General features: G+C 40.4%; 3 protein-coding genes and 1 long non-coding RNA gene across 4 annotated transcripts; 2 read left to right on the forward strand and 2 right to left on the reverse strand.

The window, feature by feature from the left end:
* The first annotated feature begins 24873 nt into the window (after positions 1-24873).
* Positions 24874-68964, forward strand: pkd2l1 (polycystin 2 like 1, transient receptor potential cation channel). Its single transcript, XM_062975906.1, has 15 exons — positions 24874-25607; positions 40775-40888; positions 47633-47760; positions 48707-48960; positions 52048-52272; positions 53751-53979; positions 55242-55412; positions 56315-56496; positions 58312-58432; positions 59832-59930; positions 60236-60357; positions 60586-60703; positions 61924-62060; positions 64200-64299; positions 66809-68964. The coding sequence occupies exons 1-15, from the start codon at positions 25304-25306 to the stop codon at positions 67022-67024; spliced, it is 2520 nt and encodes an 839-aa protein (XP_062831976.1). The 5' UTR covers positions 24874-25303; the 3' UTR covers positions 67025-68964.
* LOC134297693 (uncharacterized) lies at positions 61692-71760 on the reverse strand. Its single transcript, XR_010004536.1, has 3 exons — positions 71687-71760; positions 66018-69597; positions 61692-64275 (listed from the first exon to the last, which is right to left on the reverse strand). It is a non-coding gene; the product is annotated as an uncharacterized LOC134297693 (long non-coding RNA).
* Positions 71761-71783: 23 nt separating this feature from the next.
* Positions 71784-83864, forward strand: bloc1s2 (biogenesis of lysosomal organelles complex 1 subunit 2). The gene is made up of 5 exons (XM_003226539.4): positions 71784-71918; positions 78375-78491; positions 79084-79203; positions 80383-80487; positions 81399-83864. The coding sequence occupies exons 1-5, from the start codon at positions 71828-71830 to the stop codon at positions 81428-81430; spliced, it is 465 nt and encodes a 154-aa protein (XP_003226587.1). The 5' UTR covers positions 71784-71827; the 3' UTR covers positions 81431-83864.
* LOC103280420 (uncharacterized) lies at positions 83850-107628 on the reverse strand. Its single transcript, XM_008119389.3, has 5 exons — positions 106963-107628; positions 99526-100271; positions 96591-96752; positions 93445-93626; positions 83850-90744 (listed from the first exon to the last, which is right to left on the reverse strand). Exons 1-5 carry the CDS (start codon positions 107075-107077, stop codon positions 90678-90680), a joined length of 1272 nt encoding a protein of 423 aa, XP_008117596.2. The 5' UTR covers positions 107078-107628; the 3' UTR covers positions 83850-90677.
* Positions 107629-118621: the final 10993 nt, after the last annotated feature.

Consider the following 118621-nt stretch of genomic DNA (forward strand, 5'->3'; position numbering starts at 1 on the left):
GTAGTCCAATTAAAGACTTTTTCAGAGATACAAAATTCAATATTCTCTTTCTAAGAAAGCAGCAGTTAACTTTACACAAGATAGAAGCATATGGATCTCAAGAAAAGTTATTTTTTTACTGCTAATAGAGTTGTAGTTTTATTATCTGCCTTTTTCTGCTTTTTGTCTCTAGACTTCACATAGCCATTCGGGGATTAGCTTCTTCCTGCATTGAAATCGCTCAAAACTATCTTAAATGACATCTCAGGCAGAATATAGACCTTTGACATTAACGTTGTCATAACTTTTCTATATATCTTTGCTTGATGAAGAAGCTGGTGAAGTTTCAAAAGCTTGCATAATATATTTTATGCTTTGGAGTAGGCCCAATAAAGATATCGCTGTATGTGATATTTTTTTTTGTATGGCCAACTTGGGCACTCATTAACATTTTTTCCCTGTTAGTTAGGGTGATCTCATGATGCTGAAAGAAATGATGAAATAGACTGTAATGTACCCCTTAGCCTCTATGACAAAGAGACAAAATGTACAGTTGCAATGGATTATTGTCTTGAGAAATGACTGAAATGGAGGCAATAGTAGATTCAAGACTAAGTCAGATGATGCAGTTTAGAGGAGGCAAAAGAAAATCTGTTAGATCTGTCCTATGTTAATGCTCAGATGTAATTGTTGCCTTCCTTGCAATGAAGAAGGTGGCCATGGTTTGAGGTAAGGTAGGATTAACCTTTATTTTTCTTTTCTAACCTCATCTTCCTGAGTTTTATTTCCACCTCCAAAAGATGTTAGATATGCAGGCATGCATGCACAAACACACAGATCAGAAGTAAAATACTGCTACTGTACAGAATTTAATCTTTAAAATGCAGTGTCTAATTCTGGGCACCGCAATTGAAGGGAAATGTTGACAAGCTGGAATGTGTCCAGAAGATGACGATTTTGGCCTGCATAAATAGGAATATAATGTCTAGATCCAGGGAAGTCATGCTACCCCTCTATTCTGCCTAGGTCAGACCACACCTGGAATTACACTGTGCCCAAGCCTAGGCACCGCAATTGAAGGGAGATGTTGACAAGCTGGAATGTGTCCAGAGGAGGGCGACTAAAATAATCAAGGGTCTGGAGAACAAGCCCTATGAGGAGCAGCATAAAGAGCTGGGCATGTTTAGCCTGCAGAAGAGAAGACTGAGAGGAGACATGATGAGGGCCATGTATCAAGATGTGAGGGGAAGTCATAGGGAGGAGGGAGCAAGCTTGTTTTCTGCTGCCCTGGAGACTAGAACGCGGAACAATGGCTTCAAACTACAGGAAATGAGATTCCACCTGAGCATTAGGAAGAACTACCTCACTGTGAGAGCTGTTCAGCAGTGGAACTCTCTGCCCCGGAGTGTGGTGGAAGCTCCTTCTTTGGAGTCTTTTAACCAGAGAATGGATAGCCATCTGTCAGGGGTGCTTTCAATGCTTCTTGGCAGGAGGTTGGACTGGATGGCCTACAAGGTCTCTTCCAACTCTGATTCTATAAATCTACAAGGCATTGTGTCTCTTTTGGGTCTTAGTTCTCAAGTGGCACAGGTCAAGCTTGGAGCACTTATTTTTTAAGATTCCAATTCCCACAGTCCTCAAGGCAGCATTATCAGGATTTTTTTCAAGCTCTCGATTTGATGAATCCTTGTGAAACTACTTGGAAACGGTTATGGAGAGTGCTACAACATGATTGTGAAATTGTTGAAATGGGACACGGGGTGGAATGATTTGCCACACCACTTTCTCTTGACCTTTCATCCAGTTCCTTCTGATGACAGATTCCCAGCCACCTCAGGTGGCTTAACCTGGGAATACCATATCTCTCCCCCCCACCCATGCCTACAGCCTGGAAAAGCAATTGCATGGACCTTGCTTTAAAACACCCACTACATCCCAGGAGCATTGGAAATAACCGGGCAGTGTTGTGTAAATGGAGCAAAACAATGGTTAGCATTGTTGAGTCTGGCAGTTTCTTTCACCCAAAATGATCTCATGGTCCACCCCCTTGGCTTGCTTCAGTAGCGCCTCGGGATCTGTAATGATGTCTTTTGACTTGGGTAAATAGCCCCAGAGCAAACACTGTACTCATTGTATAGCCCAGCTCTCTTCAGCACGGTGCTCTGCCAGCATCTTGCTATCCACATAACATACCAACTGCATAAATTGGTAGGATGTTTCTTTTTGCAAGGCTCACTGTATTTCTTTTATGGAACTAAAGAATGGTTTTCTTGCACAGGATAATTTCCTGGTAGTTTATACCCTACCATAGGACTGCTATCCAGCAAGACTGGACTATTGCAGCAATCAGAAGGCTTGCCACCACAGGTTGTTTCCTTGGGCCAAGGCCAAAAACTTGACCAATGCAGAAACAATGCCAAGTCATCAGTAGGAGGCATGATGTTATTATAGCAATTTGTAGTGTTTAATTCCCTTTTCTAGAGTCTTTTTTATGTATTGATATGCACAGGGCAATTTTGTGAGATCTTCTAAAAGATAGAATCATAGAGCCAGAGCAGGTCCAAGGTAATTTTCAAGTATAGGCAAACAGAAATTTTGGCACCTCCCCCCCCCCCCCCCAAAAAAAACCAATCACTGAAAAATAAAAGCGTTGGATAGGTGAAAATGTTAGGTAATAAGGAGGGATTAAGGAAACGCCTAAATAAAGAACAACACTCAGGGGAAATCCAGACAGGAAGCAATCAGGGAAAGCTAACACCTCCCAAAAAAAGATTCTCCCAGGCAAGAGGAAGCCAGGCCTTTAAGCCACAGGACCATTAAATGCTAATCAAGATGATTAATTACAACATCCACACCTGCCCCACAACAGACAAGAGGTCTTTCCCTCACCCTGGACATTATTCCAGACAAATAAACCCCACTTGCCTTGCTTCCAACAGATGGCAGTAGGCTCCAGAAGGCCCAGTGCGGGCTCTGGAAGGCTCACCCGGTCCACCGGAAGGGCCGACACGGGCTCCAGAAGGCCCACCCGACCCACCGGAAGGGCCGACGCAGGCTCCGAAGTGCCCGACACGGGCTCCAGAAGGCCCAGCGCAGGCTCTGGAAGGCCCGCCCGGCCCACCGGAAGGCCCGCAAGGCCCGAAGAAGGAGGTGGGGGGTGGTGCCATCCTCCCGGGATCCTCACTGCGCTCCCGGAATGATTGCACCACAAGCGACCTCTTAAATGGCCTCACCAGTGGACCGCCTCTGCATAGAGCTGGAAGAAACCTTGTGGGCCTTCCAGTCCAACCCCCTGCCAAGAAGCAGGAAAATCACATTCAAAGCACACCGACAGATGACCATGCTGCCTCCGTTTAAAAACCTCCAAAGAAGGAGCTTCCACTACACTCCGGGGCAGAGAGTTCCACTGCCGAACAGTTCTCACAGTTAGGAAGTTCTTCTGGTGTCACTGGTTCCAACAGGGACCAAAAGGAAAGAATGTTTTTCTGTTGGGTTGGCAAGTCATGTCAGCTTCGTCATCACTAATACAAAGAAGGGAAGAAGATCCGCATTGCATTAGCACGTTTATTCCGCACGATTAGATTATGTCACCATTTTGGATCTATAGTACTATATGATCCTTATAGTACTCAGGTCCGATCTCGCAGTACATTCATCCCTGCCACAGAACACATGGGGATTAAGGTTTTTGAGAAGGTAGTGTGTGACGAGATTTTTTCTAAACGTATATCTAACAGAGTGACATACAGCACCAATTTCTCTAGATCAGAATGGGAGACTCTCAAATCTCTAACTCAGGACCAGAATATTATTTTTAAACCGGCAGATAAAGGGGGAGCCATTGGCATAATGAATGGCACTGATTATATGAAAGAGGTATAGAGAAAATTATCAGTTAGGGCACATTATTCATTATTAGATAGTGATCCCAAAGAACACATTCAGTTTATGATTAGAACCATACTTTTTGAGGGTCTCAGTTTGGGATACATTAATTTTCAAGAAAAAAACTTCTTAACTACCAGGCATCCTCGTAACTCCGTATTCTACATGTTACCTAAAATACATAAAAACACCAGACCCCTGATTGGCCGACCCATCAGGCTCTATTCTTGAACCACTTGCTAAATTTGTGGACTCTTTTTTACAACCATATGTGAAACACATTAGGTCTTATGTTAAAGACACGAAACATTTCATTAACCTAATTGAACACCTTACCCTCCCAATGGATGCAGTGCTTATGACTATGGATGTGACATCTCTTTATACTAGCATTCCCCTATCAGAGGCACGTACAGTGTGCCAAAACATATTAGATTCCAGAACCAACTTGAATCCCCTGACACATTTTCTTTTGGATTTGTTGGACGTTGTGTTGGAAAAGAACTATTTTATATTTGGTGGTCAATTTTACCTTCAAATTCAAGGGGTCTCCATGGGCAGTCCAATCGCTCCTTCCATTGCTAATTTATTCATGGACGATTTGGAATTGATATCTGTTTTGAACCCCACACGGAATCCTGTCTATAGCCACATCACTACATACTTTAGGTACATTGATGACGTCTTTATCATTATGAATAATCAACAGTCTGCATATGATTTTTTGACATGGGCCAATACCATCCACCCGGACATCAAATTCACTGGACACGTTGATCCAAATAGTATTCCGTACTTAGATGTCCTGGTTACGAAACTGAATAACAGACTGGTGGTCAATAATTATCGTAAACCTACAGATCGAAATTCAACTCTACATTATTCCAGTTTCCATTCACCATCCTTAAAAAATAATCTACCTTATTCTCAAATATTGAGAATTAGACATAACTGCACACTGCAACAAGATTCTGAACACCATTTTACATCGATTAAAAAGCAATTTTTATCCAAGGGTTATCCAGGACATGTTGTTGATAATGCCATCATCAGGGCATCCAAAGTCTCATGCACCACCCTGTTGGCAGACAAATCTGTGTCCACAGACAATAGATTGGTCTGGCCCTTGACATTAACCAATTTTTCCAGACAGGTTATTCAAACAGTGAAAGGCACATAAAAGAGCACAGAACTTGAAAGACATGTTGGTACACTCAAATATTGACCATGACACTTAAAGTATGAAAATTAGACCTAATTTGGTAGGAAATTTTCCTTGCCACCATTGTGCCATATGTCCCCAATTTACTCATACTAAGTTGTTTCAGAATCCTCATACTAAGATAGTTCATCAACTGCAACATTTTGCTACATGCACCACCAAAGGAGCCATTTACCATATTACTTGTCCCTGTTCCTTGATGTATGTCGGCCAGACCAGTAGGCAAATTAAACTCCGGGTAACAGAACACAAGAATAAGATCAGGAATTGGGCCATTGACTCAAGCCTGTATAAACATTTCAATGGCATGAACCATAGTCCTGAATCATTCAGGGTTCTAGTCTTAGAGGTAGTTACTTCTTCCTCAAACACAGATTTATGCACCAAACTACAACAACGGGAAGCCTTCTGGATATTTACTCTTAAAACGGTTCACCCTAAGGGTCTCAATGATTCTATTTCATTTCAATGTTTTCTGTGAGCCTGGTGTATACCTTTGGTGGAGTTCAAATAGGTTCTTTTTATGTAAAACTTGTTTCAAATGGCTGGGACATAGCCACACCTATATCCCCTTTAAAATTCTCTCCTATATACAGTGAGTTCTACCTGTTTCTCCTGTGCTTGCCTAAGGAATCAAACCAGTAGCAGAGCACCTCGGTAGGAGAGTTTATGTGAGTATACATGCTCCTGTCTTTAATGCTTTTACTATACTTTGTAATTTGTAATTTTGATCCTGTACAAGTGTTTCTAGCCACTCGTATGTATTCCTTGTAGGTCCATTCCGTCGTTGATACTGACACACTGAATTTATTTACTCGAAGAATGTGTTACATTGGAAAATTGACTACTCTAGGTTTTCCATACCTTCATAACCACCACCTGAGGAAGACTTACACCAGGGGTCCCCAAACTAAGGCCCGGGGGCCGGATGCGTCCCTCCAAGGTAATTTACCTGGCCCCCACCCTCATTTATAATATAATATTTTTATATCAGTTTTAATAATATAATATATTGTATATACATATAATATTGATAAGAATATTATCATTTTATACAATATAATACTAACAATAATACCATATAATAATATTAATTATATGTTATATATTACATACAATATTACAGTATAGTGGTATAGTTCAATATAGTATAATGCTAATATTGGGCTATGCTAATAATATAATATATTGTATGTACATACAGCTGCTCTGAGTTCCCTTCGGGGTGAGAAGGGCAGGATATAAATGTAGTAAATAAATGTAGTAAATGAATAAATAAATAATTTTGGACTTAGGCTCGCCCAAAGTCTGAAATGACTTGGACACACAACAACAACAACAACAACAACAACAACAACAACAACAACAACAACAACCCTAATAAACCTGACTATCTCATTGGCCAGAAGCAGGCCCACACTTCCTATTGAAATCCTGATTAGGTTTATGTTGGTTAAAATTATTTTCATTTTTAAATATTGTATTGTTTTTCATTGTTATTGTTGTTTTGCACTACAAATAAGATATGTGTAGTGTGCATAGGAATTTGTTCGGTCCCCCCCAAATGATAATTTGGCCCCTCAACAGTCTGAAGGATTGTGGACCGGCCCTCTGCTTTAAAAGTTTGAGGACCCCTGACTTACACAGTCGAAACCGGTCATGGATGGTGACAAACCTTGGATTTGTTTAAAACATTGGATTAAAAAAAAAGAAAAAGGATTCACTAACTTGGACGTTTAGATTTAGATTTAGATTGAATTAGTGATTTGTACAGTCCTCCATGTGGAACATGAACTCTGGTTGTCATTGGACTCACAAACTCTGAATATAGAGTTCTACTTTCTGTGATTGTATGTGTGTTGGTAACACATTGATTGTATTTTGGTTTAGATACATGTTTTTTGAAACATTTAGTATATTTTGAATCTTTATCATCCTTGGCTGTACACTGAATGTTCTATGACAATAGCATATATAGAAATTATTGTTTTATAGTGTATGCTATTGGATTACATTTCTAGTTATAGTGGCCTCTTGCCTAAGCTTCTTCATCACATCATGATTTTTGCTCCAGGGAGACAGCACACATCTCTTCCTACCTAATATGTTGGAATGCAGATACATGGTCCTCATGGTGCTGGACCCAAAAGGGACACCAACTTGTACTTGCTGCAGGTATAGCTACTCACTATGGCCTGTGGCTTCCTTGATTGAATCTATGCATCTTCTTCTTTTCTTGCTGCCTTTTACCTTTCCAAACATTATGGTCTTTCTTTGTGATATATCCAAAGTATAGCAATTTGGTCATATTGAGAGTTCAAGATCAATTTGTCTTTATAGAAGTCTTTTCTCAGCATTTTTTCTAGCTCTTTTGAAACTGCTCTTTCAAGTCCTAATCGTCTTTTGTAATCTTCAGTCTGATTAATGACTAAGCCAGGGTATGAGAAATCTTGATGCAATTCAGTGTTTTAATTGTCTACTTTAAGGTTAAGTAATTCATATGTGATCATTATTCCTGTTCTATTAATATTCAACTGTAAGCTTGCCTATGCACTTTGTTCCTTGATTTTATTTAGTAATCATTCCAAGCTATTGCTATTTTTTCCAATCGTATGGTGTCATCTGGATATCTTACAATGTTGATGATCCTTCCTCTAATTTGCATGCCTTTTCCTCTTAGTCCCACTTTGCTTATGATACATTTAACAAACAAGTTGAAGGGAGAGGGAGATAAAATGCAGCTTTGCCTGACCCTCTTGCCAATTTAAAACCATTATGTTTACTCATATTCTGTCCTGACAACAGTATCTTGAGTAAGGTTATGCATCAAGATAAACAAATGTTCACCCATTTCTTTCAGAGAAAGCCATACTTTGTCATAATCAGCAATTAAATTCTTTGCTACAGTCTACAAAACATAGACTGGTTTTCTTCAGAAATTGATGGTGTTCCTTCTTTTGTGTAATTCATTATCCAGTGCATGTTTGCCATATGATCCCTAGTGCCTCTTCCTTTTCAGAGCCCAGCTTGGAACCCTGCCATTTCTTACTTCATATATGATGACGTCTTTGTTTTAAAAAATTGAGCATCATTTTGCTTGCACGGGAAATCAATGCAATGATCCTATGGTTGTGGCAATCCCCTATTGTCCTTTTTTGGAGTCTAGAATATATATTGAGCATTTCCAATCTGTGAGCAATCGTTTTATTTTTCATATTTGCTGTCAATTTTAGTTAGAACTAAAACAGATTCTGTTTCTGTATCTTGAAGCATCTCTATTGGTTTGTCATCTGTTCCCGGTGAATTATTTCTCCCAATTGCTCTGAATGCAGCTCCCACTCCACTTGTTAAAATTATAGATTCATTTTCAAATTGTTCTTCCTTGAATTGTTCTGTCATCCTTTCATCTCTTTTATATACTTTATATATACTTGTTCTTTATTTTTTGTTGTATTGATTATTATAGTAGCTCTTTTTTCCCTGCACACAAATAATGGAACAATTGCATTCAGTGTCAGAAGTTGCAGAATTCTAGGAAGAAACCTACTCACGGCCAAGGCTTGAAATTGATTCCTTTATTTCCGGACTAGTACAGGTTAGAGAAAAAGTCACTTCTGAGCATTGGCATAAAAACATGGCTATATCCCCCAGCAACATACCTCCTCCCTTTCAGGGCAAAATGCAGCCAACTGGCACACTGGGGCTCCACTGCCGCTTCTCTTCTCAGTCTTGCATACATTTCCAACTCTGGCTCTGAGCCCCTCTCGCTGACCTCCCATCTGAAATAAGAGGCTTCGCAGGATAGGCTCCATGGATTCCATCCTTTCTTCCAACACTCATAAATATTGTGGGGTTTTAACAGGACCCCATTCGGGCAGCCAGTCCATCTTCCTCCGGACCATAACCCTGAATGGCCCTCTCGGCTCTCCCTCTAACAGTGACATTCCTGTGACTAGGCCCCCTCCCAACCTCAGTGGCTCTCCTGGTTCTTCTCCCAGTGACCCAGCCTGGGGGGGGAGGGGGGACAATTCCTGTGGGGTCGCCCCTCCTGATACACTGTGACCTTCATTCTCCAACATCCCACTACTAAACGTCTTATTGTCTTGCACATAAAGAGTATATCAAGGATAAGTGACTTTGAAGTTTCATTTATTTGAAGTTCCAGAGGGAGTCACAACATTTAGAGTTACGGTTCTATTTCCATTACTTAAGTTTTTTGTTGCTCATCTGTCTTTAACTGCTTGAAGAGTTTCATCTGTCATCCATTCAGACTTCTTTCTTTTCTGGCTGCTGATAGTATCTTTTTGCATTCCTCCCTGGCAATGTCCCTGACGTCAGTCTAGAGTTCTTCTGGCTTCTGGAAAACTGGGCTGAATACCACAAATCTATGTATCACCTTTACATTCTACACCAGTGGTTACCAACCTTTTTTTGTCCAGGGCCCACTTGACCAGGGACCACTCTCCAACATTAGTACCAAAAATGTTATGAATCAATTTTTGGTCAACTTTAGATTCGGTTTGGTTATTTGGGGCTGATTCAGAAAATTGCATTAGATAGACCACAACAGCTCTAGTTTATAATACAAAACATATGCCATCCAGTAGTTGCCATGTGCTTGCCCACAGAAAACCATATTAATAATCTAGAGTTGATGTGGTCTATCCAATGCAATGGTCAGTTCTGCGGAAAGGAGCAGAAAAAAATAAAGAGGAAGAGGGTTCGCAGACTGGATTTTCATTTTTGCGGCCCACCGCTGGGCAGCAATTCACAGAAGAAGAACCACTGTTTTATAGCAGCATTGTTCAGTCTGTGTTTGGACATAGTGATATGCATAATCAATTTCTTTCAATTTAATTTTCAGTGTTAGTGGTTCATGGTCTGTGCCACAATCTCCTCTTGGCTTGCTTTTGCACATCTGTATCTTTTATGATTTCTTTATTCTAGACCAGATTTTCCTATAGTCTCTGATTTTGCACTCTTTCATACTTTTGCATTCCAATTTCCTCGGATTAACACAAAATCCTATTTTGTTGTGTGATCAAGTTCCTCCCAGATTACAATATGCAATCTTTCAGTTTCTTCGCTTCCTGCTTGTGTGTTTGGAGCAGAAACCTGAATTAAACTTATAACGAATTTTCCATGAGATTTTATTGATATTATTTTATCAAAATTTATATTATATCCGTTGACTGTTGTTCCTACATCTTCTTTCTAGGTTGTGCTAACAAACATTTGGTATAGTGCTACAGTTGTTTCTGAGACATCCTCTGCCAGTGGTCCCCCCCCCCCCCCCCGCAAGGTAGGCATTTGGCACATGTAATTTTTCTCTTAACATGGGAGACCCTACCAGGAGCACTGCTACCATCAGGAACACACAGTCCACAAAAAGGTGATGCTATTGATGGAAAAGATGCTGCAACAGTCTTCTCTCACGTCTGCCTTTTTATTCAGAGATTAGAAAGTACAACCTTTTGCTGCCACCTGGTGGGCAACATGTTTTCCACAGGTTTTTGTACCAGATGTTTTTAAAAGTTGACATAAGCAGAAAAGAGTTTGTGGAATAGAGTGATATTGGACTTGTGTGGGCTGAATTCCACTCTTCATCAGATTTAGTGTCAATGAATCCATGGGTTGCAAATTCTTCAGTTAAATGGTGCATGTGCTACACCGCAACTGGACCATTCCGGCATCATAAAAAACAGAGACAGGAGATTGGCTATCTAATGATTCTGAGAACTGGCTTTTCACAAGGTTTGCAAAATTCCTAGGGTCCCAATGTAGGCCTTCTGGGGCACAGACAAAGGGAAAATGAACATACATTACTAGATTTAAAAAAAACATTACTAGATAAGCTTTGGTGTCTCAGGCATGTTCTGTTTTAAGGCACCTTGTGCCGTGTGTAAGCTGCCCGGGTCCCTTGGTGGCGGGATACAAGAATAAAATTGTTGTTATTATTATTATTATTGTTATTGTTATTGTTACTATTATTTTTAAAAAGAAATTGTTCTGGCAAAGTAAAAACTTGGAGAGCAAAAGGTAATGCTTTCCCTAACAAGGGTACTTTTGGCTCCTCCCACAATTTCCCCTCCCACAATTGAGGAAACGTTTCATTTTAAACCTGGGAGCAACAAATGCCATCACATTACAGAATAGTCCAGGAGCTGCAGTGGTGCAATGGGTTAAACCTTTTTGCCAACTGGGCTGTTGTCCGGAAGGTTGCCGGTTCGAATCCACAAGACGGGGTGAGCTCCCATCTGTCAGCCCATTTTCCCCAAGAGATGTTCCAATAAGTGCTAGATCCTGCTGGGATTCTGATCTGGTAAGGGAGCTTCTTTCTCCATCCATGTTTGCTTTTTGGGTGAGGAGGAAGCTCCCAAGAGATGTTCCAGTAAGTCTAAGACCCCGGGGTTTCAACTGAAATCCCAATGGGGAGGAAATATTGAAGCACCTTGCCATGCTCTGTGACCACAGGGTGGACTGTAGCCCCGTTCTATGGATTTTGTGAACAAACACTATTGCACTTAAAAGGCAAGATACATAATTAATGGGACATTAAATTGGTTTTCATGATAATTTTGTCTTCTTCCCTTAAAGAACTGAACCACCCAAGGACACACTGAGGCTTGGATAATTTTCTTGGATGGATGGTTGCACATATGGCCAAGAAAGTCCCAGTCCTCTTTCATTGTCAATGATGCCTTTGACCCTTGGCATTTGAGAAGAGCTATATCATGTGATATGTGCAGAGGCGGTCCAACCACCAGGCGGGGGAAGCATTTGCCTGTGGTGCCATTGTCCCGGGGCGTGTGGAGGTCCCGGGGGGATGGCACCACCCCCCTGCCTCCTTCTCCTTTCCAGGCCTTTTTTGGCGCGCCCCTGCAGTGCGGGGGGTGGGGCCGTGTGGGGGCGGGGCAAGCCACGCAGGAGGCAGGGCCAGGCCACGCGGTGGAAGGCCCAGCCAGGCTCAAGAGACAAGGGCATCCCTATCAGTTGCTGTGTGGGGTCCTCTCTGTCATGGTATTCCCAACAACTGGAAGATTGGAAGCATATTTTTCTCAAACATACTAGCACCGCCCCCCCCCCCACGCCACCTAGCCCTGCCCCCCACCGCATCCCTATCAGTTCCTATGTGGGGTCCTCTGTCATGGTATTCGCAACAATTGGAAGATTGGAAACATTTTTTTCAGACATACTTTAACTATGTGTTTTATGTTCACCGTATTTGCTGTATTTGCTGTATTTGCTGTATTTTCTTATTGGAAATATGCTTTAAATTAATAAGGTACAGAAAATGCTCCTGAGTACTATTTATTTCAAAAGAAAGCATTAAGCAAACAGTTACAATGGTACTGAAATGGATTTGTTTGGAACCAGACCTCAATGGATTCATTCCTCCAGGGACACTGAGGTTACAGCAGATAGTGTTTTCAGTCATGGAAAGAATGGTAGGGCATCCTGTTTAGACAGATTGGGGAATGTGGACACAAAGATGTATTGGCTATTATTCTATATAAGCTACATTATTAAGGATACTCACCCATTTCACTTCTGGTTCGTCGTCCCCCCCCCCCCCCCAAATGTGGTTGAAACATTACTCAATTGTGCTCTGATCACTGGCAAAAGGGACTTTCTTCTTTTCATACAGCAGACAGTTGGTAAACTAGGTTTGGGGATGAGTTAGGACTGTGGCAATAGTGTCACAACCAATGCTAAGTAATAATGAATGTGGAGCAGTTATGGATGATGTTGTAGACACCAGCATGGTATAGTACTTTGAGCATATATGTATCTGCATTGTAGAATTAATGCAGTTTGACACCAATGTCATGATTCAATACTATAGAATTGTGGGATGTTTAGTTTTGCAAGGTCTTTAGCTTTCTCTGCCAAGGACTGCTGGTGCCTCAACAGACTACAACTCCCAGGATTCCATAGCTTTGAGCCATGGCAGTTAAAGCAATGTCCAGCCTACATTAACTCTACAATGTGACTGCACCATGTCACTCTGAAGACTGTGCTTTGAATCCCCATTCAGTTCGAGAAACCCACTGGATATCCTTGGGTAAGGCATATTTTCTCAGCCTCAGATGAAAGCAAAGGGGAAAAAACCTCTGAACAAATCCCGTTTAGTGAAACTCACTAGGTAAGTCTGCAGGATAGCCTTTCCTAAACTGCACTGGTACATGCCATTGTGTTGTAAGATGCCAAAGTAGATATTGGAAATGAACTTTCCCTTTAAGTGTGAGAACCAACTGTACAGCTTTGGTCATCAATGGACCAATGCTTGGGACTGAAATATGCTTCCTATTTAAAAGACTTCATGTATCCTTGAATTGTTGCATCTATGAATAGCTCTACAGCTCTCAGAGCACAGTACATAAACCAGTCAGATGAAAATCATGAAGCAAAGAAGTTATTTAAACAGTTAAAAATAAAAGTAGCAGAAAGCATAATTAGAGCAAAAATACCAAAGTTATTGTCATTGCTGCAGTATCCCTTACATCAGTTAACATAGCTGGATCAGTCACTACATGATGGTTGGCCCCAAAATGTAGTAGCCAGCACTTTTTATTTGGTTATGTACCTTTGGCTACCATAAAGCAATTGGCTCCTCTGGTTGATCCTCTTCTCATTGGGCCACCTCTGCCTCTCCTGGCTCTACTGCTGCTTCCTCTGGGATGTCCCGAGCATGCCAGCATCTCTTGCAAAGTGCCCAAACTTGTAGCATGGAAAGGATCTCTGTTCCTCCAAAATCCTCCCAATCTTGTACTCTCAGATTTTGAAAGCTATGTATTAAAAAGTCCCAATCCTTGCTCAGACTGCTCAAAAGAATGTAACACTGCTGAGCCAGTTCAATTTCAATTCCCCTTGCTTGGGTTTGAACAAAAAGGTCTTTCATAGTATCTCAATGATTTTTGACATTTTCTACCTTTTTCAGTTTAGTCCCATACAATTTCTTAGTCCAAATTATTTGAGATATACAAGATTCTTTCCCATGTGCATTTTCCAAATTGTCCTACCCATCCTTTGCGAAATTCTTATCTCCAACGTGCACCAAATGACTTTCCTCCAAACTACTAAAAAGTAGGCTAGCCAAACCTACGGTTAGGTAGATCTGTAATTGGCCAAGTAAACAAACCCAAAGGGAGCTCCCCAATGCCTTCTCTTCACCCTGGAAAGAAGTCACGAGTGGAGTGCCGCAGGGTTCTGTCCTGGGCCCGGTTTTGTTCAACATCTTTATTAGCGACTTAGACGAAGGGTTAGAAGGCACGATCATCAAGTTTGCAGATGATACCAAACTGGGAGGGATAACTAACACTCCAGAAGACAGAAGCAGAATTCAAAACGATCTTAACAGATTAGAGAGATGGGCCGAAACTAACGAAATGAAATTCAACAGGGACAAAGGCAAGCTACTTCACTTCGGCAGAAAAAATGAAATGCAAAGATATAGAATGGGGGACGCCTGGCTCAACAGCAGTACGCGTGAAAAAGATCTTGGAGTCCTTGTGGACAACAAGTTAAACATGAGCCTACAATGTGATGTGGCAGCGAAAAAAGCCAACGGGATTCTGGCCTGCATCAATAGGGGAATAGCGTCTAGATCCAGGGAAGTCATGCTCCCCCTCTATTCTGCCTTGGTCAGACCACACCTGGAATACTGTGTCCAATTCTGGGCACCACAGTTGAAGATAGATGTTGACAAGCTGGAAAGCGTCCAGAGGAGGGTGACTAAAATGATCCTATGAGGAGCGGCTTGAAGAACTGGGCATGTTCAGCCTGCAGAAGAGAAGGCTCAGAGGAGACATGATGACCATCTATAAATATGTGAGGGGAAGTCATAGGGAAGAGGGAGCAAGATTGTTTTCTGCTGCCCTGGCAACTGGGATGCGGAACAATGGCTTCAAACCGCAGGAAAGGAGATTCCACTTGAACATCAGGGAGAGCTTCCTCACTGTGAGAACTGTTCAGCAGTGAAACTCTCTGCCCTGAAGTGTGGTGGAGGCACCTTCTTTGGAGACTTTCAAGCAGAGGCTGGGTGGCCATCTGTCGGGGGTGCTTTGAATGAGATTTTCTTGCTTCTTGGACTGGATGGCCCATGAGGTCTCTTACAACTCTTTGATTCTATGATTCTGTGACAGCAAAATAGTGGCATGTGCTTTCAAATCTCTCTCAGCTCCATTGGCAGATTGATCTTGGCCAGTCAGGGCTGCCTCATTCCCCTCTCTTATCAGTAAATTCCTCATAAGTACAGCCTATGATGAATAATTTCCATCTTTCAATTTCAGAAACCTAGGGCATTAGGCAGCGCTGCCATCCTTCAGCACCTTTTTTGTGCTGAACTCACCACTCAACTTTGGGATTTTCTGGTCTATGGACAACAACACAGAGAGACTGCTCCTCCAGTGACTCTGTCATGCATGTCCAACATTAATCACAGTGGCAGCAATCACAGCAGATCCTTTGATGCTGATCCCTTTTGGCAGACCATAATCACACAGGATGCTTCTTTTGGGTGCAGTGTGAGCAAATGCAGGACCATAACCATTGCCAATACAATTATCTGGCCAAAATGCTGACTACTATCAAATAAACTGGCTTCAAACATTTTTTTTGCTTTAAGCTGCTCTTTTTATTTATATTTCTGTCATTACAATAACATTTACTCATTGGCATAGTCATAACAAAAGAGACTGTACAATGATGGTTGCTTACATTTTATATTAACTCTTGCTCATTAATGTAGAATCCAGCCTACTGGTACGTAAAAACGTAACTTCCGCTTTTTGGCCATAAAACCAAAGGAAATGCCTGGAATTTATCATCAAGAGTCTTCTCTTGGAAAGAGAGTGGAAACCGCTTACAAAAGGTGAAGAAAGATGCCACCAATCTGACTGGAAATACCTGTCTGGCCATTCAAACAGGTGTTATGGCCAAAGGTGAGGCTTTGTTAGGAACCAACCATAGAAATGCAAGCGCTGGACATTTAGGGATATAATTCTCTATTGAGAGTGATCATCTCGATTGAGATGGTACCGTGTTTCCCCGAAAATAAGACAGTGTCTTATATTAATTTTTGCTTCCAAAGATGTGCTAGGTCTTATTTTCAGGGGATGTCTTATTTTTCCATGAAAAAGAATTCACATTTATTGTTGAACAAAAAACATTGATTATATACTGTACAGTAGTTGTCATCACAAACCAGTATAACCAGACAAACTGTGAACCCTATCAATAATTTTTTGTTACTACCATTATTTCCATGTACAACAACCTATGGTACGTATGTTTATCGATCCTGCATGCTGTAATGTTCTGTTTGGCGGGCATGCTTCCAAACAAAAACTTTGCTAGGTCTTACTTTTGGGGGAGGCCTTATATTTAGCAATTCAGCAAAACCTCTACTATGTCTTATTTTCTGGGGATGTCTTATTTTAGGGGAAACAGGGTATCTGTGCACTTATTCCACCCTATACATTTTATAGCATTCCCTCCCTGAACCTGAATCCCATCTAGCCTTGGAAAGTAAGCAGGACTTACATTAGACTTACTTGTAGGAAGCACTGCTGAGGGACAGACCAAGGAGCTCTCATTCCCGCTTTTGTCTCCTGGGTCAGTACATCAGAGGCCTCCCCATTGACGCCTCAGATTTCCACCCACAGGAGAGACCAAGGGATGAGCGATGTTCCAGAGCTGGGCAAGGCCTGTAGTTCTGTTTCAAATGCCTCAATTCTGAGCTTCTAAGGATACTCCATGTGTAGGGTTTCAAGGGCAGCCAAAAGGGATGGGGTGGGGGGTGCTTCATCTCAGGAAGGATAGATGAAGCACTCTGAGGCTGTTGAAACACAAATTGAGAGGAGGATGTTTTAACAGGATTCACTGTTAAGGTATATAATATCTCTATCTCCTGGTCTGCATTTTGACAGAACATACCAAGAGCATTGGACACTTAATGCTCAGTCACCCCAGTGTAAGCTGTTTCAATAAGCCATAGAAGGAAATACAAGTACTACTATGCTGCATTTAACTCACATGTAGGAACCACTGCTGGGGAATAGGGAGTGACCAAAGAGTTCTTTTCTCAGTACGAAGCGACTTGCTTTCTTCTCCTGGTGAAGTCCAGAGGAGCCCTCCACATAAATGCCAGGAGTTGCCGCTGAATGCTCAAGGAGTTCAGAGGAACCAAGGTCACCATAAAGTCCCAGTGACAAATTCTGCTCATATTCGAGGAGACTGGGGTCAGATCTCAGCTCACAGAAGAGGTTGAGGGATGAGCAATGTTCCCAAGCAGGGCAAAGCTTTTAGTTCTTGACCAAATGTCTCAGCTCTGGCCTTCCCAGATTACTCCATGCCATGGGAAAGGGAGCAGAGAGGATGGGGAGAGGACAGGAAGGGGAGGAGGGGAAAGTAGGGGAGAGGGGAGGAGGGGAAGGGAAGGGGGGAAAGGAAAAGAAGGGGAGGGGAGAAGGGGAGGGAAGTGGAACCTAGGGGAGGTGAAGAGAAGGGGAAGAGAAAGAGAAAGGAAGACAGAGGAACAAATAAAAGGTGAAAGAGAAGGAAGAAAAAAGGAGAATGAGAAAGCAAAGGAGAAAAGAAAAAGAAGATTGCAGAGAGAATAAGTAGAGAAGAGAGAAAGAAGAGACGAAGAGAAAAAGATAAGATATATGAAAAAAGCGAAAGACAGAAAGATAGAAAAGAAAAAGGTAGAAAAATGAAAGATGGTATGAAAAGGGAGATATGACATGGATGAGATGTGTCAGATGTGCATGGTGTATGGGAGGTATGTGAGGTGTACCTGGTGCAGGCATGGGCAAACTTTTTAACTTGGGAGCTACATAGCAGGCCAGAGTGGGGTGGAAGGGCCGGAAAGACAGGAAAAGTTTGGGTCCCAAAAGGGTTGGCCTTGCTCTGGAAGAGATGTTGGACAAGGGGGAAAATGTGTATCCATTAGACCCCATATTGCTTACTCCTGATATAGAATCCTAGAGCTGGGAGAGACCCCCAAGGGCCATCCAGCCCAACCCCTTGACATGCAGGAAGGCACAATCAAAGCACTCCTGATACACAACCTCTGTGGAATAGCCGCCACAGAATGAGGCTCCACCACACTCTCCAGAAAGTTTCTCCTAATCTTTTCAGTTGAATCCCTTTTCCTGCTGTTTGAACCCATTGCTCCCTTGTGCCCTGGTTTCTAGAGCAGCAGAAAGTCTGTTTCCCCCCTCCCTCCTCTTCAATGGGACAGCCTTTTAACTTATGAAATATGGTTCACATGTTCCCTCTCAACCCTCTCTTCCGCAAGCTAAACATCTCTCAGGAGGAAAAGAGGAAAGAAAAAGAGGAGGGAGGAAGGGAGGAGGAGAAGGATGTAAAGAAGGAAGGGTAGAAGAGAAGGGGGGAGGAAGGAGAAAAGGAAGGAAAGACAAAAGGGAAGGAAGGAAAGATGAAAGTGTAGAAGGGATGGAAGGGTGGAACAGAATGGAGTGAGGGAAGGAAGGAGAAAGAGGGAGGGAAGGAGGAAAAGGTGAAAGATAAGGAAGGAAAGAGAGAAGGAAGGAAGGATAAGATGGTGACAGAGAGGAGGGCCTGATAAAAGAACCTAAGGGGCTGCCTCTGGCTCCCAGGACTGGGTTTGCCCATACCTGATCTGGTGTGTGTGTGGTATGTAAGATATGTGCAGTGTCCAATGTATATGAGGTGTGAGATGTAAGGAGGGGGATGGGGGTAGTAGAGAAGGGAGAGGAGTGGTAGGGAAAGAGGGGAAGGAAAGGGAGGGGAGGGGAAGAGGGGGGAGGGGAGGGGAGGGGAGGGAAGGGCGGAGAGAGGAGGTAGATAGAGGCAGAGGGGAGGGGAAGGAGGAGTTGAATGGAATGGGCAACCCAGCAGGAAGGGAAAATGCCTTGGCATAGAATTTCTCTTGATTTCTCCAGATTTCAAGTGGCTCTCACTTAAGGTGGTGTTGTCACTTGCAGTCTCTGCAAATTAAGCTTTCGCTGGCTGGGAGTGATGTGGCTGGACTGTTAGCTGAAATCTTTACCTCACCCTTTATACTTGTGGGGCTTGTTGTCCAGTCTGTGCTCCTGCAGAAAGAAACATAGTGTTCACTGCTTCCTTGCTCCAACAAGAAATTTACCATCTAAGACAAGGAAATGGTGAATCAACTGCTTAGGCAACATACAAAAGTCACCAGTTGTGGCCACAGCACAGTTTGCACACTATTGTACAGGGCCAAAGAATGTTAGGGGAACCATACATATTCTATTTCAGCCCACACATTTGGTGATATGAAATGGGCCGGAAAGTTCATCAGGGCAATACCTAGTGTAAGAAAATAAAACACACATTTTGTTCCATCCAAGAAATTTTTCCAAGCCTCAGTGCATCTTTGGGTGGGCTTACTGCTGGACAAGTGGGCTTAATAACAAAAGACCCTCCTCATAAATGTACAGCAGAGCAACTCTTCAGCAGCCGCGCAATCCAGAGCCAGTAGCTCAAAATGGTAAAAGGGACAAAAACACACAAACCAATGTTATATCTTGCACAGCAGGCTTTTCTTTGTAGTTAAATATAATTGTACTATTTACTGTTTAGCCAGCATTGCACTACCTGACATCTGCCAGGAAGTAGCAGCCAGCAACGAGGACCAAGGCATTGACATCTCTGGCCCATCCTCTATTCAGGTATCAGCCAGCACACCAACACCTTAAATCAAGAAATAGTTTTCTAAAATCTACCGAGAAACTCGCCGGAACACCTCAGCAAGTGAGAGTACAAAACTGACAGGCTAAAACCCGGAACCTCAATCAGTGGCTGATGCCAGATGAGAGACTCCCTTCTGGGCACACAGAGATACTTGCTGGAATACCTCGGCAAGTGAGAGTCCAAAAGTGGCAGGCTAAAACCCGGAACCTCAATCAGTGGCTGACGCTGGATGAGAGACTCCCTCCTGGGCACACAGAAAAATGGGCGATTTGGAAGGTGCTGAACGGACTGCGTCTGGCACCACGAGATGCAGAGCCAACCTTAAGAAATAGGGCAACAAAGTGGAGTCCACGACATGCGAGTGTGGAGAAGAGCAAACCACAGACCACTTATTACCATTTACTCTGAGCCCTGCCACATGCACTATGGAGTACCTTCTTACAGCAACACCAGAGGCACTCCAAGTGGACAGCTCCTGGTCAAAGGACATTTAGTATCATGCCAAGTTGTTTGTGTAAAAAAAAAAAAAAAACTTTGTGTTTTCAAATACATTACAACTTGTACCCTTGGTTTGCTTCTGACATGATAAATAAATAAATAAATAATACCATTTACAATAACAAGTTTTCCATAACACAAATAAAGAAATACATAGTATCTTTACATGCAGCAGCCTTCACATACAAGAGCTTTACAACACGAGGCTTCTCTCTCTCTCTCTCACCCAGGTTCACCTCACGCGGACTGAGGAATTCTCTCTCTGAGGCCAAAACTACCAACAGAAGGCTTCGGCCTGCTTATTCCCCTCAGGGCGATGCTTGCTTTGGCCCAATCAATGATGGGTTTTCTCTGAATTTTTACATTTTCAAGTTGCAGATATTTGATTCCTTAGATACAAAATATATGGATGTAGATGGCCAACCAAAGTGCGAGCCATTTAGAGTTATTGTTCATTCTTAGGGGCAAGAATCATACACATCAACCTTCTGGATTTGGGTGGGATGGTCCAAATAAGCCTCTGTCAGCATACCTATTTCAGCTGCTCTTCAAATGGCCTGATTTCTCTTTCCAAGCCCCCTTCCACACAACTGAATAAAATACCACATTTTCTGTTTTGAACTGGAATATATGGTAGTGTGGACTCAGATAACCCAGTTCAAAGAAGATCTTGTGGGCTTTTCTGCCTTGATATTCTGGGTTATATGGCTGTGCGGAAGGGCCCCTCATCTCACTTCCTTGGCCATCCTACTTCAGTTGCTGCAAATAGAGTTCAAAGTAACTCAATTACAATAAGTAGGCAGGAAAGAGGAACCACGAGGAGGCTCAAGCAAATGCAAAATGGGGTTTTACCTTCTTAGCTGCAGTCAGATGTTGCTTGGCTACAAAGGTCCCAGTCTGCAGCTGTGAAATTTTGCAGGGACTTCAAGGTGCGTTGAATTTAATGTGGAAATAGAAGGACGCTGTCAACTCCCCGGAATATTTGTCCAGTACAGTAAGTTGTGTTCTCCTTTTTCCAGATTCCCTCTTCTCTCGGTCACTGTGGATGGGTATGATTCTCTCTCAAAGGCAAGTCCTGTCCACATCCTCTGTCATGGGCTACTCCACAGATTGGGGCTCCCAGAGCTCCCAGTCCTGTCCCAGTTGCTACTTGCTGGTCCCAATGGGGTGTTGTTTGTTTTGGTTTGCTTGGAAGATCTCTTCGTGAGAATTTGTTTTATGTGTGGGTATGGGTGCACAGAGACCAACACACAATCTTCGCAGAAAGAGGTTCCAATCCAAAGGCATGGATACAATGACAGTTGGTGGCCTCTCGGTCCATCCATCTGCCCGTCCATCTGTCCGCCTTCACAGCCATTCACCCAATCCCACCAGTTTGGCGACTGGGGATGGAGGGAGGGAGGGAGGTCTCCCAGCAAGTGCTGCCAGGACTGTGATGTTTTGCTTTAACTGCCCTTGTAACTGCCATGGAAGCATCCAGTGGCATTCTGAGATTTCTGGTTGGCCCAGAGTTACTTGAGCTCTCTCTCTGCCTGAGGGTTTGCCTACATGCAGGACTTTTTGGCACAGCATTTCTTTTAAAAAAAAATAAAGTCTAAAGAATATTTAACATTACTATCATGAAACAAATTGTTTGAATGAGACAGTTGCTACACATTCAGTATGAATGTAAGTTTTCATTTTTAAACGTCATACATTTTAAACAATATTTCATTGAGAAAGACGTCCAAAAATACCGACTTAGAGATAAACTCCACCTTATGGTAGCATTCAGTCTTACTTTTCTTGTCCCTATTTTGTTTCTGGAAGTTATCACGTAACCGTTGGAACCAGTTGTCTTCATTTCACACAAATCTTTTACATGTTTGAAATGGTCAAAACAGGAAACCAATCAAATATGGATGTGATCGTTCACTTGCATGGGATTACAAAGAGAAATCCATGTCAAACTAAGGCATAAAAATCTGAAATTCAAATCTTTATGAAAATGATGGTCAGGTTTCATCCCTTTTTATTTTGTTCATGCCTTGATAGTCAGATTTTGCTTTTTTTAATTACAAAATAATTTCTTAAAATTCAAAACATTTTCATAGAATCATAGAATCATAGAATAGTAGAGTTGGAAGAGACCCCATGGGCCATCCAGTCCAACCCCCTGCCAAGTAGCAGGAAATCGCGTTCAAAGCACCCCCGACAGATGGCCATCCAGCCTCTGCTTAAAAGCCTCCAAAGAAGGAGCCTCCACCATAGTCCGGGCTAGAGAGTTCCACTGCCAAACAGCTCTCACAGTGAGGAAGTTCTTCCACATGCCAATTTTCTTTTACCTTTCAAATTTCCTCTGTCGATTTTCATTCCTCCCTCTTTCATTTGGATTAATCTGTTATTGGCAGGAATGTAGACTATTCAGCAGAGAAAACTTTCCTTGTGTTTTTAAAACTATGTTTGTTGTATTAAACTGGGTAAACCTCTCTTCATGTCCCCATATATATATGAAGTTTTTATGATTGATATTGGATCTTGATTCTGATAAATATTAATTCAAAGATGAAGTGTTTTAAATGGAGTATGTGCATTTTGTATCATTTTTCATGTTTTGTCTAATAGTGAAACAGTTAACTAAGTCTGATGACAGAGGCTTATTTGGACCATCCCATCCAAATCCAGACAGTTGACGTGTATGATTCTTGCCCCCATGAATGAACAATAAATCTCTAAATTGCTAGCACTTCAGTTGGCCAATCACATTCACATACTTTGCATCTATGGGTTCAAATATCTACAACTTGGAAATGTAAAAATATCCAACAAAATAATCCTTTATTGGGTCAATTTATATCACTTTTTAAACAGTGTTTTTTAAACAGACTAGGATGAGGAACAATGGCTTCAAACTACAGGAAAGGAGATTCCACCTGAACCTCAGGAAGAACTTCCTCCCTGTGAGGGCTGTTCGGCAGTGGAACTCTCTCCCTGTGGTGGAGGCTCCTTCTTTGGAGGCTTTTAAGCAGAGGCTAGATGGCCATCTGTCGGGGGTGCTTTGAATGCGATTTCCTGCTTCTTGGCAGGGGGTTGGACTGGATGGCCCATGAGGTCTCTTCAAACTCTACTATTCTATGATTCTACTAGCTGTGCCCGGCCACGCGTTGTTGAAACAAAACTTGATGACAAAGCTTCAATGGAGACAATTTTATCCCATGATAACTTCTTCAGGAGTGAATTTCCCTTCCGAGGGGTAGATTTCTCTCACTTCCTATTGTTCCACCCCTATTCTTAACTTTAAGTTGTTTGTAAGTCAGATGTTTGTAACTTGGGGACTGCCTGTATATCCCTCCAAGGAGCGTATACAGTAGAGTCTCACTTATCCAACATTCGCTTATCCAATGTTCTGGATTATCCAACGCATTTTTGTAGTCAATGTTTTCAATACATCATGATATTTTGGTGCTAAATTTGTAAATACAGTAATTACTACGTAGCATTACTGCGTATTGAACTACTTTTTCTGTCAAATTTGTTGTATAACATGATGTTTTGGTGCTTAATTTGTAAAATCATAACCTAATTTGATGTTTAATAGGCTTCTCCTTACTCTCTCCTTATTATCCAACATATTTGCTTATCCAACATTCTGCCGCCCAATTTATGTTGGATAAGTGAGACTCTACTGTATTATGACATGAATCCACACATGTATACCAGTGCTTGTGATGATGGAGAACCTAACAGTAGAGGTTCCTGCTAATGCCATCACTATTTACTGCAGTTATCCATACACCTTTATTGTTGTATGAAACTGGTGGGTCTGTAATCCTATAATGCATCATGGTCTCTTGTTGAAGGCTTTCATGGCTGGAATCACTGGGTTGTTGTGCATTTTCCGGGCTGTATGGCCATGTTAAAGAAGCATACTCTCCTAACGTTTCACCCACATCTATGGCCAGAGGCGGTTCAACCACGAGGCCAACTAGGCAGTTGCCTGTGGCACCATCTTGTTGGGGGCGCCATCGAGGCAACTCCTGTCTCCTGCGGCCTGCCTCCGCAAGGTATTGAACTGCTTTTTCTGTTGATTTGTTGTAAAACATGATGTTTTAGTGCTTAATTTGTAAAATCTTAATGTAATTTGATGTTTAATAGGCTTTTCCTTAATCCCTCCTTATTATCAAACATTTTCCCTTATCCAACGCTTTTATTTTTCAGTGATTGGGGGGTTTTTTTGGGGGGGGGGGCAAAATTCTGTTCGCCTACACTTGAAAAATACCTAGGGCTGGCTCTGTCTATGGCAGACATCCTCTGAGAATGCCTGCCATAGATATGGGCAAAACATCAAGAGAGTATGCTTCTGGAACATGGACACATCCCAGAAAATTCACAACAACCCAGTACCAGAGTCTGTTATAAATGTTGGATGTGATGCCTGCTTTGAATGATATAATAAACTGCCAGTTATAATGTGAGCAAATATTGCTTCTTAATCAGAGTGTGTGTGTGTTCGTGTTATATTGAATGTAGAGATCTGAAGGGACAAGTCCAAATATTGGAAACAAATTTAAACTTTGATATACAGATCTCAAATGCTCTTCTGATATTTAAAACCTCATGTATTTAAAACCTAAGCCACAGTTTTTTGGGATATGCCAGGCACTACTCACCGCTGCCTGCAACCCAAAGTATGTCAATATCCTGCCTCTTCTTTTCCTCCCTCCTTAGAAGCCAACCATAGGAACCAATACCCAGGCAGTCTTCTGTCTTCTCTCGCCATGCTTTTATCTGCAGGGAGGAAGAGATCCTCCCCTGGGTGTAACTGCGTGCTGTGAAGAATAGGACTTACAGCTGCCTCCAACAATGGCCAGTGCCTCCATTCTCTAGCTGCCACCCAGTGAATTGGTATAAAAGAGTCCACTGAGCGGAGTACAGAGTAAACTCATCTGGTTCCTGTTGCTGACCTGACTGCTTTACAAGCCCTTTGAACAGCATCCTTTGCAACAAGACAAAAAATAAACTTCTGCTTATATAGTCATGGGCTCTTTCCACCGAAGCAACAGAGCTGAGAGCCATTTCCAAGCTCGAGAAGAACACGAACTGGACACTCTGGGGAAGAACGCATGGGACAATCCTGTGTATAATGGCTCACCTTCCTCTTCACTGAAAATCAGAACTATCTACAACCCCAAATCAATCCTAGAAAACCCCTATGAGAATATTGAGAAACTGACTGACTCTCCAGCCTACCAAAAAGAAAACAAGCCAACTGAGGAAGTGAAGAAGAAGGAGAAGAAGCCTTTCCCTGGAATCTGTTTCTTTATCTTCAAAGGCATTCGAGGTAACTGGGTGGGATGAGGTGAAGCAGAGTTTGGAAATTTAGAAGAAGGCCATCAGCTTGTGGCAGCTTCGTATCCAGACAAGGGGAAGCAAGAAAGTAAAAATTTTACAGCAATTACTATAGAAATATGGCTTGTTGTTTAGGGAAGTGGTTGTTGTCCAGTACTTGGCTGCACTGTGTCATCAAGTCAGGAATGGAGTTGGGAAGTGGGAGCCTGATCTATCCCCCCCCCCCCAAATGATCTATTACACTTTTACATTTAATGAGTCTGAGCTCAAATCCACAACCCTCCAAATATTTGAACAATGCCAACGTATTGATTGATTGATTGATTGATTGATTTATCTTATTTATACCCCACCTTTCTCTACCCCAAGGGGAACTCAAGGTGGCTTACAAATGGCACTTATACAGTGCCTTAAGGCATACAACTTAAGCTTGAGATAAATATTTATTTATCTTAATTTTCCTGAACTCAGAGAGATGTAATTATATGGATGCTCATTTCAAAGTACTGTATATACTCGACTGTAAGCCGACCCGAATATAAGCCGAGCCACACAAAAAACTGGGAAAACATTGACTCCAGTATAAGCCGAGAGTGGTAAATTTCAGAAATAAAAATAGATACCAATAAAATTACATTAATTGAGGCATCAGTAGGTTAAATGTTTTTGAATATTTACATAAAGCTCAAATTTAAGATAAGACTGTCCAACTCTGATCAAATCATTATTCTCATCTTCTTCAATGTCAATGTGCTTATGTATCCTTTTAATAATAATAATAGAGTAAAATAATACATGTAATAATAATAAATACAGGAAAATAATACAAGTAATAATAAATAGAGTAAAATAATAAATGCAATAATAATAAGATCAGAGTGAAATAATAAATGTATTCATAATAATAATAAAAATAGAGTAAAATAAATGTAATAGTAGCAACAATAATAGAGAAAAATAGTAAATGTAATAATACCAATAATAATAGAAAAAATAATAAATGTACCATATATTCTCGAGTATAAGCTGACCCAAATATAAGCCAACCAGGACCCTCACCCGAGTATAAGCCGAGGGGGGCTTTTTCAGACTTAAAAAAAAGGGCTGAAAAACTAGGCTTATACTCGAGTATATACAGTAAGTCCCACTGTGCTTAGTAGAATGCCAAAGGATCTTATAGTCACTTAGAAACTAACTTAAAGAATGAATAATAATAATAATAATAATAATAATAATAATAATAATAATAATAATAACTTTATTTTTGTATGCAGCCTCCATCTCCCCATTGGGGACTCAGAGCGGCTCACATGGGGCCAAGCCCAACACATCATATAACATCATAAAATGAGCAGTTAAGACAAACATAAAGGGGTTTTTATAGTTCTGAATGCATTTCAGTATTGTTTATGTTTGAATTTGCAATTTCTTTAATTGTTTTATTTGCATATTTATACTCTTCTTCTGGTTTCAGTATTGTTTTTAAATAGAATTGTTTCTAATATTTTGCAAGATGCTTTGAGTCCCATTATTGAGAAAAATTATTATAACAACAACAACAACATAAGCTTTTGTAAACATCCTCAGGTGCAAGAAATATACTTGGTGGAGTTTGTATCTATCTAGACCTGTATAACTGGGTTTTATTAGTAAGTGCCAGGACTTTATTGGTTTGACTGTCACAGGTAGATAAGCTGGGGAAAAGCATACATTCTCAGCCAACCTTGGCTGTTGATATAAACTTGAGATAAAATGTTTTTTGGAAAGTTTTGTGATGATTTAAGAATGAATACCTTGTTACAATGTCTTTTGGAATGATAGAATCATAGATAATAGAGTTGAAAAAGACCATACGGTTATCTAGACCTGCGTGGTCCAACCCGCGGGCCGTGGGCCGCATGCAGCCCACCAATTCATTTTTGTTGGCCCTTGCCCTTCTTGCTGGAAACATATTTAAATGTAACATTTGGGGGGAAAATTGTTTACCCTTCTTACTGCTTTACATTTTTAAGAATTCATATTCTTTCTAGAATATCTCTGGCCCTCATATTCCTATACTAAACTTTGATCGGCCCTTGGGTAACTAAAGGTTGGACCACACTGATTTATACCAATCCCCTTCCATGCAGGAAAAGCACGATCATAGAAAAAAAGAGTATTACAAAGATTTCAGCAATCATGTGATAGAACATTAGGTTGTATGGGGCAGCATTTTAAATACTGTATATACTCGAAGATAAGCCGAATTTAGGTCAAGGTCAAGCCAGCAGCGGAGCCTGGGGGCCACAGTATGTTTTCTTTTCTTCTCTCCTCTGCTTCTCCTCCCAGGCTGGTTATCTTATTATTTTTTTGAGAGAGAGAGACAGAGACAAGAAGCGAATGTTTTCAAAAGCGAAAGGAGAGTGTGAGACAAACCCTTGCAAGCCAGATTTCATGGGTAGAAGGGGAAGAAAAAAAGATATTCTTGCAAATTTGCACGATTCATTACTATTACTATTACTATTACTATTACTACTACTACTACTACTACTATTGTAAGAATATTTGAGTCCAAAGGAAGGGAAGGAGGGAAAAGAGAGCAACAGAAGGTGTGTATTTCTTTTTATTCCTAAGGAAACAAAAATGAAGTGGGCTTTTTTGGGAGGGGGAGAGAAGTTTTAAAAAGCCTTTTCTGGCTACTTTTAGAGTTTGAAAAAGGGAGAAAGAAAAGAGGTGGGAAAGGGTAGGAGAAAAGAGGACAAAGTTGTTTTTAGGGGGGCTTTGCTTGCATTTCTTCCTTGGGTAAATGCATGCCCCAAAGCTTCTAAATATTTATATAGATGTTCCCCCTACAAATACATTAATATATGAATTTTCCCCTCATATGTTTACAGGTCTTTGCAAATCCGATGTAAATATAGATAACTAGAGATTTCCATGTACCTGTATATCTGTTCCTATATGTATACATTAATTTTATATATTTTTATATGAATTTTACCCTCACATGTTTGCAAGTATAGAGGGAAAATGTGCGCGCATGCGCACACACACACACACAGATGTCTAGATAGATATAAACATTGATAAATAGGGTTTGCAAATATTGCAGGAGGAAAACGCACATAGAGAGGGGATTTGCAAAGGTTTCAAGGCGAAATACACATGTGAAATTAGTATATATAATGATAGATCTATATCTAGCTCTGCATTGTTTATGTAGGCATTATATGTTTGCCTGTTACTATGTTGGAAGCTGGTCTGAGTCCCCAGGGGGAGATAGATAGGGCAGGGTACAAATGAAGCTGTTGTTGATGATGATGATAAAGTTATTGTTGCTTTTCCACTTATAGAGTTAGTTTACTGTTTTTCTTTGAAATACAGTAAATATTCAAAACATTTAACCCACTGATCCCTCAATTAATGTAATTTTATTGGTATCTAATTTTATTTTTGAAATTTACCAGTAGCTGCTGCATTTCCCACCCTCAGCTTATACTCGAGTCAATAAGTTTTCCTATTTTTTGTGGTAAAATTAGGTGCCTCAGCTTATATTCGGGTCGGCTTATACTCGAGTATATACGGTACTAAATGGAAGAAATTTGGTACTATACAGGATCTGACGTATTGGAGGATTAGACCTCTGGCTTGGTGAACAAGAAACACGCACATTTGCATTTTGTTTCCTCCTTATCAAATATGGCAAGACTCCCTTCCTTGAGCTGTCTAAGGTGATGTATTTTACTCACATTTTTAGGGCATAGAATTAATACAATCATAGAATTGGGTCACATCCTATCCAACCCCCTGCCATTCACCTGCTCTCTATGTGTTACCTTGTGGTGTGTTGCCCTTCTTGCTGAAGTATTGAACAGTCTCCAGTGTTCACCAATCTATGAACCTTCATCACCAAGTGGTTCTGAGGAGAGGGAAGCCACTTTGAGTCTCCTTTGTGAGAGAAGAGGTGGGATACTAATATAAATAAATAAAGTGTTATGATAGATAGATGATAGATAGATAGATAGATAGATAGATAGATAGATAGATAGATAGACTATAAATAAAGTGTTATTATTAATTTTATTATGACACAGCAAACAAGATAGATATGCTGGATTTCATATCACAAAATCACAAGTCGAACACTTCCCAAGTGTCTAGGACTGTGTGGTGTATTTTCGGATGATGCGCGCAGATCCCAGCAGGGTGGCCTTTTGCTGTTGGCAGATCGTAATTTTGTCAATGTCTATTGTTTCCAAATGCCGGCTGAGATCTTTTGGCATGGCACCGAGTGTGCCGATCACCACCGGGACCACCTGCACTGGTTTCTGCCAGAGTCTTTGAAGTTCAATCTTGAGGTCCTGATAGCGGCTGAGTTTTTCCTGTTGTTTTTCGTCAATGCGACTGTCACCTGGGATGGCAACATCAATGATCCAAACCTTTTTCTTTTCCACAACTGTGATGTCTGGTGTGTTGTGTTCCAGAACTTTGTCAGTCTGGATTCGGAAGTCCCACAGTATCTTTGCATATTCATTTTCCAATACTTTTGCAGGTTTGTGATCCCACCAGTTCTTTGCTGCTGGAAGGTGGTACTTGAGGCATCAGTTCCAATGAATCATTTGGGCCACATAGTTGTGCCTCTGTTTGTAGTCTTGTCTGTGCAATTTTCTTACAGCAGCTGAGGAGATGATCAATGGTTTCGTCGGTTTCCTTGCACAGTCTGCATTTTGGGTCATCAGCTGATTTTTCAATCTTGGCCTTAATTGCATTTGGCTTGCTCCTGGGCTGCAAGGATCAGGCCTTCTGTCTCCTTCTTCAGGGTCCCATTCATGAGCCAGAGCCAGGTCTTCTCCTTATCAGCTTTTCCTTCAATTTTGTCAAGGAACTTTCCATGCAATGTTTTGTTGTGCCAGCTGTCAGCTCTAGTTTGTAGTGTGGTTTTCTTGTACTGGTTTTTTGTCTGCTGTGCTTTGAGAAGTATTATTATTATTATTATTATTATTATTATTATTATTATTATTATTAATACCAACCATATAAACTACATAGATATACTGGAAGGAAAGGTAAGAAATATATGTAAATACATAATGAAAATGTATCAGCTTTAACACTCTGCTGGTTCCTATCACATCTCTTCTTGTATTGCAGGCTATTTTGCAACATAAAGAGACAGATAATGGGGACAAAGGAACAGAATTGTTTTGCAGTTGCTAGGCAATTATAATGCATATTCCCAGACTGTGTACTTTTTCACATTTGCTGAATCTGACAAAACCAGGTGTCGCGTGAATCTAAGTAGATGGGGATTATCCCCAAAAGATATGGAAGGTAGATCTCTCAGAAGTGTTGGCAAACTCCCAAATGTCCTGGAAATGAGTTGGGGAAAGGGAGCTGAAAACCAAGAAGGAAGAGGGATCTTGTTGATTAGACAACTGTTTCTGAAACTGTGGGTACCAACCCCAAATGGGGTCCCCATAGCTCAGTATTGGGGTCACGAAAGATTTGCCAACAATAAAAGGTTTCCCAGCTCCACATATTTGCATGAATCTGTTAGCAACCATGTGCAGTGTTTACAGTGGACTCTGCAGAAAATGCTTCACTTGTAATAATACACTTTATTTATATTCCACTTTATCTCCCAGAGGGACTCAGAGCAGATTACAGAATACACACACAGGGCAAACATTCAATGCCTTTTACACAGTGAACAACAAAATACAATACACAGACAAACGTAAAGGTCTTCCTCCTTTTCATCTCCGGCATCTGGAGGCAATGCTCAACTCCGGCCATGGGGAGGTGCTCTTCTTCCATTTTTCCATGCTGAAGAATCTGTTACCTGTAGACATTCATTGCCAGCATGTCTGCATATCTGCATGGGGTGTTATTTTACCTTCCTGCCAAGGCAGTACCTATTGATCTACTCGCATTGCATGCTTTTGAACTGCTAGGTGAGTAGAAGCTAGGGCTGACAGTCAGGAGCTCACCCCAACTTGTGACTTTGAACTGTTGTACTCCGCAACAAGTAAAATCAGCCTTTTTAGCAAAGCTGATTTAATGTGGCTTGTTGTGAAAACTAGGATTGGTAAGAATCATAGAATCATAGCATTGGAAGAGACCTCATGGGCCATCCAGTCCAACCCCCTGCCAAGAAGCAGGAAACCACATTCAAAGCACTCCCAACAGATGGCCATCCAGCCTCTGCTAAAAGCCTCCAAAGAGAAAGTTTCAGTGGCGACACCTTTTCCCCATGGTAACTCTTCCTGGAGTGAACTTCCCTTCCGAGGGGCAAATTTATCTCACTTTCTGTTGTCTCACCCCCGTTTTTAACTTTGAGACATTTGTAAGTCGGATGTTTGTAACTCTGGGACTGCCTGCACTTGTTTATAGCCACTTACAATCACCCCTTCACTTTTATAGAGGTTAGGAGAATAACTGCTCCACAACAAAAGTGGAAAAAAGATATCTCCAGTAGCAGGGAATGGGAAACCACCCTGCCCTCCCAGTGTGGTGGACAAGAGGAGCCAACCGTGCACCACACACTGCTTTACTTACTCTGCAGAAGCTGACTCCTTTTCCTGCATAGTTGCAGTCTCTCTTTCACCTGGCAGAACAGAAACTCATGGCATACACACCTCCTGAGTATGGGGTTGCCATGTGAATGTTCTAATGGTAGCCCTAGCTTCAGGAGGCAGCAGCATTTTAAAGTCAAGAATAATCAAAACCGTGAGTGTAAAACCCATAAAAATAGAGGGCCGACTGTGCCCTCTATTGAGAATAAATAAATATACTTTGTATATTTGTTGCCAGTTCTCCCATGCTCACCGCCCTCAAGTGCCCTGAACAGAACTAGCTGGTATTGCATAGCAACAAAGTCTTGTAGGTGGGCATAAGAAGCGAAGTATAAAATAAAGATATATTATATTTTCACATGAGATTAGAAATTAAAAACAAAGATAGACACTAAAATAAGAAAAAAAAATAATTTGATACAAATAGGTAAAGGTTTCCCCTGACGTTAAGTCCAGTCATGTCTGACTCTGGGAGTTGGTGCTCATCTCCATTTCTAAGCCAAAGAGCCAGCATTGTCCGTAGACACCTCCATAGTCATGTGGCCGGCATGACTTCATGGAACGCAGTTTAAATTGTTCTTCTTCTTATTATTATTATTATTAAAATATTAATAATAACACTTTATTTATAGTAGATACCTCCAAGGTCATGTGGCCGGCATGACTGCATGGAGCGCCGTTACCTTCCCGCCTATTGATCTACTCACATTAGCATGTTTTCGAACTGCTGGGTTGGCAGGAGCTGGAGCTAACAGTGGCTGCTCACGCCACTCCCGGGGTTTGAACCTGGGACCTTTCGGTCTCCAGCTAAGTGCTTTAACGCACTTCACCACCGGGGTTCCTAACAGTAGCAACAAGTAAAAAAGCTTTACTTGGAACTTTGAAAGTTACATTTGAAATTAAATAGTTAACTTGTTACAGACCTTCCACTAATGATTTCCTATTATTAATGCTGTAATAGTGCAGGTAGACCTCAAAACTCAAGTGAAAAATAAGTAGAGCCCACATGCCTAGGAGCCAGTCCAGACAAGGCAGGCAAGGGAGGAAGACTAATGTGGGGGTGCCATTTGACTGCTTCTTGTACACTGGGCACCTAAATGGAAAAGAGTAAACAAATGGCATAAGACAAATATAATGTGTTTGTTACAGTTTTGTAATAATCCTACCACTTTAAGGGGATGCGAGGACACAAAGTTTTGGACCCACGTTGAAGAACCAGAAAGAGCTCTATGGCATCACTGAACATTAGTCAAGCTTTTAGCCTTCCTGTGCTGTTCAAATTTGAGTGCTTTCGATTAGGGTGTGGAGCCATATCCATCTCTGAGCTTTGAATGTGGGAGTCCTTAGGACTGAACCACTTGAGATGATATGAAAGGAACAGAAAACCAGTTGGCTATTGATGTGGGCACACCTACTCAGCTTTCAAGTAGAAATTAAAGTTTAAGTGGGAACAACAGCAACAACAAGCCATAAGAAGTGTTTCAGCCCTTTTATGGTATCATGTAGCTCATCAGCAGTGAACTGATCAAAGAAATGAGCAATTTTCAAAAGGAACCCAATCCATGAAGTTATTTGTCTCAGCGTGAAATGCAGATTCATAGCATCACAAAGTGCAAAGAAGCATTCGGACATCAAGTCCAATTCCCTACTCAATGCAGGATCTTCACCTAAGCATCGCTAGCAGGTAGCCATCTAGCATCTTTTTGAATATGCCCAGGGAAAGAGACCCAACCACTTTTCTTTGCAATTGGCTCCATAGCTGAACCACTATGATTGTTAAGAAGTTACTTCAAATGCCAAGTATCCACTCTTGTATTTTCTGGAGCATCTATGTAGATCAGTTGTCATGTCAGAGATGACGTTCTTTGTGTTTGTACTCAGTAACTTACAATTAGATTGGATGGCCTGCAGGTGATATACTGTTCAATAGAATATATTGAATCAATTTATGATGAATTACTCTTATTAGGTTGCTCACATATAACTTCATCACACGGGTCTTTGCAAACGTCCTAGGATGCTTGCAGCATACTTCATCCACGGAGCCCCACACAACCCATCACATGATGCACATTCACTTCAGCCAGGACTCCTTAGATAAACTGTGCCACATGTTGGGCAATCATCCTGGACTACTCAAGTCCAAATGTAGTTAGATAGATGATAGAGTTAGATTGAGGGAATCCTTTCCCTGTTTCCAAAGCATGCCTAGACAGGCTTTACTGTGTTTCACTCTATCCTGTTTACATCACATCCCTTACTTTGAAGTTAGTAGAAATGTGAATCTTTAGGGACACTAACTTCCCATTGGTCAGAATGTCTTTTATGGCCCCAATAAACTGGACCATGCGGTTGGAACCATTTTGGTTCTCTCTTCTCCCTTTGTTCTTCAAGCTAACAAGCAGCATCCTGCCATCTCTCCTGGCAAGATGTAACTATGTATATGTTTGTTATTTTTCCTTTCTTATTTTTCCTTAGAAACCAATCTATACTAATCTAGACAGCTCCCCAAGCCTTTCTATCTACAATGGAGTTCTTTTTACCTAAATAAATACTTTTTGAACTTTTATTGAGACTCTGCAGTCCATTGCAATCCTAAAAAGGCTTCTCTTGCTCGCCAGTGTAAGTAACTGTTGCATTTGAAAGCTTTGCTTTTGCTACTCTGCTGATTTTGGTGGAATCTCCCCCAGAGAGGGTTAAATTGAGTCTAACCGCTCAGAGATTACCACAACACCACAAACATCCTAAGATGCTTGGCCCAAACACGGGAAGCTTTGTGTGTTCTATAGACAGCGATGGGGCCAGTGCGGGATGAAGTTGTGTTGTGATGCTTCCCCACGTATGATGTAGAAGCATCACTGCAGGTGATCGGAGTGCGGGGTAACAGGATTGCCCTGCTCCCCCGTGGATTTGCCACAGGGGCTAGCAAAACCCCACGGATCCAACAGTAAGTGTAATGAAGTCATTACACCACTCCTTCTGTTTATATTTTGGCCGTTTCTAAGTTGGCTACAACATTGGACCAGTGAAGGTGTTCTATTTTTGGGTTTAGTCTTGTATATACATTCTTGCTTTCCTCTCAAAATCTGCAAAACACCAAACATGCAAGACAATTCTCTGTGTATTTCCATGTAGCATCTGGTTTCTATTCTCACTCTGCTCCCTTCTTTCCCTAATAGTTAAACTGCCCTGACTTTATTTTTATGCTCTACATCAGGGGTCCTCAAACTTTTAAAGCAGAGGGCCGGTCCACAATCCTTCAGACTGTTGAGGGGCCGAATTATCATTTGAAAAAAAAATCCAACAAATTCCTATGCACACTGCAAATGTCTTATTTGTAATGCAAAACAACAACAACAATAACAACAACAATCAAAGAACAATACAATATTTAAAAATGAAAACAATTTTAACCAACATAAGCCTATCAGCCTTCTAGCCAATGAGATAGTCAAGTTAATTAGGATTGTTGTTGTTGTGTGCCTTCAAGTCATATCAGACTTTGGGCAAGCCTAGGTCAAAAATTATTTATTTATTCATTTACTACATTTATTTACTACATTTATATCCCGCCTTTCTCACCCCGAAGGGGACTCGGAGCAGCTGTATGTACATACAATATATTATATTATTAGCATAGCACAATATTAGCATTATATATCATCATATTGAACTATACCACTATACTGTCATATTATATGTAATATATAACATATAATTAATATTATTATATGGTATTATTAGTATTATATTGTATAACATAATATTATTATCAATATTATATGTATATACAATATATTATATTATTAAAACTGATATAAAAATATTATATTATAAAACTGAGGGCGCAGGGGCCAGGTAAATGACCTTGGAGGGCCGCATCCAGCCCCCGGGCCTTAGTTTGGGGACCCCTGCTCTACATGCTCAGTCCAGCTCCCACAGTTTTGCTTTCTGCTAGCCTCAAAGCTATAGTGGGAGTAGAAACTGTCTTTAAATCAAGGAACCTCTCCTGCGTCATCTATTTTTATCCCTGGAAGACAGGCACGCTTAAGAACAGTATGGATATCATGGATTTTCTTGCCAAGAGGGGGTTTGCCTTTGTTTCCTCTAAATGTGTGAGAATGTGACTTACACAAAATCATCCAGTTTATTTCCATACGTGAGCAGGGATTTGAATCCTAATGTGCAGTCCAATGCACTACTCAAACTGCTACATCACACTGACTCTACAGCAGGTCTTACTATATCACACAGAACATTTCCTGAAGGTCTTGCAATCTAATATAATACAATATAATATAATACTTGCAAACCAAGTAAAAACAGCCAGGATACAACGTGCAGGTTGTATGTAAAACAACTGATCTGTGCACATGCTTCAGAAATGACAAATCTTTGACAGGACTTTGAGGCACTCCACTCAAGATGTTATTCCATTTGAGTACTTTGAGCACGACGTTCCAAACAAATATGGAAGTATCTGACAGTGTTTACATCTATTCCACACTTTGATCAAAGTATTATGGGGGACCTTCTTCTCCAGGGGGACAGTGTTTACCCTTCTCCTGTCCTCTGGCACCTCACTTGTTCTTCAAAATGTCTCAAAACTAATGACATGTGTTTCAGCGAGTATATCTTTCACTAACTGTGGGAAAAATAAGGTTGAACACTGTGAAAGCCATCCACAGAATAGCTATCAGCCTCCTCCCAGTAGACTCAAATCAAGGAAAAGCTTCATGAGAACCACCACTCCTCTTAACGTTCCCCCAGCAACAGAAAGAGTATCCCTCTGGGCAGCTAAACCAGGCAATTCCAACTGAATGCCCTCCCTCCCCCCACGAGGGTCTGCCTACAGGGACAAATCAAGAATGGGCAACTTGGAAGTTCCCGGACAGACTCAGAAGTGGAGCGGGCAAATCAAAAGACAACCCAGCAAAATGGCACTACCTAAAAGAATTCTCCACCTTGTGCAACTGTGGAGCAGAACAGGCAACTCTGCATCTGTATGATTGTCCGCAATGTCCTGCCTCATGTACAAAGGAAGAATTGTTTGAGGCTACAGACAATGCGGTCGCTGTTGCCCATTTTTGGTCAAAAGATATTTATCCACTTGTGCCTCTTCTATTTTTATCAGTTTTATACTAATTTGTGCAATGCTTTTGATATGAAATAAATAAATTAAAAGTGAGTATATCAGCCAGCTCCTTCAATACCCTGGTGTTAAGTGATTTCATCTACTTCAAGGCCCAGTGTGTCAGCTCCTAACGGACTGAATGAGACACAGACAAGTTGAAGACAAAATCAGAAGCATTTATTTCACCTTGGCCAAAGTGGATGTCAGCAGAGTTTATGCTCTAAAGACTGACATAACTCAAGCAAACAGATAGAAATATTCTAGGACCTTGACAGTTTGAAACAAAGGACTTCTGCTGCTTTGAGTGTTGACTGGTCCAGGTGTGGCAGGTTAGGATCTGCAGGCTGGTTGGCTGGGATGTGTTATCTGTTGTTGTTGTTGCTTAGTCTCCAGGTTTGGAGGGGAAATTAATTGGGTTTATTTGGAGGTTTTTGTCTGTTTATTGATCCACTCAGAAGAAGGGTATGGGTGTGAAAGAATGCAGATGGGCTACAGTTAATGGGTTTAAATGGGTTTGATGTTTCTGTCGATGAAATGGGTGCCAGTTAGGTAGACAAAAGAGTGCTCAGGGTGTTGGCAAATTCAGTGGAAACCCCAAGGAGGGGGTCTACTCTAGCAATAGATGTAAGGAAATCTTCCCAGGAATAACATCAAATAGTGTCAAGAAAAACCCTGTTGCTCTTCCTAAGCCTATTATGTGTTCTGGGTATTTTCTCTGGGCATTATGAGTGGATTATATTAGTTGATATTTAGACATTCCCTGAGTTGTGGGGTGTATGTAGTGCTTTTGCAACAATCTAGATGGGTTCAATGAAGGGTAGCTTGAAACTAGGGGAAAGGTTATCACTGGCTCTCCATTGGTTCCTATAGAGCAGGTATCCCCAAACTGCGGGCCACTACCCGTTTTGCCCTCCAACTCCCAGAAGACCTGGCCAGCTTGTTCAATGAACAGGAATTCTGGGAGTTGGAAACTCAAACACCTGAAAGGCTGCATTTAAGGATGCCTGCTATAAAGCTATGGATTCTGAGGTTCACTCCTTGGGGTCTGGTTTTCAACAACACTGGGGTGCCCTTTGTCTGTTCCTGCAGATTTGAATTAATTTAGGTCAGCTTTGTGATTCCTGATTTACTTCTTATCAATTTTAATTTGTAATCCAGATCCCCTCCCAAGGTCTCTGCTACAGCACGCAGTTCTCTTTTTTGGGGAGAAAGCTGAAGCTAATAGGTATTGAGTAGTTCTATCTTTTCACTGTGATCTTGCATTTTAATGGTCTTACTTAACAGCCGCCCCACAATTTCCATTAACTTTGTTTTCCCTCAAATGTATCTGAAAAAAACCCTTTTTGTTGCTCCTTGATTGCCCAACCAGCCTCAGCTTATCCTGAACTTTACTTAATTCTATTTATGCAAACTAGAGTTAGATATCTGTACTCTTCCTTGGTAATTCCATTTCTTCCATTTTTTATACATACTCCTTTTTCTTTTCACCTCTCCCTTCAGGTTGCAGTACAAACACATTGACTTTTTTTTAGATTTCCCCAACCTTTTCCCCTTGGAATTATTTCTAATTCTGTTTTTTTTTTTGCAATTCCTTCTTCAAGTTCTCCCATCCTTGCTGCATATATTTTTTCCCTTAGCATGTAGAGCCATGAGATTCCAGCTACGTATTTCCCTGACATTGTTAAAATCAGTTTTCCTGAAATCCGAGATCTGTGTTTGAATATACATTTCTTTGCCCTCTACCACAATTGTAAATTCTAGCATTATTATGTACCCAGTACTTTGATTCAAATGACCAAACCCACCCTATTGGTTGGAATCAACTTACCTATTTATCATAATTGAAAACAATAGAGAAAAGCCTTGATTTGTCATGGAGCACTGGGTATTTTACTCTAATAGAATGGTTACAACTCTTCACCATTGTCCTCAGTTACTAGTCTTGTGCATTTGTATGGAATCACTATCTGTTCTTGTTTGTTTTATTTGTAAGGCCCCATTTTTGTTTTTGAACACCTCTCCTGAAAAGGGGTGCCTTTACGAATGAGCGTTTTCGTCCAAGGTCTAAAAAAGAAAATATTTTGGTCCATTGGTGGCAAAGCGCCAACGCTGGCCAGGGCATACAGCCGAGCACCGAGAACCAGGGCCTTTTACTCGGCGCTCAGCACTCAGCTGTAGGCTCTGGCACTTAGCTGTAGGCCCAGCTGAGCACCGAGTAAGAGGCCCTGGCATTCGGCTGTAGGCCTACCAGATTTTCAGCTGAGTGCAGAAAACTATTACCATTCCCACCTTCCTTACGTTTCATTGGTATTTCCATACCAGAGGGGGGTATATTGTTTCATGCCTTCCGAATAAACAAAGCAGTACAAAAATATGAATTAAACAGATGAGACAGTAACCGGGCACATGACTATCAGTTAGCCATTGTTCTTTACCTCTTCTCAGTATGTCCGCTGAGACTCATTGTTACTTAAATCTCACCTCACTCTACAATTCTCCCCACTATTACCTACATATGAACCCACACTATTACTAGTCATACACAATGCTGTCAAGGACAAATATTCCATTTGTCCCAAGTATGAATCAGCACTGGAGTACATCAACTGGGAAGATGATTACTTTTGCCCATTGTCTGAATTCCTGCAATGCTCAGTAATATGCATAGAAACTACATGAAAAAGTAAATCATAGTCAAAAAGGCATGGACAGAGGAATAAGACTGGGAGTAACAAAATGGAAGCCATTGTTTCCCAAGTTTAAAACATCTCAAATGTCATGTGGGCTAGAAACATGCGTTTTTAACAGCTAAAAGCTCGAGTGAAGGATTCAATTCAACTTATTCTTAGGCTGCATCTACCCTGTACAATTAATGCAATTTGACACCACTTGAAACTTCTAGGCACTATGCTGTGGAATCCTGGAATTTGTATTTTAGTGAGGCACCAACATTATTTGGCAGAACAGGTTAAAGATCTTGTAAAACTACAACTTCTGTGATTCTATAGTATTAAGCCATGGTACTTAAAGTAATGTCACACTGCATTAATTCCGTAGCATAGATTGGCCCTAAGTTTAAATGGATAAAGTTCTAAAGCCTTATATGCTTAAGCTTATAAAAAGAGACAAATCAACTGGTTTCTCATCGGTCAGATATCTTTGACACATAGCCACTGAAATAGATCATCTGCTAAACAAAGCTCAATTTTATTAGAGCAATCTTATTTACATGAGGAACAACATGCTAGGACAACTGAAGCCCCTTCTACACTAAATCCAGTATCTGTTTTAAACTGGATTATATAGCAGTGTAGACTCATATAACACAGTTCAAGCAGATAATGTGGCTAATCTGAATTATATGGCAGTGTAGAAGAGGCCTGAGCTGTTGATTTAATGGCCATAACAGAATGCAGATAAGTCCAGAAGCATAATATTCATCACTTGTCCCTCTTATCTCTGTCTTTCCAGGACTTTGGGGCACAACTCTGACTGAAAACACTGCCGAAGACCGAGAACTTTATGTAAAGACCACACTGCGTGAACTGTTGGTTTATATTGTATTCTTAGTGGATATCTGTTTGTGTGAGTAGCGTTGTTTTTCTGGGGACTGTTTTTCCTTTTGGTTCTGTTTTTCCTGGTTACGATCTTCTTTTAATCAGTTGAATGTTGAACCCAGCCAATGCAAAATATCTGTTTGGTTAAATGTTTTTGTATTGATAATTGAGTCCTTATATTGGAAGAAAGTCAGGACAAAAATAAAGTAAATAAATAATTGACATGTCCCACTAGAATTCTCAAAACATCTTCAGCAAAAGCCTGGGAAACTGAGTTGATAAAATGTATTGAACAGGTTTTCCATTCATGCTACACCAATTTTGTTTGTTTTTCAGGTTTGTTTAGGTTAGAATAGTGGTTCTGTTCCTGAACTGGTGAATACTCTGGTCAATCATCTCTCTATTTGAACTTGCTAGTACAGACATATGGAGCCCCGGTGGCGAAGTGTGTTAAAGCACTGAGCTGCTGAACTTGCAGACCGAAAGGTCCCAGGTTCAAATCCCAGGAGCGGAATGAGTGCCCGCTGTTGCTCCAGCTTCTGCCAGCCTAGCAGTTCAAAAACATACCAATGTGAGTAGATCAATAGGTACCACTCTGGCAGGAAGGTAACGGCGCTCCATGTAGTCATGCTGGCCAGATGACCTTGGAGGTGTCTACGGACAACGTCGGCTCTTCGGCTTAGAAATGGAGATGAGCACCAACCCCCAGAGTCAGACATGACTGGACTTAATGTCAGGGGAAACCTTTACCTTTACCTTTTAGTACAGACATAGTATTGGTAAAGAAATGTCAATACTTTTTCAAATTATTTTTACGAGGCCCCACTTGTTGAACTGTGGGAATAGATAATGGTGGTAATATAAACAGTATGGTTTAAAAAGTATGTATGTGTATTGCCTGGTCTGGACTGTCTTCAAGAGAGGGTCCAGGTAGGTGCATTGCTCTATTCAAGCTGGAAAGTCATATTTGCTATAGGAGTCCAAAAAATCCAGTGAAAAGTTCAAAAGACATCAGCAGCAGACTGCAAAGGGAGTCAGTTGCCTCAGGTACTCTTGTAGTGATATATTAATAGCGTTAATGTTTGGTCCTTGTATAACTTTTCTGGCTTTCATGTGTGTTCATCATCTCATAAAGTAAGAGTTTTGGTTGCTTTTGATTTGTTTTACCAAATACAGGCAGTTTCCAAGTTAAGCACAAAATAGGTTATGTAGGTGTTCTTAAGTTGAATTCATATTAAGTCGGAACAGGTGCTTTTAAGTGTGAGACACCACAATAATGTATATTGTTTTAAATGCTTATTTATGTTTTATTGATTCCTTATAAGGTTTTATATTTGTTGCTTTGATGTTGTTGATTTTGGATTGTACTGGTCAGTTGTTGGATTATTGAATTATGATGTTCGATGTTTTTATATATTTTATGTATTAATTTTGGAATGTAATTTTATGCTATATATCATTGTGTTTTTAGGGCTTGATCCCCATGTAAGTCACCCCGAGTCCCTTAGGGGAGATGGGGCGGAATATAAGAATAAATGTATTGTTATTATTAGTATTTTATTATGACACAGCAAACAAGATAGATATGCTGGATTTCATATCACAAAATCACAAGTTGAAGACTTCCCAAGCGTTTAAGACTGTGTGATGTATTTTCAGATGATGCGTGCAGATCCCAGTAGGGTGGCCTTTTGCAGTTGGCAGATCGTAATTTTGTCAATGTCTATTGGTTCTAAATGCCGGCTGAGATCTTTTGGCACGGCACCCAGTGTGCCGATCACCACCAGGACCACCTGCACTGGTTTCTGCCAGAGTCTTTGAAGTTCAATCTTGAGGTCCTGATAGCGGCTGAGTTTTTCCTGTTGTTTTTCGTCAATGCGACTGTCACCTGGGATGGCAACATCAATGATCCAAACCGTTTTCTTTTCCACAACTGTGATGTCTGGTGTGTTGTGTTCCAAAACTTTGTCAGTCTGGATTCAGAAGTCCCACAGTATCTTTGCTCATTTTCCAATACTTTTACAGGTTTGTGATCCCACCAGTTCTTTTCTGCTGGGAGGTAGTACTTGAGGCATAAGTTCCAATGGATCATTTGGGCCACAGAGTTGTGCCTCTGTTTGTTGTCTGTCTGTGCGATTATTATTATTATTATTATTATTATTATTATTATTATTATTATTATTATTATTATTATTATTCCTCCTCCAGCCAAAAATATAATTTTTAGCTTTGGATAGCATAGGGAAGAATTAGCACCCCTTTGGTGCTTGTTTTGCAATCTGTGCCCTTGTTCAGAAGATTTCACCTCACTTTCTGTCCCTGTGATGATTAGATACTGTAGTGGAAAAAAATGGTTTTGTAGAAACAAGGATTGGTGATAAAGCTTCAGTGGAGATACTTTTCCCCCCTTGATAAATCTTTCAGGGGTCTATTTCTCTCACTTCCTGTTGTCTCACCCCCGTTCTTAACTATGAATCATTTGTAAGTCGGCTGTTTTTAACTCAGGGACTGCCTATATATTGTATAAATATATGGTTTTGTTATGGCTACTGTTCCATAGACAAATAAAGCAAAACCAGTCTGATCTGACTATGTACTAGAATTCTGTCATTCATGAAAAAGTGCCCTTATCCTGGAGAACTAATTATAGGGAACGTATTTGCTGATACAGTTTTATCACTAACCATTTGTTTCCAGATAGAATGGAAAGAAGTGGTCATAGCTCCAAATGACTTCGAGCCGGACTTTCTGAAAGACCTTATATAAGCTTGCCTGGGTTTTCAGAAGGAGGCGCCCGTTCTCAGTTCCTAGGAACAGCAACGTTTTCCTTCAGCTTTCTGGAATTTGAGATATACGCTTAACAACTCCAGCACAATCTGATGTTTCTCTTTCAAATCCCAACACAGGATGGGGTGGCTGGGATGATAACATAGATGGTAGTGCCTATTGTATTCTCTGGGTTGATTTAATGTGGCGCTGTCCAAAATACTAAAGCATTTTATGTGAACATAACAATTGTTGTTTGTTTTAGGAAGATTCATTTTTATCTCTAAAGAGCACCTGTGATGTGCTCATAGGGCAACAGATTATATTTCATGCACTCTGCAATGGAGCAGGTATACTAGTCATATTTATCAGTTAGAAACAGGGGCACAAAGCTCAATCACTCTTTTTATACAGTGGTGATGATCTGATCTGGATGAAACAGAAGCTTTGAGCATGTGTCGAATGCGTAATTGTCTTCCTTCCTTAAGAAGTAATCTATTGAACTTACTGACTACTTATGTCTGTCTGTACGCATGCACATATGTGATAACTTCCCCTTGTGGGGTAAGCAGAAGATATCTACTGGATGAATGAAACATTTATTCTAAGAGCTAGGTCTGCATGGGTCATAGACACATTGTGAAGAGTCACTGACGCAAACACCCAATTCTACCCCCCCCCCATTGCTCTAGTTTACCTTGAAGAGTTAAAATACAAAAAAGCAATGCTTTTAAGAAAACTTCCTCACTGTGCAAGCTGTTCAGCAGTGGAACTCTCTGACTCGGAGTGTGGTGGAGGCTCCTCCTTTGGAGGCTTTTAAGCAGAGGCTGGATGGCCATTTGTCAGGAGTGCTTTGAATGTGATTTTCCTGCTTCTTGGCAGGGGGTTGGACTGGATGGCCCCTTGAGGTCTCTTACAAATCTGTGATTCTATGATTCTATGAAAAGGGCAACACAGTTGTTTATAATTTTGTTATTTCCCTGTGTTTATTTGACATGGTGTAACTTACCTTTTTTCCACAAGACTGTGTCTAATCCCAGTGTCTCTTCAAGGCAATCTTTCCCTTAGGACAGTGGTTCTCAACCTGTGGGTCCCCAGATGTTTTGGCCTACAACTCCCAGAAATCCCAGCCAGTTTACCAGCTGTTAGGATTTCTGGGAGTTGAATGCCAAAAACATCGGTAAGATTTGCAGTGGAGATTTTTTCCCCTATTCTGATAAACTTCTAAAAAATTGTTCATTTCGCTCAGATCTTTCTCTAGTTATTTCTAGTTATTTTTATTGCTATAGCATTTATGCTGATTCTTTGATATTTTTGTACATCTCCAGTAAATAAAACAACCATTTCCATGCTCGTAGTGTGCATTGAACTTAATTTTAGTTTATCATAATTCATACTAATATTTAAGAGCTTTAGTAAATTTGACACAAGGTACAAAGACAGTATGGTTAGAAAAAAATGTGTGAAGATATTCCTAGAAGCACTGTCACTTTGCTCAAGATCAGATATAGCAAGATCAGATATAGCATATCTCTTTGCAAGGGAATCTGGGCTGTTTTCATTCTATCCAGATATTGGCAGTTTGTGTTGTCTCACATGATGGGTTGTGCATGAACTGAATATGGCAGTTATGCCCCCTCTGGATGTATTTCTTAATGAGTCAGTCTATATGTGGCAACTGAGAATTATGAGGTTAGCCTTGGGACTTGTTTTCAATACTTGTGCTTATTTCAGTGCTTGTCTGTCTTCCTGAGGTATATTTGCATTACAGAGACACAGTAAATTCTCAGTTAACTGGCACCCACTGGGATTGATAATGCCAAATAGATGGAGTTTTGGTTGTTTGAGAGTTACCATGAAAAATAGGCCTAATATTATACCCCATACTATAGTGAGGTAAAGGTTTTCCCCTGATGTTAAGTCCAGTCGTGACCGACTCTGGGGGTTGGTCTCATCTCCATTTATAAGCCGAAGAGCCGGCATTGTCCATAGACGCCTCCAAGGTCATGTGGCCAGCATGACTGCATGGAGCGCCGTTACCTTCCCACCGGAGCGGTACCTATTGATCTACTCACATTTGCATGTTTTCAAACTGCTAGGTTGGCAGAAGCTGGGGCTAACAGCGGATGCTCATTCCGCTCCCAGGATTTGAACCTGGCACCTTTTGGTCCACAAGTTCAACAGCTCAGTGCTTTAACACACTGTGCCACCAGGGGCCCCACCAAACTTTGTATGGTATGGTATAGTATGAAACTGATATTGAAATATAGCAACTAAAAACAAATAAAAACAAATTTAACCAAATGTACCACAGTTTTCTTGTATTATTAAAATAGCTTTGTGAATGCATTATAATTCCATTTTGCCAGTTGCTTGAGAGTTCCAGTTGATTGAGTTCTGGTTAACTGAGAGTCTACTGCAGGGGTCCCCAAACTAAGGCCCGGGGGCCGGATGCGGCCCTCCAAGGTCATTTACCTGGCCCCTATTTTTCTATCAGTTTTAATAATATAATATATTGTATATACATATAATATTGATAATAATCTTATGTTATACAATATAATACTAATAGTAATACCATATAATAATATTAATTATATGTTATATATTACATATTATATAATAGTATAGTGGTATAGTTCAATATAGCAATATATAATGCTAATATTGTGTTATGCTAATAATATAATATAGTGTATGTGCATACAGCTGCTCCGAGTCCCCTTCGGGGTGAGAAGGGTGGGATATAAATGTAGTAAATAAATGCAGTAAATAAATTATTAATTTTAGACTTAGGCTCGGCCAAAGTCTGACATGACTTGAAGGCACACAACAACAACAACAACAATCCTAATTAACTTGACTATCTCATTGACCAGTAGCAGGCCCACACTTTCCATTGAAATCCTAATAGGTTTATGTTGGTTAAAATTGTTTTCATTTTTAAATATTGTATTGTTCTTTCATTGTTTTTGTTGTTGTTGTTGCACTACAAATAAGACATGTGCAGTATGCATAGGAATTTGTTTGTATTTTTTTCAAATGATAATTTGGCCCCTCAACAGTCTGAAAGATTGTGGACTGGCCCTCTGCTTAAAAAGTTTGGGGACCCCTGGTCTACTGTATATCAATTTCATAAAGCTTAAATTGTCATTGCTTCATCCTATGAAATGCTAATAATTTTAGTTTGGTGAGAGACTCAGAGTGCATACACTGTAGAATAAATGCAGTTTGACACCACTGTAGCTGCCATGGCTCAATGCTATGGGATCATGGGACTTGTAGTTGTATAAAGTGGATAAAGTAGTGGGGTGTCAATGCTTCTTTTGGGTTCTTCTCACCTTTCTACTAAGAACATTAGGAAGACCTTCCTCACTGTGAGAGCTGTTAAGCAGTGGAACTCCCTGCCTCAGAGTGTGATGGGGGCTCCTTCTTTGGAGGCTTTTAAGCAGAGGATGGATGGCCATCTGTCAGGGGTACTTTGAATGTGATTTCCTGCTTCTTGGCAGGGGGTTGGACTGGATGGCCCATGAGGTCTCTTCCAACTCTATGATTCTATGATTCTAAGAGAAGAGGGTTGTTCATGTTTTGATAAAAATACAGTATTTATTTGCATTATTTGTGAACAAGTTGAGCCGGGTTTGTGGGGTCAAATTTTTGACTAAAATTTCTAGATTTTACACAAGTATATATAGTATCTCTTTCTGCCAACCTAGCAGTTCGAAAACATGCCAGTGTAAGTAGATCAATAGGTACCGCTCCGGCGGGAAGGTAACGGTGCTCCATGCAGTCATGCCGGCCACATGACCTTGGGGGTGTCTACGGACAATGCCGGCTCTTCGGCTTAGAAATGGAGATGAGCACCAACCCCCAGAGTCAGACATGACTGGACTTCACGTCAGGGAAAACCTTTACCTATATAGTATATCTCAGGTTGGTCTCTGGTGTAAAATAAATCTCAAGCTTTTAAAGTTGTAATCTTGGTTTTTTTCTTCTTCTTACATAGTGACTTATGGAATGACAAGTTCAAATGCCTATTACTACACCAAAGTGATGTCTGACCTTTTCTTGCAAAGTTCTTCAGATACTAGTGGATCCTTCGAGTCCATTGGAAGCATGGCTGACTTTTGGGGAGTGAGTAAAACAAGTTTTCAATATATTGTGTTTACTGTTTCAGGATATGTAGTTTAAAAAAAAACATTTGTCTTGCTGTCATAACATAAACAGCCTTCACCTGGCTATTTTAAATCTGGCTGAATAGTGTCTGTCTAGTGCCTCTAACCCAAAATTGATTTGCTTATTTTTCTGTTTGTGCAGAGTTTACCTGCTTTCTTTGATTGAATGGGCATATGGAGTATTATCACAATTCAGTGCAGTATAATCAACTGTGGGATAGATAGATAGATAGATAGATAGATAGATAGATAGATAGATAGATAGATAGATAGATAGATAGATAGATACACATCTCATACATTAGTGATTAGTTCACATGGCAGTTAATAACTAGTTTAAACTTCCTGTTCACACACACAAGTCTTCCTTTTTATTGGCTGTAGTTCTCATATACTCCTCTCTCCCATGCAGACCAAGAATTTACACTGCCGTAACTTTATCATTCCCACCCTAAGGCATATATTATGTAAGGGGGCTCTTAACACATATGAAACTCATGTTCTACAGCACCTCATATTTAGTCATGTGAGAGAGGCAGATTTTGATGTCCTCTCCATAACAGTGGTTCTCAACCTGTGGATCCCCAGGTGTTTTGGCCTACAATTCCCAGAAATCTCATCCAGTTTACCAGCTGTTAGGATTTCTGGGAGTTAAAGGCAAAAACATCTGGGGACCCACAGGTTGAGAACCACTGGAATATAACTGTCTTGAAAGGGTTTCTAATATAGGGGACCAGTAATTTTCTCCCGATATGCCAGCAACTCTTACATTTGTGCCCATGGGCTTCCACTGTTTCCTTTATGGGAGATCAGCAGTTGATGGCTCACATACTGGCATTAGATCATTACTCTGAATAGAACTTGAATGGCATGCATCTTTTCTCCCTTTTTGCCTCTCTCCCTAGTATGCACAAGGCCCGTTGTTGGACAGCCTGTATTGGGCCAAATGGTATAACAATAAATCCCTGGGCCAGAACACTCAATCCTATATCTACTATGAGAACTTGCTGCTTGGTGTGCCACGAATGCGCCAACTGAAGGTCCAGAACAATTCATGTGTGGTGCATGATGATTTTAAGGAAGACATCTCTGGCTGTTACGATGTATACAGTGAGGAAAAAGAAGATAGATCTCCCTTTGGACTCTTAAATGGAACAGCGTAAGTGGACCATAAAATCTGCTTCTATGAATAACCAGGCTACAGTTCTGGAGGCTTTTGGAATGCAAATTAACAGTCTACTCCTTGTATATAAAATTGTTGTATTTTATATTTTTGTATTTTATTGTATGGAGCCCCGGTGGTGAAGTTTGTTAAAGCGCTGAGCTGCTGAACTTGCAGACCGAAAGGTCCCAGGTTCAAACCCCGGGAGCGGCGGGAGCAGCCGCTGTTAGCTCCAGCTCCTGCCAACCTAGCAGTTCGAAAACATGCCAATGTGAGTAGATCAATAGGTACTGCTCTGGCGGGAAGGTAACAGCGCTCCATGCAGTCATGCCAGCCACATGACCTTGGAGGTGTCTACGGACAACGCCAGCTCTTCGGCTTAGAAATGGAGATGAGCACCAACCCCCAGAGTCAGACATGACTGGACTTAACGTCAAGGGAAACCTTTACCTTTTTTATTTTATTGTATACTGTTGGGCCTGCTCCCCATGTGAGCCGCCCCAAGTCCCCTCAGTGAGATGGGGTGGGATACAAAAATAAAGTTATTATTATTATTATTATTATTATTATTATTATTATTATTATTATTATTTGAAACACAACAAGATGAGTCCACAGCAGACACTCTGCTGGCTGTTGTATTGGATCACACGTCGGACACTTCCCAAGTGTCTAGGACTGTGTGATGTATCAGCAAATAATGTGTGCAGATCCCAGTAAGGTAGCCTACTGCAGCTGGCAGGTGGTAATTTTGTCAGCGCCAATTGTCTTTAAGTGCAGGCCAAGGTCTTTAGGCACTGCACCCAGTGTGCTGATCACTACTGGGACCACCTTGACAGGCTTGTGCCAGAGTCTTTGCAATTCGATCTTTAAATCCTCATATCGTGTCAGCTTTTCTGGATGTTTTTCTTCAATCCTGCTGTCCCCTGGGATTACAACATCGACAATCCATACTTTGTTTTTTTAACACGATCGTGAGGTCAGGAGTATTGTGCTCCAAAACTCTGACTGAATTCGGAAGTCCCAGAGTAGCTTGACATGTTCATTCTCTGTTACTTTTTCCGGCTTGTGATCCCACCAGTTCTTTGTCGCAGGCAAGTGGTATTTGTGGCAAAATTTCCAATGAATCATCTGAGCAACTGTATATTATTATTATTATTATTATTATTATTATTATTATTATTATTATTATTATTATTATTTGCTAGCCATTTTGTCTTATAGTTGATTGGTTGATTAAGAAGTCTCCAAAATATATTCCTAATGAGGAAGCAACTGTGAAGATTCTGTTCCTAAAAGTTACGTATTGTGCCTCATATGATTGGAGCAGGGTATCAAATTTGAGATAAGCAAATGGGAAGAATAGTAATATTCAAAGGTATCCAGGTCCCAATCTTTGGACATGGATACATAGGGAAAGGAATTGGCAGCTGCTAGCCACATGTCATTGAAGTAGGGAATCCACTGTACTTGTGCCGTCCGCCAGACAATAAAAAAACTATAAAGCTGAAACGTGCCGTCCTTTATCCGGGCGAACTGCAAATCCCTATAAGCTGTCCTAAAAATATTGAACGACTGAGTCTGGAAGACTTCAAAAAAAAGGATGTTTATTCACACAAGGTTGTAAACCTGGCACAGATCTTAAAGTTACAGAAAATGAAACAAATTTCTATAGGTTTTAGTTACAGAATTATCCCTGGTTCCAGAAGGCAAAGGTGATTATAAAACCACTATACCCTAATCACGCTGTCTATTTTAGAAGGAGAAACTCTTTCCTTCCCTATCTTTACAGCAAAGATTAGTTCTAGAAGCGACGGAATAACCCTGCTCCTCTAACTAGATTCCCTATTCCAGATCAGTATAATTCAATACTTATCTAATTTGGATAGGCTTAGATTGGCCTGGTTTTGAGGATGATTTGTCCCAGTTAGCTTTGCACAGCTGCAGCACGTTGGAAGACTATAGCCAAAATGAGGCTCCAAAATGGAGACTAGACCCTGGTAAAAAAGGGCGGTCCTAAGATGTTGTACTCTTTGACCAATCATTGCAAAGAAAACTGCAGCCAGCTCTTGCAGACTCCAAGCCACTTTTCCTGGGCTTTTGCAGCCAGAGGCTGAAACAAAATGCAAAGGAAGGAAAACAAACAAACGACCAATAGGTAAGGCAAACCATCGTCCTGGGGGACGGAACAGTACTTACTCAATATACAGTAGAGTCGCACTTATCCAAGACTTGTTTATCCAAGGTTCTGGATTATCCAAGGCATTTTTATATTCAATGTTTTCAATACATCGTGATATTTTGGTGCTACATTCGTAAATACAGTAATTACAACATAACATTACTGCGTATTGAACTACTTTTTCTGTCAAATTTGTTGTATAACATGATGTTTTGGTGCTTAATTTGTAAAATCATAACCTAATTTGATGTTTAATAGGCTTTTCCTTAATCCCTCCTTATTATCCAAGATATTCGCTTATCCAAGGTTCTGCCGGCCCGTAGCTTGGATAAGTGAGACTCTACTGTACTTTGAAGAAGTTTTCCAATGTGAATTCTGTCTCAAAAACAGTACCATGGATAGTGTTTTAAAGTTTAATCCAAAGCCTGGAGTGTATTCACTGCCAGCTGGGAAAGGTTCTTTCAGGGATTAAAGTTCAAAGTGCTTAGGGCTTTGGATGGCATCATCATTCACCTGCGTCTCAGATTCTGTGCAGAAAATATTGGCAGTAAAGGCACTTCCTTTAAGACTGGTGTCATTGGATCTCTATATGGTATTCCATCCAACAACCCTTAAAGTTCAGATTAAAATCCACCACGTGAGAATCTCCTAATTCTTTCCATGTCTCAATTCACATTGTCATTTGGAGGTAATCACCATACAACCAGAATAAATGAAGAAAGGAGAAATTATTCTGTTACCAAATGTTCTAAGAAATATGTCATGTAAATGTTTTTGGATGCAAGAACCATATTGCTGGTTCTCTTTATCTGCCAGGACAATGGGCAAGCTCATTTTTTTCTTGAAACTGATTGTTTCCTTTAGTACTCATTAGTACTTTCTGTAATGCTTTCACTGTACAGGTGGCAGTATCACACAGAGGAAGAACTTGACGGTTCCTCTCATTGGGGAAAACTAACAACTTACAGTGGAGGAGGCTATTACATTGATCTAAAAATGTCCCGGGAGGAAAGTGCTGAAAGTCTTCAAGTGTTGAAAGAAAACCTATGGCTGGATCGGGGAACCCGTGCAGTCTTTGTGGATTTCTCTGTGTACAATGCCAACATCAATCTTTTCTGTGTTCTCAGGTAGGCGACATTTCAACTGACAATGCTAATTCTTCTCCCTTCCTTTGCCTATTGGTATGAAACAATATCTTGCTATTACTCCTTTTTTCTCCTCACATCATTACACATAGTACTTTTATGAAACAACTTAATTCAGAGCTATTAAGTGTTACAGTGGGCCCCTGGTGGTGGCACAGTGTGTTAAAGCACTGAGCTGCTGAACTTGCAGACCGAAAGGTCCCAGGTTCAAATCCCAGGAACGGAATGAGCACCCGCTGTTAGCCCCAGCTCCTGCCAACCTAGCAGTTCGAAAACATGCAAATGTGAGTAGATCAATAGGTACCACTCCGGCGGGAAGGTAACAGTGCTCCATGCAGTCATGCCAGCCACATGACCTTGAAGGTGTTCTTCGGCTTAGAAATGGAGATGAGCACCAACCCCCAGAGTCGGTCACAACTGGACTTAACATCAGGGGAAAACCTTTACCTTAAGTGTTACAGTACGTTCGAAGCAGCATACTTTTTGGTTAGCAGAAATGATGGCAACATTGATTGCCAATGATACTTTATCCAGAAGGATGCAGACAGCCTCATCTCTCCTCAATTTGGATTCCTCTATAAAGCATCTCATACAGGAGGAAAATGAGCATGACACTGGAAACAACTCCCCGACCCTACCTCGGGATAGTATCGTACAACATGTTATATTATCAACACTCTTAACCAACAGTATGAGAAAACAAACAAACAAAATTTCTTATATAAACATACAAAAATGTTGTTGTATAACATTTGTTGTCTAATATTGTTTTTCTATCAGTGGTTTTAGTGACTAAACCAATCTTTAAATTCTATATTCAAAAGCCAAATCATATTTGATAGTATCTGCCTTCCCTGGAAGAGGCCATGAATTACGCTTGTTACCCAGATGGTGATAATCCTGTTCTGGATAAGCTGACTGCACCATTCCCATAAAGAACATGTAGTTTTCCAGCCAGTCAATAAAGGAGTGTTCAACAGTCTCCACTGTCTCCTTTTTTGTTCTTTTTACCCACTTTGGTTTTGTGTCTCTTCTCATGATAAAGTTGAAAGAGTGAGAAGACATCCACATAGTATCCATCTATAATGTGTTCCTGAACGCCTTTTGGCAAGTATATATCTAGATCATCTTGAAACTGTGAATTTTTACAGCCATAAGGAACATAAGAAGTAATATCATAATGAGTCAGAATGGGTCCATCCGGCTGTACATTGCTTGGCAGACTTTGTTTAGGGAAGCAGGTAGGATTCTTTGCCAGCATTACATGGAAAATGAAACTGGAATCTTTTATAAATAAAGCATGTGGTATGCTTCTTATTAATACCCCATTTCTGATAATTTCTGAAATAGTCAAATTAATTTATCTATCACATATCTTGGCATACATTTATTGATTAATGATCCAACCATGGTGCATATCAAAAGCATCAGGCTTTATCCATACATTCCCTTCTTCCTAGGTTGCTGGTTGAATTCCCAGCCACGGGTGGTGCCATTCCCTCCTGGCAGATCCGAACAGTAAAGCTCCTCCGGTATGTCAGCACTTGGGATTTCTTCGTTGTTTCTTGTGAGATAGTCTTCTGTGTCTTCATCTTTTATTACGTTGTGGAAGAGATGTTGGAGCTACACATTCACAGGCTTCAGTACTTCACCAGTATCTGGAATATCCTGGATATAGTCGTCATATTGGTGAGAGTTCTTGCAATTATTACTAGAAAAGTAAAAGTAGCAAGTGGAGTGGCCAAAGAATAGAACAACAAAGACTAAAACTGAAAGCATTTGTTTGTTAGTTGGGAACTAAACCATTACAGATTGTTAATCATGGAATCATGCACATATGTATGAACTTATATTCACATTTATTTACAAAGCACTAGGGGGGAAAGGATGCTATCTTATTATTAACTAAAACTGAATCTATGCAAATGAAATAAATGTTGGGCAAGCAGGCTTATTAACAAAAGGTCCTCCCCATAAACATATAGCAGAGTAACTTATTAGCAGCAGCGTGACCCAGCACCAGTAGCCAAAAGTAATAAAAAGAACAAAAACACACAGACCAATGTTATGTCTTCCTTTGGAGGCTTTTCTTTGTAGTAAAATAATATGGTTGCACTATTTATAAGAACAAGGTTTCCAGAACACAAATAAAGTTCTTTATACTTCCTTCTTTGCTTCCACACTGGGCTTCTTTCTCATGCAGATAAACAGCTTCCAGCTTCGCTCTCACAGAGCCTCCTCTCACACTGAACTTACACAGTAGCTTTACACATAGCAGCCTTCACACTGGAGCTTCACAAAGGAACTTTACACACAAAGTCTTCAACCTGGGGCTTTGCTCACCGAAGCTTCTCACACCAGGCCTTCTCATACTCCTCAGGATGACACTAGCTTTGGCCTACTCACTCTCCTCGAGGCAACGGTAGTTTATTTAACCCTTTCAGTGCTTGACTCACTTTTTTGTAATTTAAAATATCTAATTAATTTTTGATATTTCTGACAAGAAATGCACACTCTTCCTATTGAGTTATGCTACCAATTTTCTTCCTTTTTGTTTTCTATGTGTTGAGTTTAGATGGTAAATTCCTCTGAAAATACATTCACATTTTCAGAAATCGTGTACATTTTAATAAACTAACAGTAACAACTCACACTTGTATTGTCCAAGGAGTCTTTGATTTATTAAATCAGAGTTTTATCTGAATTCCTTTTTTACTCTTTAGGCATCATGCAGTATAGTTCCAAGGTATGGCCCAGCTATGTAATATCCACATGGATTGGTGTCTTTGGACACATTTTGCCCTCTTCTATAGAATGTCTGCCTTTAATTGTTTTTAGAATTTTATTGTAAATTTTAATTGATTTGGAAGCCACCATGGATCACATCTGGGAGAAAGGTAGCATACAAATGCAATAAATAAGTTTCCTTTGAATCGTTCTTCTTCTCTCAGCTTTCTATTGTAGCTATTGGATTCCACATCTTTCGCACCATTGAAGTCAATAGGTTGATGGGGCAGCTGTTGAAAAACCCCAGCATCTATGCAGATTTTGAGTTCTTGGCTTTCTGGCAAACCCAGTACAACAATATGAATGCTGTGAACTTATTCTTTGCCTGGATCAAGGTACCTTGCTGAATTCCACTTAGCTGTTTTTGCTGTTCAGATTATAGATATAGTAATCATTTCAGAACTAAGAGGTTTGTTCCACTAAGGAGGGCAGAGATGTGGGAAGTTGAAAAGTCAGTGAAACCAGAATAACGGAAAACAAGAGGAAAAACCAGAGGAGATATCCAGAGCTAATCAAATTGTAAAAGGAAAAGGTTGAAAGAGAACAACAGTTGAAAAGTAGAGTGACATTTTAAAGGAGGAGACTAGAGTGTTGATAAGTTACACAGCTTGTAAACTGGCTAAGATTTCTGGGAGTGATAGGCCAAAACACCTGTGGACCCACAGGTTGAGAACCGTTGAGTTAGAGTGAGTGCCAACAGAATAGTCAGATACTGCCATCATCTCAGGGCATATCTACATGGGCCATTTAGATTGGTGTAGAGTCCGATCAGTTAATGAGCAGCCACAAAACACACAAGGGGAAAACAAACGCTTAATGTGGCTCTACCCCAGGTTAAAATAACTTAGGAAAAAGTCCAAGTCCTGCACCAGGATTTGGGTTTTCATCTGAGTTTTAGCAGTGAAGACACCCACAGTTCATATATAGAAAACCAGCTTCATCCTGTTCTCCCTGGGACTCATAAAAATAAAAATATAGTACAGGTAACCAGGGAATCATCAGAAAGCATTACAGCTTGCACTGGCCCTATAATCCATCAATCATGCAGACCGGCCAGGGTATCAGTGTGTGTCTTATCTCTAAACTTAGCACTAGGCTTATCCCTACGGATTGAGATAAAGATGGTAACCGCTCATCTACTAAAGTAGTAAAAAATTATTTGATAATCAATTGTATGGTATGATTAGTTCATCTCCCTTAACTTTCACCTATTTTTTCTCACTTTTTCCTAATTAAGATTTTTAAATACATTAGCTTTAACAAAACGATGACACAACTCTCCTCTACATTAGCCCGTTGTGCCAAAGACATTCTGGGATTTGCCATCATGTTCTTCATTGTCTTCTTTGCATATGCACAATTGGGATATCTTCTTTTTGGGACTCAAGTGGAAAACTTCAGCACGTTTGTTAAATGCATGTGAGTGTATTCCCCTTCTTTCCCTTCTTTTGGTTCTCTTTCTAACATTCTTAGTACTATGTCATCCACACAGTTTGTAATACGCTGAAGCTTCGCTGTATATATAGCTGTCTGTGTGGAGTCAGGGAATCGATTGAACCGAAAATTGGATTAAATGACCTTATGCTTATCTCTACTATTATACTTCTATGTATGGTTCCTGTTGTATGAAATCCCAATCTATAGAACTGTTGATTAGTGCTGAAACATTAAAAGACAAGCACAAAAGAGAACATGGTAAATGCCATTTTGCCATGTAGATATATTTTATGGTTGCCATGCTCTTTATACTATTATAAAATGCAGATCAAATTGTGTGCACGGACACACACATGCTCTCCCATAGGATAGCTGGGATCACTTCTTCTGCAGTAGTCATGCAGAAGCAGCAATTGGTCACTAGGAGCAGAAAGATGCTAAAGTGTCCACTTCTTTTGCCGTAGTAGGTCATGTAAATGCTGTAGAATGCATGTATGCTACTGTATTTTTGTTTGAAGTGCAATAATTGTATTAAAGTTTCATTTATACATATATGAGTATTTTGTGCATTTATGTAAATGTGTGCCCAGCCTACATTTGTGCCTCTCAACTAGCCTTAGATCTAAGCTCTTAAATGTACAGTGAGGAAATATCAAGGAGGAGGACCAAAAGAAAGCAACATGTTTTCTCTCTTCTGAAATGTATGTCATACTTACAAACATAAAACAGCATTACACTATGAAAAAAATTTGAAAATGTTACTGTTCTTTCTTTGAAAGTGTTATTTCCTGTTTAATTGTGTAGTACTTACTTTGAAAGTAGTTGTTATACTCCAGAAACTTCATTTTTGTGTCTGCCACAAACAATGTTGAATTGGTTGAGAGTCTATGGGATATTCATTGAGAAACTATAGCAAAATGTGCTGCAGGATATCCTGCAAAAAACAGAGTTTTTGCAGTTTAATAAACTTTTTCCATAAGGAGCCCCGGTGGCAAAGTGGGTTAAAGCGCTGAGCTGCTGAACTAGCAGACCGAAAGGTCCCAGGTTCAAAGAGCAGAGTGAGAGGCCACTGTCAGCTCCAGCTTCTGCCAACCTAGCAGTTCGAAAACATGCCAATGTGGGTAGATCAATAGGTACCACTCTGGTGGGAAGGTAACGGCGCTCCATGCAGTCATGCCAGCCACATGACCTTGGAGGTGTCTATGGACAACGCCATCTCTTCAGCTTAGAAATGGAGATGAGCACCAACCCCCAGAGTCAGACATAACTAGTCCAGACTTAACGTCAGGGGAAATCTTTACCTTTACTAAACTTTTTCCATGTTTTGATGATCGAATCAATTAGGAAATGACATTTATAAGCCAGGAACAAAAATCGTCTTACATAGTGTTATCAGCATCTGCTATGGCTGTTAGGCACCCCCCAACAGGAAACTGACAATGGTGGTACTTCTTGTGTCCTGACTTGGTTTTGGTTAATCTCTGCTCTTTAGCATTATGCTACAGCATTTTAGCAAGGAAAGTCTGAAAACATGTGTATCAGTGATGTCGAGCCCAGACAAATTGCTCTATTTCATCAACAGAAAGTTAAGTTCTGTAAACCCTGAACTAAGAGAGTTGCAGACCAGGTGGAAGTCCTGAACAATGAGCCCCCCCCCCTTTTTTTTTCTTTTCTTTAGAAAGCAATAATACAGTGCAATCCAGAGTTCTGTTTGCTCATCCTTACGTGTCACTTGTAATCTTTGCTCAAGTTATGATCCTATGAGCCACCCAATTTCACCCACTTTCTGTTGTCCAGCTTCACCCAGTTTCGAATCATTCTTGGCGATTTTGACTACAATGCGATTGACAATGCGAACAGGATCTTGGGGCCTATTTACTTTGTCACCTATGTCTTCTTTGTCTTCTTTGTGCTATTGGTAAGTTGTTGGGTTTTCCAAATTATTTCTTATTTACAGAGATGGATTGAATTATGTTAATATCCTGTAACAGGTTCCAAAAATTGTTTCTCCAATTAATTTGTCCTCCTGACCTGAAATCCCAAGAAAACAATAGGATGATTTTTATCACAAGAGATATGTAAAGATCTATTACAGTGAACAGAACCCTTGCTGCTGAGCATTTAAAATGGAAACAAAGAAACCAGGGAGAGCAGAAGCGGGGCTTGGACGTGGCATAACACACACACACACACACACACACACACACACACACCTTCATGTATTTGTTTTTTGACTGGGCTTCCATTATCTCATTTTAGTCCTCTGGTTTCCATGCAACATTCTGCTGCTTAGATTATCATGTTGGCCTATTTTAGATCATGGTACTCCCATTTCCACCATCTATTGGATGTGTATTCCTTCCTTATTTACTTCCTTGGCTCAGTTTCATTGTTGTTCACTCATTATTTCATGATCCTAGCATTGCCTTCCTGAACATTTCTATTTCTCTTGCTATTTCCCTCACTGTTTTTAAATCCCAAATAAAAAGGTGAGTAGGTCTGGAGGGATCTCAGTGTAGCCAGAGGCCACCCCACCCCCTTTTATGGCCATATGGTGTCCAAGACAATTGAAACTGCATCAGTAGAAGTAAAGTACTTCCCTTTAAATCATCTCCACCTCTGTCACTCCCTCAGCATTTTTCAAGGAGTCAGGATTTCTGAAGAAGTCTCTGTACTACTATAGCTAGAAAAAAGTTTGGTGCCATGCAAGTTCTGGGAGTTGCAAACAAACAAAAGTTAGTCCAAGAATAATTGGGCTACCCACATCAGAAGAGGGATGTGTGATCCATTAAAAATGGTTCAAAAGTCATTACAAAACTGGGGGGTGCTGGCGTTTCGTTTCTAAAGTGTTTCTAAAGTATAGTTAGTGACAAATTTGTTACTATAATGAGAGTAACAAAATTTCGTTACTATTTCTTTATAGCAATTGCTCATAATTACTATAATTGGGGAAACTTCAGGGGCTTCTTTCTCCCTCATTTTTATTGCTATTGGGGTGCAACTCGCTACAGTGTTAGAACACATTCACCACTCTTAGTCTACCAAACTTCAGAACATTTCACTTTGTTTCAATTTCTAAAATTTTGGCATGTACTGCGCATGCGGGTTGGATATCGCATCATAAGTACAAATCATATGAAACTGATCCAACTTACAACACTTTCTGATTTTTTGAACATGCCTAGCTTTTACATGATGTTAACAAATATTGACAGTTTTGATTCCTTTCAAGGGAAATAAAGTAACAAAGCAATTCCTCAGACCAAAAACAGTTACATGTGGCTGGATTTACTGGATTCTGTTTTTTCTTTCCACAGAACATGTTCCTAGCTATCATCAATGACACCTATTCTGAAGTCAAAGAGGAACTTTCAAACCAGAAAAATGAACTGCAGTTGTCAGATATCTTGAAACAGGTTCTTTTATTCATTTAAAATATTTTTTCCATATTGTGGATTATATTTGGAAAGATTTGTTCCTCAAGTTAACTTGTTTCTCAAAGCATAGCAGAAATGTTAGTCGGAAAAGGGCATGATGACCTTGTCATTCGAAGATTCTGGTAGATGAAAAAAATGATTTGGATAAAGATGAGTAAAATTTAATATCATAACTTGACACCTGCTGCCCCTTGCAAACAAAGTGACTTGTATTTTTAAAAGCTGGAAAATAATCTGGATTGTTTCCAAACCAGCCTGCTTTTCTTTGCATCCCTTCATTGTAGGGCTATAACAGAACACTGATGAAGCTGAAGCTGAACAAGGACCGTATTTCTGATGTGCAGAAAGCTTTGCAGAAAGGGACCAAGGAGCTAGAATTTGAAGATTTCAAAAACAGTTTGAGAAAGCAAGTAGCTTCAGAGGATGGAATGAGCTCTCTAAACTTTTCATCATACTCCCGACTACCATCTACCATCAAGGCCATCTACCATCTACCATTTAATGCTAGAGACCATCATATATCTTACAGAGAAAATTCCCAAATCATTTTGCCAGTCCTTTCATTTAGAATCTAAACTATTGTGATCAAACTATTTTGCATCTCACCCACTACTTTTGCCCTTCCTTTTTTTAGGCTTGGTCATGCAGAGCATGAAATCACAGCAGCCTTTGCAAAGTTTGATAAAGACGGTAACCAAATTCTTGATGAAGAGGAGCAGAAGAGGATGCGGAATGATTTGGAGGAGAAAAGGGTAAAACTGAAGGGGAGGGAATTTATTTAATATGCACTGGTTATATTGCCATACTTCCACATTTCGAACCCATCTCACAACATCACAACAAAGTAATACTTGGATTCTTTTTTTTTTTTTTAATCTGGAAAGATCTAGTTCATCTGTAGGAAAATTCTGGAGTTATACAAAGCTTTTTCTCTAGCATCTATTTGATTATTTGCTTATCTATCATTGTATGAACTTGCTGTCCATTTACATCCTGTTAATAACAATTTACAATCACCTTGAGAACTGTTCTCGTCTTCCCATCAATATGGAATCATAAAATCTCAGACTTGGAAAAGTCCACAAAGGCCATCATTGCTACCATGCAAGAAATAAAGCACTCCTGAAAGATGCCCAGTCAACCTCTATTGAAAGTCCTCCAAAAAATAGAGAGACTGTCACTCTCTGAGGCTATTTATTCCACTGCTGAATAGCACCTACAGAGAAAAATAATTCCTAATGTTTAGGTTCAATCCTTTTTCATAGAATTTGAATCTATTCTAGTCTCCAAATGGCAAAATAAGAGTTTGATTCATTTTTACATCACATTCCTTAAGATATACTAGCATGTTTTTGTTGAAATTCAACTCAACCTCCCATGAAAGTGAAAACCAGTGAATAAAGAAATTGATTTATTTTTTACCTAGCAAGAGAACATCTTTCTAGGAATTTCTAGGTTCACAGTCATTTCTATGATCAATTTCCGTTTGAAACTGAACACAGAATCACAGTGAAGGACCTAGAAAGACTGAGGCCCCTTCCACACAGCTGTATAAAATCCACATTGAACTGGATTATATGGCAGAGTGGACTCAGCTGAACATATTGTGGATAATCTTCCTTGATATTCTGGTTATACAGCTGTGTGGAAGGGCCCTTAGAGAGGTATTATCTCTAGAAATCACTGGGTCATCCAGCATGACTGGAGTAAATCAACCACAAATTTACACAGGAGCAGCTAGAAAATCCTAGACATAACTTTTTAATCAATTCCATGAATTATCAAAACCGCAAAAGGCAAAACTACAAATGTAAAGGGATAACTGTTCAGTGAAAAGCAAAAGGTAATTTCTCCCTGCAATAATTCGGTGAAGAAGCATTCACTAAGAACTGGGGCATACTAACCTGTGCGTGTGATCTGTATAAAAAATGTCCCAACAGGAAAAAATCATTGACTGGGCTTTATTTTCCAGGTTGCTCTGAATGAAGAAATAGAGAACCTGGGGAAATCCTTTGGGGACAATGGCTTCAACGACCCCCTTGCCTTTGCAGACGCAAAGAACAATCAAGCAAATAAGTCTAGCTCGGCATCTGAAGAAGAATTCCAAAGGTATATAATTTTATTTTATGTCACTAAAATGTATCAAACTATAAAAAGGTAAAGGTTTCCCCTGATGTTAAGTCCAGTCATGTCTGACTCTGGTGCTCATCTCCACTTCTAAGCTGAAGAGCCGGCATTGTCCATAGATACCTCCAAGGTCATGTGGCCGGCATGACTGCATGGAGTGCCATTATATAGTATCAAACTATAGATATAAATAAATATGTTTATTTCATAAAATGTATATCCTGCAAAATATGGAAGATCTTTCACTGATGTATAAGTTTTAAAAAATGACAAAACCTGCAGTGCTTCCACAGAGGAGAAGGTGAGAAAGGGGGCCCAGGTCTCAATTTGATGATCAATACTGTGGTCATCAGTTCAATATCAGTGCGGGACAGCTTCAAGGCAGAATGTTCGAAATTGCAATTGGATTGTTTTGCTGGTGTAGACAATTCCTTTGACTGCAGCATGGACTGTAGGTTATTTTGGAGCAGCTGCTTTGGATCAGTCTCTTCCTAAATAGTGAAGGACAATAGGAATGTTAACTATTCAAATAAAATATTAACTCGTCAATAAGTATGCAAAGTGATCTTGTAGCACTTTTGAGAAAGAAGTTGTTAGCAGAAGCTTTCCTAGAATGTGGGTGCATACATATTGTAGAATTGATGAAGATAGATCCCTCTTCAACTGCTATGGCTCAATGCTGTCAAATTCTGGAATTTGTAATTTGGTAAGGCATCACAAACTTTGGCAAAGTATGCTAAATACCTTGTAAAACTCCCATGATTCCACAGCATTGAGCTTCCTAAAAATTATTAAATGAATTTTGGTTTGGGATTAAGACAGAATTTCCTCCCATTTCTGAAATAATAATAATAATAATATATTTTATTTATATTCCGCTCTATCACCCCATGGGGACTCAGGGCGAATTACAGAAAACAAATACGTCAAGCTTTCAATGCCGTTATACAATTAACAAGGACAGACCATACACAGACATTTCCCATCTTATTTCTGGCATCTTGGAGGCTGTGCTCAATTCCAACCACAAGGGAGTGCTGTTGTCCCATCGTCCATGCCGAGGAGTTTTGTCATCCTTAGACGTCTTCTCAGTCAAAGACGATGTCTTTAAGGGTGCTTTTATTACCTCACTGCTAAAAGCAGTACCTATTTATCTACTCACATTTCTGCTTTTGATCTGCTAGGTGAGCAGGGAGCTGGGACTAATGACAGGTGCTCACCCCAACCCGGGCTCAGACTGCCAACCTTTCGATCGGCAGGATTTTTCTGCAGCTAGAGATTTAGCCCTCTGTGCAAAGCCCCGCCCCTAAATGGCCCTAAATGGTCCTAAACTGATTTCTACCATTTTGTGAAACAGTGTTCTCAGTATTGACAATTATGAAAGTAAAATATTGATCAGCTCTAAAAACATTGAAAATTTTCTACGTCCTGCAGTATCAAATAGTCCACCAAGATGTAATTCCTTATGTAAAAATAAACAAGCATATCCATCTCATTTCTAGGCAAATTTGCTGTCATCTTTCATCAGTGGCAAAATATGTATACCAAGGAATTGTTTTAAAATAAATTCTTTGATAATTTATTATCAGTAAATATTTGATTTGTATACTTATTTTATATACCTATATACGAGGTATCTGGGCTCACCAAAATGGGATCACAAGTCGAAAAAGTTTAGGAAGCCCTGATGTAGACCACTGCTTTTACCAGAGCCACATGAGAGGTACAGTAGAGTCTCACTTATCCAAGCTAAACGGCCCAGGAGAAGCTTGGATAAGCGAATATCTTGGATAATAAGGAGGGGTTAAGGAAAAGCCTATTAAACATCAAATTAGGTTATGATTTTACAAATTAAGCACCAAAACAAGTAGTTCAATACGCAATTATGTTATGTTGTAATTACTGTATTTATGAATTTAGCACCAAAATATCATGATATATTGAAAACATTGACTACAAAATGGCTTGGATAATCCAGAGGCTTGGATAAGCGAGGCTTGGATAAGTGAGACCCTACTGTATATGGAAACAGACTAGTTGATCCATGAAATTTCTTTACCAAGTAGCAAATGTTATAAAATGAAGGAAGCTTTCTAAGATTCTTCTTTCATTCTTCCACAGACTTTTACAGCGGGTACTGCACTTGGAGCATTCCATTGGTGGCCTCATATCAAAAACGGAAGCCTTGGTTCTTAAACTAGAGGGCACAGACAAAAGCAAAGTAAGAACAAAGACCCAATGTGCAAGCTATTTGATGCTAGGTTGTTGTGAGTTTTTTGAGCTGTATGACCATGTTCCAGAAACATTTTCTCCTGATGTTTTGCCCACATCTATGGCAGGCTTCTTCAGAGGTTGTGAGGATGTTCTCACAACCTCTGAGGATGTCTGACATAAATGTGGGTGAAATGTCAGGAAATAATGTTTCTGGAACATGGTCATACAAGCCAAAAAAAACTCACCATCCAGTGATTGTGGCCATGAAAGCCTTTGCCAACATATTTGATGCTAGGAAGCTAGGGCTGGATTTACATTTCTCTATATCCCAGGAACTGATCCCAGATTATCAGTTTTGAACGGGATTATATGAGTCTGCACTGTCAGATAATCTGGGATAAACATATAATCTGGGATCAGATCCTGGGATATAGGGCAGTGTAGATCCAGCCTAGGAATACTATAACTGCACATTTAATTTGATAACCTCCAAGATCTCTTTTAAATCTCAAATTCTCTCAGCAAGCTTCTTCACAACTGAAGCAAAGTAAATGACCTTAGGACCAGACTGAAGTGTTTGTGATATTTTTGTGACTCTTGATACATAATCCACAGATATCAAACAGCATATATTATATGCTTTTATGGTTGCATTGTATCTATGTTAAATATGTAATTCATAGACGTATTTAACTATGTTATGTCCTGCCACAAGCCAAAAGAAGAGGCGGGTAATAAATTTTAAAATTATTATTATTATTATTATTATTATTATTATTATTATTGTATGACACAGCAAACAAGATAGATATGCTGGATTTCGTTTCACAAAATCACAAGTCGAACACTTCCCAAGTGTCTAGGACTGTGTGATGTATTTTCGGATGATGCGTGCAGATCCCAGTAGGGTGGCCTTTTGCAGTTGGCAGATCGTAATTTTGTCAATGTCTATTGTTTCCAAATGCTGGCTGAGATCTTTTGGCACGGCACCCAGTGTGCCCATCACCACCAGGACAACCTGCACTGGTTTCTGCCAGAGTCTTTGAAGTTCAGTCTTGAGGTCCTGACAGCGGCTGAGTTTTTCCTGTTATTTTTATTGTTGTTGTTGTTGTTACTGTATGACACAGCAAACAAGATAGATATGCTGGATCTCGTTTCACAAAATCACAAGTCAAACACTTCCCAAGTGTGATGTATTTTCGGATGATGCGCGCAGATCCCAGTAGAAAACCGCACAGTTATGAAATTATATTATTATTATTATTATTTGAACCACATCCTACACAAGTTTATAGTCCTCAGCAAGCAAATAGATAAGCAGATGAGTTAGCTGGCAGGGGAAACCCTTCCCCCATTGTCCTCTTTGTCTGCCTGTCTCTCTCTATTCTCTCTCTTTATCTCCAATTTATTAGACTGATACTTCCCAGAGACATGCATTTTATTAGTAGTAGTAGTAGTAGTAGTAGTAAATTATATTTATTATTATTATTATTATTAATAATAATAATAATATAAAAGCAAACTGCAATTGCCTCTCCTAGCTTCTGTGTTCTTCCACATTAATAATTTTTGCCATTTTGACCATATGCTGATGTTGCTTGGCAACATGTGCCCTGAATTTCATCTGTGAAATATTGGTGGGAATACACAGTCGAACTGTGGACGTTTGCTTTTAGATGTAATAATGCCTAATTAGCATCCATCAACTAATACAAGGGAAATAACCTTTCAGAGCCTTGTTCCAGGGAAAATTGGCACTTCCTTTGATGAAAAATACTTGAAATCTAGAAATGCTTGTAGCCTAGAGGGAAGTGAAAAGAAATTGAAATGAAATATAATGGGGAAAAGAACCACTCAGCCAGGTGGACTAATCCACCAGTACACAATCACCATCAAATGCCAGATCCAGATGCTTTTGGAAGTTCACCATGTATTCTGTATCTTCCACTTTTAGACATAGTGGTGCATCAGATGTGCGGAGAAACATCTCCATTCAACTTCCAACCAAGAACAATTCTCCATTAAAACAAGACACACTGCTCATACATGTCTTGTATTCATCGATGATTACACAGCCCAACCAAAAGTTTTGGTGTTTTGGTTTTCTGGCAGGTTTTTGGGGGTATTTGGGGCGCTGATTCAGAAAATTGCACTGCAATATCATGGTATGGCTATCATGATTTCTATGGGCAAGCAGATGGTGACTGGTTGATAGCATGTGATCAGTATCTCAAAAATTAAAGCTGATGGAGTGAAACAGGTACCATTTTTGGAATCAGCCGGTCAAATAGACCCCAAAACCAGACTAACATTTGAAGCATCAAAATGTGTGTAGGCTTCAGCCCCTACAATCTGCAAATGTGGAACAACCTGAAGAGATATCCTTGGATAGTAACAAGTGGGAGGTTTCATGTTTCCCATACATCACTATGAATCTGGTTTTAGAACATCAGGAGAACATCACTTTCTTTTTTAAGGTTCTGAATCTCTCTACCATTCCCTATCCTTCCCTACAGGTTGAACATCTCAACGAAAAAAGTCTGATCCCTCAGAAAACTGCAAAGATCAACAAGAAAGAAGATGGATTGGAGGCGTTTTTACAGGAGAAGAACATCACTATGAATTCTTTGAGTGCTAGTAGCAATGCTGTCTACCCCATCCTGTCCAAGACGGAGCTCGCGGGATCTCAGTTGCCCAAGACTGTTCAGCTACAATCTAATATGAACATCTAGTACATGCTGCAAATCCCAATGCTTACTATCCTCCCTGCTATTTCATGACTTGTAGTCTGGCCTGGACTTTAACTATACTTTTATATCAAAAGTTAGGAATTTCCCCATCTTTGTTTACCGAAAGCAGATACAGATGCTAATATACATGCACATATAAACAGCATAATTTTCAAGTCACAACCCACATTTTTCAAAATCCAATTGTCACAGGGACAGAAAGTGAGGTGAAATCTTCTGAACAGGGGTACCAGCAGCAAAACAAACAGGGCATGGGTGTTAACCTTTACCTCTGTTAGCCAAAACTTTAAATAAAATTGGCTGGAGTTACACTTAAAAATGTACCTGTTCCAACTTTGAACCCATTGCTCGGAGTCCTAGTGCCCTGGAGACTAGGACTCAGAGCAGTGGGTTCAAATTACAGGAAAGGAGATTTCACTTGAACATTAGGAAGAACTTGCTGACCATAAAAGACGTTCAACAGTTGAACTCACTGCCTTGAACTGTGATGGAGCTTCCTCCTTTGGTGGCTTTTAAATAGAGGCTGGATGGCCATCTGTTGAGGGTGCTTTGATTGTACTTTTCCTGCATGGCAGGGGTTTGGAACAGATGCCCCTCATAGTCTCTTCCAGATCTATGATTCTTTTGTCCAAATTTAACTCAAGAACAAACCTACAGAACCTGTCTTGTTTGTAACCTGGGGACTGCCTGTGTTCTTGGCAGATATCAGGATTGTTGAAATCCCCATCACCACTACATCCCTCCTTTCTGAATGTATGGCATCATCCAAGTCCTCAGTCTGACTTGGAGATCTCTAGCAGATCTCCCACAATAATGTCCCCGTTACTTATCTCCCCCTTTTTACCCAGAAACTCTCAACCTGGCTTCTAGGATCCCCCACAAGTATAAATATCCTTCACATACAATGTTACTCCTCATAAGAAATAGGTTATACCACCCTACATTCCAATCATGACACCTCCTATCAAGTTCAGTGATGTCAATTATATTTGCTTTAAGATTGTCATTCCCCTTGTTCGTTCCTCTGCCTTTTAAAAAATAAAATAGTCTCAAAGGCACAACACAAAAATCTGGACAGTCTATGCCTATCAGAATTAGTTTCCCAATAGATGTCAGGGTAATTGAATTCCTCCGTACCTATTAATTCTTGTATTTTTTTGAGATTTATTTTTTAAAAGCATTTTCTGCCCTCTTCTTGGCTTGGTTGCCTGTAGCAGACCTGTCACAAATCTACTTCTTTCATTGTCTGTGTTTACCTACCTGTAAATGCTTTTGACTGGTCTATTCTGATCATTCTCATGGATTTAATTACATCGTTGTTGTTTTTGGGGTGTTTATTTTTTTTTTACTTCTTTCCCAGTGAAGTCTAAAGTCATATGCAGAACATAAGTCATTGCACCCAAGAGCTGGATTCACTGCTATCACCTGTCATATCACTTGTCTGTGTCCTTCCAACACCCTGTAGAGGCCATAACCTAAAGTCTATTCTCTGTTTCCCTAATTGGCTTTTAAATAGTGAATACTGTGGTTCCTACATAAGGAGAAAGGTGGGATAGAAATCAAATAAGTACTTTGAGCACTTTGATGATATCTGTAGATCTGGTGCCTGCTCCAATTCAATGAAGGTTCACTGAGGAACATCTTGGGCATGAATTCTCATGCATATACATCTGAAACATGTTTGGGTAATAGTTTAGAAGAGTTAATCTGCTAAATCATATCTTTGCAGTGGTTGCTATCACACAATGTTTAATTGTTGTCTCTTTAGGTCGGTGTACCACTAATGTTGAGAGCTTCATTCTCTGTGGCTGTTGTTATGCAGTGTGACCATCTGCTATCTGTATTCCTATAAGAATATTATACCTCTAATTATAAGGCATAATGTAACTTGAAAGAAGTAAAGTATTTTTCAATGAAGAGTATATGCTTGACTCTGGTAGTTTTCTTTCCTGAGCAGAACCAAACAAATAAGGTTTCTTTCTTTTCTTTTAAAATCATACATCAAATAAACAATTGCAATGAGATGCAAGCAGACTGATTTAAATTTTACTGTCCATATTTGGACATCATAAAAAGCACTTTCCTGTGGTTGTGATGGTGCTCCATTTGACATGTGTAATCTTTGTGATTCATAGGTAAAGGTAAAGGTTTTCCCCTGACGTTAAGTCCAGTCGTGACCGACTCTTGGGGTTGGTGCTCATCTCCATCTCTAAGCCGAAGAGCCGGCGTTGTCCGTAGACACCTCCAAGGTCATGTGGCCGGCATGACTGCATGGAGCGATTCATACATTGGTCCAAATATGCATATGTTATTCTTCCCTTCTTTCCAACAGTAACACCAGCCTCTGCCTAAAAACCTCCTGAAAAAGAGACCCCTCCACACTCTGAGGCACTGTCAACTAGCTCTTACCATCAAGATGTTCTTCTTAACCTTTAGATGGATTTTGTTCCTGTAATTTGAATCCATTGCTCCGTATCCAAGTCTCGCCTTCAAGCTCCACTGCCGCTGCTGTTGTTCCCACTGCTCCTCCTCCTCCTCTGGCCTGCTGCACGGTGCTACAAGAGGCCATTCATTGAATGGAGCCAAACACCATCCAGCCTTGGATCTAGAGCAGGCATGGGCAAACCAAGGCCCGGGGCCCAGATGCAGGCTCCTGGGTGCTTTCCTCAGGCCCTCCTAATTTTCCCTGCCCTCTTGTCATAAGGACACGGTGGCATGCCGCATCCTTATGCCAGAAATATGGGGGAGGATGGTACGTAACACTGAGAGCCCTCTGGAGAGCTCTCAGCCACTGTGTGGAGGACCCACTGTGTGGAGGACCCTTATGCCAAAAGGACGGATCAAGGAAAGCAGGGCTGAGAGCCCTCCAGAGCACATTCAGCTGCCCCCTGCTTGCAGCATAAGGATGGTACGAGCAGCCTCATCCTTTTGCTAGGAGGACAACCTGGGGATGAACCAGGCCCTGCCCTGGCCCCTCCTGTCCCTGTCTTTTCCCTGGTCCTACCCACCCAGCATGTGCCCAGCCACCCTCCCTCCTGGCCTGGCCCTCCAGCTGGGCCCACAATGCGGTCCCAAGGCAAAAAAGTTTACCCATGTCTGAGCTAGAGTCTTTTTCCTTCAGCCGTCTGCCCCGCACCAGCTTATACCTTCACTCAAGTATAAGCCGAGGGGGGTTACTTCAGCCTAAAAAAGGACTAAAAAACTCATCTGATACTCGAGTGTTTATGGTATTTAAAATACACTAGAGGATAAAAATTGTGCAGTGAGAGCTGAAGGAAATCTAACAGACAAACTAGTGTTAATAACTGGAACTCTACAGCCAAATGACAGGCAATCGTATTTCCTGAAGTCAGAGAATGGGAAACAATTACCAGTTCATTTAAACTACTGTCAAATTTCCATGTTCTTCTAACTGCTGATCAGAAAGTGTTGGGTGTTGGATAATCCAAAACGTTGGATAAGTGAATGTTGGATAAGCGAGACTCTACTGTATTGTATTTCTTCATCTCTAAGACACATGTGTTTTTCTCACATAAACATCTCAAAAATGGGATGCAAGCATGTGGACAATTTCAACAGAAAGGAGGAAACATGAAAATAAACACAATCTGGCTACCAGTATTTTTTTTAAAAAACTCTAAAATCAGGACAGTAAATAAAGAACAAGACTCAGAAGACAAAGGAGTTCCAGATATGAATCAATTGGGGCCAGCTAACACCTCCCAACAAAAGATCCCCCCAGGCAGGAAGCAGCCAGGCATTGAAGCTGCAAGGCTTTCAATGCTAATCATGCTGGCCAATTACAATATTCACGCCTGCCTCAAACAGATACCCTGGACATTCCACATATAAAGTAGAGTCTCACTTATCCAACATTCGCTTATCCAACATAATCTAACTTGATGTTTAATAGGCTTTTCCTTAATCCCTCCTTATTATCCAACATTCTGCCGGCCCGTTTATGTTGGATAAGTGAGACTCTACTGTATATCAACCCCACTTGACTAGTTTCCAACAGACCTTGCAACTTCTGAGGATGCCTGCCACAGATGTGGGCAAAACGTAAGGAGAGAATGCTTCTGGATCATGGCAATACAGCCCGGAAAACTCACACCAATCAAATGTAATGACATTTTTCTCAGTTCAAGTGTGTTGAGGCCCTAAATGCTTTAAGTGCCCTCAACCTAAAGATGAAAGCATTCCAAACAACCCTATTCCCACAGCCGTATAAAAACACATACAGTAGAGTCTCACTTATCCAACATAAACGGGCCGGCAGAACGTTGGATAAGCGAATATGTTGGATAATAAGGAGGGATTAAGGAGAAGCCTATTACACATCAAATTCGGTTATGATTTTACAAATTAAGTACCAAAACATCATGTTCAACAAGAAATTTGACAGAAAAAGTAGTTCAATACGCAGTAATGCTATGTAGTAATTACTGTATTTACGAATTTAGCACCAAAATATCACGATATATAGAAAACATTGACTACAAAAATGCGTTGGATAATCCAGAACGTTGGATAAGCGAGTGTTGGATAAGTGAGACTCTACTGTATATGTCACACTGGAGAATTGATTATCACTTTGCACTGCATTTGTACAGTATCCACAAAAACTCGTGCTCAAATACAAACCAATTAAGCTTTCAAACCCTGTCACGTTCCTCCCAGCTGACGAACGAATTCCCCGCATGCGTAGTAGTTGCTGGAGACGGAGCCAGAAGAGCATCTCGGACGGTATTGGAGGAAGGAAGTTGTGTGAGGAAGTAGTTGCGCATGCGCGGGAGGAAGGGCTGTATCATGGAGACTGCAAAGGCGACTGCTGCTGCTCCGGCTGCTGAAGAAGGACTCCAACAGGCCGTCAAACGTAAGGTGGAGGGAAGGAGGGAACTTTTGGGGGGCTATTTATCTTTCCCTTTCTAGCTGAGGAAGAGGGGCATTTAGGGACTTGCTCATGCCTTCTCTCCTCTCTTCAGCATCCCATTTTTTGTACAGTAGTCTCACTTATCCAAGCCTCGCTTATCCTACGTTCTGGATTATCCAACGCATTTTTGTAGTCAATGTTTTCAATATATCGTGATATTTTGGTGCTAAATTCATAAATACAGTAATTACTACATAGCATTACTGCGTATTGAACTACTTTTTCTGTCAAATTTCTTGTTGAACATGATGTTTTGGTGCTTCATTTGTAAAATCATAACCTAATTTGATGTTTAATAGGCTTTTCCTTAATCCCTCCTTATTATCCAACATATTCGCTTATCCAATGTTCTGCCGGCCCGTTTATGTTGGATAAGTGAGACTCTACTGTAATTGGAAGAAGGAGGGAGAAACCTCCAGGCCGCTCTTTTCTCAAGGGCCCAGCTCAGGCCGATTCGGGTCACTGGCTGATTAAAAGTAGGCTTAAAGTATGCATTTCCTTTTAAATTCTGCGATTGCCTCTTCCTGCAGAATTCTGGGCTTTGTAGTTTAGGGAGGCCCAGGACCTCTCTGGCCTTAAACTGCAAACTCCAGGAGGCAACCACGGGATTTGAAGTGGGATGCTCACTCTAAAGCTATGTTTTAACTTCGGTATTGTATAGGGGCCCCTGGTGGCACAGTATGTTAAAGCGCTGAGCTGCTGAACTTGCAGACCAAAAGGTCCCAGGTTCAAATCCCAGGAGCGGAATGAGCGCCCACTGTTAGCCCCAGCTCCTGCCAACCTAGCAGTTCGAAAACATGCCAATATGAGTAGATCAATAGGTACCGCTCCGGCGGGAAGGTAACGGCGCTCCATGCAGTCATGCCAGCCACATGACCTTGGAGATGTCTATGGACAACGCTGGTTCTTCGGCTTAGAAATGGAGATGAGTACCAACTCCCAGAGTCAGTCATGACTGGACTTAACATCAGGGGAAACCTTTACCTTATTGTATGTTTTATATGTTGTAGGCCACCTTGCGTCCACTTGCGGAGAAAAGCGGGATAAAAACGTCTTAAATCATTAGAAGCCAACTCTTTGAAGTGTAGAATTAATAATAACAATTTGAATTTCTTAACCAAATTAAGGAAGAAGTTTTCAAAATAGCACCTTTGATTGCTCTTTATAATCTGCTGGGATTGTTTTTATTGTGTTGTTGAAGGCTTTCACGGCCGAAATCACTGGGTTGCTGTGAGTTTTCTGGGCTGTATGGCCATGTTCCAGAAGCGTTTTCTCCTGACATTTCCCCCACATCTATGGCAGGCATCCCCAGAGGTTGTGAGGTCTGTTGGAAACTAGGCAAGTGAGGTTTATATATCTGTGGAATAATGTCTAGGGTGGGAGAAAGAACTTTTGTCTGCTTGAGGCTGATGTGAATGTTGCAATTGCCCACCTTGATTAGCACTGAATGGCCTTGCAGCTTCAAAGTCTGGCTGCTTCCTGCTTGGGGGAATCCAAGTCTACATAGGGACCACCAAACACAGTATTGCTCAAACACGAATCAAGGAACGTGAAAAGCATTGCAGACTAATTCAGCCAGAGAAGTCAGCCATAGCAGAGCACTTGATGAACCAACCTGGACTCAGCATATTATTTGAGAACACAGAAATGCTGGATCACTCTTAACAAACCACCATGTCAGACTACACAGAGAAGCCTTTGAAATTCACAGTCATGTGGACAATTTCAACAGAAAGGAGAAAACCATGAAAATGAACAAAATCTGGCTACCAGTACTTAAAAAACTCCAAAATCAGGACAGTAAATAAAGAACAACACTCTGAAAACAGGGGAATTCCAGACAAGAAACAATCAGGGCCAGCTAACACCTCCCAACAAAGGATTCCCTCAGGCAAGAAACAGCCAGGCTTTGAAGCTACAAGGCCATTTAATGGTAATCAAGTTGGCCTATTGCAACATTCACACTTACTTGAAACAGACAAGAGTTCTTTCTCCCACCTGGACATTCCATAGATATATAAACCTCCCTTGCCCAGTTTCCTGCAGACCTCACAACCTCTGAAAATGCCTGCCATGGATGTGGCCAAAATATCAGGAGAGAATGCTTCTGGAACATGGCCATACAGCCCGGAAAACTCACAGCAACCCATTGTTGTTGTTATTATTATTATTATTATTATTATTAAACTTTATTTGTACCCCGCTAGCATCTCCCGAAGGACTCGATGCGGCTTACAAAGGCCAAGGCCTCAACACACAATATAACAATACAAAACAAAAGGCAAATTAAAACAAAACAGTATAAACAACAAGCAGTAAACAATACGCTAAAACACAATAAAACTGTGCCGGGCCAGAGTAATGGGTACAAGATTTAAAGTGCTGATGTGACAGGTGAAATATAAGGCTTATAGGGCAAGTGCAGGGTGCGATATGCAATCTAAGTTCTAATAAACTGCTTATAGGACTTGGTATTGGAGATTTCCTATTAATCTGGGAAGGCACATTGGAACAGCCAGGTCTTCAAGTTCTTTCTGAAGACTGCCAATGTAGGGGCCTGTCTGAGATCCTTGGGGAGGGTGTTCCAGAGTCGGGGGGCCACCACGGAGAAGGCCCTGTCTCGTGTCCCCACCAACCGCGCTTGCGACGCAGGCGGGATCGCGAGCAGGGCCTCTCCAGATGACCGAAGTGAACGCATGGGTTCGTAGACGGAGATGCGGTCACGGAGGTAGGATGGTCCCAAACCGTTCAGGGCTTTGTAGGTAAGCACCTGCACCTTAAATTGGGCTCGGAAAATAAATGGCAGCCAGTGGAGCTCCTTGAACAGTGTCACGACCCGGCTGCAGGGCACCAATAACCATACACAGAGGCCAGAATCTATCTAATATCTTTATTGAAGGAGTATATAAAGTTAATAAAAACAAGTGTAGAAAATAGTCCAGAATTAGACCTTTCAGGAAAGGTCAAAATTAGTCCAAAGAAACAATGTCCAATATGAAATATTAAGGTCCAAAGTTGTAATCCAATAACCGAAACACTCACTTTGCCAGGCAAAGTGAGGGGAGATGACAAGGTCCTTTAGTCCAAGAACTTGAACGAGGCTAGGAAATAACTTGACTCTCGGAAAAACAAGGCTTGAATACAAGACAGCAAGGAACGAGGAACAAGAACAAGATCCGTGGTGTTTACTTGGCAAAATCCGGGAAACAAGGCAAGGCTGGGTCTTGGAAAGCAAGGCAAAATCCGTGGAAGAACAAGGCTGGAAAACGAAGGCTTGAATCAGGAACAAAGGCTTGGAAGCGGAGTAGCTGTCCACACACACTACTCCAGTTGCTGACGAATTGACTCCGCAAGATCCCTCCGGGAGCAAGGAACCTAAATAGGCCTTGTTTTCCCCACCAGAGAACACTTCTCTGGGGAACCAGAAACGAAAGTCAATCTCTGTGTCCAGATGTATGACTCCCTAAAATTTCTCATGGGAACAGGCTTAATCATCTGAATGCTTTGCTGCTATTCTCAAACTCCTGCGATTAGCCTGTTGCACTCCTTTCTGCTGGAGAATGTAATTACGGCGCGAAAAAGGGGGAGAACTCGACTCCGGGCTTGTTTGGGAGATTTCTGGAAGACAAACCTCCTGCAGGTGCAAAGGCTCAATTTCTGGCTGAAATGGTTCCCTTTCTGGCTGAAATGGAGGAAAACCCAAGTTCTCCTCTTCGTCAGTCACAACAGCACTAGGAATGGGACTACAATGCCCATGAGTCATCACAAACAGGAGGGTTGACCTCTCTCTGTAAGGGGCCCCAGTTAACATCCTGGCTGCCGCTCGTTGGACTAGTTGGAAATTCCGAGCCGTTTTCAAGGGCAGCCCCACGTAGAGCGCATTACAGTAGTCCAGTCTGGAGGTGACTAAGGCATGGACCACCCCGGCCAGATCAGCCTTCGCGAGGTACGGTCGCAGTTGGCGCACGAGTCTCAATTGTGCGAAGGCCCTCCCAGACACCGCCGACGCCTGAGCCTCAAGCGTAAGCGATGAATCCAAGAGGACTCCCAGACTGCGGACCTGTGGCTTCAGGGGGAGTGTAACCCCGTCCAGCACAGGTTGCCACCCTATACCCCGGTCAGGATTACAATCGACCAGGAGGACCTCTGTCTTGTCGGGATTGATCTTCAGCTTGTTCCTCCTCATCCAGATAGACACAGCGGCCAGGCACTCGTCCAGCACCCGAGAGGCCTCCTTGGAATTAGGTGGAAAGGAGTAGTAGAGTTGTGCGTCATCTGCATAGAGGTGACACCCAACTCCAAAACTCCGGATGACCTCTCCCAGCGGTTTCATGTAGATGTTAAAGAGCATGGGAGACAGAGTAGAGCCTTGCGGGACCCCACAGCTCAAAGGCCAGGGGTCCGAGCAGTCATCTCCCAGCTTCACCATCAGGGATCGACCCTCCAGGAAGGATCGGAGCCACGACAAAACCGTGCCCCCGAGACCCATCCCAGAGAGTCGTCCCAGAAGGATACCATGATCGATGGTATCGAAAGCCACTGAGATGTCTAAGAGAACCAACAGGGTCACACTCCCCCTGTCCAGCTCTCTACGGAGGTCATCCACCAAGGCGACCAAGGCTGTCTCGGTGCCGTGACCAGGCCTGAAACCAGCCTGTGACTGATCTAGGTAGTTGATGTCATCTAGAAAGCCCTGGAGCTGTTATTGTTATTATTATTGGGGGACACCTGCTCGGCCCCACAACCATTGACTTGTGGGGTCCCGCAGGGGTCAATACTGTCCCCCATGTTGTTTAACATATACATGAAGCCGCTGGGAGAGATCATCCGGAGTTTCGGGGTGAGGTGTCATCTGTATGCAGATGATGTCCAGCTCTGTCACTCCTTCCCACCTGTCACTAAGGAGGCTGTTTAGGTCCTGAACCGCTGTGTCGGACTGGATGAGGGCGAACAAATTGAAACTTAATCCAGACAAGACAGAGGTCCTCCTGGTCAGTCGCAGGGCTGAACAGGGAATAGGGTTACAGCCTGTGTTGGATGGGGTCGCACTCCCCTTGAAGACACAGGTTCGCAGTCTGGGGGTTCTCCTGGACTCATCGCTGAGCCTGGAGCCCCAGGTCTCGGCGGTGGCCAGGGGAGCCTTTGCACAACTCCGCCTTGTGCGCCAGCTGCGCCCGTTCCTTGGGAGGTCTGACTTGGCCACGGTGGTCCACGCTCTGGTTACAGCTCGTTTGGACTACTGCAATGCGCTCTATGTGGGGCTGCCTTTGAAGACGGCTCGGAAGCTCCAACTAGTACAACGGGCGGCAGCCAGACTAATAACAGGAGTGGCTTACAGGAAGCATACTACTCCCATGCTGAGCCAGCTCCACTGGCTGCCGATATGCTACCGAGCCCAATTCAAAGTGCTGGTTTTGACCTACAAAGCCCTAAATGGTTCTGGCCCATCTTACCTGTCTGAACATATTTCCCCCTATGAGCCTTCTAGAACTCTTAGATCATCAGGGGAGGCCCTTCTCTCGGTCCCACCAGCCTCGCAGGTAAGGCTGGTGGGAACGAGGGACAGGGCCTTCTCGGTGGTGGCTCCTCGGCTGTGGAACACCCTCCCCAGCAACATACAGCAGATACCAACTCTCCTAAGCTTCAGGAAAGCCTTAAAGACATGGCTGTGCACACAAGCTTTTAATGAATAAGAACATGGACTTTACATGACCTGTACGAAGACTTGAGGATTCTGGATGAATGGATTTTAATCTTGGACATTCTTAAAATTTTATATAATGTGATTTTATTTTGTAATGGTACCTGTTTTATATGAACTTTTGTTTTGTAGATTGTTTTATATGAATTGTTGTTTTTACATTGTTTTTAGGCATTGAATTTTTGCCTATTTACTGTAAGCCGCTTTGAGTCTCCTCGGAGAGAAAGGCGGGGTAAAAGTGATATAAATAAATAAATAAATTATTATATTAGAATCATAAAATCATAGAATTGGAAGAGACCACATGGGCCATGCAACCCAACCTCCTGCCATGCAGGAAAGGCACAATCAAAGCCTCCCTGACAGATGACCACCCAGCCCCTGTTTAAAAGCCTCCAAGGGAGGAGCTTCCAACAGACTCTGAGGCAGAAAGTTCTACTGTTGGAACAGCTCTCGTGATCAGACAGTTCTTCCCAATGTTCAGGTGGAATTTGTTCAGAAGAGGTTTGTAATTGCCTTACTCAAATTCTGAGCAAGTGTTACTTGGGCTAAGTTATCACCAAGTATGTTTCAATGCCAAGCCAATGTTAAAGACATTTGGGGGGGGGGGGGGGAATGAATTCATTTCCTGCATAAATAGCTCAATGTCGATGTTGGTAAAAGCCAATGTTTTTTTCTCTGCTTGTAAATCTTAATAGATGATCCTGCTGTTGAAACAGCAGAAGAAGCTACAGAACCAGCAGAAGCAGATATCAATGAGCTTTGTAAGGATATGTTCAACAAAATGGCAGTTTATCTGACAGGTGAACTGACTGGTAAGTTCACATTAAGTTTAACACACATTAATTCTCATAATTAAGTCTCATTGTGTCCTGTGGGACTTAATTCCAAGTAATTCAGTTCAAATTCCATGTTTATAACATTTGCAGGAGCCAGATTTTACCTTTCCAAAAGAAGTTGATGGGCTGGAAAAAGGTTTTAAATCTGGCTTGTTGTTTTTGGAAGACAAGGAGGAAGAGGATTAGTACAAAGCAATCTATGATCTTGAAAAGGGCTTTAAATCAGGCTGGCATTGTTGAAAGGACAATGGGAGGAAGTGGAATGGGTTGAGGAGATCAGTGGGGCTTGCAGGGGGTTAAAATATGGCTGAGGCAACCCGATGGCAAGGTGGGAAAATTAGTGGGCTGGTGTTTTTGGAGTGGCTTACAATACTTGCGGTTTTCCCACTTTTGCAGGAGTCCTGTGCCCCTAAATCCCACAAAGGTGAAAGTAATGTACATGAGAAAATAATGAGAATTTTGGGTGGCTTCATATAAATGTAACTGAGATTAAAATTGTGTACAATAAGTAATTTACATTTTAAAAAGCAATAACATTTCCGTGTCTCTTTTCCTTGTTTTCTCCAAGCCACTAGTGAAGACTACAAGCTGTTGGAAAATATGAACAAATTGACTAGTTTGAAGTACCTTGAAATGAAAGATATTGCAATAAATATAAGTCGAAATCTGAAAGATTTGAATCAGAAATGTAAGTAGAAGAGAGATATTCAAATCAAGATTATGTTTTAATTCTAGTATTGACTTGTTAGTACAGTCACAGAAAGTGTTTCTATAAGGGGCAAAATCCACAATGTGTAAAACCAGTGGAAGGACTGTACAAACAGCAAGGTGGCAGTGGAAAGGCCACTTTGTTCATGAGACATATTGTGATCTTTTATAACTGGCAGGAAATCTGTGGCCCTCCAGGTTATGTTGGGCTTCTCATGACCTGTTAGCTTTACTAGAATAGAGATGTCCAGCAACATCTAGAGGGCTACAGATTCTCCAACCATTTTAGAAGAAACTCTTGCCATGTGTGTAGTTATTGCTTGCATATGCATACCATATCATTCAGTTGTAGCCTTTGTAAACTGATTACTCCTAACTGGGTTCCTGTGATTTCTTCCAAAATCAGTCCAAAGTGAAACACTGCATTTGCCTGTCCTCTCCAGCTCTTACCCACCTCCATATCCCTTAGATCAGTAGTATACTAATAGATCAATACTATAATACTTGTTATGAATATATTTGCTATGAATGGATTCTCATTTGAGGTTCTTGTAAATTGTGAGATAGATCTATGACTGGGAAATGTGATGTTGCATGATTTGGAAAGTATCATTGCATGAACCATTGACATTGATACGGAGTTCTCTGTTGAGTCTGGAATTTCTGTGGAGCTTGTAAAAATGATTACATGGGGTTCATGTGGTGGTGTGCCACACATTTAGTAACTAAATTGCACACCACGAGGATAGTGGGGCTAATACCAGGACCTATATGTAGTTTTGAAAATAAATACAGATATTAATCTATTTAGAACCCAAAAGTGTTGTTATGAATGGATTTCTTTAAAGTTTTAATCTTAAAATTTAAATTTTATTTAATGGGAAGGAGTTGTAGTCATTCGTGTTAAACTTTCAGCTTTAAACTTCAGCACCTTAAGTAAGAGAAGCATTGTCCATCACAGCAGAAAATGTGGATTAGTGGTATAAGATGGTACAAGGCATGCTTATAGTTTCATATTAATTTTTTAGTGGCTTGATAGATATCATATCTTCTATCCCTCTCATTTCACACCTAATGATGAAGAAATTATAGAAGTTGTTCACCATCAGCGAGTCAATAATTGTTTTTTGATGTTTTTCTTCCTCATCCTTTCTCCAAGATGCTGGACTTCAGCCATATCTGGAGCAAATCAATCTAATTGAAGAACAAGTGGCAGCTTTGGAACAGGCAGCTTACAAACTGGATGCATATTCAAAGAAACTTGGTAGGTATTTATCTAATTCCTTTCCACTTGTCCTCTTATGGCAACAATTTTCACAAGCATCTAATACAGTGGTTCTCAACCTGTGGGTCCCTGTGGGTGTTTTGGCCTACAACTCCCAGAAATCCAAGCCAGTTTATCAGCTGTTAGAATTTCTGGGAGTTGAAGGCCAAAAATATCTGGGGACTCACAGGTTGAGAACCACTGATCGAATACATAATGAGTGTTCAGGCTGTCCAGCTAAGACTTCCAAAAGAAGTACAGGGCAGGACTGATATAGGAGGGTAAAATTTAGTACGATTTAGTACTGTATCTGTCCAGTCAAGCTCCATGATGTAATACAGTAGAGTTCAGTTATCCAACACTCGCTTATCCAACATTCTGGATTATCCAATGCATTTTTGTAGTCGATGTTTTCAATAAATCGTGATATTTTGGTGATAAATTCGTGAATAGAGTAATTGCTGCATAGCATTATTTCGTATTGAACTACTTTTTCTGTCAAATTTGTTGTATAACATGGTGTTTTGGTGCTCAATTTGTAAAATCAACCTAATTTGATGTTTAATAGGTTTTTCCTTAATCCCTCCTTATTATTCAACATATTTGCTTATCCAATGTTCTTTATAGTTTTCTATAAATAGAAAGATGTCAGTTAACATTGAAGCTACAATCTGTTTGGTGGTAATGGGCTCTTGGTTTTACCATTTTGTTACAGTGTTTTGTTTTCTGCCCAAAATATGTTTTGAAACTAGAATGGCTTAGCTAAACACGGGGATGCGTATTTTCTGCAGAACATGAAAATCCTCCCAGGAATCATGGGGCACTGGGGCTCAGGCATAACTGAAGGTGATTTCACCAGTTAAATATTTTGGTTGCACTAATGGATGTGCATTTTATCTTATCTTTTGCAGAAGCAAAGTACAAAAAACTGGAGAAACGATGAAAGGACATTATGCAATGAGACTTTTTTTGTAAAACATATGGCTCTTCCATGCAAGAAATAGGATCATGCGTCACTGACTTTCTGGATTTTACAGAATTTGTTATAAAAAAGCATTCTTGAATAGAGTTATGTGGGAACTCCTAGGAGCTGCAGTGGCTGCCCTTGGCTGAAATCTTCTCCTGTAGAACCTATCTTTTCTGGATGTTCTTTTTTTTACTCATTTTACAGGGGATTAATATCAAGGCCACTCCTAGCTGCTTCAGCAATCTGACACAGTAATTTCCCCATTACTAATATTTCTGCACTTACTCCCCTACGATACATATGATGAATGTTGTGCTTTGCAGAGATATTGATTTGTGAAAATGATGGCTACCAATATACTGTGATAGCTACTAAAATGGTATGGCCTTACTGTAAAGTCTGTGTACGTGTTGTTTTTGAGAAATATATAATAGCTAGAAAGTAACATAAAACTATTTGCAGTAGGAGGATAATCTTCAGATTTTTTTGGAGTGGTATCTTTGTAGATCAGTCCAGACTGTTTTCTCTTTGTGTCATGATTAGGCAGAATATGCATGGGACTGGCTGGTTCTAAGTTTGCCCTGTCTCAGCAGCTACTTGACCTGTGGCTGAAGATAACTGGTTTTTTGCCAGTTTGTGATGGGTTTATTATATTAGAGTTTTGGTCAGGCATGGGCAAACTTCATCCTTCCAGGTGTTTTATATTTCAACTCCAATAGTGGAAATTGAAGTTCCAAAAACCTGGAGGACTAAAGTTTGCCCATGCCTGGCTTAGATGGTGATAATATCCCATAGGTAGAGCTACATCTCCTTTAAAATTTAATTCAGAATCATTTTAAAAAGTTACCCAAGAATGCCAGGATGGAAAGTGGTACTGTAAGGTGACTGCTAAAGAACTACCAGTCTTGCCCACAATTCTTCATACGAACAATTAATCTAACTTTCTAAGCGGTTTCTTGCTAGCAAGGCTTGGAATTCTTGCCTCCCTGCCATGAACTTGTAATGTCTCGCAGCCCACAGCTGATGGTTCCTCCATTTCTATTCCACTCGGTGCTCACCCTGTTCTTTCAACCCAAATTTATTTTGGAGATCTGATATCTCTGAACAATTACATTAATGTTAGTGTAGTGCAACTGCAAAGTATGTAAGGTTTCAGAGTAACATGTAAATTAAAATGGTTGAGACAATGAGTAGTGAAGAAAAACCTGGAATTTTGTTGATAAACACAGAGAACAGTGTCAAACATTTTCTACAGTAGATACAATTTGTAATATGGGACCCTAAAGCAGTGCCCATTCCATTTAGAAGAATCGGCAAATGCTCTATTTTCAAAAATTGGAGTCCTCTCTCTAGTTCAGGAATGATTGGTGGGTGTTGTCTAGTTTCCATTAGGTCTGACTTCCTGAATTGTAATTATAGCCAGACGTGGCACTGTGATATATACACATATTAATCATGCAGAAATGTGCAGGTGCATTAACTCTGGGATCTGATCAACATGACTGTTAGTATAGCATTTATTGGCTCCCATTACGATCACCAGCACAATGCCGGTGTTGTCAATATCTCTTTGAATTATAAGCAGACTTCCTCAGTAGGTCTTCTCTGTGCAGGAACTCAGCATGAACATGTGACTACTTACTATTTCAGATGTATGTTTTTGATACTTGCCTAAATCCAAATTCAGTGATAGAGGCCTATAAATATGTATTATACATCAACACATATATATTTTGTTATTTGTGCCTCTGTGTTCTTTTTGACTTCTTATGTATAGGTAAAGTTGATTGACAATTATCCTTTTGCCATCCTGTTACTAAATTGCTACATTGATCTTTAACCTTACAGATTTGGACTATGGAAAAGAACAGTGATTTGCGTGGATTAGCTTCTAAATTTAGCTGTATCTTTTAACTTGCTGAGCAGCATATGAAGATGCAGAATTGGATCATTGTTCTGTCTAGCTCAATATAATCTGGTTCAGGACTGAGAAACTGTTGCCCATATGGAGCTGAACTCCAGTGCCCATGATCTTTACCATTACCTAAACTGGATCAAAGAGTTCATGGGTCCTAGGAGATCCCAATTAATAAAATGGGGACAGCAGACACCTCAAATGTCTGTTAATTAGAGAAGAGTCTTCCTCAAACTTCGCCTGGTATTAAACTAAGGACTTAGTGCATACAAAGTGTGTACAACTGAATTTCAGGCTCCTATTAAATTTGGACAGCTGAAATCACCTCAGTTACTCTCTACCTCAATCTAGCATGAAACGTTTGCATTTCTACATTAACTTTTCACAATAGTGTTCAATTTAGTATATAGCAAGAGCTCTAACTGTACGATGATTTCACATATTTAAGTGAAGTAATGCACAATAATTTTTAATAAAACATTCTTACAAGGCAAACTTTCCTGTCTTTAATATTACTCACAAGGTACAATGATACAACTTTTTAAATGAGAAAGGCGGCCATATATGCTTTTAAAAAATTAATATTCGCAACTAGAGATGTACACTGGTGAGGTCCAGCATGACCTCACAGAATTGGAGATCTTTGAAAGTCTGATTTTTCCAGAGGTTAAAATATACTACCAAAAACACATCTTTGTACTATCATTTCACAGGACTTGGTCTCCAAACATTTGATCATTTTGCTCACCCTTCTCTGGACACGTTCCAGCTTGTCAATATCCTTCTTAAATTGTGGTGCCCAGGTGAAGTCTTGCCAAAGCAGAATAGAGTGGGACTATGAATTCCCTTAATCTTGACACTGTACTCTTATTGATGCTGCTTAAAATCAAAATGGCTTTTTTTAGTTATCGCATCACACTGTTGACTGATGTTCAGCTTGTGGTCTACTGAGACTCCTAGATCCATTTTACATTTTCAAGCTAGATGTCGCCTATATTATATCAGTGCATTTCATTTTTATTGTCAAAGTGTAGTACTGTATATTTCTCCCTGTTGAAATTGATTTTGTTAGTTTTACCCAGATCTCTAATCTGTTACAGTCAATGGCTATTCTGATTCTATCCTCTGGGGTATTACTTATCCCTTCCAATTCATTGACATCTGAAAATTAGGTAAGAATGTCTTCTATTCTATCATCCAAGACATTAAAAAATATTTTGAACATCACTGGGCCCAGGATAGACCCCTATGACACCCACTGGTAACTTCTCTCCAGGATGAAGAGGGGCCAATTCAAATGCATCCTTTGGATTTGGCCAGGTAAACAATTCCCAATCCACCTAACGGTAGCCTTGTCTAACCCACATTGTATTAGTTTCCATTTGAAAATGTCATGGAGAACCTTGTCAAAGGCCTCACTGAAATGAGATATGCTACATCCATGGCATTGTCGTCATCTAGCAAGCTTGTAACTCTACCAAAAAAGAAAAACTACCCATAACAGACCTTAAATAATTGTCGAATTTCCTTTCTAAACATTGATAGTACATTGGTCATTTTCCAGACTTTTGAAACCGGTTAATCTTATATATTACTTTAGTTATAAAATCGGCAATTTAAGAATTCTCATATACTAGCTGAAACTGGAATTTTGTTTGTTTTGAATTTGTCAGCAAGGTCAATAACTTCATTCTTTCTCATGACTATCAGTTCTTCAGATGTCTTTTCTGAAAATAACACTTCAGTTACTAACCTGCTTGTTCAGAAGATAGAAATGAAAAGACTTAAATTGTTCCTCTGCAGGTGTTTGGTGCATGCCTTTCCAACCTTAGCCCATGTTTTACCATATGGACTATTTCCACTACATTCCTATTTAGACAAAATTTCTTCACCTTCGTCGCTTAAGGATGATCAATTCAAACTAGAGGTTTCTCATCTGTTGGCACACTAGCCGTTTCCTAAATGCTAGTGTGCCCCCTTTTTCTAAGCGCCAGCAGTCTAGCTGCATCCTGGTTAAGTGGAACCCATTCCTCTTGTCCAGGCCTGGCATGCTCAAACTTCTTCCACCATCTTACTCCCCTCTCTCTACATACCAGCAGATCCATCACTGAGATGACTTAGCTTCATGTTTGTAACTAACCCTGTACATGCAACATGCCACATTTCAAAATAAAGTACCTTTGAAGCATGGCTTTCAGCATATTTAGCAACTATGTTTGTCTTCCAGAACCTCCCAGTTACATTTCACTACATCCTTGGCACCAAAGAAGCATGCATTATAACCACTGACCACTTGGTGCTTTCTGCCAAGAAACTAGGTTAGCAGTTTTCAATGAACTGGCCAATTCACCCTGCAATCTGCAAAGAAAAAAAATCCAAATGCCTATGCATCTAATGATTGATCAATCAATACCACAAGCTGTCCCAGAATCATTTGAAACAAAAACAATTGATTTCTGCTGTTTCACACACCCCTACAAGTCTGCAGTTTGTTCTGTTTAGTCAGGACTTAGATACAAAACTGTGGATATGGTGTCCGGTTATAAAATGTCCTTCAACCCTTTCCTAGCCTCAGAGCCACAAGTGCTCATGTGTTGCAATTCCCATTATCTCCAGTCCACATGGCAGATAAGCAAAAGTTATGCGAGTTGACATTCAGTAACATCCAGGGACCCAAAATGAATATATACTAACAGCACCAACCACAATGTAAAAAAATTATAGTTGGCTCTCTTCTTCTTCTTCTTCTTTATTCGTTCAGTCATTTCCAGCTCTTGGTGACCTCATAGACCAGTCCACGCCAGAGCCCCCAGTTCCTTCAAGGTCAAGCCAGTCTCTTCAAGGATACCATCCATCCATCTCGCCCTTGGACGGCCTCTCTTCCTTTTTCCTTCCAGTTTCCCCAGCATCATGATCTTTTCCAAGCTTTCCTGTCTTCTCATAATGTGGCCAAAATACTTCATCTTTTCCTCTAATATCCTACCTCCAGTGAGCAGCCGGGCATTATTTCCTGTTGGATCTTCTTGTGGTCCAAGGAACTCTCTGTATCCACGGATTCTCTGTCCATGGATTCAATGGCTCTTTGAAGGAACCCATAAGACTGATGCGGCCCTCGATTAAAATGAGCTTGACACCCCTGTCCACCTTTGCTTTGAAGGAACAGTTTTCTCTTCCTTAATGTACAGTAGTTGTGGTATGGGGAGTCTCTGACCCTCAGACATTTGGAGTACAACACCAATAACCCCTGCCCAATGGTAAAAATTGTGGAAGTTGTTATCCATAACATACATATCCATTTAACATCCTGCATGTTTCCCCCTCTGCACGAGTAACATTCTATTCATTATCTTTGTTTTTGAACAATTGTCAAGGTGTTGGTGCAAAATAAGACCAAAGTGAAGGTGTAACTAAGAAGGAAGCAAGTTCCATTGCTCTTAAAAATGAACAAATCCCAAGTCCAAAGATGTCGATGTTAGATAAATGAAGAGCTCTTGGCTATACAGCTTTAAAATTATTTTTAAAGCATTAGTGTAAAGTAAAAAAGAATTATGACAAACAACATTATAGTGGGGCCCCTGGTGGCACAGTGCATTAAAGCGCTGAGCTGCTGAACTTGCGGACCAAAAGGTGCCAGGTTCAAATCCCGGGAGCGGAATGAGTGCCCGCTGTTAGCCCCAGCTCCTGCCAACCTAGCAGTTCGAAAACATGCCAATGTGAGTAGATCAATAGGTACCGCTCAGGCGGGAAGGTAACAGCGCTCCATGCAGTCATGCCGGCCACATGACCTTGGAGGTGTCTATGGACAACGCCAGCTCTTCGGCTTAGAAATGGAGATGAGCACCAACCCCCAGAGTCGGTCACGACTGGACTTAACGTCAGGGGAAACCTTTACCTTTTACCTTAACATTATAGTGGTCCTGTTTCTTAGTATTCAATACAACTAATACAATCTACCGCCCTAGAATAGTTTTTAAAAGCTGCTTTAAAAGCAATGTATTAACTATATACAGGTATAGTTTAAATTCATAAATACATACAAGTGAAATTGGTGGGGAGGGGAGGTGGGAGAACAACATCCTTTTTTTCCAGATCATGTCCAATCTATATATATAAAATGATAAAGTTGTTTGCGCAGTGACTATAACAACAAAACTAAACATCCCAGAAATACGAAATTTGGCAACACAATGCAAAAGGCTTGCCTCCAGGTTACAACAACACAACCACACCACAAAACCACAATCCAGACCCACAAAACTCACAACAACGCATCATGCGATAACAACACAACTAAACGCCCCAGAAATACAAAACTTGGCAACACAATGCAAAAGCCTTGCCTCCCAGTTGTAACAACACAACCACACCACAAAACCACACAGGACCCACAAAACTCACAACAACGCATCATGACTATAACAACACAACTAAACGCCCCAGAAATACGAAACTTGACAACACAACGCAAAAGCCTTCCCTCCAGGTTGTAACAACACAACCACACCACAAAACCACAATCCGGACCCATAAAACTCACAACAATGCATCGTGACTATAACAACACAACTAAACGCCCCAGAAATACGAAACTTGGCACACAACTAAATGCCCCAGAAATATAAAACTTGACAACACAATGCAAAAACCTTGCCTCCCGGTTGTAACAACACAACCACACCACAAAACCACAATCCGGACCCACAAAACTCACAACAACGCATTGTGACTATAACAAATACAAAATTTGACAACACAACTCATCCACCTCCCCAATCCCTACATTCACACTTGGCCTCCAAAAAAACTATTACAATAATAACAATGACAACAACAACAACAATAAGAATCAACACCATCACAGGCAAGAAACAGCCAGGCACTGAGGCTGAGAGGCCAGTCAGTGCTACACTGGGCCTCCAAAAAACAATACAGTAGCATCTAACTTATCCAACCTTCATAATCACTACAACAACAATAATAATAAACACTTTCACAGGCAAAACAAAAAAAAGACTATTGTACCACAATAAAAATATAAACCGCACTCAGCAGAATCAGACATTACAACTAACAACAAACCAAAGACAACAGGGATCTCAAGCAATTATCAATCAACACAAAAATTGAAGAAGGTAACAGACTTCAAATACTACTACTAATGTGAGCATAAAGAAGGGTGGAGCTCACAGCATAAATACAACCTAATGCAGACTGACCAACACCACCAGACTAAGACACAGCAACGCGTGGCCGGGCACAGCTAGTCTATATATATAAAAGGATAAAAAAAATTCGTCCTAGGACAAAACAACAAAACTACACATCCCAGAAACACTAAACTTGGCAACACAACCCCTCATCCATGCCTCTACGTTCATACAACAAAAAGAAAAGAAAAATAAAGTCCTAATTAGAGGAAAAGGAATAATTGTTTTTTATCCAATTGCTGCCAGTTACAAGGCTAAACTCTGCCCACTTGGTCTCCTAGCAACCTACTCAGCCCAGGGGACAGGCACAGTTAGGCCTCAGGCCTCTTCCACACTGCCTATAATATACAGATTATCTGATTTTAACAGGATTATATGGCAGTGTAGACTCAAGGCCCTTCCACATAGCTATATTACCCATTTATAATCTTATATTATCTGCTTTGAACTGGATTATCTTGAGTCCACACTGTCAGATAATTCACTTCAGTTGTGTAGAAGGGGCCTCAAATAATCCAGTTCTAAGCAGATAATATAAGGTTATAAATACACAGTAGTCTCACTTATCCAACATAAACAGGCCGGCAGAACGTTGGATAAGTGAATATGTTGGATAATAAGAAGGGATTCAGGAAAAGCCGATTAAACATCAAATTAGGTAATGATTATACAAATTAAGCACCAAACATCATGTTATGCAACAAATTTGACAGAAAAAGAAGTTCAATGCTCAATAATGCTATGTTGTAATTACTGTATTTAAAAATTTAGCACCAAAATATCACAATGAATTTAAAACATTGACTACAAAAACATTGACTACTAAAAGGCAGATTGCGTTGGATAATCCAGAACACTGGATAAGCGAATGTTGGATAAGTGAGATTCTACTGTAATATGAAATAATTACTGTGGTAATCCAGTCCAACCCAATTCTGACATAGAGGACACAATCCAAGCACGCCCAACAGATGGCCACCCAGCCTCTCAATAAGAAGAAGAAGAAGAAGAAGGAGGAGGAGGAGGAGGAGGAGGAGGAGGAGGAGGAAGAAGAAGAAGAAGAAGAGGAAGAACAATAAGAATATCATACAATCCTAAGGTTAGGAGACACCCCTAAGGATCATCCAGTTCAACTTCCTTCTACCATGCAGGATGACAAGCACTCCTGACAGATGGCCATCCAAGATCTGCACAGTAATAATCCAATTCGAATCATAGCATCACACAGTTAGGAGACACCCCTAAAGGCCGTCCAGTCCAACCTAATTCTGCCATGCAGGACACAATCCAAGCACTCCCAACAGATGGCCACCCAGCCTCTCAATACTAATACTACTACTACTAATAATAATAATAATAATAACAACAACATCATCATACAATCCTAAGGTTTGGAGTGATCCCTAAGGATCATTTCAATCAACTTCCTTCTACCATGCAGGAGGACACAATCCAAGCCCTCCTGACAGATGGCCATCCAGCCTCTACATAATGATGATGATGAAGATGATGATGATGATGATGATGATTATGATGATAATAATAGAAGCATAGAATCCAAGAGTTTGGAGAGACCCCTAAGGGCCATCCAGCCCAACCCTTTCTATTATGCAGCAGCACAAAATCCAAGCATTCACAACACATGGACAGCGTATAAATACTATACAATACTACACAGGGACATACACCCCCTCTATCACAGTACACAAACAACCAAATGCATACTAAACATAAAGGCAACCATACAACAGATATTCAATACCACCACTACCTCAACGAGTTCTCACCAACACCACCAGACAACACCACAACAACACGTGGCCGGGCACAGCTAGTATTATAATAATTTTTTTCATGTCAGGAGCAACTTGAGAAACTGCACGTCACTTCTGGTGTGAGAGAATTGGCCATCTGCAAGGACATTGTCCTGGGGATGCCCAGATGTTTGATGTTTTACCATTCTTGTAGGAGGCTTCTCTCATGTCCCCACATAGGGAGCTGGAGCTGACAGAGGGAGCTCTTCTGCTCTCAAACCGCTGACCTGTCAGTCAGCAGTCCTGCCGGCACAAGGGTTTAACCCACTGCACCATCAGGGGCTGCATTATAACAATGCCTTACAGGTTTTAGCATCATGATCTTCACATGTCATCTCTGAAACACGATCCTCTCTGAAACAAAAACACACAATAAAACAAAGTACTTAGTGAAAATATTTGGTTAACACTATCAGGGCGAACTGAACCTTGGACTAGTTTTTTTCATGTTTAAAAATAAAACATGGGAGAGTTGGCGGACTGATCTTGGAGTGAGGAAGACGGTACTTTTCATGGTCAAAGAAACATTTTAAATCTTTTTGCTCAGAAGATAAAAGGGGCTGCACGTGATATAAGAATGCTGCCCGTAGATTTGGTCTGCTGTCATTTACGTTGCTAGTGTTGTGTGTCTCCAAGTCATTTCCAACCTATGGTGATCCTCAGGTGAATTTATCACCATTTTTTTCTTGGCAATTCTCGCTCAGAGAGGGTGTGCCAAGGTCTTGAATAAAACCTGCCAAGGTCACTCAGTGGTTTTCATGGCCAAGCAGTGGTATGAACCACTGTATTTTAATATAGTTAAATAGCCATACAACCTGTATAAACGGTTAGGTACATTGTGTCATCAAAGGCTTTCATGGCCAGAATCACTTAGTTGCTGTGAGTTTTCCAGACTGTATGGCCATGTTCCAGAAGAATTCTCTCCTGACATTTCGCCCACATCTATGGCAGGCATCCTCAGAGATCGTGAGGTCTGTTGGAAACTGGGCAAGGGGGGTTTATATATCTGCAGAAGAACTGTTGTCTGCTTGAGGCAAGTGTGAATGTTGCAATTGGCCAGCTTGAGTAGCATTGAATAGCCTTGCAGCTTCAAGGTCTGGCTGTTTCCTGCCTGGGGAAATCCTTTCTTGAGAGGTGTTATCTGGCTCTGGTTGTTTCCTGTCTGGAATTCCCCTATTTTTGGAGACAAGAGTTCTTTCCTCCACCCTGGACATTCCACAGATATATAAACCCCACTGGCCTAGTTTCCAACAGACCTCACACCTCTGAAGATGCCTGCCGTATATGTGGGTGAAACATCAGGAGAGAATGCTTCTAGAACATGGCCATACAACCTGGAAAACTCACAACAATCCGGTGACTCTGGCCATGAAAGCCTTTGACAACACATTTTGCAGGATTGTTTGATGATTATTGACAATCGTAGTTTCTCTGAGTCTCAAATTTAAATAACAAGATGCAAAATCTGTACATTTAAGCAGCTGCTCATCCAAATGGAAGTCAGAAGCACACGTTCAATTATTTCAGAAAGGAATCTGAGACCTGATAAAATCCCATACTGAAGAAAGACAAGAAGGAATTCATAGCCTTCTTGACTATGATTGTGGATAGCATGATTAATAGTGAAGGTATTGTTTTAAATGTTTTAATATATATTACAATTCTATTTTAAAATGTTTATTTTAATTGTACATTGTTTTAAAGCATCAAATAATTGCCTACGTGTAAAGTCGCCTTGAGTCCCCTGCACAACAATATATGTGCAAGTGCATGTGCAAATAACATGATCTGTTTCCACTGTCAGTCGTTTCATTTTTGAAAAGTCCCTCCGAACTGAGAAAAATATGGACTTTTGTGCCTAACAGTGCTAATAGCAACACAGAATGGACAGGAAATGTTGGCCAGAAACTTGTTGGTTGCATTTGCAAGCATAAGTTTATTAATTAAAATATTTATAGCCAATTCCATGTCACAAAATCTCAGGATGGTGTACATGTACGATCAATTTCAGCAAATTAAACCAATATAAAACAAGAAAAATAATGTAAGCAGAAAAAAAGAATTTAACAAGTTAAAACAAGTTAAAAATAGAAACCATAAGCACTGACATTTTTGATAAATCAAATTCTTCAAATGCTGTCCTCTACATCCCAATGACTGACAATAACAAATGTGTATAATTAGCTTAGATCGTGGAAACCAGTGTTGTGTGTTTTCTGACTTCTTTCTCCTGCTGAATGAATATTTTCTACTGAAAAAGAGCCCCACACCATCTGAGCAATACAGAGGCAATTTTGACGGGACTCACTTCAAAGCTGTTTTAGGCTCAGGCGGGAAGCCAGGTTCCACCTGCGTATGTGTTTATTTTAACTTATACCAGCGTATATACCCAGCATTGCCCAGTTAGGCATTTCGTAATATTGTAATCCCAGAATATTGGAACCATTTGTCCATCATAGATTTTGGTAGGTGAGTGGAGATAACCAGCTCACAGTGATTAATTTGGAAGAATATTTAGCCTACAAAACTATCAAAGTGCATTCAGTATTTTCATCCTGTTTCACTGTTCTGATTATGATATGATTCTTAGGGAATTTGTGATTTTAAAATGATAAACTGCACTTAAAAACAAAGGATGTAAGTACCGTACTTCTTATTTTCTAAGAGGTACATTCTTTAAAAGGCTGCTATGTATGTCATGCCAACCTAGCAGTTCGAAAACATGCAAATGTGAGTAGATCAATAGGTACAGCTCCAGCGGGAAGGTAACGGCGCTCCATGCAGTCATGCCAGCCACATGAACTTAGAGGTGTCTATGGACAACGCCGGCTCTTCGGCTTAGAAATGGAGATGAGCACTAACTCCCAGAGTCGGTCACGACTGGACTTAACGTCAGGGGAAACCTTTACCTTACTATATATCAGAGATGGAATTTGCACGTCTCAGAAACTCTGGTCCAGCAGTCCAAGGTTTATGGCTCCAAGTGGTCATAAAAACACCTATTTCATAATGAGCCTTTTAAATTAAAGTTGTGGTTAAAAAGCAGCAACTCACCTTTGCTTGATTTTTTCACTAATTCCTCCTATTTCTGGAATAACAGAGAGGTCAGATATATTTCCGTTCTGAATAAGTAGGCTGTTCAGTCTGCTCCACCCAGGAAAATAATTCTTCATTTCTCGGTATGAGCTGAGCAAAACACTGGCAGCACCACAGGAGCAGTGCTGTATAAAATACTCCTACATTGGGTGGAAAAATGAGATATGTTGGTGTTAATTGTGCAACTTGTAAATGTATGTAACTGGTGCTGCAGGCATTCATAAACAAATACATATTTTGCTCACCTTTTTTTTTTTCAAATTTGCACTGCAAGCACCAACAAGGCAAACTGTTAGACTTTAAAAATACATAGAATGACTTCTGGAAGAATCACAAACACCTTTTGGACCCCTTCCACACAGCTGAATAAAATCCCACATTTTTCTGCTTTGAAGTGGAATATACGGCAGTGTAAACACAGATAACCAAGTTCAAAGCAAATATTGTGGGATTTTCTGCCTTGATATTCTGGGATATAGGGCTGTGTGGAAGGGCCCTTGGTTTGCATAGCTGTCATGTCAAATATACAATGGCAAGAAACACATTTCTAAAACATTAGACAAAAACACAACTTCGAATTATTCAGCAGCTACATGAATATAACAGAAACAGACCAGAGGAAGGAAATGACAATTGGGAGGAAACTAAGAGATCACATTCTTTTCCCTCCTCTGATATTGTCCTGCTTTATGACTTTGACAGAGACGTAGCATATTGTTTGTACAAGCTAACCTATGGAACCTGTTTTTTTCCAGTTCTCTGCTTCAATGAAACATGTAAAATTCAAAGGAAAAATAAAATTGGTGTTTTAGGAATACAGTGTTCCCTCACTACTTCGCAATTCGCTTTTTGCGGATTTGCTGTTTCGCGGTTTTTCAGTAAACTCTAAAAGAATATTATAAATCATTAAAAAATTACAATTTACAGGCTAAGGAAGGGAGGAAGGAGAAGCCCAAGCAGCAACAGGAAGAGAAGGAGGCGATTTATCAACACACAATTGGTTGATAAAGATTTAAAATATTGTATAATTACTAAAAGAATGTATAAATATATAGCATCCCTACTTCGTGGATTTTCACTTATTGCGGGTGGTCCTGGAACGTAATCTCCACGATAAGTGAGGGAACACTGTAGTTCATGTTGTATAATATAACTATAGGTATTAAGATGTATCCACAGATCCACATCATAGTTTTTCACCAAGTACCATAAGGTGGTTTACTTTCATGGGGCATTTTGAAACCGTTCCCACAATGCTGGACCATTCCAACAACTATCATGTCAGACTACACAGAAAAGCCATTGAAATTCACAAGCATGTGGACAACTTCAACAGAAAGGAAGAAACCATGAAAATGAACAAAATCTGGCTACCAGTATTAAAAAAAAACTCTAAAATCAAAACAGTAGATGGGAACCAACACTCTGAGGGCAGAAGACAGCTAATGACTGAACAAAGGATGCCCCCAGGCAAGAGACAAAACCTTTCCAATGCTAATTAGGGTGATTAACTGAAACATTAATGCTGGCTTCCCAGTGACAAAGGACTCTTGCCACACACTCTGGACTCTACACAGATATATATTCTTTCCTTTCCTTACTTAGTTTATCCATACCTCACAACCTCTGAGGATGCCTGCCATAGATGTGGGCGAAACGTCAGGAGAGAATACTTCTGGAACATGGCTACACAGCCCGAAAGACATACAACCCAGTTCCCACAATTAATACTCCTTTGTCTGTGTACTTGCTCATTGGTGAGCCCACAAATTAAGCCAAATTCCTGCACATCTGCAACTTTTTGCAGGTCTTCGAACGACTAGCTTAAAACATGAAAAACCAATTCCCCTTGCAAAATGGTAACTATTCCAGGAAATGTCAGAAATGATCCTGCAGCAGAGACAGATCACACAGGGCAAAAAAAAGCATACTAGGATGCTTCTGCCCCAGTTCACCCATGGAGCCCCATGCCGCCCATAAGCCGACGTAGGGTGACTTCTGGTGAAGCTCCCTGCGTGAACTGGGACGGCAGCATGGTGGGACACTGACGCTGACAACACAGAAACCTCCCCGTAATCCATAATGAACAATGGGGTTTTGGCAAACTAAAGCCATGCAGTGCTGCTTTCCCAGGTGGGATGGGCAAGCGTCAGTTGGTGGCCAGACAGTCAGGTTTGCCCCGATGCCGCCCAGATTCCCCACAGAGCCTGGTAAATAACAACGCTGGACCTCATCCATGTGATGAGGTCCCTAGATGACAGAAAGAAGAAAGAAACATTGAGAGAATCTCTTGGAAGGAATTCTGATCACCCAATATTTCTTTTTTTTAAAAATGTATTGATAAATTATCCTATATGTTCTAATTTTTTAAATAATAGATATGTCTTCGCCTAGTCATTTAACCAAAATCAGTCATGCCGGCCACATGACCTTGGAGGCGTCTACAGACAACGCCGGCTCTTCGGCTTAGAAATGGAGATGAACACCAACCCCCAGAGTTGGTCACGACTGGACTTAACATCAGGGGAAAACCTTTACCTTTACCTTTTTTTATGTTTTATATGCTTAACTTTCACATAGTTTTATATTGATTGTGACATTCCTGAGTTACATTCTATCCCATTTATTATGACTTGTTTTATTTTTTGGGTGATTTAAATTGTTTGACTTGTTATGTGTTTTATTATTATGTTATTGTTTTGTTGTAAGCTGATCCACATCCATTTGGGAGATTAGACAGGATATAAATAAAACTTCATTCATTCACTCATTCATTCCTAAAGAGTCTTGAGGAGATCCACATCACGATTCAACTTATACTTCCCATATCAACAATCATGTATAAGAAGATCCCAGACGTCTAAAGCATTTGCATGGATAAGATATTTTGAATAACTATGTCAGCCACATCACACCCGTATTTCAGTCTTGTCCCAATCAATCATGCTACCAATGCAACAATGAAGTGTCTACTTCTACTAGTAAATCTGGGAATGTTGCACCAACATACATTTCAAAACAACAGAGTATCTCACACTGCATCAGTGAAGCAATTAAAACATTTTTTTTTTTGGTTAAGGTAGACAGATAAGATAGTCTGTTACCTCCTTAAGTTGGCTTGTTCTCTGTTCCTTCTGTAAAGCACAAATTTCTTTCTGTAATTTCAGATTGTGCTCTTGTAGCTGTCCAATCTTTTCAATAAGTTGGCAGATGTGCTCTAGGTAACCCAAGCCTGAGCCACGTGCTTTGGCATTTTCTTGGTTGACCTACAATGAAAATAAAATAAATGACAATTGGATATTTTTGTGAAAAAATAAAATATTGCTTCTCTATACTGGTCATTTAAGGGGACACTCCTCAAGAAATCTGCTCAGAACAGATCAAGATAAAACAACATTTGCTCCATTTAAGCAAACAAGTACTTTTACAGTCAAGTTCATGGAAAAGAACTTGTAAAATCGATTTAATTTTTGCTGAGTGACTCCAATGAACATACAGTAGAGTCTCACTTATCCAAGCTAAACAGGCCGGCAGAAACTTGGATAAGCGAATATCTTGGATAACAAGGAGGGATTAAGGAAAAGCCTACTAAACATCAAATTAGGTTATGATTTTACAAATTAAGCACCAAAACATCATGTTATACAACAAATTTGACAGAAAAAGTAGTTCAATACACAGTAATGTTATGTTGTAATTACTGTATTTACTAATTTAGCACCAAAATATCATGATATATTGAAAACATTGACTACAAAAATAGCTTGGATAATCCAGAAGCTTGGATAAGCGAGGCTTGGATAAGTGAGGCTCTACTGTATAACACAAAGTGGTCCTTGGAAGCAAAAAAAAATCAGGAAAAGAGAGCTAGATAAAATTGCCATAAATTGTCATGGAGACTCAAAGTTCTAATTTGATTTCCCCCCAAAAAAATTATTTGTAATTTATCTGCAATTCATAATGTTTTTTTCTTCTTTGTAGGGGGCATTATAATAATCTTTGTTTAGTGTATTTGATTCCTTATTTACTCTGCATGTATTTTCCTGTACATTTTGTAGCTTTTTGTCACGGCCTTGGGCTGGCACAATAAACATATTAATTGACTGAAAAATAACTTGTTCACAAAGGTCAAGAATTTTGACATACACATAACATCTGGACTTATAGGAAGGGAAACACTTTTAAGTTGCAATAATCTTGTTTTTCAATGTTAACTAATCCTTCAACTATATAAAAAAAATGTAATACTTTTATCAAAATAGGTTACCCCCTTCTTTTCTTATCATTTTGTAGTATCTTGAGTCTGACTAGTTCTCTTCCCTTGCAATAGAGAAAGGTTGACAATGTTTAAATGGAACATCATTCACTATAATTGGTAATGATTTAAACAGAAATAACATCTTAGGTAACAAACACATCATCTTGATTGTTGAAATTTTTACCCATAAGTGATATTTTAGACTATTCCACCTTTGTAAGCTCTTCCCATATTTTATCATAATAATTATGCAGTAAGTTAAAAATTTTGGTAGAGACATTTACTCCCAAATATTTCACCTTATGAACAATTCAGAAACCCATTTATTGGGGGATTTTTTTGTTTTTGTTGTTCCTCTTCAATCAAATTCTTAGCGGGGTATAAATAAACATAATAATAAACATAATAATAATAATAATAATAATAATAATAATAATGCTTGGGAAGTGTTTGACTTGTGGTTTTGTGATACGAAATCCAGCATATATATCTCATTTGCGGTGTCATACTGTCTTTGTGTCAATAATAATAATAATTCCCCATTGGGAGCTTACTGGGGATGGGGAGAATTCCGGCACTTTGCCATTTTGCCTTCCTCCAGCGCTGATGGAGTAAGACTTGGCCAAATTCAACCAATGGGTTCCTATGACCAGTTGAGGATTCGAACCCTGGTCTCCAGAATTACAGCCTAATACTCAAACCACATGTTAGGTATGCATGAAGAAGAATCCTTTTGTGTGCATGACTGTGCTGAAGGCTAGTGTTTGAAAATGTATGTACACACATAACTTAATTTACAAAGCCTCTGATAAAGAATCTTCTTTTTTATGAAGGCTTTTTATGCCCCCTCCTTCCTACTTTGTTGGAAGTTTTTAAAGGCATCAGCATGAGGAGGATGGTGAAGGAGCCTGGATATACACACATTTTTGATGTTGGATTACAGAAACATGTCTGCAATAGACACTGCAATAGAGCTTGAATAGATGGATGGATGGATGGATGGATGGATGGATGGAAGGAAGGAAGGAAGGAAGGAAGGAAGGAAGGAAGGAAGGAAGGAAGGAAGGAAGGAAGGAAGGAAAGGAGAGAACAGATAAGCTACCCACACAATATTAGAAATAGATCTATACGTCTGGTCACCAAAATTATATACCTACAGTATACAAATAAATCATTGACTCTGTTGTTATCATTACTAATGGTTTGGAATTTCTGGATACAATTCACAAATTTTATTCATTTTAGCTCAAGGAATAGCCTAATAATTCTGGCTACAAAATGTTTGTATGACTTTCTTCATGGGCTATTAATTAAAAGAAGGAACAATATGCATACATTAACCATTTTAATCAGAATATAAACAAAATAAATACCAGCATTGCTTACATACTTAATATGCCTTGTATTAATTTAGAGAGTACCGTAAGTAAAGTCTATGTAAATTAATACAGAATGGAGATAAATACATATAAAACTGGATTCTCCCTGAGATGATCTGAAAGTTCACCAAAAGAAGTGTGAACAGCAAATGACTGTTTTCAAAGTTACCTGTCATGCAACACCTGCTGAAATCTCCTCTTCTACATTTCACCCAGCAGTGCTATAAGATCTCTAGGAATGTTATCCTAGAAAGGAAATACCCGAATAGGGCATTGAATCTCTGCACTAGCCAGTGAAATAGGTTTTCTCAGTCTCAGTTTTTTCATTGGGAGCTCCACCTCAACAACCCTATAAATTCATACTTCGCTCAGAACAAATTGGTATGCACCAAAAGTCCTTACCTTACTGAGCTTACAGCAGGCATCCATGTACTCATCCAAGCTGTCACTTGTGGGATACCGTCTTAAGGGATGAGCAGGTAATGTCAGTTCTTCTAAGTTGTCATTTCTGTAATCATCCTGAAAACTTTTCTCTTCTACAGGCATAGTGGGAAGGAGGGAGGAACTGTCCTCTTTGCAAATTTTACCCTGCAAACACTCTACTTGGCTGCCATCCGAAAAAGACTGCTCAGTATGCTTTGTATCCTGAAAATCAGCATCCTTGTTCAAGGAAACTGCAAAAGTCTGTATCTTTTCTGCATTGTGTTCTTTTGGCTCCTTGCAGTCTGAAATGCAGAGACAGGCATTCACGGGGTCTTTGTTAGATATCATTACTGGGGAGGAAGAGGCACTCAGAACTCCAGAGTCACAAGAAGAGTCTCTACTGTGCAGCACAAAGCGCTTTTCAGAGTTGGCTCCATGAGGCAATGTCACACCAGAATCTTCCGATTCCAAGTTGTCTGATCTTACAACTTGATCTTCTGGTGTCAAGGTATTGTGATGAGAGAGCATGGCAAAGTACTCAGTTTTTACTGGAATATCACTTACAGTGACTGAATTTGCCTGCTGCTGTTGCAGCATGCAAGATCCCAGGATCTCTGAAGGGTCTGAGGCTGCAGGAAGACCTAGCCTTGGTCTTTCACCCATTTCATTGATTGTCTTCATCTTTTTCAAAATCACCTTGTCATCAGATGGTGGAGTCTTTTTGCCTAACAAAACAATATAAATAAAGAGTTCAGTCATGGAGAATCACTGGTCTCTTGAACATACTGTATATACTCGAGTATAAGCCTAGTTTTTCAGCCCTTTTATTAAGACTGAAAAGCCCCCCTTGGCTTATACTTGGGTGAGGGTCCTGGTTGGCTTGTATTTGGGTCAGCTTATACTCGAGAATATATGGTACATTTATTATTATTGGCATTATTACATTTATGATTTTTCTCTATTATTGTTGCTACTTTTACATTTATTTTACTCTATTATTATTATTATTATTATTATTATTATTACATTTATCATTTCACTTTGATCTTATTATTATTATTGCATTTATTATTTTACTCTATTATTACAAGTATTATTTTCCTGTATTATTATTATTATTATTTTACTCTATTATTATTAAAAAGATACATAAGCACATTTACATTGAAGAAGATGAGAATAATGATTTGCTCAGAATTGGACAGTCTTATCTTAAATTTGAGCTTTATGTAAATATTCAAAAACATTTAACCTACGGATGCCTCAATTAATGTAATTTTATTGGTATCTATTTTTATTTCTGAAATTTACCACCCTCGGCTTATACTGGAATCAATGTTTTCCTAGTTTTTTTGTGGTAAAATTAGGTGCCTCGGCTTATATTTGGGTCAGCTTATACTCAAGTATATACGGTACTTATCTAAAGCTATGTGCATCATGTTCAGCGACAGAACGTGATGTTCAGAACCCACTCAGTCTTCTGTAACTTATACACCTTTCCCATAATCTTATAATGTGAAGAGGGATATGAATGGTAAAGTGTGTGGGAACCAGTATTAGCCAACCCAGGTCCTGGAAGCCTTATTGTCAAATTTTGACCAATCACTGGGCTTTTTTTATGGGCTCAGTTGCGGTTGCAGGTAAGTAAACCTACAACACCTGTGGACAGATTTGGTGTTTGCTGAAAGGTTTGGATGTTTTCAGTGTGATTAAAAAATTATCTGAGGGTTTGGGAGACTTCTGCACATTGCCACCCAGATCATATTTTACTCATCAAGTTGTAAATGGTCTGAGAGAAAAGAAATTTAATGGCACATACTTGAATGTAACCTCTTTTGCAGACAACCCAGAGGAAAACCAAACTCAACTAATACATAAACACTCCACACTATTAGAGCAGAGAATCACAAATATTGAACACTTTCCCGTACTCAAGACCCTCTGATAGTGAAATAGAAAGAGCATTAGGACAAGATTGTTAGCTATATGTCTTATGCTTCCCATTATTTTCATAGAATCAGAGTCGGAAGGGACCACAAGGGCCATCCAGGTCAACCTCCTATCATGCAGGAATACACATTCAAAACACTCATGACTATGCATGTTTGCATCCTTATAAAGCAAATTCAACACATTAATCTTTTTATTTATTTTTCTGTTTTAGTTTTGATGCCATTCCTCTAGCAACTACACATCAGAGAGAATGAACAAAATAATGTTTAAAATACTGGACCTAAAACTAGAGATTCAAGTTCAAAATCCTGTTTATGTGCCATCATAAATAGTGGGCTACTTTAACCTTTCAATACTATTGTGGAGACTAAAAACAAGCGAGAGACCATGTAAAGTGGTGTACATTCCTGATGTTGTTCATCCTTCTCTTCCCATTCTGGACAGAATATCTGTATTCTGGAAAATGGCTTGGAACAGCAACTTTCCAGACATTATACTGTACTCACTAAATTCACCAGCTGCACAAAATTAGAAGGGTGAGGCGACAAAAACCACAAACATTTCCACAGGCACCATTTCATACTACCTAATAATAATAATAATAATAATAATAATAATAATAATAATAATAATAACTTTATTGTTCTACCCCACCTCCATCTCCTCAAAGGGACTCAGGGAGGCTTATATGGGGCCAGGGCCAGGTGGTTACAGACAATATAAAAGACACAACAATATATAAACAATTCAATAAAACATATAAGAATCACAGTAAAACATAGATAAAAACCTGGGTAGGCCTCTAAAAATGAGCTGGGCCAGAGAAAGTGCATATAGTGAAGAATGTAAACTGGGGGAGAGGTAAGTACCTGGAATGATAAAGGACTAGGGCAGGCGTAAACATAGGAACTATTTCCAACTGAACGAAAGGAATAAAGTGCAGAGATACTGTTAAAACAACAAGGCGAACCCTAACCATAAGGACTGTTGGAAGAGACAAGTTTTCAGGCTCTTCCAAAAAGTTAGGAGGGTAGGGGCTTACCTAATCCAGGCAAAACATCAATTTTCCAGGAAAGAAACCAGAACACTAATTTCTCAATATTCATATCCATGCAACCCATCAGTTACAGAAGAATAGAAGGGAGAAAGATGTAACAATTCACAAATATTCCACCTTTATATAAAGTTTGGGGCAAATTATGAATTATGGAAAATTATCCAGAACGCCAACTTTCCAGGTTGCTGTTGTTGATTGTGTGTCATTAAAATATGTCCTGCTGATGGTGATCCGAAGGCAGCTCTATCTTAGAGGTTTCTTGCAAGATTTGTTCAGAGTGGGGTTGGCCTTTCTCTGCAGATGAAAGAGTGTGCCTTGCACTGGTCAGCTAATCTTGTGGACCTGCACAATGGAGACCTCTCTCTTTAAAAGTCCATGAAAGCTGGAACAATTAACTCTTCCTCAGCCTGCTCAGAGGAATTTTCTTGCACTTGTTTTGCAGACTAAGAAGTAGTAGTTCATTCCATGAGTGCTACTTCAATGCTTGAATGAGGTAGCTGTTGGGCACTGCTGGGCTTCAGCTTGACCGCTGAGCTTTCCACCAGCATCTCCTCATCCTTGCTTTCCAAGCTATTCATAACTGGGATTGACCTTGGACAAGTTATAGTTCACACTGCATTCAGAGAGCCTTCTGACTCCTGCCAACAATGAATCTGGACCAGACATGGCACACAAACCTCCCCCCCCCCCCCCAACACCACCACCTCCAATGACCAACCAAAAATGCTAGAGGGGCTTGGAAGGGATTGACCGTGGACAATGGGAGTTATAGTTAACTCTACATCTAGAGAGCCCTGTGTTTCCCACCAACAATTGATTTTGACCAAACTTGGCACACATACCTAACATGATCAACTTTAAGTACCGGCAGGGTTTGGAGGAAATTGACCCACAATATTGGGAGTTATAGTTCATGCACATCCAGAGAGCACTATAAACCCCACCGACAAAGGATCTGGACCAAACTTGGCACACAGACACATCACGACCAACTTTGAATACTGGTGGGGTTGGTGGGTGGGGGTTATTGACCTACAATTTTGCATGTTATACTTCACCTGCATCTTTATGCATTTTCACTTAACATTTTAAATAATGACAATGTTTAAAGGTAAAGGTTTCCCCTGCTGTTAAGTCCAGTCGTGTCCGACTCTGGGGGTTGGTGCTCATCTCCATTTCTAAGCCGAAGAGCCGACGTTGTCCGTAGACACCTCCAAGGTCATGTGGCCGGCATGACTGCATGGAACACCGTTACCTTCCCGCCGGAGCGGTACCTATTAATCTACTCACATTGGCATGTTTTCGAACTGCTAGGTTGGCAGAAGCCGGAACTAACAGCGGGCGCTCACTCCGCTCCCTGGATTTGAACCTGGGACCTTTTGGTCTGCAAGTTCAGCAGCTCAGCACTTTAACACACTGAGCCACCGGAGGCTCCATGACAATGTTTGTCACCCACCAATCTGTCCCTTACTCCCCATCTGCACAGATATCACTGTGATCCAGAGAGACAACATAGCAAAAAGCAATTTTTCCTTGAAATTGCACAGCAAGAAGTGACTTTAAAATTGTGTTAAATTTACAAGAAGCACTTCATTGTTAACATGGTTGTATGTCATGTAGTGGTACACACTAGAATAGAGGTGAGTATGGATTATTTTGTTGGTGTAGAGAACTCTAGGATTTGAAATAATGGTGAATTCATTAGCAACAAGTCTATAATCCAGTGGAAAGTAGTCAGGATGAGATAATTTTCACTAAATCCTAGGCTTCTTCTTTACATGTCTTTTTCTGTGCCTCATTTCTCTGTATTTGTCTGTGTTTGTTCCCATTCTCTTTCCCAGAACAGTATATGAGGCCTTTCCTTCATGCCACACAAACACACACACAAAACCCTTTCAAATCACAAAGGGATCTTATTTTAAACAAATGATGACATCTGTGTTTTCTACCATGTCCAAGAAACTAGTCATTTCCTTTCTGAAACAATAGGCATTTCCTACTTCTCTGATTAACTCTGCCTTGTGTGTGGGAAAAGATATTTGGGTAACCAAACATCACTGGAAATGCTGCTGTGACAAGTAAAGAAGGGAGCTTTTTGATTCTTCACAACAGCAACCTAACAGCTTTATCTAGCAGATGTTAGCTTCTTTCTACATTACATGTCCGCTATAACCAAGCACCTATGGTGCATTTCCTTATATAGATGAATACTCAGCTTAGGTAAATGCACTGTGTTTAGTAAAGTCATTATTAATACATTCACTAGAATGGTGATTCCCAAACCTTTCTGGTCATGAACCCCTTCAGAAGACATTTATTTTCCACAGGTCTCTAACTCTATTCTTGGTGAAGGTTCTTCAGCTTCCTGTCATGGCTTCACAATCCCACCTGATCTCCCAAAGGCTACCTCTTACACTGTTATTGATTCTCACATGGACCAAAAGGAAGGGATAATAGTCTCTTGGCTTGACAAGCCTTGCCAACCTCTCTGTCACATCTTGAATTTTTGGTCCAGGGAGATAGCATACCTTTTGAGTCATGCTGTTAGATCCTCAGGGAGCTCTGGCGTGGACTGGTCGGAGATGACTAAACTAAACGACTGAGCAGCAGTTAGATCCTCAGAAAGAGGTCCCCTATGATCATAATCACACATCTTCTTGGAGGTTTGGCAAGAGCCATTCCATGTGCTGACTATTCCAGGGGCAACTGTACATTCCCTGAGGACATGTTTTGATTCATTTCTTGTTCTGCGTCATCACTGATGCTGGATATAATTTTGAATTGATTCTGTAGCTCCAAACTTACAAAATGATTCCTGGACATATTAGTTCTATGTGTAATATTCATCCAAGTGTCTTTCTACACCCTGTACTTGGGGCATTACCTTCTCCTCAAAGAGATCCCCTGTGTGATTCTCTTGCAAAACAGAGTGTTCTGCTGTGTCCAAGGCAACTTCTTCCTCCGTAATATGTTGAAGTGTGGATACATAGCCTCAGAGCATTGGACCGTCTCTTCCAAGATGGCCACTAACTTCCACTTGCTGCAATAATCGCTACGGTATCTACATAGCTTTCCAAGAAGGGTACCATACAAATTTCAAAGAAACCATTCAGATTATGCTTTTTGTTTGGTGAGCTGCATGGGTAGACTATACTGGTTAGATTTTAAAATAAATTCAGGAGAAACTTGTCTGATCAACGTAATTGTTCCCCCTTGAAAGTTATTCTCCACACAATTTTGTGATTTGTCTATGCAAGATAAACAAGAACAGTGTGCTGTTCCTGAACATGGGATCTTCCTCTATTGCTCCACAAGAATTAAGCATTCAGAAGAGACAGATTTAATCTAACATTTGGATTAATATAAACTGTAATTCTTAAAGTCTGCCTTCAGTTCTTTAACACTCCTAACTCCAAATCATTCCAGTGAAATCCCGTACAGTTGCCATAAATTGGAAACAACAATAGCAACAACTCTGAAATTCATGGCGTCACCATAAATCAGCAGGTCATTTTTGTGCATGCCCATACACTCACACATAAAAAACATGAGGTTAAAAAAAAGACTAAATGCTACTACAAGTGATCCACCTAGTTGTTATGAGAGGGGAAAAGGCCCTAATAATCAAAGTTTCATGTCTCTCTGGCCTCTATTCCCAATCCGTTTCCAGATTAAGAATGGAGAGTATACATTCTCTCACATTTTGGCACTATATCTGGCAAACAATCACGCCTAATTGAAAGACACAATGAAATTCAGAGGATTTCTAAAATTCTGTTAAATTTCTGCTGGAGACCTTGTTCCAGACTGTGAGGAAGGGGAGGTTGCAATAAGAAAGCTATAGTCATACTGATTCCTGTGGAAACACCAAGTGTGGACTCACTGCGTAATAAATGTTTCCTCTTAGGCTTGTTGAGGGAAATTTCTTTATCAGTGTAAGAGGACAGGTTTCTTCAAATTCAAATTGCTAGAAGTTCTGAAAAATGTGCTTTAAATTAGAAATATGAATTCATCAGACCTAGATTGTACTATCTTGGTCTGATAAATTTAGAAAGTCCCACTATTGCTATAGATTAGAATCTTGACAAAGAAAACTTTTTAGTCATCACCAAATAACTTCGGGTACCTTAGGATTCAAAACGGTTTAATCACAAATTAGTGCCCAAAACATACAAAAACAGTTCTCGGTGCCCTGAAATTCAAGTAACAGGAGAAACAGTTACATCTCTGTTCCAGTGTCAATTTTCAAACATGCTGTAACACACAACATCGCTTTGATATCACAGACATTGCCTGAAATACTATCTTGTTTCTACCATAGTCCTACCTTGGTAACAAAACCATCACAGATCTTTAAGAGCAGCACTGAAATCTATGAAATATTTCTGTATGTTTTGGGTACTTACTTTTTTTCCAGGGAACACTGATTGTGAATGATTGTCGGCAGTTGAACATCCTGGATCGTCTAAACATCTGTCTGTTGGAAGAGTACTCTTGTGCATTAAGGTTCGTCGGTGACATGTAGGAAAGCCTTATGAATCATCCTGCTAGAGGGAGTTTCTTGAGATGAAGTCCAGAGAGCAGTAGAAAGGCTTTTAAAATTCCAGTCTATCATCAAGCTCTAAAAACGCAATGTGAAAGAGAAGAAACTCACATGTTTTGTCTTCCCATCCAAGCCGCAAAGCAATGGAGGCAGGTATCATGGCTCACACAGCTTAAAGCTTTTTACAGAAGCCATTGCTATCAGAGAGCTGTTCTTCTGCAAACTGCAGGATTGCGACTAGGCGGGTAGGCAACTGTGACTTTAAAAGGGAGAAGCCCTGTGGAATGCATTTCCCTGAGCTGAAAAGTCAAGATGACTGGAGGGGTTTCAACTACCTTAGCTCTTTCCTGAGAAAATAAGATGCCAATGTGCTTGCATAATTTTACGTTCTGTTTTTTTTTTTTTTGAGATTTCAAAATGATTTACATAGGGAGGGGGCAGAATGGAGTTTTTTCTTTCCTTCCAGCTTTCCTGTTTCCGATTCCTGTTTTCACGGTATGATCCTATTATCTATGGAAAAAAAGGACAACACTAGGAAGCTGCAACATTTACACCAGGGGTTCTCAAACTTTTTAAGTGGAGGGCCGGATCACGGTCCGTCAGACTGTTGGGGGGCCGTACTATGATGAAATAGTCAAGAATTAGGATTGTTTTTGTGTACCTTCAAGTCATTTCAGACTTAGGTCAACCTAAAAGGCCAGATAAATGACCTTGGAGAGCTGCATTCGGCCCATGGGCCTTAGTTTGGTGAGCCCTGATCTAGATGGTCTCATAAGACCATAGGTAAGGAAAGGGACCCTCAAAAGCCATCTAGATTGTTTCATAGGACCATAGGTAAGGAAAGAGCCCCCCAAAGACCATCTAGACAATCTCATAAAACCATAGGTAAGGAAAGGGACCCTCAAGGCCATCTAGATGGTCTCATAGGACCCTAGGTAAGGAAAGTGACCTCCAAAAGCCATCTAGATGGTCTCATAAGGCCATAGCTAAGCAAAGAGACATTCAAAGACCATCTAGATCAGGGGTCCCCAAACTTTTTAAACAGGGCCAGTTCACGACCGTTGGAGAGCCGAACTATAGTTGGCCACCGAGCAATAATAATAAATAATAATAACAACAACAACAATAATAATAAAAAGAGGGTTGGAAGAGACCCTTTGGGCCATTGAGTCCAATCCCCCTCTGCCGTTGTGCACCGAAAGCACAAACAAAGCACCCCTGACAGATGGCCACCCAGAATCAATGTTAATAATAATAATAATAAAGAGGGTTAGAATAGACCCCTTGTGCCATTTAGTCCAACCCCCTTCTGCCTTTGTGCACCAAAAGCACTAGCAAAGTATCCCTGACAGATGGCCACCCAGACTCAATGTTAATAATAATAATAATAATAATAATAATAAAGAGGGTTGAAAGAGACCCCTTGAGCCATTTAGTGCAATTCCTTTCTGCCTTTGTGCACCAAAAGCACAAGCAAAGCACCCCTGACAGATGGCCACCCAGCCTCAATGTTGTTAATAATAATAATAATAATAATAATAATAATAATAATAATAATAATAATAATGATGATGATGATTCTAAGAGAAGAAGAGACCCCTTGGGTCATTTAGCCCAACCCCCTTCTGCCCTTGTGCTGTGGGGGCCGGATAAATGGCTTTGATGGGCCACATCCGGCCCCCGGGCCTTAGTTTGGGGACCCCTGATCTAGATGATCTCGTAACACCATAGGTAAGCAAAGAGACCTCCAAAGACCAGGTAGACTTAGGTCAACCCTAAGTCTAAAGTTTAGGACAGGGGCCAGGTAATGACCTTGGAGGGCCACATCCAGCCCCTGGGCCTTAGTTTGGGGACCCCTGATTTACACCATCATCCTATCCATGCCTGCTGAAATCAGAAGTTAGCCATGTTAACTTCAGTGAGACTTAGACTCGGACAAGTAGTTAGACTCCAACTTTATTTAGTGAGATCTCTACCCTACAATATACAGTAGAGTTCCGGCTATCCGACTTAAATGGGCGGGCCAAGTGTCGGATAACCGAAACTGACGGTTAATAGGGAGGCCCGGTTTAGAGAAGCCCCGGTGCGTGCTTGCTGCTTAGCAACACGCACCGGGGCTTCTCCAAAGGGCCGGGCGCTTTGCGAAGGGAAGAGCCTCTCCCCACCCGCCAACACCCCATTTAGAAATGCCCCGGTGCATGTTTGCTGCTTAACAACATGCACCAGGGCCTCTCCAAAGGACTGGGCACTTAGCGAAGGGAAGAGGTTCTTCCCCCGCCAAGCGCCCCATTTAGGGAAGCACCGGGGCTTCTCCAATGAGATGGGCACTTGGCTTAGGGAAGAGGCGCTGGGTGCTTGCCGGGAGGGAATGTCTGCGGCAGCCACGTCTCCTCCCTCCAGCAAGCACTGTGGACCACGTGGCCTGGCCTGGCACGTCGGATAATACGGTACGTCAAATAACCAGAAGTCGGATAACCGGAACTCTACTGTACTAGTTTTAAAAAGAGATTCACTGTATCTTGTAAAAAATAAGATAAAACAATGAATATCACTAAAGCAATCCATCTGTAACTGCTGATAGAGCCCTTCCTGCCTGTCCTCAATAACAAGAAGGAAATGCTATGGATTTCCTGCCTATCCTCTTCTCTTCTGTGCCCACATTTGAATGGAGACAGCAAGAGCGGACGGTGGGAATCCAGAGGTGTGGAATTGATATTCTGAAGTTAAAAGTAGGACCCTGAAGCATTCAAGATTCCAGTCAATCAAAATCAATTTGACAATGCAGTAGCATATATCTGGAGAGGGCCACTAGACAGTATGGATATATGTGTGTATGTATTTCCAGGCTTGTGGCTCCAGTTCAAATTGCAACACAGTAGCATAGAAATGGAGAGGGATACTAGATAGGAGATATAATATCCCTCTACATTTCTATGCTACTGTGTTGTAATTTAACTGGAGCAACATGCCTGGAAATTATGGAATGATATCAAAATTCAGATATATACACACAGTCATTCATGCATTCACATATTGCAGTCCTGATGAGGTTGAATTTAAAGCAAAAACCATGGTTATAGAGGGTCCTGCCCAGTGAGTATTATGCTAACCCAGATTTTCCCAATTGAAAGCACACTCAGGAAGGTTGAAAGCAACAACAGAGGTTTATTCACAATCCGGCCAGAAGGGATACATGTAAAGCTTTTAATTCTGCGTTGTGTTTTTAACTTATTGTGTATATTTTTTATTGGTTTTGTTTTTGTCCTGATGTTTTATATTTTATCATTGTTTGTATTTTGATTTTGCTGTAAGCCGCCCCGAGTCCCCTTCGGGGGAGATGGAGGCGGGATACAAATAAACTTATTATTATTATTATTATTATTAAAGCTAGCACCAAAAATACATGCATAACATGAATACAGACACAAGATTTTATACAGTTGACAACTGTTCAGACTTTGGATCCATGCCCCATTGGCCATTGTTTGTGGGGTCAGCAAGGGGCAATGGCATCTGTGGCTGGTTTTGTGTAGAAGTCATATTCAATTTGATAAAAAGGGATATAGAGAGGTTAGGGTACAGTCAAAGCAGATCATAGTAGTCGTATTTTATTGAAAAGATTAGAAGCATTGCTTTTATTTTCTGGCTAATGCTCTGTTCATGCACAGATATGGGTTGGAATATAGGTATAGGCATATGGGATAAGACATTGGGGGTGGGGGAGAAATGTGGCAGGGGATAAAAGTACTGTACAGTAGAGTCTCACTTATCCAACATAAACGGGCCAGCAGAACGTTGGATAAGCGAATATGTTGGATAATAAGGAGGCATTAAGGAAAAGCCTATTAAACATCAAATAGGTTATGATTTTACAAATTAAGCACCAAGACATCATGTTTAACAACAAATTTGACAGAAAAGGTAGTTCAATATGCAGCAATGCTATGTAGTAATTACTGTATTTACGAATTTAGCACCAAAATATCACGATGTATTGAAAACATTGACTACAAAAATGTGTTGGATAATCCGGAACGTTGGATAAGCGAGTGTTGGATAAGTGAGACTCTACTGTATATAAAAATAGATCCATTGGAGAGAGAAAAGATACATTTCATCAAAAAGGAAAGATTGGGTTTGTTGTGCAAGAGATCGACTTCTGCAGGCTCAGTTCATACATCTGCTGGTACGCATCAGGACATCTTTATGGACTTTTAATTTAAAAAATAAAACCAAAGTGGGCTTTTAGGGGTATTGGCTGCTGCTGGCCTGCCATGGGGTTGCGGAGGTCACGTGGAGCAGGAAAAGAAAAAAAAACTTTTTTTTTTTTGCTTTGGTGTCCTTGGCAAACTACAAATCTTTGGGGTGGGGTGTCGTGTTCGACAACACTGTCTATAAGAGAGATATTAAATAAATAGATAGACAGAGATAGTATATATATTATACTATAAACCAACCTTTTTGATTTCTCACTGTGCCCATTCTGCAAAGGAGTGATAAGACAATTATTAGGGTCGTGCAATTGATAAATCCATTAGTAGACCCAACTAAACCCTCTATGGCAGGGGTCCTCAAATTTTTTAAGCTAAGGGCCGGTTCATGGCCCCTCAGACTTTTGGGGAGCCAGACTATAATTAGAAAAAAAGAACACTTTCCTTTGCACACTGCACATATTCCATTTGTAGTGCAACACACACACACATGAAAGAACAATACAATATTTAAAATTAAGAACAATTAACCCAGATACATTTACAAGTAGTTCAATGGGAAGTGTGGGCCTGTCTGATGAGATAGTCAAGTACATTAGGATTGTTGATGTTATGTGCCTTCAAGTTGTTTCAGACGTAGGATGACCCTGAGATAGAAATTTGGAACAGGGGCGTGGTAAATGCCCTTGGAGGGCAATGGCATCTGTGGCTGGTTTTGTGTAGAAGTCATATTCAATTTGATAAAAAGGGATATAGAGAGGTTAGGGTACAGTCAAAGCAGATCATAGTAGTCGTATTTTATTGAAAAGATTAGAAGCATTGCTTTTATTTTCTGGCTAATGCTCTGTTCATGCACAGATATGGGTTGGAATATAGGTATAGGCATATGGGATAAGACATTGGGGGTGGGGGAGAAATGTGGCAGGGGATAAAAGTACTGTACAGTAGAGTCTCACTTATCCAACATAAACGGGCCAGCAGAACGTTGGATAAGCGAATATGTTGGATAATAAGGAGGCATTAAGGAAAAGCCTATTAAACATCAAATAGGTTATGATTTTACAAATTAAGCACCAAGACATCATGTTTAACAACAAATTTGACAGAAAAGGTAGTTCAATATGCAGCAATGCTATGTAGTAATTACTGTATTTACGAATTTAGCACCAAAATATCACGATGTATTGAAAACATTGACTACAAAAATGTGTTGGATAATCCGGAACGTTGGATAAGCGAGTGTTGGATAAGTGAGACTCTACTGTATATAAAAATAGATCCATTGGAGAGAGAAAAGATACATTTCATCAAAAAGGAAAGATTGGGTTTGTTGTGCAAGAGATCGACTTCTGCAGGCTCAGTTCATACATCTGCTGGTACGCATCAGGACATCTTTATGGACTTTTAATTTAAAAAATAAAACCAAAGTGGGCTTTTAGGGGTATTGGCTGCTGCTGGCCTGCCATGGGGTTGCGGAGGTCACGTGGAGCAGGAAAAGAAAAAAAAACTTTTTTTTTTTTGCTTTGGTGTCCTTGGCAAACTACAAATCTTTGGGGTGGGGTGTCGTGTTCGACAACACTGTCTATAAGAGAGATATTAAATAAATAGATAGACAGAGATAGTATATATATTATACTATAAACCAACCTTTTTGATTTCTCACTGTGCCCATTCTGCAAAGGAGTGATAAGACAATTATTAGGGTCGTGCAATTGATAAATCCATTAGTAGACCCAACTAAACCCTCTATGGCAGGGGTCCTCAAATTTTTTAAGCTAAGGGCCGGTTCATGGCCCCTCAGACTTTTGGGGAGCCAGACTATAATTAGAAAAAAAGAACACTTTCCTTTGCACACTGCACATATTCCATTTGTAGTGCAACACACACACACATGAAAGAACAATACAATATTTAAAATTAAGAACAATTAACCCAGATACATTTACAAGTAGTTCAATGGGAAGTGTGGGCCTGTCTGATGAGATAGTCAAGTACATTAGGATTGTTGATGTTATGTGCCTTCAAGTTGTTTCAGACGTAGGATGACCCTGAGATAGAAATTTGGAACAGGGGCGTGGTAAATGCCCTTGGAGGGCAATGGCATCTGTGGCTGGTTTTGTGTAGAAGTCATATTCAATTTGATAAAAAGGGATATAGAGAGGTTAGGGTACAGTCAAAGCAGATCATAGTAGTCGTATTTTATTGAAAAGATTAGAAGCATTGCTTTTATTTTCTGGCTAATGCTCTGTTCATGCACAGATATGGGTTGGAATATAGGTATAGGCATATGGGATAAGACATTGGGGGTGGGGGAGAAATGTGGCAGGGGATAAAAGTACTGTACAGTAGAGTCTCACTTATCCAACATAAACGGGCCAGCAGAACGTTGGATAAGCGAATATGTTGGATAATAAGGAGGCATTAAGGAAAAGCCTATTAAACATCAAATAGGTTATGATTTTACAAATTAAGCACCAAGACATCATGTTTAACAACAAATTTGACAGAAAAGGTAGTTCAATATGCAGCAATGCTATGTAGTAATTACTGTATTTACGAATTTAGCACCAAAATATCACGATGTATTGAAAACATTGACTACAAAAATGTGTTGGATAATCCGGAACGTTGGATAAGCGAGTGTTGGATAAGTGAGACTCTACTGTATATAAAAATAGATCCATTGGAGAGAGAAAAGATACATTTCATCAAAAAGGAAAGATTGGGTTTGTTGTGCAAGAGATCGACTTCTGCAGGCTCAGTTCATACATCTGCTGGTACGCATCAGGACATCTTTATGGACTTTTAATTTAAAAAATAAAACCAAAGTGGGCTTTTAGGGGTATTGGCTGCTGCTGGCCTGCCATGGGGTTGCGGAGGTCACGTGGAGCAGGAAAAGAAAAAAAAACTTTTTTTTTTTTGCTTTGGTGTCCTTGGCAAACTACAAATCTTTGGGGTGGGGTGTCGTGTTCGACAACACTGTCTATAAGAGAGATATTAAATAAATAGATAGACAGAGATAGTATATATATTATACTATAAACCAACCTTTTTGATTTCTCACTGTGCCCATTCTGCAAAGGAGTGATAAGACAATTATTAGGGTCGTGCAATTGATAAATCCATTAGTAGACCCAACTAAACCCTCTATGGCAGGGGTCCTCAAATTTTTTAAGCTAAGGGCCGGTTCATGGCCCCTCAGACTTTTGGGGAGCCAGACTATAATTAGAAAAAAAGAACACTTTCCTTTGCACACTGCACATATTCCATTTGTAGTGCAACACACACACACATGAAAGAACAATACAATATTTAAAATTAAGAACAATTAACCCAGATACATTTACAAGTAGTTCAATGGGAAGTGTGGGCCTGTCTGATGAGATAGTCAAGTACATTAGGATTGTTGATGTTATGTGCCTTCAAGTTGTTTCAGACGTAGGATGACCCTGAGATAGAAATTTGGAACAGGGGCGTGGTAAATGCCCTTGGAGGGCTGCATCTGGCCAACGGGCTTAAGTTGGGAGACCCCTACTCTGCAGGGTGTTTCAAACAGGTTTTAGTCTTTTCTGTCTAAAAATATTGGGTTCTATCATGTCTGCTCTCAGCTTTCTCTTCTGCAGGTTAAACATGCCCCACTCTTTAAGCCGCTCCTTATATGAAATGGTCTACAAACTTTTGATCATTTTAGTTGCCCTCCTCTGGATACGTCCCAGCTTGTCAATATCCCTCTTGAATTGCAGTGCCCGAAATTGGACACAATATTCCAGATGTCTGACTAAAGCAGGATAAAGGGGCACAATTACTTACCTTGACCTTTCTAGGCAATATATGCCTTTTGATGCAGTCGAAAAGTGTAATATCCTACATTTTTTCTTGTTGAAATTCATCTTGTTAGTTTTGGCCCAGCTCTCCAATTTGGTAAGGTTGTTTTGAATTCAAATCCTGTCTTCTGGGTTATTAACTATCCCTCACCAATCAGCGAGGAGCTAGCTGGGTGGGAGCGGGAAATTCAAAAAGCAAAAATATAAAATGTGTATTTTTCTGTGTAATTGTATGCTGGTTCTTCTTGCAACTTATTGCTGCCATCATCCTGCTCCAGCTGGACCAGAATAAACTCAGTGACCTCTGCTTCAAACTTGATGAGCCTTTTTTTGGGAATAGGGTTATCAAATCTTTATTTGATTCTTGCAAGCTTGCCAGGTGCTGTGCAACTCTCCTTCTGGGTCTGGCGCGGGTCTCTATTTCCAGCGAGACCCCCAAATCTTTGATGTCCTCGTCAGGAGTTCTAAAGAAAAGACACCATGTGCTTAAATGATGGGAGCAGAAAAAATGGGTCTGTGTGCAAAGGGCAGATATGAATGTGAACTCTGTTACCCTTTTGCAACAATGGAGTTGCATGGGACAAAGCCAATCCAGTATAGACAGGTATAAGTACTGCAGTCTGAGCTAATAAGACATTTAAGTGCTGATTGTCCTCTTTAAATGCAACAAAAATGCAATTTCCCTGTTCTCAGCAGGGGTGGGGTTGGGTGAGTTTGAAAGGAGAATTCTAGTTTGTACTTTTAACATAAGACTTGTCTCTGCCAAGATGACCAGAAAACCAGGAGAATAAAGCTCCCTCCTTCGTCTTTTGTCCAAAGTATAACAGGACGCACTTCTCTGTTGAAAAGTTTGCTTGCAAATGTTTATTAAATATTACTCAGAACACACTGGCTAGACTTCGTCATCCCTGTTCACTTCTGTAAAACATTGGTGGACAGTAGATTGCTATAGTAGGAACAGGCATGCTATCACTGCCAGAATATCAAAGGGTTTCAGATCTCATTGTGATAGTGAAAGCTCTGGAAGAGATCCAAGCAATGAGAGGTGAAATTATTCTGATAGGAGCAAAAATTACAAATGAACTACTATAATTACTATATGTTTATTTATACCCTGCTTTTTCTTTCCACAAAAGAGACTTAAAGCGGCTTCCATTAAAAGCATTTCAATACAATATAAAATCCAAAACCATATAAACATTAAAATAGAATTAAACATAAATGATATTAATTAAAAATAGGCTAACATCCTTAACATTTATTTAAAACATATTATACCTCATGATGACTGTAGGATATAATTAGGAAGGAGAGTTGTGGCAACTCTCACATAGGTCCCGCCCACACAGCTGTATAAAATCCACATTGAACTGAATTACATGGCTTGGGCAGGTGGAGTCAGATAATACAGTTCAAAGCAGATATTGTGGATTATTTGCCTTAACATTCTGGATTATATGGCTGTGTGGAAGGGCCCCTAGAGTTTATCAGGTGATGTGTGGGAATTAGGGGCCTTTCCATACTGCCACATAACCCAGATAATCCACACTGCCAGATAATCCAGTTTAATGTGGATTTTATATATCTATGTGGAAGGGTCCTAAGTTTCATTAAGGGACCTTCAACACAACAATTTAACCCAGAATATCAAGGCAGATGATGTACAGTATGTTTTTTTTTTACTGGATTATCTGAGGGCCCTTTCACACAGCCCTATATCTCAGAATATAAAGACAGAAAATCCCACATTATCTGAGTGTGGACTCAAATAACCCTGTTCAAAGCAAATATTGTGGGATTTTCTGCCTTGATATTCTGGGATATAGGGCTGCATGGAGGGGCCCCCAGACAGGCTTTATACCCCAGGATCTGATCCCTGGTTTTCTGTTTATCCAAGATTATCAGACAGCGTGGACTCATATAACCCAGCTTAAAACCGAAAACCTGGGATCAGATCCTGGGATATAGGGCCTGTCTGGAAGGGCCAAATAACCCAGAATATCAAGGCAGAACTTACTTCTTACTTACTTACAACATTTCTACCCCGCCCTTCTCACCCGAGGGGACTCAGGGCGGCTTACAAAAACGGGCAAAATTCAATGCCAAACAGATCAATAAAAACTGCAACATATTCAAAACCATTAGCAATAATCCATAAAATACATTAGTCAAGCTTAAAACATATACAGTAGAGTCTCACTTATCCAACATAAACGGGCCGGCAGAATGTTGGATAAGCAAATATGTTGGATAATAAGGAGGCATTAAGGAAAAGCCTATTAAACATCACATTAGGTTATGATTTTACAAATTAAGCACCAAAACATGTTATATAACAAATTTGACGTATTGAAAAAGTAGTTCAATACGCAGTAATGGGATTTATGAATTTAGCACCAAAATATCATGATGTATTGAAATTACTGTATTTATGAATCTAGCACCAAAATATCATGATGTATTGAAAACATTGACTACAAAAATGCATTGGATAATCCAGAACGTTGGATAAGCGAGTGTTGGATAAGTGAGACTCTACTGTAATTACTTAATACCATTCTTCCAAGGAACCATTGCACATAAACATAAATTCAGACCATGTCAATAGAGTACTTATTGGGTTGTTGTATGTTTTCCGGGCTGTATGGCCATGTTCTAGAAGTATTCTCTCCTGACGTTTCGCCCACATCTATGGCAGGCATCCTCAGAGGTTGTGAGTACTTATTCATTAAATGCTTGCGCACAAAGCCATGTCTTAAAATCACACAATATCTACTTTGAACTGACATATCTGAGTCCACACTGCCAAATAATCCAGTTCAATGTGGGTTTTATTCAGCTGTGTGGAAGAGGCCTCGGAGTTCTCCACAGGCTTGTTTAGGGGCGGGGCATGGGGGCGGGAGGAGGCCAAAAGATTTCCTTGTTTCTATTGGACGATTAAAGCGCCGCGCTGGGTCTCGCGCTCCCCGCTTCACTTAGCTTGAAAGCTCGTGGCTGTTATGGAACAGAGTTATTAAAGAATCTCAGAATCCCCCAATCAGAGCGTCCAGATCAAGCGGATGTTGTAAAGCTTAAGGTAAAGGTTTTCCCCTGACGTTAAGTCCAGTCGTGACCGACTCTGGGGGTTGGTGCTCATCTCCATTTCTAAGCCGAAGAGCCGGCGTTGTCCGTAGAAACCTCCAAGGTCATGTGGCCGGCATGACTGCGTGGAACGCCGTTACCTTCCCACCGGAGCGGTACCTATTGATCTACACACATTTGCATGTTTTCGAACTGGTAGGTTGGCAGGAGCTGGGGCCAACAGCGGGCGCTCATTCCGCTCCTGGGATTTGAACCTGGCACCTTTTGATCCGCAAGTTCAACAGCCCAGCGCTTTAACGCACTGTGCCACCAGGGACCCTTGTAAAGCTTAGAACCATCCCAACATACGGGACACCACTACACCACTAACAAACCTCCCTTTGAATTCTCTCCCTGTCCTTTCACA

Source organism: Anolis carolinensis, chromosome 3 (assembly GCF_035594765.1).
Source record: "Anolis carolinensis isolate JA03-04 chromosome 3, rAnoCar3.1.pri, whole genome shotgun sequence".
Classification (NCBI taxonomy): Eukaryota; Metazoa; Chordata; class Lepidosauria; order Squamata; family Dactyloidae; genus Anolis; species Anolis carolinensis.

Coding starts and splice junctions, on each gene's coding strand:
- LOC103280420 (XM_008119389.3), bottom strand. CDS start 107,077: ATGTCACCGACGAACCTTAATGCACAAGAGTACTCTTCCAACAGACAG. Junction 96,753..99,525: donor CCTGCTGTAAGCTCAGTAAG/GTAAGGACTTTT, acceptor TTTTCATTGTAG/GTCAACCAAGAAAATGCCAA. Junction 90,745..93,444: donor AGTGAAAAAATCAAGCAAAG/GTGAGTTGCTGC, acceptor TTTTTGTTTCAG/AGAGGATCGTGTTTCAGAGA.
- bloc1s2 (XM_003226539.4), top strand. CDS start 71,828: ATGCGCGGGAGGAAGGGCTGTATCATGGAGACTGCAAAGGCGACTGCT. Junction 71,919..78,374: donor ACTCCAACAGGCCGTCAAAC/GTAAGGTGGAGG, acceptor AAATCTTAATAG/ATGATCCTGCTGTTGAAACA. Junction 79,204..80,382: donor GAAAGATTTGAATCAGAAAT/GTAAGTAGAAGA, acceptor CCTTTCTCCAAG/ATGCTGGACTTCAGCCATAT.
- pkd2l1 (XM_062975906.1), top strand. CDS start 25,304: ATGGGCTCTTTCCACCGAAGCAACAGAGCTGAGAGCCATTTCCAAGCT. Junction 56,497..58,311: donor AGCACGTTTGTTAAATGCAT/GTGAGTGTATTC, acceptor TCTGTTGTCCAG/CTTCACCCAGTTTCGAATCA. Junction 58,433..59,831: donor TTGTCTTCTTTGTGCTATTG/GTAAGTTGTTGG, acceptor TTCTTTCCACAG/AACATGTTCCTAGCTATCAT.